We start from the raw sequence: 144,179 nt of genomic DNA on the forward strand, positions 1-144,179 counted from the left end.
ACAGTAGCTTTTAGTTCATACATCTTCCTTCCTGTGAAAGGTAATCAGTGTAGAAGCAAATTGTTTAAAGTTCTCCAGTGTCGAAGAGCCTTCTACACCACACTCACGCTCAACTGATGACTGTATCACCAATGTTGATTTGAAGCAATACACTGCCATTTAAAGTGAAGCTTAATGTCAATTAGTTTGGATCTCTGTGAAACATTTTTCTAATTGTATGGATCACAAGGACAAACTGAGATTGAAATGAAATACCACGCGTCTGTGTTAGTGATGCCTCATACCACAGAAGGATGTCTAACACTGAAGTGCCATCAGTTCCAAATCATGTTTGCATATAGTTATAAAGTACAACACAACACATATGTGTCCCTGCTGAATTTTCGTCTGTAACAGAATGTATTTAGCGTGGCATTTGCCAGGCTTTACATTTAAACACAAGGCTTTAGTGTTACGTTAGCTCCTCTTTTTTCTTTCATTTTTATTGGCCATTAATAATGTCTTCATGTCCAGTTTGTACAATACAAAGCTGGGCTACAGCCTACTAAAGTCACCAATCTGTACTTATACTCCTTGGTATTTTCTTTCTTTTACAGTTACTAAATAAGTATTAACATAGTTATGTTTGGATGAATTTAAAATGCTGTTCACTTAACAAACAAGCGTTCTTATACAGATTTTTACATCAGTTTTCATGTAAGTAAAAGTATTAAAAGTTGTTGCTATTGTGTGTGAATCCATCTGGCTGTCTTATTATCTAGAAAGCTTCACAAAAACCGAGTATGTTTTTCATTATAGTAGCAGTAAGGCTCGAATGGTGTCATCTTCATTCATCTGTGTTTCTCCAATTTGACCCCCCTTTTCTGGGCCCTGCGAGAAAAAAAAAACAGAAACTCATGACTGATGGACCTGCTGGCTATTTGGACATCTGTCTTCTCCTTCATAGCACTGGCAGGGAGAGGTCTGGGTACAGTGTGACAGGCTTCCGCAACAGCGTGTACTAACACCAGGGTAGAAACATTTCTGTGGCCTAAGCCATAGAGATCAGCCATTAGTAAGTTGTCAATCTAGCATGCAGTAATAGTCTTCTGGGCAGCTAGGAGGAAGATTCAACCCATGGCTTCCAACAAGGAGGTAGATGTGAAATCATTACAGTCCTGATAAATTTAGCACCTGTAAGGGTTTTGTGCCTGGGTTGCTGTTGAATATGGCCCAATTACTGTAGTTATGTGGCTAATGGAGTCAAATCTGCAAAGTATATTTTTAACTGACAGTGATATCCTTCACACCCATAATGCTGCATTGTACAAACTTTGGTAAACTTCGACAATGAGGAACTCATGCTGACAAATAATTGAATCCTGAGTAATGGTGCAAGGAAGCATGTTGCTTTTAAGGATATTATTAAGAGAGATTAAACGTGTATAGCCAAGAAAGTTTTTGCAAAGGAGTGATTCCAAATTAAATCCTATTTGGTTTTTTTATTCTAGACAGTAGTTTGTTTATTTGTTTTTTTGCAGTAGAATTAGTAGTTTAGGATGCAGGACACGTTGTGTAGAGATTGGAAGGTTGGTGGTGCGGCTCCTCCGGTGCACATGTCTAGGTGTCTTTGGGCAAAATGCTGAACCCTATATTGCTTCTGATGCATCCACTGAAGCATTAGTGTGTGGCTGATAGACAGATGCAAAAAGCACTGTATTGTGGGAATGTGTCTTGTAGTTAAAAGCACTTAAAGTGTTTATTTAGACTGGAAAGGTGCTATAGAGGTACCAATCCATTTCCCAATTAGTTAACATCAGGGCAGGACTGGTAATCTGGCATACCCGGTACGCACTTTTGGGCTGATGGATTGACAGCGGATTGCCCAATCAAATCTCTTAACACGACCGGCCCCTACCCTACCTTCGCGCCTTGTAAAAAAAGTTTAGTATGGAAGAATTGGTGAGAATCTGGAGCTGAAAAGCTGAGAGAAAACAATGAAAAGAAACTAAAAATAGATGCAGCAGAATGTGTCAAATTAACCAGCATGTTAGTTGTTGGGGCTGCTGCACCAGTAACACCAGCAACAACCAGTAACCAGGCCTCACAGTCAAGAGAGGCTTCTGCTGCTACCACCAGCTGTGGAGAAGGTGAAATTAACGTGGTAAGAAAATATTGAGGGAGATAATTAGGAAGGGAGAGATTCAAGGACTCAGGTAGAATGAATGGCTCCTTTGACCATGAGCTGCTGCTAATAGCCAAAGCGTAGCTTTTAATTGTCACATGCTGCAGTGCCACTAAGAACTGTGCCGACCTGATTAAAACCTGTTTCAATATCAATAATCAAACAGCCCAATCAAACAGGTGAACATTACACATTAATAGTATCATGTACAAGTGCTGATGATGTACTTCATCAATTTCAAAATGTTTGAGAGGTCATCAGGTTTTGTTGAATTGAGCACACTTGCCTTTTCTAAAGTATTATAATAACACTTAATCTTAATGATAACTGATAACATTATTATTACTTGTAAAAACGTGTCCTATGGGCATTTTCTGCCAGGCCTATTGTGCTTGTTGGCTTCCCTCATGTATTAAAAGATCGATATCTATGTTAGTTTACCATGTTATTCTTTTTTATCTTCATTCTTACTGTATTTAGTCAGATGACAAAAATAACTGTTCACAAACACCAAACAAAAGAATAATAAATAAGTATATGTCTCCTTATTTGTAAGCTAAATATTGGTTGTATAAGACAAAGTAATCAATTACAGGGACTATTAGCATCACTGTTTGACTAACACTTATATTTAGAGATATGCATTAAAACACATTCCAGTTACCCCGAAGTGCCACTGGAGTCAAAATTTTTCTAGCAAAATGTATTTACAAACAGCAACAACACACAGGTTACATGGATGTAATTTCAGCGCCTACATGTGCTGTCACAGTTTATTTCTAGATCAGTTACTGCACTTGATATACAGAAATTGAAAGGATTTGAATATCATAAACATAATTTCCAAAAGCTATATAGATGGTTATAATGCTGGTATTATAGGCAGTTTAAATGAGTAAGTTTCATCCAGACAGACTAACGTGCCTAGGAGGATTTAGGGAAGAGATATACATACGTTAAGATCATTATAGTAATATTTCTATAATTTTATGCAACTCTGCATGTACAATGCTCAGTACCGTAAAGAATTAGGAATACTGTGATCAGAAAATAATTAAAGAAGACTGAGGCACCGCAGGTTGTACTGCAGATGTGAAAGACTTTTTTTAAATGACATCTGAAGTACATCACAGTTCTGTCTGCAATGTAAATCTGTTAAACGATATTCTATTTCCATTATAACTGGATAGCTTATCAGGATTTATTTATACTTCAAGTGTTGCTGGAGATTCGACCTTTCCATTTGAAAAGCCACCATTCAAAGAAATCTTCAGGAAGGTGCCTACAACTGTTGCATTCCCAATTGTTGCATTTCCAAGATCAGCTGTCTCCTGGGACTGAGACAATATCAGAAGTGTCTTACCTGGGATAAGAAAATTGTAGTTGTTGCTCTGTGATTCAAAGCCTGTTTCAGATGAAAGAAAACTTTGCATTTACTTTGGAAATCAAGCTTCTGCAGTCTGTACAGGCACTCAATGCAAGGTGTTTGAAGTCCAGCGTGAAGTTTTTGCAGTCTGCAAGGAATTGGAGTGCCACGTCATCTGCTGAGGTTGGTGGTGGTCAGTCCACTGTGTTTTGTCAAATCCAAAGTCAATACAGTCGTCTACAAGAAGATTCAGAGCACTTTATGCTTCCATCTGCTGTAATGCTTTATGGAGATGCCAATTTCGTTTTCCAGCAGGACTTAGCACTTGCCCACAGTGCCAAAAGTACGACCAAATGGTTTGCTGACCACGTTATTGCTGTGCTTGACTGGCCAGCCAACTCATCTGATGTGAGCCTCAGAGAGTCTGTAGGGTATTCGCCAGGAAAAAGGTGAGAAAGACTTGACCCCAAATTCCAGACGAGCTGAAGTCCATTATCGAAGCAACCTGGGTCTCAGTAACACCTCTGTAGTGCCACAAGCTGATCATTTCCATGCCAGGCTGCACTGATGCAGTAATTTGCTGTAATGTAGCCCCGGCCAAGTAATGAGTGTATAAATAAACATCCTTCTCATGAGGTGGACATATCCCTATTATACATGATTTTGATTGATCTTAGGAAATATTGTAATAGAGAAACAGTTTTTTTATGAGTTTAATGAGGTAAAGTGAAATGAAAGTTTACCTTTTTTTAATTAACTCCAGAAAATAAATGTATTTTTTTTCCACATTATTCAAATTTTTTGAGATTTACTTGTATAATAAATGATAAATATATCAAATATATTAACAATATTATATATTTTTCCATTCTTTTGAAAACTATCTTTCTAATGTTGTGGAGAAAAATGGGAGAAGTGAAACCAATGAAGCCAATAGTTAGAAACGATAGAGGGGCTGTTTTTCTTCTAAAAACTAATTACTTAAACAAACTTTAAAGACATTGGCACAATCCCCATACCTAAATAATGAAACTTAAACGTGAGTCAAAGTCAAAGGTGTAATTACAACATCTTTTAAAGCCTGAAGTAAATTTTCTTTTTTTTCACCATTCTTTATTGAAGAATGTGTCAGTGATTCCATAACTTGCATAATTACAGACTGTTAAAGCAGACTGAGTTGAAGGAATTGAATGGTGAGTGATATCCTTTTATGAACTGCACTTGGCAATAACTTAAGTTTAGTTTCTGCCAACAATCTTATCAAAAAGCTTAACTGGGTAGCTGCTTTTTCTCCAAAAACAAAACTGATCACAATACACCAAGAAAAGGGGACTTTTCTCTCTGAGTTTCCATGTTTTTGATTTTCTGTGACCCAATAATTATATTAGTATGTTGTGTTTTTCTTCAAAGTCTGATTATATTTATTCTTGTGGGATTTATATATTCTGAGAGCAAAAGGGCCTGGATTTATCGAATATGCTTAAATTGCATGTAATTTGCTCAGAAAATCTGAAGTGAACAAATAAAATGAAACAAGAAAGCAGATGGAAAAATGCTGCACAGTCTAATTTTGTTTGGATTTCATATTAATTTGAGTCTTCAATCAAACTACTTTTGACATAAAGTCTGTTAAGAAGCATTTGGATTCCAAGATATTGTGTTACTGTGCTGGACACAATTTTCCTCTGACCACAGATTTCGAATAAAAGATTGATTTTCTTTCATTCAATTTGTCCCCCTTTCTTTACAGTAGGCCAACAGCTCTGCTAGCATTGACCCTATGGACATAGGGAAACTCAAGATATGCATCTATCCAACACTCTTGCCATGACCCAGTCACACAAACACTCTAGAGTAGTACATATTTCATCATAGGTAAACCCAAAGCAACAGTGGTACTTTTTTTTGTGTGGTATTCATGACCAGCATTCACAAAACAGCTTTTGTCTGCAGTATTTCTGCACCACTTGCAGCAACACATGGAATAACGTATACCTACAAATCCACATCAAGCACTTTGCTTGCTTTCTTGTGTTTGATGAAGCTTTGACAGCAATACAGTATGCAACTACACACTTTCAGAAAGTGCCACTGAAAATCAGGTGGCTTATGTATCCCAGACCGGCTGATATTTACTTTGTTGGAACGTAATCACTGACAAAAGGTGTGAGTTGTTCAGTTATTGTTTGATATTATGGTGTTACTCCACCGCAGACAGCAGGAATCCAGATTTTCAAAACAAAATGAGAATAATTAAATGTAAGAGCCGTCTTGAACATGTCAGTAATTTCCCTCGGTGACAGTAAATCTTGGCCAGAAAGGGGGGGAAATTTCAAATTAAAAGCTATTACCAATTGAATCGTGAAATGTAACATCAATGATCCCTGGAGCATTTTATGACTGCAACTGCAAAAGAAACTTGTCACGTGTCACCACCACTTCCAGGCTAATGACTTTGTAATGGCACCATTTATCCATTTAGCCTCATTGAGTTCCATGCAATGTTGGACCCGCCAGGTTCTTTAGCCGATGGTGGATGCTTCAAGTACTTCACTGCAAGTGGACCATTGGAGAGCTAGTGAGTTGCAAAACTCTCTGTGACAGCAGTGGATATAGTGATGTCAAAATCAGTTCAAAAGTTATCCATTTGACATGCTTCAGCTTTGAGCTACGATAAAGACTGTGACCTTCCAAAATCCACCCCTCCCCCAAAAAAGAAAGACAACCAAAAACAAAAACAACATCTAATAACCTGTGGTCAGATATACTTTTAAAGTATCCGTTTTGGATTATTAAATAGAATATTAGCTCCCATGATACACTGTAGAATGCCAAGCAGTTAATGTCTACTATCCATTTCTTCTTTTGTGTGGGTGTGTGTGTGTGTTTGCTTGTGCTTTGCATTTCTGAAAACTATTACATTGATTGGGAGAGGAAGAGTAAACTTAACTAATAAGTACACTTGTGGGTTCAACCGAATAAATCAGGCATAATCCATCCGTTGTTTTTTGGGTTATATCTATTCACACCTATATATATTTCCACTAAATCAGGATGATACTGCCAAACTAATGGAACCTTTAACATTCAAAAGAAAAAAAAATGCCCACAAGGTACCTTAAATATTAAGTAACCTTAGCTGACCTGACCAAAGATGGTTTGAGGCAAAATTTTAGCAGCTATCTTACCAGCTTAAATGCACAGTTCATGTTTATATTTATTGAATCTCAGCAGTAAAAATGTATGGGAAGGAGACAGAAAGACAGAGCAAGCTGTGCTAAGATGAATGCTGATGTTGAAGAATACATAATGACCTGAGGAGGATTTGTTGCATTTTTATGTTAAGAATTGTAGATGGCTTATAAAACCTCTCAAAAGTCTTTGTTTTGAAATTGGACTGCAGATTCTACCTATTACTCTGCACTACATTTTGCAGTGCTGGAGATATCCTCATGAAGTGAGGTACAAGCTGATATAATTTTGATGTAATGTCTAACACAGTGGAACGCTTTTGGCTAAGCCTTTGGTCTAAGGAAATATGATCTTATGTCATGCGTATGCTGACCATATGCTGTCAGAATACACCACTCACCAGCACCATAGCAAGGATTTTAGAATGATCTCAGAGGTTCCCTAGTTTAACACCAACATGCCTATACAAATTTGATGTAGCCCCCACAGTGTTATTATAGAATATAAGCCCTAACTGTCTGTTAAAGCCACTACATTGAGCAGCCGTGACCTTATCAGTCATTAATGAAGTGAATTTATACGTTTAATACAGTGTTTGCATTAATGAATTCAGCAGCCATGACACCTGCCACTTTGGGTTAACATTGTTACCTGACACACATCACCACAGATCTACTGAGCAGGTTTCGCAGCTGGACAGAACAACAGAATCTCCCCTGCTGCTTTTCAGAACCATGGACAGTAACCAGAACTTCACTTCAGTTGTGTTTCAGCACCTGGGACAGCAGAGCAATTTTTGCTCCACAAAAATGTGTGCATTAATTGCCAAGGTTTCGCTTCCAATGCAACGTGAAACGGGGTCCACAGAGCTATGCTGAATTATTATGAAGATGAGTTTCTCAGCAAGTCATCACAAGTTCACATTAACACAGACATACAGTCACGTTGTTTTTTTATGTAAAGAACAGCCTACACGTGGTATTGTGTGACACCTTCTGCGCAACTCAACGCCTTCTCACTTTGTTGCGCTTTCAGTTGTTCTCAAAAAAAACAAAACAAAAAAAACCCAACAAAAAACCTTGCATGCTTAATAAGCCTGTGTCCTTCTGAGCCCACACGGTACCCAAATGTTGACACCTTAATGAGCAATGACCAGGCTATTTATGGTGCTCATCCTGTAGCCTCGGTGTAAAGAATTAGCATACCTATCAGCTGAAAAAAGTCACGACGCGGCTTCTTATTCTCATCCACCCTCAGTTACCTCGCCTTCCGCCTCATACAGTCCAGACCCACCCCTCACTGCCTGCCATGACCGTCCTCTACAATACGAGACTGTATTCTTTGTACCTCCCCTTTCTCGTCCTCCGTCTGTGGATCCCAGCCTCCCTTCCTAGATATCCATCCACACCTCTCTACCCGCAAACGGCTCCTAGTGTGACAAAAAAAGAGAGCAGAACTGTTTCAAACACGTCGACATAAATCTCACTTCTACAGCTCCCTTTTCTCCTTTCCCTCCTGACGGACTTCATTACTTTATTCATCTGCGCGCCAATGCCCGAGACCACGCAGAAACGGAGGATTTTTTTCCCTTGAGCATGAAAAGGATTGCCAAATCATCCGCAATCCAACATCACCGACTGAGCCACCAGCATGAGCACTGGATACATATGCTCCAGCAGAAGTTGTTGGCGAGAGAACTAAGAAATCTTGGACCACAAATACAGCTAAGAGGGGAGAGTCAGTTTTAGGTAAGTACGGTATATGCTGGCTTAGACCTCTAACAGAATGTGAAGGTATCTTATGTATATTTTTTTTCTGTCTATCACTAACCACGAGGAAGTAGTCTGGTAGGCAGGGCTATATTGTGGCACAATTATGGCGATGTTGCGTGGTCAGCATGTAACTAGGGTGGCCGGTGGTGTCCTTTTCAGGATGGAGGTAATTTTCCCCCTTTTCTTTCTCACGGCGAAGCTACCTTTCAAGCTCCGCCCGGACTATATGTCGACGTAGCCCTTCCGAGGGTATTAAAATTGGTACAGTTTGCCGTACAAAGCCTTCATTTTAGACCACCAGGCAAATGACTTATTTTCACAAATTGCATGCGTTCGCCTGCGCTCTCGCTGCACGTTGTGAGGCAGCATCTTCCCCAGGTGATGCTGCAGAAGTGCGGATGTAAAAGGAGCACGAAACACTGAGGGAATCAATGATCTCAGTATTCGGGGTTGGCACATTACGCAGACCTGTTTCAGTGAGTGGCAGTCCGGGGGGCAACATTCAGAGTAGAGGTGTAAATCAGGCCTGCAGATCACTGTAGTCAGCATCAACATTTGTATTCAAGCTTATTTTTTCTCTCTCTCTCTTTGGAGTCCAGATCTAGCGATGATTAGTTCACTCTGAAAGCTGCATTTGCTCTTAACTTTAAATGAGAGTCACCCCGGATTAATAATAATAATGATAATAATAAAGAGTAAATCAATGGCGCCCATTCTTTCTGTTATTACTAGTGTTTTTATTTGCATGTTATTAATAATTATTATGAATATTTTCCCATTGTTTCGTCTCACTGCCTGATATGAGACGGATCAGTGTTTGTGCGCGCCTGCTGGCCCGTCCTGTACGTAGCTTTGGACGCATGAGGGTGCGCGTACATGAGAGCAAGCACGTACGTGTTTGTTTTGTTGTAAGTGTGCGCGCGCGTGTGTCACCAGTGAGGCAAAGTTGCCGCTCCGTGTTCCCTCAAGTTGCTTTGATTGCTGTTCCACCGGCTAACTGCGAGGGGAGCTCATGCTCTTTTACACTATAGGTGTCATTGTGTGGCTAAAGGCAAGATAACTGTGTGTGATACTGATACCAAGTCTATGAAATTAGAGGAGCAGCTTCTGTTTGAAATTAGTCCGGAAACATTTATCTGCAATTCCACGGCTGCCACTGCAAATTTTGCTTTGTTTGTCAATGTTTCTTTTTGAAATGCTAGCCAAAGTAGCTTTAAGGAGCTTGATCAAATGTACCTAGAAAAAAAAAGTAAACAGAAAAAAACGCAGTTGCAGTTATAATTACCAGGCTGAGAGTGCAATGCATTAGTTTCATAATACTGAAGTTACACATATGAGTAATGACCAATGCAGGATCTCAGTCTATACTGCATAATCAAGCCTTTGATGAGCATGCTAGAAAAGGGTCTGTGTGGCACCCCACTGTAACTAACCCTGCATACTGAATTTGAAATGTAAGTTAAGCTTTTTTTTTTTTTTTTATCCTAAATGAGTATTACGCTAAAAGCAAGTGCTTTAACTCTGTGATATTGTTCTGGCTTCTCCTCTGCATGTACAGTAGAGAAAATTGCACTGGCAGCGGAAATTGCAGAAGAAAAGCTCCCTCATTCCGAATGCTTCATTCAATCTGGTGGCCTTTTCAATGGCAAAATGCTGGCAACATGTAATCATATTCAGAGGGAAAGCATTCTAAATCACGCTGCCAAAATGAAAATGCCAGCAGTGGCTTAAAGCTATATTTGTGTCGTGGCTTTAGATGACCCAATGTTGATAATGCTTTCAAGGACTGAAAAGAGAACATTCAGCAGCAGAGGTCCTTTTACAGACCTTGGCAGTGCAACTTACTGATAAATTGTCTGCAAATCATGTGACTGTGATTCTAAAAGACAAGGAAATAAACACCCATGAACATAATTAGGAGGAAATGATGACAGACTTAATACATTCACCATATGTGCACAGCGTTTCTTTATCACTCTGTGTAAAGATAAGGATATTACTTTTCCAACTGTCTGTGTGCTGGATAGAGAACAGTACCAGTCTTGTACTGGCACCAGCTCTCTCCTGCTCTTCCTCTCTCTGTATCTCTCTCTTTGTATTCTTGTACTGGCACAGCATTGTTTTTATGTGGGTGCTGGCTGCAGCTGTAGTGACCAGAAGGCTGCCTCCTAAGAGGTTTGGAGAAAAAAAAAATCTGTTTTTATCAGAAACAAACAACAGGGTCACACAATGACATGTGACAAACTCTACCAGAAATCCTGGCACGCTTACAGTATTTTGGAAACGCAGCTGATCTCCACTGAGGGTTTTCTGACCTGTGTGCTGGTGCTATCAGTCCCAAAAGTACATGAGTCTAAGCATGTTTTTCTTATAATGCAGTGTTCAAAAAGCCATTCACAGCCACAGGCTCATAATTAAAGATGATTACTAGTGCTTATTCTTGCACGTCATGAAATATTAATGCTTAGGAGGATTTCACAGTTTCAGAAGGAGTTTTTACTTTACTTACTGGATGGCCATTAAAGACAACGTTTATCTCAACGTTTGCGTGGAGTGACACAAACCTGCAAAGAAGGTCTCCATAGTTTTGTGAAGAAAAATATGGGTGTTGTGCAAAGCCTCAGGGGAGCCGAAAAAGACTCAGAAATCAGCATAACAGTGACAGTTTTATTTTTATAAACTATTTAGGCATTCAGTACACGTAATTCTTCAACTAAGTAAAGTGGCCTGTCTCTGGTTTCTCTCTATCTCCTTCTTGCTTTATTCACAGCAGGGGCCCAGAGTCTGAATAGTTGGGACTGAACACAAATACCATTTTATGTTGCATTCAAGAATTAAATAATACATCAAAACCTCAAAAGCAAACAGAAAACATTATTTATAAAATTAATGTCTAATGTCTAATGTGGCTTGCTTTCTGACTACTGATGAATCTGGAGGTAATTTGATATATATATATATATATATATAATTTATTTATTTATTTTTGCCCTGTACTGAACCAAAGAGTATCTTGATTGCATAAAATTTTGAAAGAAAAGAAATTGGGTAATGAGGAAAAAAAAATCAGGGCATCATCCCTTGATTTAATTCACTAGTTAATGTGTACTGATTGTGCTCTTTTAAAACTTTTAGAAATTAGTCTTGGCAGCATATAAAATCATTTAACCTATTTTTTTATACTAAAATGAACAACAGACCTGAAGCAAACTACCTGCTTTTATTCATATAAATTCTGAAAAGATACCCCAAATCAACTGCTGTGCACAAGCACCATTGAAGAGTAATGCTAATTAACTCATTCACCAAGCAAGGAATTTGACAAATCCAATGTGATACAATTTTTATGCACTGAGGGAAGAGGAGGCTTCACATCGACTTTGGTCTGGGTGTAGCTGCTGCTACTGGTTGTTGCTGGAGCGGGTGAAGCTGCCTTATAAAACATTTATTAGACCAATCATATTGACATATGCTAATTCTGAAACATTCACACTCAAAGCCCCAAGTACCAAAAACTAAAGTTGCCATTATCCTAATGTAAACAAGTCAGCCTACCATTTTAAGATGATATTGCATGTGGATAGTTGAAGCGTCTTCTTTTAACACTGGTGTCATTTAGTTTAGAGCCAAGTCTGAATAAACATTTAGGAAACACTAATAAAGTTGGGGTTATCTGGCTATATTTCATTGGGTAAAGTTGCAGAATAAAGGATTCACTCTAAAGGCTGCTAATGAAGCATTTGTTTCCCAGCCACTTATTATTTAGTAGATGATAGTATAGCCAATCGACCAGCTGAGCAGCTCCAACAATCATTACAGATCACTTCTATTTGCACAAGCTGCTTTCACAAAAAAAGATGTCTCACTATCTGCAGATCACCTGTGGAATGCTAGCATGGATGGCATAAAAATCACTATAACAGTTTTTCTCATATACTTGCTCCCAATGCTTTTGCCTTCAAAAGTGCAAAAGTGGCCTTTTCATATTGGGTTAACACACTCTCACTCCTCTGCACACCATGCATCTTGACCTAGCACTTGGTGTTTGCCAAGTAGGAGACACTGGATAGAAAAGTGATGCTAAATTGAGCCTCCGCAACCCTGACCCATGTGTCATTAAACACTGCCAGGAAGCTTAGTTATTACTCCCTAAAATATGATAACTCGGACAACACAGTAATAACTACAGTAATTTATTTTGCCTGACATTGCCTTGGTCTTTGCTGGCTTGGTGACAGCAGTGTTGTACATCTACTTGATTTTTTTGTGGAGAAGGAGAAAGATGTTTTGATTTGCAGAGGTCTGCACTGGTCGACGATTATACGTAGAGCCTTTAACTTAATTTGCTTCACTCCAGCCTCCCATGTTACCACTGCTATATAATTTGATCTGCTCTTGTCTAGAAGATGTGTCTGAGGTATTTTACAAAATGCAAACCTCCCAGTATAGCTTCTGGGTCTGGTTTGTATGGCAATAATGTGCAGCTCTGGCCAGTAATTGGCAGTTTTGTTTTGTTGCTGAGATTTTCCTCCTCACTTGCAACTCCTTGGTAAATTTGTGGGCAGCAACATAACTGTGCAGCCATTTGCTGTTAAGTGTGTTCCATAATTGAGTTTGGTGCGGCATATGTTCTCTATCGGTATGTTGACGCGTCATATGTGTTTACGTACGTGCTTACCTACAAAAATGATTGTTTTTCAGCTCTAAGGTGTACACTAGCCACATCTGATAACTAAATAATGATAGACTATTAAAGCTGCATTAATAAATACTTTTAATATCAAGAATGGATTGAGTTACCTGTACTTCATAACACAAAACCATTAGGCATAGAGAATTACTGTCCATCTCTGTTCTCCTCAGCCTAATAAGGTTCACTGTTTTGCTTTAATAGCTTGCAGCTTTGTAACATTTTTTCCTATTAAGCAGCCTACTTTTTGATTTAAAAAAAGCGCTGTAAATACTTGCATTGAAAGGTACCTGAAGTATAGGTTTTGGTGAAATCTCCATATCCCCCTGATAGCTTGTCACTACCTGGGTTAAAACCTAATTTTCACATATTGGGAATACCAAAACAAATTAATGACTAAAAGATGGGAGTCTCTTTATACCATGGGAAGGGTACAGAAGCAACTACTTAAACTATTAAATATAAATTATACTTGGATGTTCCATCAGGTATCCACATTACTTGTTTGGATGATGTGCGTCATTGCATGCATGTAAATATAACTGTGTCACACCTTTAGCAAAACAGTGCTGATATTTTAACTACAAATCAAATGTACTGTGATTTTGTCTTTCACAATTGATTCAGGGAAAGCCTATAATGGGGATTTCAACATCTTGAGAAAATTGAACCCATGTTGAAAAAGCAATCAGTGTGACCTTTGTGTGACTCATTTATAACTGTCACTGTAACTTTTAAAGGACTGAGCGGGTCAGATTTGATTGACCATAAATTTACAAAAAAATTCTTAGTCATTTTGAAGTGTGTCACAGCCGCTTGCCTGACCGCTTGTATTTTCGCCCATGAAAAATTATCACAAAAGGTTAAAGTCACCCAAAGAACCTTCAGTTTTCCTGCCATAAATAACAAATTCACATTCTAGTTCACATTCACATGAATAAACAAACATACAATTTCAATTGTTCCACTGAATTGCCTATCAACGTAAAAGTCATAATTTAAATGTGAACAATCACGAGAAGATAATCTTTCTGAAAAAAAAAATGTTAATTGGATCTCACACAGAGAAGGTTTTAATCTTTTTCATCCTTCCTTGTGCTGACTAACAAGTGTAAAGTACTCCCTACTGGAGCACTTTAGGTACCCCCTAATTATTTCTTAAGAAGATAAAAAATATTTCAAACAAGCATTTCAAATTCTCTGGCATTTCATCACATGAAGCTTGAATTTAGATTAGAAGCTGCCATTCTCAGTAGATATACCATGGCCCAATTTTGAAAAATTAAACAGCGGGGGGCTTTTTTGGAGAGAGAGTGGAGTCATGGACTGACCCATGACCTTTGTGATGCTGGTGAGTCAATGTGCTGTTGGCTCATGCCAGAAGATCGCAGCATCACTGACCTATATTGCAGCCCTGGGCAGTGGCAACCTACACACCAGCAGATCGCTGATCAGAGGAGAATATTGAAAATGAGGTGCAAAAAGATTTTTTATATTCTTTTCTAGCCTTTCCTACATAAATCTACTGGTTCAGCATTTGTTATTGTTTTCATACTCAAACAATGAATCAAGAATTTTGAGCAACGGAAATATAAAATCAAAGGTCTATTTATTCATTAAGGAAAATATGCTTGGTGTAAACTCAATGTTTACTATTTAATTAAATTTCATATGACTGCTTGTTACGACCAAGATGTGCAGATGAGCATCTCTGAACGCACAAGACCTCAGCTACAGCAGTGGAGCACTACACCAGGTGCCTCTCTTGTCAGCTAAGAACAGGAAACTGAGGCTACAGTTTGCACAGGCTCACCAAAATTGAACAATTGAAGTCTGGAAAAACATTGCCTGGTCTGATGAACTTTGATTGCTACTGCAACATTCGGATGATAGGGCTAGAATTTGGCATGAACAGCATGAAAGCATGGATCCATCTTGCCTTGTATCAACAGTTCAGGGTGCTGCTGGTGATGTGATGATGTGTGTGTGGGGGGGGGGGGATATTGTCTCAGCACACTTTGGACCCCTTAGTACAAAATGACCATTTAAATGCCACAACCCTCCTGCGTGTTGTTGCTGATCATGTCCATCCCTTTACGACCATAGTGCACCAGTCAGATCATCCCAAACATTTTTTTTAACATCACAGTGAGCTCAGCTTAATCAAATAGCCTCCACAGTTACCAGGTCTCAATCTAATGGAGCGCTTATAGGAAGTGGCTTAATGGGAGATTCATATATGGATGTGTAGCTAACAAGTCTATAGCAAATGTGTGATGCTGTTGGACCAAAATCTCAGAGAAATGTTTTCAGGACTTTGTTGAATCTATGGCAGACGAATTCAGGCAGTTCTGAATGCACAGGGACTCCAGTCCAGTACTAGTAAGGTGTATCTAATGATGTGGCCGGTAAGTGCAATAACAGCATTAGTGTGTTTTTCCTTAAATGTAAGTCATTGAACAACATGAGCATATTTAGTTGGATATCACAGCTTTAATTTTCCTTAACAACTCTGAGCTGTAAAAGGCATTGGGCTACTCCAGAAGTAGCACATGAAATGACCTGACACAGCATTTTCAAAAAAGTACCGACCTATAGATTTTTTTTATATAGCTGCCCTTGCCTGTGACAGAATTGGTGTGTGTGTGTTTGTCTCTTGCACATTAAGCATCTTTTTGAATTCCTGAGGCCCAAAATCAGGTATAACAGCAGACATGTATATTAATTAGAATTCTAAACATAGAAGCTCTGTGTACACTAATGTCAATCTTACATGTCCCAATGCATACATTTGCATTCCTGGCATGAGAGCTTGACTGCCTAAGCACCACTTCCTGTCACATTTAGCTTGGAAAACATTGATTGACTACAGACTTATGCATATTTGTTATCATTTGACATTGCCTTTAGGGCATTTTCTCTGTTAGCTCTTGCAGCCTCGTATCTTTAACTGGCATTCTTACATTTGGTCGGCCTTATTTTACCTTTATCATTCATGGAATTCTTATATTTAATTTACTCGATGCATTCATTTAAAATAAATAAATATCTGATTCCTATAATGACCTGTCTTTTCAGATGACTACTTATGTTTTAGAGGCAAATTCGCACCTGAAGGCTACAATATTGTTGCGGATTATTAAATATGAACCAGTTTTGCCCCAAGATGGAGAATATGATTAAAAGCTAGTAAATAAAATATGCCATTTTCAAGGCCTCTATATGTTGGTGGTATTGCTTAGCCAGAAGGCTTTCCAGCTTGGATCGAATCCAGGTGGTTATTTGATGCCTGTATATAAATGAATGGGAAACAAAAAGTTATAACTTTAATATCAGTGGTCACTGGGACTTACTAAAATCCAGTAAGGTTGAGGTGTAAAATTTTTCAACACAGCTTTTAAAACCTGTGAGACTACACTGACTACCAGCTGATGTAGTACCCGCCACATCAGATTTTCAATTTTAACGGTTGATTAGGTCTTTGAGGGCAGTGGTAGTACAACAATCATCTTGATTTCCCCGACATATTTCAGATTTGTGCCCACGTGGCCTCCTAATATATTATGTCTCTACTTGGCCTCTAAATGCTGTCTGTGTTTTGGTAAATACTATATATTTTATTTATAATTTGACTTAAAAAAAAAGGTTACTGTGTCCATCTAAACATGCCATGTAACATGGCATTGAATAGCATACATTTACTGACAGCAAGTGAAACCTGCTAAATTGAATGCATGTTCTGGAATTTATAAATTGGGGACTAGCTGCAGGGCATCATTCTGTTAAACAGGTAGTGTGTGCCTAGATGCTCTTAAGGCTGCTTGATACAGTTCAGTTAACAAGCTAACAAATAACTGTGAAGATGGCCTGAGATGCAAATAGTTGTAACAGTACCATTGGTTGGTTATGTCATACCTCCCTCCATACATCCCACCTTTGCTCTTTTTACCCCTCCTTCAAGCTACGCAGTGTTGCTACTGATCATGCACAGGAATTACGTAGTGAGTCAGTTTCCAAAATTAAAGACCTTGTGCAAATTAAACGCTCTGCTTTTGAAATGCTTCTAGTGACATTTAAAAGTTGTAGAAGGGACGGAATAAAAATGGACAAGAAATGCACCGGGATTATAAGGCAAAAAGCTGTACCTTTTTTCTTTTTTCAAAAAAATGCTTAGCTTTTTAATGACATTTTACATTTGAAATCAAATGAACTGGGATTAAACATCTTATAAAAGCAAGTTCTAAAAATGATCCCTACCGAATCCCAAATGCAGTGCCTGCTGAAGAAGAAGCAAAGAGGCAGATGCTGAGACAGAGAAAGTATCTTAAACCAACACAGTTTCTCAAGAAAAAGTCTTCCACTCAAAAACGACCTTTTGATTTGGCCGTATTTGTAAAATGCATAAATCTAACAACTTAATTTCATTCCCTAATAAAAAGTCACTGTTAATTTTGAGACACGGTGGAGTGCCTCTTTCTTCAACAATTTTTGAAAAAGTATTATTTTCCAGCTCGACTTGCTCTCAACTGGTCAGATACTACCACTTGATCAGGAGCCATTGGTGTCACATTTAAGCTTAATGTGCGCCCTCTTAGAATAATTTTTTAATCTGCTTTGCTGTTATCATCGGTGCTCCGAGAGTCACCATAGAAACAAGGACAACAGTTGAGAAGCTTGTTACACTTGGGAAAAGTGTTAATGTTAAGAAAAAAAGCTGTATTTCAGTCTAAACCATGATGTTTTCCAAATCCCAGCTAAGTAAACTTGTTTCTTATTCCTAACCAAAAAGACTCTAGAAAGGTAGCCAGTGGATTTAAATGATGATGAGGTTTCCTGACCATAAATCCTTATGTGACAAGTTTCAATCAGACATACAACCAGCTGTGTTATTAATGCTTTTTTTTGTGTGTGTTATTTTTTTTTGTTTTCTTTCTAATCCCTCAATCCAAAGCTTAATCTATAAAAGCACTAACATTTTGCAGGAAAAACAGTTAGGTCAATTGTCAGCATGGTTTCTGGAAAGGAGGATGAAGCATCTGGGTATCTAAATGTAGAAAGGGAAGTGTCGCCAGAGAACTAGCGATAATAAACAGATGTTGAATATAATTAACTGCAAACTTTGTAGGATACGTTTATGGGACACACTGGGGAGATGTTGAGATGTATTCTTTTATGTTTTAAGCTCTATGCTTAGTAATTTTGGTATTTCCTTCTGACCATGAAAGTCCTTAGCGCTGAGGTCAAAGGTTTATGCTCTGCGGCAGCAACTGCTCTTTTCACTGTCACATATTCCCCAGATCCATTGCACAGTTTTTCACATGGCATAAAATCGATAGCAATGAAGAGGGTCAGTGCAAGAGAAAGGGAGGCATCCTTTAAAATGCCAGAGTACTTACAGTTCACACTTTACTCTCTTTTGATGCATGTAAATAAAAGTAAATCACATCATTTATCATTAACATCATTATGCTGCCAAACAATTCAGGGTTGGTCAGCCGTATTGTTTCCTAACGTACAAGTTACCAGTCAAATCTGGGGCACTTGGAAGTTCAAATGCCTGGTTCCATATCGCTAATTAACCTCCCACATCTAATTATCTTATTCAGCGATTCATGTAGGTCTTGATCACTCCTCCCTGTCCTAAGCATAAAGTGGCACAGATGAACATCAAATTAAGCTGTATATCACAGTGAAATGAGGTGGCCCTTCAGACTGACGATCAGTCTAATAAAGCTCATATACCTATTAAGTGAGCCTGATTTTGCCTAACTAAGCTATTCAGGATAAAGCTTTGTGGCACATATATTTCATCACTATAGGAAAAATGTGATGTTTAATCTCCAGAGCCTCATTACCACATGGTTCCTTGCTTGCTAAAATAAATATTCAAATTATTATACAATACTACTAGAAAGCAAAACACTGTCACTGCAGAAAAGGCTTTGCTTTCCACCAATTCTATTAGGATTGCTAATAAACAATGGCAAAGGGTTGCAACTGGGGAATCCATCACAACTGCCTGGTGGTGGGGTGAGACCCAACCATCTGGCCTTTTCTTGATTCTTTTACCACTGATTCCAGCGACTGTCACTTACAATGCACATGTGTGGGGTTTAGTAAAGGGGAGTGCTTGGTCTGTGGTGCATTCATCATTCTCTGTAGGTTATAACCCTGTCAGAGATTAAAGGAAAATGTGCTGTATGGCACCTTACCTGTGTTTGGTCGAGAGTGTAGTGTGGTATATTCTCCCAGGCTGTGGACTGGTGGCATTGTATTTTGGCTGCAGCTGTTTTAGTCCAGCACTGTGTGTCCCACTTCAAAGAAGCGATGATTGGAGGGTGAATAAAAGCTCCAAGTCAGTCAATTGGCTCTGAATTGCCTGAACTTAACTGCAATATCAGCAGTGCAAAAAAAGTGGCTGGCGTGGTCAAGTTTTTCTCGGTTTAACTTGCTCAGCCCCTCACATTGACATCAGGGCCAGGTGGATAGGGAGGAAGTGGAAGGAGAGGAGGCTGTGTGCTCGATTTATCAGTAATTATGGAGTGCTATTTTCTCTGTCTCCCATCTATGTCTGCCCTGGGAAGCAGTAGCCATTCTTTAATCTTGACACCCAGTGATCATGTAACACAAGGAAGTGCCTATTAGAGGTGGAGAGAAATTGAAGGGGACCTCTCACCTGATTTTAGGGGTGTTTGGGGTGACAGAAAAGGTGAGTATAGGGATACATGAGTAAGAGGAAGGGAGAGAGGCTCTGAGATGAGATGGAGGCTGAAGTAGTGTCGACAATATACAGAACTGGCTTTTAAAACTTCAGGGGATTTGTGCAGAAGTGAAGCTAAGAGAACAATACAGAATAATAGAAAACAGCTTTATTATATATATGTACATATATATATATATATATATATTTGTGTGCGTGTGTGTTTGTAAGAGAGAGGTTGGCAAAGGATGTGAAAAATGTGAACTATAGTAGTTAAGTAGAGCAGGGCTTTGTGCTGTTACCTCTGGGCTTGCTTTACACTGAGTCAAACACAGTCTAGACAATGTTGGAAGTAATTATACTTTGCTTTGGGATGATTGTGTATCAGATAACATAATCAGGTGATGGCGATCCAGACAAGACTAAACGCTGTATTTTAATACCTCTTTTGATCTGAGTTCAAGTCTACACCTGGTAGCAAAAACAGACTGAACACTTCAGTAAAACAAACACCATTTTCACATTCAGACCCAAGAAGCCAGACTGTACAGCTCATTTTTAAAAAAATGTTCCAGGATAATTGCTCTGGTATGTCGATCCATATGCAGGAAACAATACATCAAACCATACCCAATTTGATTATTTCTGAAACACTTCAGAGGGTGATACACTTACTGCCTTCTAGAAAAAAAATCAGAGACATTGGAAATACACATTGATTGAGTCTCTTACTATGAATAATTTGTCTCCTCAATTGAGTGCAGTGCTGCCGGTGCTGTGCCAATCTGGCACCTCACTCCATTAACACTCCTCTCCTAATTGTGGAGTAACATGAAATTATCAATGCCAGGATTTTTTTGGGTCAGTATTAACATTTTCTTTAGACAGAGAAGACAGATATATAATAGTAAGTGTTTAAAATACGAAAAAAAAAATCACAAATCCCAGATTACCACACTGTGGGCCTATTTATTATACTGAAATGCAATTTTAGCACAAAACAACGACAAAGTCCGACAAGCATGCCTGAGCCAGACAGGGGGAGTTTGTGTGTGTGTGTGTGTGTGTGTGTGTGTGTGTTTATATTAAACAGTATCCTGACAGAGAGATGGTGCGTGATGTGCATTATAAATACTGAAGTACCTCATATGCTTTCATTAGCCTCTTTAAATATGAACATATTTTAATATAAATTCCCATCAAATCAGTGATGTATGTAATGCTACACTCATTATTTGTTAATTTACTTTCACAATTAGGCACTATTCGTTCTTCACAAAGCCCCAGAACCTAAATTAACCTCAGAAACTATGTGGCTGTAGTTTTAGAGGTGATTTCGATAATTACAATAATTTTTCCTGAAGTGATCAAAGACAGAAGAATTACTATTAAAAGGGGTACTTCAAATTTATGTTACTTCGTCATGCATCAGATGATCCATGTAGGTGTGTTTCACTGATCCCGTTTTTATTTTGTATCACTGCTCACTCAACCACAAAATTACTATACACTCTGTACAGTGTGTGTGCCACGGAAAAAAGGTTGAGTCTTAGGGGGCAAAAAAGCACCTTTTTGTACCTACTTATGATCAAAAAGCAGAAAAATGCATACCATCCCCAAACAGCTCAGTGGTGTGTTGCTGATGGAGCTGATGTAGTTAATTTTAATGATGGAGAGGCCAGTCCAGGTGAAGCTTGCCTGTGCAGTATCCTCTCTGGTGCTTTTTGTGCTCTCAGCACACCAACAAGACAACAATGTAGGGCATGGAAGAGGCAACGTGGCACATTCAAGTCACACTTGCGAGCAATAAAAGTGCAATCGTAGTAGTTTTGCCTGGACTGGAATCTGACTACACTAATTTGAATGTAACTCTTGAAAACAAATCACATTTTAAAGAAAAATGGATTGTGACCTGTCAATGTATAATTGGGATTAGGTGAGATTTCACAAAATGTGCTTTTACTTTGATGCCCCCCCCCCCCGTTCTTTGGTTCAGATGGTTCACCAGGGAAGTCTTTCATCACTGTAATTGAGCTTAGCAAAAGTTTAATAAAGGAGACTACTTCATTTTTAATTCTTTCACCTCTAGGCTACTCTTTCATTCATTAGTACTACTTCTAAGCCACACCTCTCAGCTGACATCCGTTCTTTTCCACCTCCCTCCATTATCCTATCAGTTTAAAATTCAAGAGGCAAACTCCTCTTAGTTCATCATCCAATCAAGCAAGCCTAAAATTCACTCCTTCTCTCTTACCCACATGGGAGCTAATCACTAATCAGTGTTCTCTTGATTAACACGTTTAACTGTGAGGTCATTCCTTCTGAGTGACTACCATGTCCTCTTTTCCACTTTACCAAAACAATCTTGCTTCTGCATTCATAAGTTATACCAGACCCTTCACACACACACACACACACACACACACACACACGCACACACACCTACACACACACACACCCTGCAAAAACCAAAAACCAAACACAAAAAGCTCTCAATTGAAAAAGAGGATTGCAAGAAAAAGAAGCTTTTTTTAATTGCAGACCATTTTTCTGCTACTGTGGAGTTCACTTAGGCATGTTTTTAAAAAAGAAAAGCAATTTTCAATAAAGCAAAATGTTTTCTCTTTAGTTGACGTCATAGATGTAGAAACATATGCAGTTAAACATTTCTGTTTAACTGTAAAAATAAATGACTGGGTATCTGGTCTTTAAGTGATGAATGACGAATCCTGCTTCCGGGCCTAAAGTAGTCTGCGTTTAATATGGCTTTTGTGTTGTTAACGTATTTAATGTTTTGTATTTTCTTCTATTTAATCTCAAAAAGCTCCTAAAAACAGTCGGTGATCACTGTTGACCTCCCTCGGCTTTTATTACCGCTAATCATTTATTTAAGCTCAGTTTTTAAAACCTTACGATGTAACTACAGCCCAGCCCATGCAGCAGCATATGAATGACTAACCTCGTATTATGAATGGATTATCTCAGTTGTTCTCCTGGCTGAAGTTTGGTCCGTTTACAGCATCCTGCCATGCGATTACATTTGTTCCTGACCACCAAGAATCCTCACGTTAACTTTTAACGAGTGGAAAAAAAGTTAGCTTGTTTATATTATGGTAACATAGCTGTGTCGCTAGCGGTCACGTAGCACATCATTATATACCAGCTAGCCAAACTTCAGTAACCCTACAAACGTCACTGCTGTTTAGTTTTCTGTCTTCATTTATGTTGGAAGTGATAGCAGAGCTGTACGTTTGAATTTGTTTCCAAAATCCCTCAGTCAGGACATGCTATATTGTATTTAGATGGAAGCTAGCGAGCTAACTTCCTGCTAATTTCTAACTCTGTTAAATGTCATAAATTCCGTTTTCACGGATACCTGGATGTTAAACTCAATTGTTATACCTGGTAGAGCAGAACGCTGATCATTTTATTACAGATGAAAGGCTTTAGACAGTTTTTCAACTCTCAGTGATGCCACAGTGATCGTTTGATTTATGGACCTGCAGCGGAGTTTGAGCCCAGACACGGCTAGTGACGTCAGACTTAAAGACCGGATAGGGCTGGGCCATATCATACCGTTCACGGTAATACCGGTATAGTGTTAGGCAATGATAAGAAAATGAAATATCGCGAAAGAATATGGGTAAAACGTGCATGCGCAGGGCCTTTATTTTCATACGCACATGGCAGAAAAAGCATGGCGGCGACGGAGAATGAGAAGGGCGAAAGCGGATCGTTGAATGAAACAGATGAACCAGAACTGGTTTGTAAAAATGGTGCAACTTCAGTGGTGTGGAACTGGTTTGGCTTTCGTCCATCGGATACACATCAAAGCACATTTTTTGGTAGAGCATGCAAGCGGGCCGTCGTTATTACCGTTATTACCGAACCGACTTTATGTGGTACACGGCGCTCAAAAATCTGTCAAAAAATGTTTTAGTACGACTTTGCTAAGCTACAAAGCTGCACCACTTGATGGATTGTCGGAGCATTATGGCTACCGTAGTCAGGAGCCTTGCGGAGTGATACGTACTGTGCTTCAACATAATATTACCGTATTGTGTGTGTATAACCTCTTTTTAAGTTTTGTGGATATTATACATGGTTATGCTCAGGATATGTCGGCCAATTTCCACTGGAAATGCCTTTTGGTTAAACTCTCAGCAAGGAATTTGCATTTGCACTGTTAAATTTTTATATAGCTTTAATGCACATAAAAAACAGCTGCTTGTTTAAGTGAAAATACAGTGATGGGGTTTTTTTGCACTAATAAAGTTGTGGAGTTGTAAAGTATTTTGTCTCTTGTCAATTATAGCATCGGTTATAACTTTATCGCAAATTTTCAAATATATTGTGATGAATATATATAAAATATATATAAGATTGTCAGCAGATAACATCATTGACATTCCAACTAGCCAATTTTATGGTGTTATTGGAATGTTTATACTATATGAATTTAAAACCTACTTATCTGTGGAAAAGGTAGTGCACATTTTATAATTTTATTACTTGAATGAGAGCATCATCTACATTTACCAGTGCCTCGTTTGTGTCAGCTGAACTTCCTTCTCCTTTCTTCTATACATGCAAATATATTTGTATGTGTCAATCTGTCTATTGTTAGATTTTGATCTCTATTAAAAAATTTTTTTGGTGCATTTATATAAAAACCTGTAATTTCAACCATCGCTAAAGAGAGGGCTGACTTTTCAATTTCTGTAGCCTTGATTTAATTATTATTAGCACGGTTAAGTCCTTTATACCCTGTAGGGAAAGGATTACCTATATCTAAACCAACTCATTAAAAATTAAATCGTGAAGAAGCACTTCCTGTCTTTTCTTAATGTAAACATTTGAAAAAGACCTCAGGAAATCACTCCTGTTCTTCTGAGGCTCATACCGCAATTTTGGCAAAAGAGGCCTGTTAATTATTCAGCAGCAAAAGGAAATGCTGTTATTGGCAATCATGCATTGAGGTGCACATAACAACAGCTGACTTGAATAGGTGTATAAAGCCATGCATTTTACAAGGCTTGTGACAAAGTTTGCTTCTGTCTCGGAAAGGAAGGAGGCCAAAGAAGCAAAGGAGGATGGGAAAAATAAAACGCTAACCTTGTAGCGAAAGCCTCTGAGCTACGGCATAAAAAGAGGACAGCTTACGAGCGGAATATAGTGACAGTGGAAGAATTTCAAAGGCAAGAGGTCAAGAGCACTCTATTTTCAAACTTAACATGGGGAATAGGTACATGTTGGCTGCACTAACCCATATCAAGGGCACATTTTTGCAAACGATAACCTCCCAAGAAGAGCAGACGAAGTACGGTGCGGAAAGAAAATTGCTTTTCTCAGCAAAATTCCACTATCCTTTTAGTCATATCAGTCCTGAAAATGTCTGCTCAGGATGCCTTTGTGCATGGGGATCTGCTGTATACACTGCATGACTGAGTGTGTGTATGTGATAGAGCATTTCCCAAAGCACTCCTTTCTTTCTTTCCATTTTGTAACCCCCCGCAAATTCCCCAAACACATCATGTGACAACAAGTATCAGCACAGGTTGAAGCGGAGCAAAACTGAAACGTTATAAATACAGAAGCTGTATATCCTTTTAACCCCATTCGTAGCTGTGGTGTTCCCTTTCTGTTTATTGCTTCATGATATTCACATCTGCAAATGGAAATGTTCTGCAGTTATATCAAATATTTCAAGTCAGTTTCTTCACTTAAGCACCTCTACTTCAGGACAGTGACTATAAATACTCCCTGGGTCAAATGGTAAATCCGTCCAGTTCATCTGGAGGCTAGAATCCAACAAAAGCCATATATTATGTATGTTGATAGATTAATACAGTTCACTCAGCAGTGGGCAGGCTCGTTCTAACTGTGTGGGAGAACGAGCTTGGCACCGAGCAAAAATATCTTTAGAATTTTGATAATAACGCACAGTACTGACCCAAGCCATGCATAATATGGAACAGTTTAGCTTTGGAGTGCTTAATCTGCAATGAATTGAGATGGGATAACTTTTTTTTTTAGAAATTTTCACCATCTGCTCTGCGTCTCTGCAGATTTTGCTGATTTATGGAACACAGTCTGTGCTTCCTCCTCCTTTTTTCCCCTTCCCTGACACAAATATATGGATTTGAATTAGAAACAATAGGACCGGTGACCGTCGCCTAAATGTCCCATTCCTTCTGCTGCTGAAGAGCAAGGCTGCCGGTCAGAGAGGGAACTCTTGCCAAAGTCTCGTGAGTTACAATTCGTCAAAGGCTGAATTAGGAAGTCGACATCAAAATGGAAAGAAAATGAGGTCAGTAAATTCAGAGATGGCATTGCATCAGAGTGCAGGGAGCAAATGGGGATTGCAAGAGCAAACAAAAATAACCCACTGCAGCTGGAGTAAACCTCTCTCCACATAATGCCAGTGGTCCATTCTCTTGAGAGGACAGCAGCTGTTATGTATTTCTCTCAGAAGAAGCTCCCCATAAAAAAAAGCATAAAAGGGGAATGTTGTTGAGAAAAGGTGAAACAGCATTAACTCTTAGAACTATGCTGGCAAAACATTTTCTTCTATCTTTCTTTTTTTTGTTGCAAACTTGATATATGGACATCTGTAAGTAGAAAAAGACAGTTTTAGGAGGTTAAGGTGGGGTGGTGGGACTAAGAGTGAAACACATCATTCTGTCTGAGCTTAATCTTTTGCTAGAGCTGATAAGGACCACAATGATAAAGTATATAGAAAACATTACTTTTCCTGCCAGAGTCCTGTAGCACACATATTGAAATGGGATGAGGAAATCATGCTCTCACCTTGATAAGATGATACTTCCTCACATATGTCTTTCTAAAATAAAATGCAGTTCTGCGATCCAATTGCAGTCTCACAGTTGCCTCGCAACAACACTTCTTCGCACCCTACCCTCATAGTGTGATTTGGGAAAAAAAAATGTTACAGTCACTGGCAATTATGACAAATCAGTCACAGGATGGAGAAACAACGAAGGAGGATCAGCTGTTTAATTCGGTGAGACTTTACGGTTATTTTCTTCAAATAAATGCATAAATTAAATTGTTTCAGATTTTTGAGTAAAACAAATGTGTGCACATGTGAAAAAAACAGTTAAGCACGATAGCAGGTTAGGTAGATTTACATCACTCTTATCTTACAGCAGCTTATATGAGCTGATCTCAGATAAACAGCCTTCTAAGAGATTTTTTTTCCTCCCTGCTCATTCATTGCTTTGGTCTAGACCTTTTCGGGCTAGTCAGTGGAAACCATACAGTGGATAACATCACTTGACATTTACATGCATGAGCACGGAAGGTCTGCAATGCGAACAGTGTCATTTACATCCTCCCAGCAACTCCTGTTCAGGCTCTGATTCATGTCAGGGGCTCCTCTGGGTGCATTTTGAGTATGACCAGCTCGGGGACTGAAATTAATTCTGGCATTTTTGCCTTCATTCTCATATTCCTTCAGTCGAACTTTTGAACAAGAAGTAGCATACAAATTCTGTTACACTTGGAGGATCGCGCCCTTTTTTATTTTCCCCTTTAAAGGCTTATTGGAAGGTGAGAGACGACATATTCAAAACAACGACTGTGCCCAGCGAGGTAAATCGAAGGAAAGCAGTTAGTGGTTTCTCATCAATAAAACCACAGAGTAATTAGAGAAAGCACTTGAAAGCCAATTTGCAAGTTGACAAATGATCAATCTTCATCTGTAATGCAGCCACAGTAGCCAGCAACATCAGTGGTGGATGTGGTGACAAATGGCTCGCCTGTTGTACCATCTAATTTTCTTTGGTGAACGACTGTGATTCTGGCTAAAGAGGTAGAATCGTGCTGCTTTTCCTATCAGCTTAAAACACCTTTTCCTGGAATGAGATGAACATGGAAGTAAATCAGTAATGCTATGCTCCTTTTTGCCTAAAAATGCTATTTAAGAGACATACTCTGTTGATAATCATGTTAGCACTCCCATTCGCAATGTTAATAGAAAGGTAAGGTCTGTGTATTAATATGAGCGAAGGAAAAAAAAAACCCAGAGCGAAAAAAAATAATTCAACTGTCACAATATTTTTATTTCCATTGCTCAGAAATCCCCCAGGATGTAAATGAATTCCATTTTTATTTCATGCTAAATTTCTATGCCCTGTGGTTTGCCAGCTTGCTTAATTTATTTGACACCCCAATCACACACCCCAGTGTCTAAGACCATCCGTGGTCTTCGCGCTCACACTTAAACTGAAACCTTATTAATTAGCTTGCTTTATGACAGAGACATTCCCTGTTTAGAAACATCTCATAAACTACCCCCGCATAGCTTCTGTTCAGCTGGGCAGTCATCAAATCCACCTCGGTGCACACTCCGTGCACTACATCACATGACGGATGCTCTCCTCTGCTACTCCTCTCCCCTGTTTGCATTGATCCTTCCCCTCCCAGAATAGATGTGGACACAATAATTCAGCAGCCAGGTAAATTGGAATAACTCTGACCATTAGTGAATTAGTTTGCTCTTTAAAATCAGCCATTGATCCCCGAGCTGAGCTGATTGGTTGCTGACCAACCAGAGAATTTAATTATCAAACAGAGTGTTGCTTGCTCAGCCATGTTTTCTGAAGGTCAGGGTGCCACTGCAGTCCTTTTTAAAGAAATGGAAGGACCAAGGCGAGAGATTGGGTGGGGGGAAGAATCCAGTACAAATGAAGTTAGCCACGGCTGCTCCTCCCATTCCTCTGTTGCTTCCCAGCAATTGCAAGTGGCAGACCATTACCACGCCTTTCCAGACATGACTGTGAGCTCTGCAATAATAATTCTCCAAATTCAGACGACAGTGGTTTGGCATATAGATGCAACTCTGCTCTCTCACTCCTCATTCTGTCATTCCCCAGCATGAATCCTGCATACCCTTTGGTCCCATTGAGGTCATATTAATATGAACTATGGTAAAATAACCCAGAGGAGTATAAAAATTCATAGGCTGCCAGCCATCCATAACCTCGCGTCAAAGGTTTTGCTTCACTACGCGCATTATACCTGTATCACTGGGAATAAATTCACTCTGAGGCAGCTGTGCTGATAAGAGTTCAGAGAGAATCCCATCTGCTAATATCCATACAATTCCTCTGACTGAACATGTAGAAAATAAATATTACATACTGGTGACAAGATGTCACATATGAACAATGGACAGTGTAAAAATACAGAATACACTATCTGTTCTAATTCCAGTGAGTCTACCTGTCTCCCTGCAATAGGCTTCTTTCTATCCTGATCTCTTGCCTCCCTGGGATTTAGAATACAAATAAGCAGAACAAGCCTCCCCATTCTTATGAACTTTATAGAATAAAGAGAGACACTTAGGGCCCCACACTAGGGAGAGAGGAATTGATTGGCAAAGCTAGTGACGGGACCAGAATGGGGATTGAATCCCCTTGAAAGAAGCAGAATGGAGGAGGAGTTGCAGTATGAATAAGGCTGTTTAAAAAGAGGATGGAGAAAACAAGCCTCCCTTGTCCTGTCTTGTGATTTCCTGAAGCAGACATCCTCCCCTTTTTACCCTGCTATTCAAGGGTAAACGTGATCCACTCGCTGTCTCTTCCCCTCTCAGTTCTGTTAATCCACCCCAAAAATAAATACCTCAAATGATCTATATGCGCATATATATATATATATATATATATATATAACAGAAAGTGAAAACAAACCCTACATATATTTGCGCAGATGACCAAGCAAATGTGAGTATGATTTTAGATTGCCATTTGTTTTGATCTCATGCTCTACCTTTGCATAAATGCATTATCAAGGATATTGTGTTGTTGTGCATTGCTGGTACACACATCTTTTCATCAGTTACAACCACTCTTGACATGAGAACAAATGTAATTTGCTCCCATTCATGGATTAAAATTGATTGACTTGGCCAGCCCTGCAAATTGTGACCCTTGGTACAGGAATAGAGTTGCATGTGTATTGAGCATGTAAGGCTCAGATTCTTAACAAAGAAATATATACATATATAATCAAAGTGACATGGGACATTTGGGGTGACCTCTGCCATTCATATGACTTTCTCTTTGTGAGTATGAGCAGCAGCAATGCAATCTGGACTGAATCAGTGAGCTGAGTCTGTTTTACAAGAGCACAGGACCCTGAGCTGGGTCTTCCCATGCAGTACTGCGGGAAGACCCAGCTCAGGGTTCTGTATTAACACCTCCTCAGGCACGCGGCTACAGGCCCTTATTCTATCAGTCCCAGTGTCCTAAACTTCTGTGCTGCATAGATATCTGGTATCCTGCATCAAGTTGCCCTAAAGTCAAATGTAATTTAAGTATCAAAGAGACTAAAATTGTCCTACCTTGGACCACATGCTAAAGACCCTCTCCGGTTTGCCTGTCACTTGCAGCAACATGGTGACTCTAACATCAGTGATAACGATGGCACCGTTTATTTTCTTTCAGTGCCTTTATTTCCACTGAGTCAGAGGTTACGCAAGATAGGCGTCAGTGAATCTACTATCTTGTAGATTGCTGACTGTCTGTTGGACAGGTCTCAGATTGTGTGGCAGGGGAAGTGCCTGCTTGACGTGGTGGTTAGTAACACAGGAGTGCCACTGGGACTGCTCAGTCCTCGGTTCTACTTCTTTGTACATCTCAGATTTCTACTATAACTCCCCAATCTGCTGAAGTTCTTTAACAGTCAAGTGCTGAGTCAGAGATTATGATCGTCTGCTCCTAAATATAACAAGAAAGAGGAAATGATGGCTGATTTTAGGGGGAAAAGAATTGTGACCAAGCCCATGAAAAGCACAGGTGAGGAGGCTGGAATAATTCAGAACTACTAGTGGTTGGGATTCGATTTGAACAATCAACAGGATTGAAGGAGCAACACCATAGTTGTGCAGATGCATACTCTGTATTCATGAGGATGCTGGAAATCTACTAACAGTCTGTAGTTCCAAGTTCTATCTGCATTGTTTCTGCAAGTGTCCCAAACTGGTAAAGTTTCCTGGCTGCCTTTCCTCATAACAGCCATGTCTGCTATGGTACTAGTTGTAGAGATACCAGCATGATCAATAAACTAATACAGAAAGCTGGAACTAGCATTGGTCAAAACCTGGTCACATGAGTATGTAAGAACTGAATAAACTTTATAAAAAGATCCTATCTATCTATCTATCTATCTATCTATCTATCTATCTATCTATCTATCTATCTATCTATCATCTGTCTGTCTATCTGTCTGTCTGTCTGTCTGTCTGTCTGTCTAGATCAAAACGTGGAGAATCGTTATTAGATGTTTGAAAAAATCATCAGTAAGGGCAGGATGTTTTATTTTCTCTTGTGGGTAATGTTTAAATACAGTCTAACATAATCCTAAAAGTAAGTTATTAGAGCTAGACCTCTGTGATGTATGACAACGTGCCATTTGTATTTTCTTGCCTTAAGGCTATCTCTGATATTTGTTCTCACAATCCTCATATTCCCTCACAGAATTTAGTGCATGCAAATGCATCCAGTATCTCTCTGTCGATGAGGGACTGGATGGTTGACACCCCATCCAGTTGTTAAACCCTCCCTGTGGTTCTCTTCCAAATTATTTGGCTCTCCTTGTGATGACATTCATCGGTTTCCTACACTGAACAGTTCTCTTAGGACCTGGGTAATAGTGATTAACCAAGTATGTTATCTCCTCCCAAGCTAATTTAACATCACCGTCCTTAGTGGCTTATTTACTTTGATTTGCTCCTTGTGAATCAGCATTTCATGCATGCGAGCATAAGCGTGTTCATGGGAGAAATGTTTGTGTGGCAAATGCTCTCCATAGCTTTCATATATAAACTGAATGACTTTTAAACCTTCAAATAAGAGTGTATCTGATTCCTAATCCCATCACATTTCCAGCTGTGCAGCTGGTTCACTGCACCACATGGCTCAGCCCCTGAAATACCACAAGTCCATCACCTTGCCCCATGTGGACATTGCTTTTCACCAATGAGCACTGATTCATGAAGGTGGGGCCCTCACATTTTAAAGGCTTCACACAGTCAATGCGTAAACTATTATTTTAACACACTACTAATAATAAAAAGCATCGTAAGAAATTAAATATAAATTGACCGACTACACATAGTTACTCAGCATTTAGTATAACCACTTACTCGTGCTCGGTCGAGACTCAGTTTTATCAGGTAATACATTTTGGTACAGAGTGTGAAAATGTTCAGACGGGAAACTCACAAAGCCAGCAGGAAAGAAATCTGGTGTGAGATAATTTTTTTGGCAGTACAAGAGAGACAGCTATCTACGTATGAATAAACCTGACTGAGGATTTACTCTGTCAGGTGGCCATATGAATGTAAATGCGCTCACTAAGAGGTTTCAGACTAATGCTCCAGGTGGTGGAAATGACAGAGTACTGGGTCAGCTGTAGACATGGTTTTTATGGTAGTGCAACTGCTAAGAGCACAAAGTAACTAAATCAAGTGTTGCAGTAAGTCAGTATGTAATAGTGAGAAAGACCACCAGTTAGTCATTAATATAATAAATAGGCACATAAGGACGTCTAAGGTGAATTCTGTACATGAAGAAGGTGTATATTTTTACTGTATAGTGATCCTGTGATTCTTCTTTAATCCCCAACTTGCCAAATTATGCTTGCTGTGTTTGGTGTATGTAACATATACATACACATGTATGAAATGTTATATGTATATACAGTATACAGAAAATACACATGCTATACAGTATAGAGTATTCCTATTAACTGCATAATAGTAATATTACTTTCTACTAATTTTTAATTTAGTCGCATTTTGATTCATTCATGACCAGAATATATAATTAATTCTAATTAATTAATTAGTAATACATTAAAACTTTAAAACGTCCATGAGCTTTATACACAGAGTCGTCACAGCAGGTCAGCCTTTATCTAAAAACCACTGTACTAGCTACTTTATAGAAAAATATCCACTGATTTTACGTATATGAATAACTCATAAGCAAACACATTTGTGAAGGAAGCAATGCGCTCTCCAACCATAGTAATATACACAAAGAGCTACGCACAAACTTTCATGAAAATGCATCATGCAAATAGCATTTGTCTTTACATTAGTTGTGCAATTAAAAATGGAGAAACTTTGATTAGTCATTTCCATTATTTATTGGCCTGTCGTGCTGGATGTGCATGTAGGTCTCAGATAACAATATGACTCATTAAAGAATTGTTATTAATTATAAAGTAGACTGCTGTATGCAGACAGCACTCACTCATATAAACCATTTTAAAAATTTAATTTATATATGAAATTGAAAATTCTCACATTTTCTTTTGACATGGCATTACAAAAATGCTCACTGCCCATTTCAGCACAATCACAAAAGTATTAATTCCTGGTCAGTATTTCCCCTCTCTGTCTCATTATATTGTTTCATTCTGACAGCCAAGCTCAAATTAGTCTAACGTAATTAGCATAAAACATGACTGCTATTAAAGCGGGAATAAAGTGTTATTGGAGGAAAGTTGAAATTTCATTACAATCAGCTTATACTTCAAATATGGCAGTGTGATTATTGCTAGTTATGTAAGTTGATATTCAAATGATCTCTGATTCTTCCTAGTATTTTTGCAAGGAGATGAAACAGTGTTTAAATAATAAAAAATATAGAATTAATTTAACTGACATGCTAATTTGAGCTATGACGTGACAGAAGAAAAAGAAATATAATAATAATAATTTTTTTAAAAAGCCCTCCCCATCCATATACTATGATTAGTTTAACTTTGGCAATCAAGCAGTTCATCATGTATTTAACTGGAAAAGATTAGGCCCATTAAATTTTCCCTGCTCTTTTATGATGTGTTATTGTGTAATAAACCATGAAGGGAGGGGAAATTTTTGCATAGAGTAGCACTTAATAGCACACTGTTGCTCCACGGCCAGGGGCCAGAGTTCTTAAATGCAATTACTGATGAAAATCTTTTTTTTTCTTATCGGAAACCGCAAGGCATAATTTCAGTGTCAAATAGATATTTTCATTCAAAAGCACAAGGAGTACAAGGAGAAAATGAATAATTTTTAATGTCCAAAAATTTTTTTTTCCACTTTTAATTTAGCAGTATTTAAGTATTAAACTGCGTTAGTTATGCTATAGCATGCATGTGTTATGTATATTCTTCCCAATGAGAGGCAGGTTTCTGGCTGGTGCTTTTAGATGAACTTTTCCTATTGATTCTTTTGCTTTTATTATGTATTGTTTGTGACATATTTGCAGAACAACATTATAATTTGTGTAATGACAAAAGCAGTGGTCTGCACTTCATAGCTAATTGAAAGTTTGTTCTAGTAGTAGCTGCCACCATTGGTCAAAGGGAGATGCTGATCTTGCACGTTAGTGGATGAGTGTCATAACATGTCATAAAGTTGCCTCTAACACTGTCAAAAATTATAATGACAGCTATTACATAACTGGAGAAAGTGTTAATAAAAAACAAAAACAAAAAACAGTCTATGTATGAAGAGGCAGAATGTGCATGTTTTCCTAAAAGCAAAGAAAAAAAAAATCCAGACATGAAGGGGGCGCAAAGCTAAGAAAGAGCGGAAAATAAATATACACCATGTCACAGTGAAGTGACAATGACAAGGGCACTGTCTTATTTGTTCCGTACAAGACAATTAACCTAACTCTATGACATCTTCTTGTACCGCTAAAATAGACTTTGTCATGTAACAACTCTCTTTCTCTGCATCTCCTTCCCCCCCCTTCCCTCTTCTCTTCTCTCCCATCAGGTCTCCACATAATGGAGCGAGAATGAACAGAGAGCGGCTTAAAAAAAAGCATGAACTGGAGGTTTATTGAGGTCATCTGCTTCCTGTTTATATGGGACCATATAACAGTTCAGTCTTCCCGCCAGGATCCGTTGGCCACTGAACAACATGTCACCAAGCAATATGACTGGCTCATCTCTGACCGCGGACCTTTCCACCACTCTCGGAGTTATCTGTCCTTTGTGGAAAGATTCCGCCAAGGATTTACGACTAGATATAAAATTTATAGGTGAGTTCACTTTCAGCCTGTGTACTGATGCCACTCATGCTTTTTAGGGGAATGTCTTTTTTATGGCTTTGCTATTTTCAGATTTTGAGATTTTAGTTGCAAAAAGCTGAACTCTGTACATCTTTAACCCATTAAGTGTACTATTTTATATTTAGATGCAGTCAGTCTCACCCCCGCAAAATTGTTTTATTATATTAATGAAGTGCGGATAAGACTCCTTGCTTTAGCTTGCTGCTGTAGACCAATATGCTGTAGACAACAGAGTAGGTTTTTAATGTTGAAGCAGTATTCTTCATCACAATGTTTTATAAAAATGGTACAGTACACTTGAACCGAGTGTGTCTTTCTTTGGTAAATTAATTTAGCCAGTTTAGAAAAATTACATGTCCATGGGAATGCACATCTCGGAAGAAATTCTCAAAATCTACAGAGTAGAATCAGAAGTTTTGTTCCAAATATCTTCATCTTTGAATTCAGGTGTTTTTAGACCTACTGGTGTATAAATTCAAGCACCTAGCCAGTCAGTCTGAATGCCATGTCATGCATACCACAGCGTCTGCCTTTACAAACATTTGTGAAAGAATGGGTCATTCTAAATGACTCACTGATTTAAGTATTGTACTGTAAATAGGATGCAACCAAGTCATCATAGATATTCCATAAGTCTCAATATTACCTGTCAGTAGTATTGTTGCAAAGTGGCAGATCACATAAAATTACAGAGCAGGGTTAGCAAGTGCTGAGGTGCATGGTGTGTAAAAGAGTTACAAACCCTCCTCTGGCATTAATATCAGCACAAAAGCTGTGTGCCAGAAGCTGCGTGGCATTGGTTTCCGTTCACAAGCAACTCCTCTGGGTGTAATATGTAGGTGGCACAGTCATTCTGTCCATATAGTCTATAACCTGATTTTTTGTGTTATTTGCTATCGAAGGATATGATGCAATAAAAACGCATTTTTAATTAGAACTCCTGTCCTACATACATCACCACTAAAAGCAGAAATTTAGGGATACACAATGTTTAATTTCTTAAGGCAGAATAATCATTTAAAGGAGTTTATAATATCATCTTGTCAATATCACATATGTAAAAGAAGATATTAAATTGCATTTGCATATTCAGATCCCACTTTGTATGCTTACCCTACACAAACTATATTAAGGTGATTAGTATATTTGTGCTTTAGTTACACTGGGATAAACAGTGGAGACTGTGGCACGAACAGAGGTATTGAATACATGTGCAACTCACAGTCAACTGCCATCTTTAAAATGACTTTAGTGCTAAGACACCAAAAAAGGCAAGAGAATGGAGTCAGTCAGCTATCAGTTTCTGGTGAAATTTTATTTTAATTTTCAATGTCATTTATTTAAATTTTATTTACATACCACTGAATCACAGCAACAGTTGTCTCAAGGAGCTTTATATTGTAAAGCAAAACCCTACAATAACATAGGCAAAACTTGGCATTTACATCCAGTCTATTTGTCCTGTCATCCTCCTTTCACTGCAAACCGAATGCAGTATATGATTGGCCGTCCCTGAGCAAGATCCTAGCAGAAGCTTCTTCTTGTTAAAAGGGAGTTTTTCCTTCCCATCATTACCAATTTTTTGATGACAGGTTGTCGTCTGAATGTTGGGGTTTCTTTCTATAATATATTTAGGTCTTTGCGTTACGAAACAAAGGGTCATGAGGTTACTGTTGAATTGAATTGAATTGAATATAATCACATGGTGATTAATTGTGATAAATCATTAGAAATTGTAAATTTGTTGTCATCTACATATATAGGAATACCAACTGGGTTGGAATTAGTATTTTTAAATTAGTCCATCAACATACTGCACAACTTTTCCTAAAATTAGTTTATTTATCATTAAGTCAATTTTTGGGTCTTTGGGATAAAAAGAAAAAATGCAGCCACATATAGCTAGAACCTTCAAGGACGTTATTTTAACCCCACAGAAATTAATTTTAAACAGCAATTGTGGCATGCCAGGCTGCTTAGCAACATATATTGCTTACTCTTACACTTACAAGACCGTGTGAAGTGTATATCTAGAGAAAAGAAGAATAATTACTGCAGGGCAAAACAGGTCACCGATGGGATGTTGAGCCGGGTCAGAGTGGGGGAGTGCGTGACGGTACACATGGAGAACCGGGCAAGTTACCGGCTGTGCAGAGCAGCAGGGGAACTGTAGCTGAACTGAGCAGAGAGTCCAGAGTGTGGAGTACTAATCCGAGGAAATAAAGAGTGAAATCCAGAGCAGAGCAGCCGAATCGGATGGGTTTCAGCCTGATGAGCCTGGCTGAGTAGGGGTGTGGATTGAGCAGTGTGGACAGTGGATGACAGACATGCAGGTCAGGTAAAGTGGAGGCAGATGTGAATGGTGTGATAAACTTTGACTGCTGTACTTTTACAGTAACTGTGTGATTATTTTTTAAATGTAGCCAATGGCTGGTTCAGTCTGTTTCACAGTGAGCACCTTTTTTGTATTTTAACATAACTAATACCACCCGTTTTACAAAAATAATCTTTTAGGTTGTCCATACTGTTCTTCTGCAATAGTGAAATTATTGCGTGATGTTGCAAGCCATTTTTTATTAGTAAATTTACTTAAATTAAGTATTTCATCCCCTTCAAACCAGACAGAATTCTGGCTCCAACGGATTGGCTGTGTGCCCGTGTGATACACAGATCACAAAGAATCAGTCAATTACAGATACTCATCATCTTGATTCATAACTCATTATGTCCATAAAAGAAAACCTGTCAACACATTCAGTTTCTTATATTCCAACCTCTCCACCACCATGGGAAAGACCAAAGAGCAGTCAAAGGATGTCAGAGACAAGACTGTAGACCTGCACATGGCTGTAATGCGCTAAAAGACAGCAAAACGCTTGTTGAGAATGAGAAATAAAATGACCGTCAATCACCTTCATTCTGGAGCTCCATTCAGGATCCTGCTTCATGGGGTGAGGATAATCATGAGAATGTGAGAAAGGTGTTGGATTATCCCAGAACTACATAACACATAACACCATAATTAGTTGAAATCTTGCAAAGTCCCCAAGGTCCCTTTGCTCAAGAAGGCACATGTACAGGCCTGTCTTATGCTTATCAGTGAACATCTAAATGATTCAGAAAAGGGCTGGGATAAAATGGTGCAGTCACATGGCTTCAACTTCAACCGCCATGTTGGGAGGAAGAGAAATGCTGACTTTGACCCAAAGAATACTATCCTTCACAGTCAAGCACAAATGTGGAAACCTTGTGCTGTTTTTCTAAGGGTATAGGACTTTATTGCATTGAGAGGCCAATGGATGGGGCCATCTACCATAAAATCCTGGATGACAAACCTACTTCTCTCAGCCAGAACAGAAAAGGAGGGTGTGAAAGCTAGAAGTTGACAAGGGGCAGCCAAAAAGCTAAAGGCAGAGTTTTGAGAGTATCAAAAAGAGGAATGGGCCAAAATCCCTCCTGAGATATGTGCAAACCTGGTGGCAAACTATAAGAAATGGCTTACTGCTTTGCTTGCCAACAAGGGTTTCTCCAAAAAGCACTAAACTATGTTTTGCATAAAGACCAAATACTTATTTCACTAAATAACGTGCAAATCAATTTATAATTTTTATGTAATGTGTTTTTTCTGGATTTGTGGTTGATATTTTGCCTTTCACTAGTAAAGTGAAACTGCCATAAAAATTGGAGACTGTTCATGTCTTTGTAAGTGAGCAAACTAACAAATTCAGTGGGGGAATAACAAATTATTTTCCCCATTATATTTAGTCAAATCTTATTCATAATTAGCGAAATACCAGCTCAGTTTCTTCAACTTCTTGTTTAACTGCAAAAATATTTCACTGCAAAAGGACATGGGTGCTTGGCAAGCTTGCTTTAAATAGGAATATAACCAGTATACAACTAGTTGGCAGCCAGTTTAGTCGAGTCCCCTATTGCTGTGACTTATGTCACAGACGAGCTCGACTCATCGATTGTCTGCCTGAGTTTATAAATTAGATGGTGATTATTTGCTGCATTTACCCTGAGTTAGACCGCAGCCGTTTGGAGACAAGATGCCTCCGACAAAGGTGACTCGGGCAATCACCTTGCGATCAAAAGCAATCACCCAGAAATTAAGGGTGTTGCATACTTAACCTCATGGCGAGGGTACAGCGTAGACTAGCCAATCTGTCCCAGGACCTCAGCAATTCCAGCAATTCTGTGAACAACCACTAATTGTTCAAAATCTCACGAATGTTAATATCCTATTTTTATTCTAGTTTGACTGAGCAATTAGGCCCACAAAAATGTATTATTCACTCGATTAAATTAAACTCGTTGCACTGCAGTTCACTTTGATTCAGCCCAGTTCAAATCAGTTCAGTTCAATTAAATATTAATTGTGCACCACTTACTTATTTATGCCCAAATCATAGAGTTTGACATTCATTAGTTGCAACATAATCCATAACATGCAACATACATTCTGTTGCTTTACATCACCAGCCTCCTCAGTGCTCACATGAAGAAGCAAAAGTACAAAAATTGGTTGGCTTAAATCTATCTTTCTCAGAATGATGTGCTTTGATTTCCTATCATCCCCCTACAGTCTGCTAAGTCGGAATTATAGAAAGACTGCAAACAGAGTAAGAGAATCATTTGCCTCATTCTTTGGCAGTTCTTTCACAGACCTACTTGTCTCGCTTTCCTTCGTCTCACTTGGTAACTTGCCACAGCCCTTGGTCCCCACTGACTTTCACTCCTTGATATTGTCACATGAACGGTAAACAATGCATTTGCATAATGTGTAACTTGACAGAGCAGGATGTTGCACAGAGACATGAATCTCAGAGGCAAAACTTCAGAAGCTGCTTTCCGCAGACACTGTACAGCCGTCGAGTCCTGTCTGTGATGCTGCAGTGATTTATTAAAACAGAGTGTGTGTATGTATGTCAGGTGCTTCTGGGACTATTGGTGGGCCCAGGTGGTTCCTGTTGTTTTTCACACTTAACATACCATTAGTGGCATCAAATTCAGCCATGAGTTCTAGATATCCCCTTCATCATGACAAGTCAATTAAACCTAAAGTATGAAAAAATGATGTGTTTCTCATCAAAACAATCAACTATCCATACCTATACGAGGCATCTGTAAACAATTCGAACTTTGATAGATCCTTTTTATTTCCATCTGACATTTAAATGATCTTGTGCTGTCTATTAGTGTACAAAAATGAGAAATACTTCTAGGCACAGGATATACATTTTGCAAAAAAAATATGGTATTTAAGGGGAATGCATGAAATTGTCGCCAAAGGTCAAGGGCTTTTAATCATTCCAACCTCGACCTCCAGATAATTTCAGTGATTAGCGCATCTTCAACCACGAAGGTGGAGTGACATCGACTGGTGTAGTGTTTGTTTGGAATGAAATCATACATAGCCCTGGTCCTGCTTGGCACATGATTGCCCAGGCGTGCTCTGCTCTAACAACCAATGAGGACTGAATCGCTTTGTAAATTTCCCCGGGGACTTTCTCTGCCTCAACAATTTAGTGGTGGAAAGTGGTTGAATCAGATTTGCAGAGAGACAAAGCATCCATTCCTTTCGGGTTCACTTATCAAGAGAGATTACCCCGGAGGCACGCGGTGTGGACAATGCCAACCTGATCAGCAACAAACAAATCTCCCCCATCTTTAATAACATGGGCAGTGTGCCTAATTTGAAGGATAAACACGGAATTAGAAGGTTCCAGCCCTGCGTCTAGTGCTCTGAAAAGGTCATTGCCGCTTCAAGGGGAGAGACACACCGGAAGGCACCAATTATCCGCTCCCTCTAGACTTATGTGTCTTAAAGAAATTATTGGAGTGTTCTTTGTATAAGTAATTGTCGCCACTTTCTCTCTGCTGATTGCAGTCTTTAAACAGAATCTTACTCTTTGTCATATATATTTCCTTTATTGTATTTTGGTCAAAAAAGCCACTTTAACTGCTGGCTGCATACAGCTTTTTATATCAGAGCTCAGCTGAATAAGGTGTTAGTGGTGAAATTCGATGGCCTGTTTTGCTCACACGAGCATCGCTCGTGCTCCTGCTTGTACTCTATTATAGGGTCGAATGTGTTTCAGATGATGCGTGTTCTCTGTCTGGTCTTTGTTCGCAGAGCTCAATCTCAGGTTCTTGTGTGTTTGGGAAAAAAAATCCAATATAAATGCAAATCTGGTAGCCATTAATGCATTTTAAAGGCCTCAAATCAGCATTGCACTGTAATCAAAGAACCAGGATGAGGGTTGTTATTTAGAATAAAAAATATTTATTAAAATGCATGGCTCTCATAGATTGTACTCTGAAAAGCTGAGCAGGATGAATAGAGAGGTCTGATACAGCTTCTCTTGTCACTAAGTCAGAGCTCAGTAACCCTCAAAATGTATCCAAGGATCCGATCAAAATCCTGCAATGACCTGTGAAAATATTATGCTAAATTAAATTAAAATCTCATAATAAAGGAAGTTCAATTTTTGGACTTTGATTCAAAAATGTTGAACACAAGTATTATAACTTATTTCACAAAGGAAATTTAGATTTTCTTTGTTGCACTCCTCTGTTGTACTCTGTCTCTATACTGACTTAGTAAAACCTTTTGAAAAAACACTATAAAACCCACTTTCACTGTACTTTCGCCCCTTCCAGCCCTACATCTGTCTCATCATCATCATCGGTCAAAGCTCTATTTAAGAAATGTCCTGCTCAGTCAGATTGAATCTTAATCAAAGTTGCTTTCAGCTGCCTACAAGGTCTGCGCAATATCCTATTGAGTCAGTGTCTAAAGAATTTACAGCTTGTTGGTGGGCACCTAAACCAGTAGTGAGAATGCCTCTGAAGCACATTATCTCCTGTTGTGAGCTACATGTGAAAAGGGCAACTTCAAACAGTGTCCTGACCTGCTTCTTTTGACATTGTCCAAAGTTGTGTGCTTAGGTTCATGTGAAAACATGTGAAAGTATTTGCTTCTTATTGCAAGTGTTTTTCCTTTGTTCCTTAATTCATGAGATTCTTGACTGTTAAGATTATCCAGCAGTAAAAGCTGCTTGTAAATCTGGACATCCTGACAAACCATCAGCATCTGGTAGACGTAGCAATTCTTCTCTTTTCCTTACCTGTGGCAGCAGGAGCTCAATGGGAGATCCTCATGCTGTCCAAGTTGGAAATTTGGTTTGGAGAACTACCTGCGCCAAAGTGTCATAGCTACATGTGTGATTTCCTCACCGAGTCTCATTTCCCTTTTGGCGACTCGTTACACATATTTTGACTGTTCCGAGACAATATTACGTGCTGTGCACTCCAAATGGCATTGTTATTTTCCATGCTTTGTTTTTGTTACGCAGCTGCAGCACTCTCATGTTACTGTGGCAATTAGACAAACACACATCTCCACAGTGAGTCTGCGACAACACTTTGACTACAAGGTCGTACAGAAATATGACAAAATTTTCCACTAAAGCGGTTGTCCATCATACTGTATGAAACCTTTTCTACAAAAGCAGAAACATTTTCAGATAAATAGTTTGAGGAATCTCAGAGAGCTGAGTGCTGAGAGAAAAAAAAAGTTATTGAATTATACGAGGTCTAATGTCAGGTCACTAATGGTTTACTAATCCTAGCTAATAACAGAAGGATACACATTTAATGACATGAATAGCTTGGAGCTCAACTGTGTTATCATTAAATATTATGTATTTCACCATACCAAACACAACAACTAACATAAATTTGCACTGAACTATGATCACCATCATAGCTTGTTTTTGTTTGGCTTTTTTCTTCTTTTTTTCAAGTTTATGTTCCCCAGTTTGGCTAGTTTGATGTAGGGTTTACAACCACGATAGGCTTTTATATAATTAAATTCACCAGGAATACTTCTCAAAGGAAATTTCCTTCATGGTGTTAATTATTCCTAAATGTAATCAGTTCTTAGACGACCACTTGATCAGCACTAAAATGAATAATCTGCCATTCTAATTTGCATGTGCAAACTCATTTTCCTCAGTTTCTAAAATTAAACAGTTCATCAAACAGAAAGCTCTGAATCTCGGACCACACTCCCACCCCTATGGGTTTTTTTTCAATTGCAATATCTTAACATCTGTACATTTTAAAAGAAAAACTTAACTCATACATATCAAGAGTGAATATTTAAATGTGCTGATATGTACCTCATTTGTTTTTTAAAAAGATATAAAGGTGTAACATTTGTCCGACTCAGGTTTCGAATTAGTTTGGATGAGCCATCTGTAATTGGATAGAGTGAGCAAAGGAGGATTTGATGTAGTCGGCAGATTTGCTGAGAGAGGCTGCAGAAATGTTTAATTCAGCACGCTGTAGCCAAAGGAAGTGATGGAGGGAGGCAGACGGGAAGTCAGGAAGGATGAAACAGACTGAAGAAAGAGGACAGAGACATTGAGGGGTCTGGAATGCCATTAGGCAGGGAGACAGGAAGGTGCTAAAAGTGTGTGATAAAGAAAATGTATATAAGTGTTGGAGACATTGAAGGGGATCCGCTGAGTTCAGTATCAAAACAAGGAAGAGGGGAGCAGACAGGTAAACTGGCAGTGAGGTCATAGTCAAGGTGAGGATGAACACAGACGCACTGGAGTGGTTCAGATGACTCACAAATACCATGAAGCCAAGTGCAGCACTCAAAAAAACAAAAACAAAAAAACCCAACATCAACCAAAGCCTGCATTATTAACACATTCTCTGCATCTAATCATGGTTCTACTTAGAAAACGATGGGTTTTTCATCAGTCAAATTTTTTTCACTTACATTCACTTAGACACGGATTCTGTGCACCAGGAGAAAATTGCGTAGTGTTTCGGCTATCTCTATTCTTCCATGCACTTCTCTACCAATACACGTACACGTTTTTCATGTAACTGCTACTCATTTATTTTTTTTAGCTGTGAGACAGTGACAGAGACGGTCTAATAATGACAGACTGTGTGCGCAGTCAAAATGAATGTAATGAGAAAACATAATAAGATAAATAACAATGCCACCTGCAATATGAAGCGAAAAGAGAGCTTAGTGCTATTTTTTTTCTGTTAATCAACAATTGAACAGCACTATATTGCACCTTTGCAGTATTATTGTGTACAGTCTGAAGCCATATGTCACCTGTTCTATTGTATTGTCATTGAGCAGAACACAATAAAAGTGCATCCAGGTGGCCTCAAGGTTTAAGATGCTGACCATGTAATTGCAATGTCCCCAAGTCCAGCCATGGATTCCACTTGCAAGTCATCTCTCATTTTTTGACAGCTCCCCACAGTTGGCTGCCTACATAAAAAAAAAAAAAAAAAAAAATCATAGATAAATGCTGTAATGTATATATAAATATTTCACATTTCCTAGTGATGCTTTAGTGATTGAGCAAATTAGATGACTCACAAACATGTTGTCACCAAAAGGATTTTGGCTGCCTTCTCGTGCTTTGGCAGCATACACGAATTCCCATTTGCTGACTGAAGCAGTAACGACTTCCAGCACTTGGATTTCAAGCACTCGTCTCAGCCAATCAGGCAAGCTGAAAATCCAGCACTGCTAAAATCTCTCGAGTTGCCATTATCACTGTTGTGCATCGAATGAGCAATTATTTTCTTTTTAAAACTTCTTTTGAAAAACTTTTACGTGACAGACACACTGGAAGCGTTGTTTACTGTGGGGCACAGAAAATATCAGTTTAACTTTAATCTGTCTTTATTCCCTCTACTCTAATCTGTTTCTTGTATACACACTTGGAAGACACAAACACATACACACACAACACAAAGTCATCTTGGGGCTATTGCAATTACAATCACTGGAGTACTGCAGAAACGGTGTTGATCTGCATTTTTCAGCTTTCTATAAAAGTTTGGGAAAATCAACAGGAGCTGATCTGGGGAGGGACTTTATGCCACTTTCCTTCTCCAACCTAGTGGTAAAAAGCCCCCGCTGTGGGATGACTTAATTACTGGCAAGGAAGGGATGGTAATTAGAGGAGAAACAGGAGGCTAGAAGAAACTGTCAGGGTTAAGTACTGACTAATTCACTGTGTGGGACGCCTGTGCCCCTCTCCCTTGAGACTGGCAAATAACATCAACAAGCAGCAACACTGAAGACAAGATAACAGCGCAACCATGCATCGAATGAATATTTTTCTGATATAGTGATCCACGCTGCCTAGTCACACTAGATGCTCAACCAAAGAAAGCTGTTCACTTTGGTTAATACAAGTTCCAGGACACAAACTCTGGGGAGTGGATTTCATTTTAAAGCACAAGGCCCACTATTGCTGACTGTAAGATTCATACATGTAAGAGCCTTCAACATACAGAGAAAAGCTCTAAAGCTCTAATCAAGCAAACTAACAGAAAACATTTGTGTGTACAGAGACAGTAGTTTATTTCTACAGTAGTTTGTTTCTATTGAGTGAACCAGAAATTGATGCAGTTAAATAATATTTTGGTATCGTCATTGTATCTTTGCATTTTTCAAAAGCTAGAATGAATTCAAGATTATTTGCCATTTATCTTGCAAATAATAGTTCTAATTAACAATAATCGCAGGCAAAATTACTCACTTAACAAACAAGAGATAAATACTGTACGATAAAGTCTGAATATCTGAAATACACAACCTCAGAATATGTTCCAGTGCAGAGCATCGCCTCTCTAAAACACCTCATCAGAGGTGTCTTTCCTCTGCTACCCCTCTGTCCTGCAGTCAGCACACGGCTTTGGTGGTTTTTTTCCTTCTTTTTTCTGTGACCTACACAAACACAAAAAAATGTTTATTCTCAGCCTCCTGCAGAACATCTGAGTCAGTTCACTTGCAGCAAAACACTGAATCTGTTGGGCTTGTTATCTGGGCTGTCTTAGAAATGTAGCATCACAGGTTTTTCTTATAATGTGTGTTACATGTCTAAAATTATTTTCAAGTGGGCTTTTATTTGCTACCTACCTCAATATTGTGTCAGTTTGCATGGTGATCCAGGGGATACACCACCGGTGGACGTATGTACTGGATTTATTTTTAAAGTAGCCTTTTTGCCAATTAGATTCATGATTATTCAAAGACTGGATATACTGCTGGCAAATGAAACTGTCTGTTTAGATATTGTCAGTACTTAGTCTTTATATTATTTCTTATATTAAAGTACTCCTAATGTTGTAATATTCAGCCTATTTTTTTATAATCAGTAGAAAAAAAACGTCAGATTTTCTCTGTCGTTTGTAGATAAAACCGTACACGCTGTTTGTCGTTAGAGAATCTAAAGATTAAGCTGACCTAAGGGAAATCAGTTAATTTCATGCATTTATTGGGGTGCTGAAGCATCTGTGCGCAGGGAAAGCATGTTGTTGTACATATTCTTCACAAATAAAAATCAAAGCCAATTTGCTTTAAAGAATAGTTCTTTCACTAAAATGGGTGTAAAAGGGAAGTTTTAGAAGGAGGACACCGAGTTAGCTAACCTGACAACCTCTGGAAGGTTGTTTTCATCTCTTGGGGCTCACATAGCAAAGGCCTGATAAGTGGGTTTAACAAGTAATGACATGTTTCTCATTTTCAGACTTGAAGCAGTGAAGCAGCAATGATATTAAAGACTACTGACAAGTGCATGCTTGTGACATGATATCTAGCTGAAGTATGATTTCAAAGCACATGAGAAAAGTACTTTTAACTGGAGGTCAAGTGTCTAAAAAAGGACACAGAGATGACACAGAAGGTTTTATTCCTGCATGTTGTTATGTCGCTATAAAACCAGTGATCTATTTTGTTTATCTGTTTCCCCCCTTGGTCACAGAATGTTGTTTGTCAACCTACGTGATATTAAATGCTTTGCAGTTTATTTCTGAACATGGAAAAGGAAACTGGCAAAACAGCACATAGATCTGCATCTTTCCTCTTTATTAAAATTGATGTCTTTTCTTGAGAAGCTCTTTTAATCTCAGCAGTGCAAAACATGACACATAATTCCACACAGGGCCTTCTGTGTGCATTCAGTAAAGATTGAAGAGATACATTCATATTTATTTTATTTCATTGTATTTTCAGGACCTACTTGCAATGAAAGTTCTCCTGAATAAACATCTGCTGTCTTTCTTAAATGAAATCTTTAATTTAAAGTTATTTTATTTTTAGAGCTGTAATAGTGGTCAAAGTGCTAAAAAATATCCTGAAACATCTTATTTGCCTCAAAATTCATCACAGTTTTTGTTGCAGTTCTCATAAAGGTGACAGTTTATCACTTACATCACTGCAAGACAAAATCTAAACCGTATTCAAATTGGTCTCAAATTTTTCATTCACACGGCAATTTTGATGGATTAAGGAAGGTAAATTGCAATATTTTTTTCCCAGCAGGTAAAAAGATCATTGGGATTACAGAAACGAATTAGCTTAGTAATTTTATCCATTACACTCTTAACAAATGCAGTCCACAAAAACCATCAACATAATGCTTTTATTTTTTAATTCGAGCTGTGACTGACAGTTAATATGGGGTCAGCTGAGTTCAGCAGTAAATGGATATGATACAGTAAGCGGCATCCAACAATACCAGCTGATTCTTTTTACTGCATGAATGTTTTGACCTTTAAAGGTTTTCATTACGTGTAGAGTGGGGGAGCATTGTTTGTCACTGTTTACAGGATAGAGCAGATGATGAAGTGTTTTATTATCTGCATACAAAGGGACTTTAGATGTCAGGTGGATACATACGCAAACAAAGGATAGCAATCTAGAAAATGTGTTTGTAAGACTGAAGATATTTAGAGATTCTATATGGCTTTCATTTGTGTGCAATCGCTCTCTCTCATCCCGTTGTATGCTGCGTGAGCTAGTAATAATTTCCATTTCTTCCCTGCCCACACATTGAGACTAGTTCATCAGCAGTACTTCTCACATTACACAGTTAATTAGATTCAAACACATGCTCATGTCACTCACCCATGCATTCGCTTCTGGCACAATGTCCCATCAAATTCTTGAGATTAAAGCGAATTAAGAGATTGTTTTTGATTAGATCAATTTTCATTTCATTGCCTCATCACAATTACAAAGTGTACTAACAAAGCTATTATACCAGCAATCATATTCCATTTAGACAATCATGTTCCATTTGCTGATATGCTCTAATTAATAGTTATTAACAGAGAAGCTTACATGTGAATATGGAGATGGAATTTAGGTATCATGGCATAGCCCTCGAAAGCTTTTATTTATTTAGTTTTTTTGTCTTTCAGTAAATAAGGAGTATGATTTCATAGCGTTGATACTTATTTCTATGAAAAAGCAACTCTAAAAATAACTTTTGTATACATTCTTACTATGCTGCCACTGAGCAGACTTCATTGCATCAACTGTTATTGTGGTCACAAGTTAATTCAATTTATAGTTTTTATTTTCCCCTTACTTTGACCCAAACTATTGAGATTTTTTTCTAGGGTCAGCCCATTATTCTGCAGACGCCGAAGTGAATAAAATCATGACCCAGTCAAATGATTTTCTGAGAGGCTTTATTCCAACAGCCGCACATTCACTGGAAAGAATGGATGAAAAATCATTCACACAATCATGTAAGAATGATTGAGAAAAACACATGTATTTCATTATCCTCCCTTTCTCTGACTTTTCTGTGCAGATTACTGCTGATTTTGCTTTAGAAAAAAGAAAAAAAATAACAGTGAAACTGAATTATGTTAGCTCGAGAAAAATCTACCAGAAGAAATCAAAAATCTGATACTGCATTTCAGTTGCAGGATGTTGCTCTTGCACATCACAGCTGATATAATTTTCCTGATTATGTATTTTTTCATCTCACTGTCATCATTGCCAGTCTAATGCAAACATTTTACACAGATGACTTCTACAGGAATATGCATGATGTTGCATCTTGAAGCATTCCTCTTTTGGAGACTGAGAATTTTTGGTTTTATTTTACCAAAACATATTCAACCTGCAGTACAATAATTATGGACCGAATGCAGTAAGCTGACTGGACATCGACTCATAGCATAGGAGGGAAATGAGCCAAAGCGTTCTTCAAAAGCAATTCAAAACTTTGGAAGGTCACTAAGTGGCCTATTCCACAGGAGTTAAGTACTTGAAGTATTTAATTTAACACGGCTGAGCATGCAATCAACATGCATTTGACTTACAGGACTGAAAACTGCAGAAAAACCTGAAAGCTGACAGCAAATGCATTGTGGGTATCTCCACTGGTTCTAGAGTTCAGGCAGGTTTTACCTGCAAAGGATGCTTGACAAAGTATTAAAAACTGAGAACTGTATTTACTCTTATGTTAATTTTTTCCAATTGTATTTGAATTGGAAATAAGGGACCGTGCATAAAAAAGGACTTTAATTCCCCTATAATTAATGCAATATTCAAATTAATGCTGAGAGTCTGCTGTACTACTCCTAACTGTAACTAAGATATGTAATAACAGAAATTGTGACTAAAATGTCTAAAGAATCTAAAGTAATATGTGGACCTAGCTGTATGCATATACTACTGTGGCTTTTTGGCCTAAAACAAAATGACTGTTATTCAGTTAGGATAGCAACAAATTACAACTACTTTAATACTTTAAAAAAAAATAATACTCTTTGTATTCAAAACCATAATTACACTACAGCAATAATGTTTTAGAGCTGTACTACAGTACATCACAGCCAGTGAGAGAGCATATACATTTATAGAATATTACATAAGTAAACTTGGATTATCAGGCATTGTAACTATCCTAAGAGAAGGTAGAAGACTGACAGTTAATTTTAATTGGTTCACTTTTAACACCTAATTGTATCTAAATCTATCTGCAAGGAAAAGTCTCTTGGGTTTTTTATATGGACTCTCTGATGGTATACCACTGTTTCAGTATAACACCTCCAATTTCCCCACACTATTTACTCTATTAAAAAAAGAAGGGAAAAATCCAGCCTATGCCTGTACTGAAGAGTAAATAAATAAATCAAGAACAAGCAAACAGCTCTGCATAGTCCTTCACTGTGCACTGGAGCATAGGATTAAGATTTTGTCTATTCTGAATAATTCTCAGTGGTTGAAATTCATGCAGGACTTCAATTGTATCTCTGTCTATTTGATTTATTGCCAAGCTTTGCCTCTTTATTATCGGTAATATCTCCCTACCCCTTCCTCTGCCTCCTTTTTCCCGTATATTCTGTCAAAATGCTACATAATACTTTGGCATCATTGCCCATCAGGGAGCGGAAACATGGAAATCTGAGTTAATGCACTGCTGATGATTAGTGTATTTTGTACACTAGTTTAGCTGGATCATATAGATAAAACCTATTAGGCACTTCATCTGTCAGAACATTAAACTGTTAAGACATGATTTTGCTTGTCCATCAGTTATCCCACAATTTAAAAACATAGGTTCAGAATGGTAACAGTGTCATACTTTATGGCCGATCTGTTCGGCAGTTCATGTAGGTCTGACCCTGGCTCTGCTGGCACAAGTGGCCAATGAGAGCATTGTAAGCACAAAGATTTAGTGAAGTACAGTAAAGAGGCTAGCTTAATGGAGTTAGCCTCTTAGCAAATTCATAACAGAGAAATGGACACAGACAGCTTTGGGTGATAACAACCCTGGTGTCCAACTTTTTAGAGGTCAGACTCCAACAATATCAACTCTAAAGTGTGGATCACTGGTTAATCACATGAACTAGACAAATTAAATAAGCCGCAAGCTGTAACTCATGAAAGCCTCTTGTTCATAGCTTCGACAAGTGTTCTTCAAAGAAGACAGTCTCTGAAATATGGACATTCATAAAGCCTGCTGGGCCACATATTGGTCTAGATGTAATAACATTTATCCTATATCACTGAAAAGATATCATATCTGAGTGGATGTGATCATGCAGCACTGTTACTGTGTGAGAACACCACGTACAGAATAAAAGAGAATAAGTCAATACTGTGTGGGAAGACAGAATCGCTTCACAAAGTCATTCATGGGGGAATTTCCATTATTGGATCAAAGTCTCCCCCCGTCCTAGCACTTTGCCAGCATTTTCTGTTGAGCCCTCATGGTGCACCACTATCACTCAGCTGAGCATGGCTCTGTAAAGACAGTGTGGCAAAGATTCAATCAACAATGTCTCAGGAATGTTTAATGGGCGTAAAAAAACAGAGTAGGATGCTATAAAACAAAGTCCCAGTGTGTAGGACAATTTACTCATTAATTTTAATAAGCATTATTCCACTCTCAGTCATTTGGCTCATACTACCAAAACCCCATCATTTAAAAAAAAAAAAGCTACATCAATCATAATGGGTTTCCTTTCTGTTCAGAGTAAGTGTAGACTGAACAGGTAAATACATTGCAAGACCTGATAAGATTTCTCACCTCTGTCTCATCACTCTTAATTATACAAAATTCAAAGTGGCCCGCCTATGTCAGGGCCTCCTTTTACTCAGAGCACAGATCACTGCTATTTCTGTTGGTGTTCTGTTTTTCATTTAATGGTTGTTTTGATAGCTCATTATCAGAGCAGGAGCTCATTTGCATAAACACTGTATTTTTAAAAGTAGTTGTTAAATTCTCATGTAAAACAGTAAGTATGCATGTCTCCCAGTCCTCAGGGAGCATCTCTTTTTAACATGCAAAAGTATCTTGATATAACTCATGGGCTCGACTTGAGTTAGACTTTAAGGTCAGTGATTTGATAGACAGCAGTTAATACCTTTGCTTTGATTGGCTGTTAGAAATGGACTGTTACCCCTTGGAGTCATTTGTTTTTATAGCAGTGAATTAGACTTAAGTAGGTAATTCAAAATAACGTATCATTTTCAACTGCAAATATCAAGTCATGCCTGACAAACAAAGTAGTGGAACAAACGGTTAAAATTGAAAGGTTCACCCTTTATCAAAGCTTGAAAGCAGTCTGTTCCTTCTCACATCAGAAGGAGCAAGCACTTGTACAAAACTGCATCAGCAGCCCCAAAATCACACACCTCATTCACGTTGTGTGCGACAGGTACAAAGAAAACAAGTGAATTCTTAAAGGGAGAAAGCACTCTTCAGTTACGTGTTAAAATAAGGTTTTTCTGATGTCTGCTGATTCTGCTGATCGTTGCATTCATCAGTAACTTCTGACATCAGTGACCTTTTCCAGTGCCTATTGCATTACTTCCATGTTCGCATCTGAACACTGGATGACAATTATTCATCGTGCAAACACATTTGAATTTCTTTTTTTTTTGTAACCATTCCAGCATGTATCACAAGGCTATAGATAACAATAGCAAAGCAACTGACTCACCAGATATGAAACAAAGCAGCGTGTTAAAGGTGATGTGAGAAACTAGAAACAAGTCCAGAATAAATGTGAGAGGAGGAAATTGCTGGCTGTGGTCAGCTTGATGGCTGTGGAGGCTTTCAGTAGATATTACAGCAGAGGCAAAGGAGCAAAAGGATTTACAAAATCATGTAAATCTGTATATATGCAGTCACCAGCCACTTTGCTAGGTATACTTGTTCAATCCAAGTATCTAATTAGCCAATAACCATTTAGACACGTAGACATGGTTGATATGCCCTGCTGAAAAAATACTCATCTGATAGGATTTTCTTGCACAAACAAATCTACAATGGTCAGAAAAAGAGAAAATACCCAGTGAGCTGCAGTTCTCTGGGCAGTAATGTCTGTTGATGCTATAGGTCAATGTAGAATGAGTAGATTGCTTCTAGCTGATAGGAAGGCAAAAGTAATTCAAATAACTATTTGTTACAGGCAGGGTATGCAGAAGAGCATCTCTGAATACACAACAAATCAAACCTGGAAGGAAATGAGCTACAGCCACACTGCGCATCACTCCTGTCTGTTTAGGAACATGAAAATGAGGCTACAATTCATTCGTACTTATCAAAATTAGACAATGGAAGGTTGCAAATCTTTTGCCTGGTCTGATGTGTCTTGATTTGTGCTGCAACATTTAGACGGCAGGGTCAACATGAAAACATGGACCGCATCAATTGGTCCTATCTCGTCACAGTAATTCAGGATGCTGGTGGTGGTACATGCTGCTCGGGATATTTTCCTCCCCATTTTGTGCTCTTTAATACTGAGCATTGTTTAAACACCATAGTATTGTTATTGACCATGGCCATCCTTTTATGACCACAGCATAACCATGTCATTTCGTGAGATTAACACAGCATATTACAAAGGTCGAATAATCTCTACCTGGTTTCTGGAACATGACAGTGAATTTACAGTATTCATATGGCCTCTGTAAGCACAAAAACTCAATCTAATAGAGCATATTTGTGTTGTGGTAGAAGATTTGCATTATGAATCTGCAGCAACCGTGTGATACTTTCCAGCACCGAGGAGATCCAACCTGGTATTAGCAAAGTGTACCTATAAAGTGGCTGCTGAGTGTCATTTAACAACATTTAGAATATTTTTGTAAAATAATGATTTTTTTTGTAGACATGTTTGACTGATTTATAAATATATAACTCAACAGAATATTTGGTCTGTTATTGAGCATATTTGTATAATTACTAAAGATGATTTCAAATGTCTAATTATTCAAACAAATGCTGAAATCTGTCATCTACATTGTACCCTTTAAAAATATCAGGGGACAGATTCAGATTGAAGTACCTTTCATGCAGTGATTATTGCTGTTTAATTGCAGCATCAAAGCACTCTAAATATTACATTTTCAAAACAAAATAGACGTGTACTAAATGACACGTGTCTTTGATAGAAAGACTTACTACAAATAGAGCTACTGCTAATTTATGATGTAATTCAGTACAATAACCTCAAAAAGCAGCTACAGAAATTACAGCAGGGTTGAATCATCACCTCTCTGACATACTCTGTTGAAAAATCACCATTATAAGCTTCACAACTGTAAATGCTGTATAGATGTACAGGACACTGATTCTCCTTGCTCTCTCATCTGTGTCATATTTGAGGGATTATCACAGCAATGTATTCTTCTGAAAGTACTGATCAAAGACGTTCGAGGTATTCCCAAACCTGTACTTTGAGATTCAATTCAATTTCAGTTTTTTCTGTCTTTTACAAGGTTTGAAATAAAGCCTTAGTTCAGTGGCTGTAAGTATCTAACAAATGCAATAAAGTAAAATCTGTTAACACATTTTTAAGTAAAAAAAAAAGTTACCTCATATTTCAAGCAACAATATACATCAAACACAACCAAACACATTAACAGTGCTATTAAATATATTTTACTGTAAAATTGTAGTTTTTTTTTAACATCCTAAACACTAATTTAATTACAATTTTCTGATCTGGTACTAACCGGTGCGAGTTAGTGCCCTAAAAATGTCCTTATTAAACAGGTTGCTGATGTTATAAAGCTGCTATTTCTTACAGCCCAGAGAACAGAAAGTATCAAAAAGAAAAGAAAAAAACAAAAAGAAAAACAGCCATGCTGTCTCTTGTTTGGTCGTAATTTCTGGTTTAAAGTTAAAAATAAAAGTGATATTAGGCTTAAGAGCTTCACTGTTGAAAAGGAGAGGAGAAAAGAGTGGGAAAGTGCTTGTAGACAAAGACAACTTCCAAAGGACCTGCAGTTATGTTCTCGACACTTCTCTCCTAAAACATCTGATGCATTTAGTCCATTAAAAGAGCTCAAACGCTGCTCACGACAGGCAGCAACTAAACCAACACTGTGCCTAAAATTGTCTACAAAAACTCTAAACACTCTTGGGGGGAGTAATTGAAAATCACTCTGAGAAACATGAAAGACAGAAAATATTAGTTGATGTTCTGCAGACAGTAGACTGCCAGTTGGTGTCTGTGAAAGTGAACCAACGATCACGATAACATGAGGAACCTGACAATCTGCCAGTTTAGTCAGCTCAGCGATACGTATGTAAATGTACTCTAAGCACGACAGCTAGACAGAGATGACTACAGACATGTCAGATGCCATACAATTGCCAGGTGATTTGTATGATGTGGTAATTATGGACCATGGTTATACATGTGAACATGAAACTGAGTTGGATAAAACAGTAGAGCAGGACTTCCAATCCTAGGATATGTTCTTCTTAGATGATGAAAAACACCACAGTGCAAGTTCAACAAAACAAACTTCAGCAGACAGTTTTTAACAAAAAGTTGAAGCAATTGCTAGAATATTATTTAACGATTATCATTAAAGAAACTGTATGAAGCAGCAGCAAAATAAAGGATTACAGAGCTTTTGTGTGCAAATGGTGTTCTCACTCTATTCTGAGTAGGACCACAGCAGAGTGAAACTGGCTTTTGGCAGTTTTCTTCAGCAATATCCATCCATTTCTGTTGTAACATAAATCTCTAAACAATAGTGTTTTTATTTGTGTTGTTGTAGGCCTGTATTCTTCCAATCATGAAGGCTGATGAGATCAACCCATAAAACATCACAATTGTGGCAAATCTGCCTAAAAATCCTTGTTTATCATAATGCAAAAGACATCTATAAACACAAAACAAAAGCTGTGGCATGTTTCTCTTGCATTTAATTTTTTTTTTTTTTTTTTGTATTCTATAAAGTAGCCTGATGTAATGGTGGCAGAAGCTAACGTCTGGAATTCCTCATTAGTGGAATACATAAAATAATCCATGTGGTGCCACAAACAACTTCTTCCATCAAAAACCAAACAAAGTCCCTTTCTGAAACACAGAGGAGCAGTTTCCAAACAGACTTCTAAGATTTTGCCCTGTTGTTGCTTACTTGCATTAGTGATCATCTTCATTTTTTTCATTGTTCATTGTGTTATGATCTGGTTTAAATTGAAACAGAATACATATTTATCTAACCATAGGGTCAAGAAATTGGGGGCATTGCAACCATTTGACATACCCAGCAACGTAAACAGCCACAGCTGCCTATGAATTATTTATATTTTATTTTAATTGATGACATTAGTCTGAATATAATAAGGTTTGCATGTCTACGTGGGCAGGGTTCTTTTTAAACACCACACTACTCTCATTTGCAACTGTTAAACATCTATAGCCAGTCAAAAATAATATTCTGGCCTCTTTTTATTGTTGCAGTTTAAATCATGTTTGTCAAATGCTGCGGGCCATAGTGCTACCCTTTCTGACAGCATCATATCTATTCCAAATAAAGTTGTTGATAACACTTTTACAGTTGGTGCCGGATTTTATGTTGTTTCATGATCAGTCAGTATTGTTTGCTTTAATTGAAGATAAAATGACACAGACTTTGTTTTAGATAGCAGAACAGATGTAAATGTGATTTATACCTCACACTGACATAGGTCAAGATGTAAATATAGATGAATGTGTTTGCCATTTGACTGTAAAGGCTTTGATCTATAGTATTAGAGGAGGGCAAAGGGAAAGAGGAAGCTAGACATGACAAGCTGTGTTTCACTGACAGTCCTACTTTTTGTTGTTTTTTTTACATGTCATTTATGAGGCACCCAAGAACATTTTGTGTATGGGCCTTGCCAGTTTCCCACTCAATTAGTTAGATATTTTCAACAAAGATGTGTCTCTCTTTATTCTTTGCTTCCCCACTTCTACTTTGAATGTCTGTCATGCTCTCTCAAGGTTTTTTAATCTGGGCTACAGCATCAAAATCAGCTAAGTGCCTGTGGTGACACACTGTATGATGGTCTTTTCCTGCCCGTGCGAGAGCTTTAGGGAATATTCAGTGGATGTCAATACAGCCCCCAACTCTAATTGAAGCAGACGACATGCTGCCTGGAACTTGTTATGACATGCCATATTCTCACTTTCCACCACTATGTTTTCAGGGTGCATCATAATAGTCATACCACTTATTGAGTCATTCAAAACATATAAATACTATGTTAACAATTACAGTAAGCACTGCAAATGAATCTTACATATAAAGGCGTTGTTGTGAAGCACAACAGGCATTGATTTGTAACAATTTAGCCAGCTTTATTATGTTGAAGCACCAGGTTGAAACAAAAATAGGTCTGGCGTACAAATTTTTGTTAATTTTGTTTGTGAGTTATGGTAGCGACCTGACCTCTTTTTTTCTAAAACAACAACACAGGCTGATAAAGGAAGAAAACAAACAAACAAAACAAAACAAAAAAACTAAAGACACATCTTCATGAAACAACATAAGTCCCATAAGGCTAAAAAGTATGCAATAACCCCAAATATTTCTGCATTTCATTGGTAAAGCTGATAGTCATCTGACAAATAAAAGGATCAGTTCTCCTTCCCCTTTTAGATCAATTATATTTGTTCCTACATTTCCCAACAGTTGTCTATGTATAGGATAGTTTTGTTGAATTTTGTGGTGTCATTCCATTTTGTAGAGACTTTATTCCTGGCATGTTGTATTGAATTAACAGAGATCAAATGTTAAATGTACTACCTGATGAATTAAACAATATTTAAATATCTACTGGAAACTGCAAGTTGGGCAAAAACAGGACACAGAAATGCAGCTGCAACATTGTTCTTACCAATCTCTCTCTCCATATGGACAAAACCATTTTTAAAAAAAATTTCTGTAAACAAATTTTTAACAAATAAAAATACAATACACTTTCCGTTTACTGTTTCACAATAAAATCAACTGTTTTCCTGTTAAACACCTTGATTGGATTAACTTGCCTCTGTAGGTGAGAGCTAGAAAAGTCAACTTTTCAGAAAAATGGCAGTGAAATAGCACCGATTTTACAGGGAAAAAGCCATCAGTTATAAAGTTTAATCAGTTGCTTGACTGGTTTGAATTTGTTACCATTAGTTTATGTGAACATATTTCAGGTTGAACATAGACCAAACGTATGAGAAATCAGTCTCCTTTATTTTCTTTAGCAAACGGATACAATTGAACTGACAGAAATTATGACTGTTGCTGGACGAAATGTATTCATTCATTCATTCTGTTAAATTTTTACTCTAATTCTGTGTAAATCTGGTGCACATTGTATTTCCCATCCAGTTGATCACTAAATGATGGTTTTCATGTCTATGTGCAATCTCTATACCTTGGCTCTAGCAAGGACAGACTATATTACAGACAGAACATACTGGTCATATCAATATTTCAGGCAAGAAACCCAAACAAATCAATGCTACTTGTGCAACCTTTGGGTTTCCTTTCCTTGCCTCAATGTATGCTTTTTTTACTAAGATAATATATATATAAATATATAGGGAGTTGACTGTTTGACTACAAAGACTGTAGTTAAAAATATTCTTGTAGGATCAAGTAAACTCTTCTCAGAATCGTTCTTTGTGTGTGATGAAAATGTTTACCAAAAATACTGGACTTTTAGTTTCATTAAATCTAAGTGTTATTACATAGATTAAGTATTTATTTGTGGATGTGCATATTATCCCTTATCTTTTATCCTGTATTTCATGCAGCCAGACATAATGTACCCAACCTCCCAAATGAGTTACTTAAACACCATAAAGCAATAATCACATTTATCCCTGTCTTCCTTCCATGCAGCTACGATACCATTTATCTCCTCTTAACTTTCTTTGATAGGTCATTAAACCCGGTCTTGGAGCTGTGAAACAAAGCACTGAATCATGTTATACTGTTGGTTCCATCTTCTGGCATGTCTTATCTGGGGCAGAAAGGCCGAAGCACATATGGCTGCCTTATATAGTTTTATATAAAAATGGATAGTGACCGAACTATGAGAGACATTCTGTGACAATCAACCGACATCTATGACAGAGAGAAAGAAACAAATAAAAGACACAGTGAGCGAGCCTGGCAGGTGGTGTTGAGAGATCAAATTTGGTACCACAGTTGCAAATAAAATCTTGCAGTTATTTCAGCTTAAAAGTTTGCTCTAGATTTGAGGTACAACAGCAACGTGTACCCCTTAAAGAGCTAAGTCATGGAACAAGAGTGGAAGCTGAATCAGCATGTACTAGCTTGAGTGGTGTGTCCTGTCCTGCCAGATGAGCACTTGTGTCTTTGCTGCGTAGAGGAATTGCAAAGTTCATAAGAAAGACTTCTGCAAATCAGCAGCAACGACCTCTATTTATTTAATTTCTGGCTTTAAGACAATGCATAAACATATATGGTTAGCAATCCTTTTCGATTTCTTTGAAGCGTTCAAAATGTATTAAAAAATGTTCCTTGTGAGGACATTGTCGAGATATTACCTGTGAAATGTCTGATACATTATGAATTACATAACAGTCCACTGGCGGAAAAGAAATTGAACTTTAAATGCTAATAAGTGCTGAACAGAGTAGTAAAAATTGCTTCCATCAAGCCAGACACATTGCTGACTACATGTCAGAAAAATCAAACTAAGTGACCGATCAATTGGAGTGGGCCCACGTATTCAGGAGGAAAGCTTGTGATTAGGCTATTATAAAGTGTTCTGGTGTAATTTTTATTCATAGCACTTACTTTTTAACTGAACATTCAACAATGCATTTTTCAAATGTGATAACAAAAGCTGTATACTATCGTATTCAATCTAAAAAAAACCCAAAAATAAAAAGGCAACATTATTTTACACACACCTGCCATATCTGCATGTTTCAAAAACCTGGATTACTTGGATCAAGCTTCTACTACTTTACTTTATAAGAACAGTTTCTGCCATTTATATTTAAAAATCTCATTTAGGAAATGTTGGAGCCAAGAGTCTAAGGAGCTTGGAATGAAAAGCGTCTGGACATCTTTAATTTTCTTGAAGATGTTTCACCTGTCATCCGAGAACGTTCTTCAGTTCTAAGAACAAATGGTGGAGATTTTTAAGCCCTATGGGAGTGTCCCCAAGGGGGTCATGGATCCCCTATTGATCCTCTACCAAATCACACGAGGTGTGAAAACGGGTGTGGGTCACAATCAGGAAGGTTTCGGGTGAACCCATTATGAAACCTAGCTAGGGATGGGTATTGATAAGATTTTCACGATTCCGATTCCATTTTCGATTCTGTTTAACGATTCGATTCTTTATCGATTCTCTTTTCGATTCTTATTTTTTTTAAAAGAGAACACTAAAGTCGATTAGCTTAGAACTTTGTTTTATATCTTCTCTTTGAACAAGATAGAAATTTAGGAGTAACATGGCCTTACAAACCCAACAGTGAGATCTTAAGAGATCCACAGCCTACGGCTCTTCAATGGGGTGTCACAGGGTCCCCAGGAAAAAAAATTGTAAATGTAAAATAATAAAATAAATATTCTTCTGTAGCAATAACAAAGTATAACATAAATTATTCTGTGGCAATTACACAAGAATATCCAGTAATGTCCCTGCCTACAATTAAACACATTCACTTACCGAAAATCGGGGCAAATGGGTGCAAGCCTTTTACCACAAACTTAGTCACTGCTCGGAGACATTCATCTATCCTGGCCTGAAAGGAGAAGCTACCGGTAGACTGCAGCGAGAACTGCCAGCCAGACTCTGTCTGTCTCATCATGGTCACCTAAATGCACAGTAATGGCAGGTTTTGTAATAAGGCAGATCGCGCTAACATAATATGCACTGTTAGTTGATCATTTACCTGCCGCATTAACGGGAGAGGACGTGCAAACGTTACCGCTGCTGCTGGGTTGAGATTCACGAGTCCGGAGCGGAATTAAAAACACGACATTCATTTAAGGTTATTGCGTGCACTGTTCCAAAAAATAGTAATGTCAAAGTATATTACTGTAATTTTTTACAGTTTTGTACTGTCTTCCTAGGATATCATTCTATTTACATAAGCAGACTGTGATCTTACATGTCAAAGGTAAAACAACATAACATCACTGTAAATATAGTAAAACACAATTTACTTGTTTCTTAAATATATTTTTTCGTACATATGCATATTTAGATCGTAAAAATACATCCAGAAACAGCTAGTTCTCTCCCATCATGCCTTGGGACGTGTGCTGCTGTTTAGATGTTCTTGTTTTATTGTTTATGGTTAGTTACTTTTAACTGTTATCTTGAATGTTGTGTTTGCGCTGTGGTGCAGAGTCACTGACAGTTGTTGTTTTGTAGCGGGATGTCACTCATGTACCATGAGTGACTTCTGTTCTGCTGTTGTTGAACCTTGAGGCACATGTAAGCACCGGAAAGTGTTTAAATAAAGAGCTCCCCCTAACAGCTTGGGGTTGAATAATAAGCTCAATCTCTCTCTTTGAGCTTCTTAGTTAAGATTCCTTTGCATGCTACAATGTAAATCAGTTCACGGCCACGCTGTGCAAATTATATTTAAAAAAAAAATAAATGTAGAAGTAGGAATTGCTATTAATATAACTCTCAAAGTATTCACAACATTCCTGAACAGAAATAGGCCTCTGCACCTGGGGTGAGGGTGTGGCCATGAAAACAATGTGATATGCCATTGGATGTTGGGACACATAATAACATGACGCTAAGCATCGGCCAATGAATGTGAACTAACAACAACAAGGTCGCGGGTATGGCTGCGACCGTAGGAAAGAATCGTGCATTTTACAGTTTTGTTCTGTTCTTCTAGAATATCATTAAAGTTACGTAAATAGACTTTGACTTCACATTTCAAATGTAAATTAACGTCAAATCACTGTAATGTAATGAAACATAATTGTCATGATTATTAAATGTATCTGTCTGTACATATGCATATTTAGATTGTTAAAATACATTCACAAATGTATCATGATTCCACAAATATCTGTCCGCTATTTGAAAGATTGAACTGTTGAATTCAAATGTAATGCTATGGTAAAGTATATAACATGATCCCTATAAGCTTGTGTTACATCACATAAGTATTATTATCATTGCTAGTTAGGGCGATCGTGGCTCAAGAGTTGGCCGTTCGCCTTGTGATCAGAAGGTTGCCGGCTCGAACACTCTCGGTCGTTGTGTCCGTGGTCAAGACACTTCACCTACCGCCTACTGGCGATGGCCAGAGGGGCCGATGGTGCGATACGGCAGCCTCACCTCTGTCAGTCTGTCCCAGAGCATGCAATCCATTATTAGTTAAACCAACTGTTAACTGTATATTTCTGGACATTTACGTATTATGATTCATATTGCCACATTCATTGACCTTGTTTATCGGTAATTTCATTGTTTGATCACGTTACAATGTTCCTAATTTGATGTCTAAAAGCACTTGGAAAAGGCAGAATCCCATGTAACATTACCGCAACAAACTCTATTTTCACTACTGAAAATGACCGTATTTTTATGGGACAGTTATTTTCTGTTATTTTACGGTCGTATTTTGGCGCCCCAGCTGCCGGAATATTACTGTTTTTTGGGGATGTTTTCTTTTTCTATTTACAGATGATTTCACTGTTTAATGACATTAACTTGTTCCTAATTTAATGTTTAGCGGCACTTGAAAAAGGCGAGATCCCATGTCAAATTAGCGCAACTACTTGTATTTTCATTACTGGAAATAACCGTATTTTTATGCGGGAGTTATTTTCTGTAATTATACGGTCGTATTTTGGCGCCCCAGCTGCCGGAATATCACCGTTTTTTCAAGACGCTTTTTCTAACAGTGTGCTTTGTGAGCAAATGCTTTTGCATATTCGTAGTGTTTCCTCCCTTAAATGAAATATCTACTTTGCAAGTATTGCAAGTTGCCCTGTTGTCATCCGTTCTCGTAAAGTATAACCAAACTTTTGAGCGTTTGAGCCGCCTAGGCGCCCTGCCAGGTAAATGACGCTCCGCAACGTGGTGACGTCTTTCGGGGCGACTGGAATCGATAAGGGAATCGTTTGCAAAAATGGCAAACAATTCCAAGGAATTGAAACAGTGGGAACCGGTTCTCAACAAGAACCGGTTTTCGAAACTCATCCCTAAACCTGGCCCCACCCTATCATGTAATTTCCTGAGGTCAAATGGCCCAGGATGTGAGTGGGCGTTAAGGCGTCTGGGAAGGGATCTCAAAATCTCTTTCTAAGCTCCTTAGACTACGATCACCTGGATGACTGAGAACCTTCACAGACATGTTAGAGCCAAGAGTTTTGTTTTTTTGTTTTTTTTTTTAACCCTTAGTCATTAGGATCTCATGATATTTGGTAATGACCAAATGAGGTGACATTAGTTTTCCCTGCAGGGACTTTCTCTGCAAGAGCCAGTGAGAAAGCTGGAAATCCTCATGGGTTTAGGAACAGGTGGAGGCACTGGGGCCAAACGTGAACTCATTAGAAGTATATTATCCACCACCAGAGAGAGATGCTGGATGTCAGACCAATCAGGAAAATCATCACATGGTTTTTAAATAATCTAAGATGAATTATATGACGAACAAAATCGGCGGCAGAGTTGCTGCTTCTCAGAAATGCACTGAACAGAAAATAAGGTCATAACTATGTAATGATGTAATCTGTCAAAGCCATATGGAAATTTGCAGCATTTGACGATTAGAACACACTGCAGTAATCAAAAAAGTGTTTTTCCTAAATTCTAAATAAACCTCTAGATACACATTCACATAAAATAAATGTATGCAATAAAAGGATGAAATGATTTTGTATTTACAGAAAGAATGGAAGATAATAATGGCAGTTTCTGATTAAAATAGCAATAAACAATCAATTATAGTTAAAAATACAACAGGAATTCTGCAATATAAATATTTGTAATGTTTCCTGTGAAATGTTTTTCTTGATGTGGGTCTCGATGGATACAGAAACGAGCTTCATAAGCATTCACGCTTATTCTCCATGATCTTTTACACTGTAAAAACACAAAAACATCAAGGGCAGAATGAGTTGTAGTTAAGTCAGTGTTGCTTTTTTTGATAGTGCACTGTGTATTTTTATATTTTCTTTCTTGAGATTTAAGTCAGAGCATGAGGAAGAGGAAATGACCTTGAGCAGTTTTCAGAAAAACATACTGCATTACAGAGGAACATCGCAGGAAGCTGGTCAGATTACAAACTAAGCAACAGTGATTATGCATGGTTGTATGACTCAATAAACACAAGAGAATACGGTGCATCTTCATTATTGGCCTCTGTTTTTTAATTTTTTTTATGTTTTATTCTCTCATACAGTTGTATTCACATGAAAGACCCCAGTGTGCACTGGCTTTTCAGTTTCTATAAGTAATGTAGCTGCAATATTAGTAGTGTAATATAAAGTATGTTGTTGAGAGCATTTTTTTTCCTGTTGTTTTGCAGGGAATTTGCACGTTGGAAGGTGAGGAACACTGCAATTGAAAGGAGGGATCTTATTCGGAACCCTGTGCCACTCATGCCTGAGTTCCAGCGCAGTGTACGCCTGCTGGGACGCAGGCCCACTACTCAGCAGTTCATTGACACTATCATTAAGAAATATGGAACTCACATTCTCATCTCAGCCACCCTGGGAGGTAAGAGAGGTTCACATGTTTCATTTGCTCACTTCCATGCTTGATTAACAATATTACTTGTTTTTCCACACTGGCTGAAAAAGCTTATTACACATGGCTTGCTTAAATGGTTCATGTCAATGAATGAATTTATATGTAAGAGAGGATTTCTTTCAAGAAAAGTCTGTTAGATCTGTTAGGTGTTTTGGACATGCATATGTAATGTATTTAAAAAAATCTGATGATACACAGTATAACAAAAAAAATCAAGCATTTGGTAAGTTTTATTCATTTTTGTAAGTAAATATTACAATCAAATGCCCCTGCATGATTCCTCTACAAAAATTCAACATAATATTGTCCAGGATCATTTATTTACCAGCTTGCAACAATGTCACATCAACTCAGTGAGGCAGCTTGAGGCCAACTCTTTCTTCAGGGTTTTGAAAAACTCAGCTGCAGCTACATCACAAAAGAGCAGAAGAAAGCGGACGTGAAAATGTTCTCCAACCAAATCAAAAAAGCTGAGATTTTCAAGTGACTATTGAACAATCGATAGACTTATTCATTGATACGATGTGTGTGTGTGTTTGTATGTGGGGGGGATGCTGAATTCATTCAAACAAACAAGAACATAAGCATCTCCATTAAAGTGTAGCTGTTTCATTACAGAGAAAATGTAACCTTTACTCTTTCTCCCATGAACATGACATTTGACGACCTCCCCTGTGCCCTTTATGATGAGCGTTGACACCTCAGTATGTGTCATTAAAGACGTGGTTTGATGAGCACTAGAGCAGGTTTTTCCAAGGGTAGCCCTATTAAGCTATATAGGCAGAAATCACTGTCACTAACTTTTGATGTGCACCCAGTCATTTTGTTCTGGAAGCAGGTCTAAAATATGACAGCAACCGCTCAGTTCAGAAAACAGAAACAAGGGTTACTCTAGTAGGCATCCAGGGGGGAAAGAGTTAAGAGTATATATATAAACAGTATATGAGTATATGAAAGACAAAACATTAATGAGAAAATTACAGGAAATTGCCAGGTGTCTTGATTTGTCAGCTGTCCATGGTTAGTAACTTGTACAGAATTGCAGGCAATCAACCAAATGGAAACGGCACGCTGTCTGCTAGATTTTTCATCTGGAAACAATTTCAGAAACATGTATTAAGTGGAGAGACAAAGACACAAGAACTTCATAAAAATAATTAGATTCCTTACATGGGGCAAAATGTTGAAAACAAGCTCTACGTATCCTGTTTCTATTTTCAGTTCATGATAATTGATCATTTCAATGAACAATTTTCTCAGAAAACAGATTATCAGTCTGTATGAAAACCAATAAATGTGATTATGATGATGCTTTACATGGGCACTTAAAATGAGTTAGTAAAGGAATCCCGAAGAAGTTAAGTAGTGAAGGTAAGCTGCTGTTGCACCAAAAAATACATAAATAAACATAGCAAGAGCTGAGGTGTAGAAGGTGTAGCTGAATCAGAAACCTGTGCAAAAAGTGGTGAGAAAATTATAATTCAACTTACATATGATCTTCAAACTTACCTTTACTTTAAGGGACAAAGTGTGCACTTCTGTGATTAATCTATAAGCATGACAGATCATCAAATAGGACTTTTCAGTGTAGATTGCATATATTATAGAAGCATTATTCTATAGCTACTGTTAGTTACTATGAATTATAGCAACACTGTTCTACATTTCTAGAATTAATCAATTCAATTAATTTACAGTGAAAAAGAAAAGAAAAAAAAGCATCAAAAGTATATTGAATGTACTTCACCCTAAAAAAAAAGGTAAGCACCTGTGCTCTCCTAGCCTAACAATAAATGCTTCCTCCTCGCTATCTCTTATCTTATCACAAGCTCTGAGGGATGCATGAAGGCAGCTAACTGTGATTACGTTCCCAACTGCATTTTAAAGATATAATTAGTAAGATAATCTGCTCTGTTATTCAAACCTTGAATTATATAATTGCATGCATGAAACATTGCCAAGTAGTCGCTTCACTTGTGTAGATTGCCGTTTGTAATGTAGCTTCGTAATCTCATGATCGAATGCCTCTGAAAAATATTCTTTATACTTTTGTCACTATTATGATGCTGTTCAACAGGCTTGGGTCATGTTGCTCCAGACTTGCCAAAGCTTGGGAAATGTGCATTTATGTACCCCGGTATCAATTATTCAGAGAGAACTGGTGTCTTTTAATTTAATTTTTAATTATGAAACCTCAAACTATATTTGTATGTCAGAAGTGATATCTTCAAGTGGAACTGATTCTTAAGCATTAAGGGGGAAAAATGAAAATCTGGTAGCAGATTTCTTTACTTTCAAATATAAAGTCGGCTTAGGCTTTAATTATTTAGTTACACTGTGCAGATGAATATTAGATGTGAAGAGTTAGAACTGGGATATTGTATAACCCACCCTGTAAGGTGATTCATCCTGCAACACCTTTTTTTTTGGAAATTGGAAATACAATATTGAGCGGAAACATCATATGGGGGTGAAATAAAATTAGGCAGAATCCTAATACACCAGGTACATCAGATGGCTAAAACAGTTGAAAATAACCACAGTATCATTTTCACCCACAGCATCCTCCTTAAGGTTATTGAATTGCATCACCTTATGTGGTTCCTCTATATTTTTACAGATATCCCCTAGCTCATCTACTTTGCCCCCTAAGTTATCATCACCATGTTTTCTTTAACCTTCAGGCCTTTTTTTCAAGTTGTGGGTCGGCACACTCTTATGTCAATCTTGGAATTGCCCATTAAAGAACACAGTTATATGAACCAAGAAATGTGCATTCAATACTAGAGATGAAGTAAGAAGAGGAGGCTAATTCTCTCTTTAGCCACCTACACTTTGTGGTCTCATGAGTCATTATACACTTGAGAGGAAAGAAATGAATTCTCCTTCTCCCAGGCAACTTAAAGTTGAGTGTTCAAGTGTGAAGAGCGCCATTAGAGCCCCTCCGCCCCAACTGAAAGAAAATGTTACAATGAATTACCATTGTTATGTCACCTAGCATGAGTCGTTACTTCTTTCTTTCTTTCTTTTTCTTTGAGCTCACAAGAACTAATAAAAAAGAGAATATAGTTACAGCCTCTTCTCGATATCTTTTGTTTTTACTTTTTTTAATTAAAGGCAAAATGAATTCAGTTGGGTAGTTTGTCATTTATATTTGTTGTTGTTAAAGAGTTTCATGTAATAAAAGAGGTAGGATCAATGCTATGCTAATGAATGCTAATGAACTAGCTTTCTGTGTTACTAATTGCCTGCAAATATGGTGCTGTGGTAATGACAGGGTTAACTGTATTCTAAGAAGCAGAAGACAGAAAGTCTGATATTCTTATCTGAGCACTGACTGACAGCGTCAAGGGAAAACGTTTGCTGTCTGAACATTTTGACTGTTTTAATTAGATCTGAGTTTGTGGCACATGTTTTTATTTTGTTCGTTTGTTTGGCTTTTTTTAAGGAGTGTGAAGTGATGTGTATTTTGAAGTGTAGCATATGATCTGAGTTTAGCCTGGGTACTCACTGCAGTTAAAAGACTTGAAGTTGTTAAAATGAAAATATACCCAAGTTTATGTTTTAACTGAATTTAAAGATGAAATAAATAAATAAATAAGTAAATAATACGTACTTAAAACAGTTGGCGCAAATATTTAACACCTCAGGCTTTTTGCCTGAGAACAATAGTGTAAGTGAAGCACATTTGCTGACGGGAAAATTCAACCTTTCGGTGTGTCAGTAGTGAAGACGTCTGCAAAAGTAAGGCTGTATATAAATGCTAGAGGAAGGTATTGCTTTTAGGGAATGTGAAGGACAGATTTGCATTTTGCTAAAGCTGTAAGGAATATATTTTAGCACATCTGTCATTTTCTATCCTTCACATGCTTGAAATCATTTTTCCACTTTAAGTGAGAGAACTGCTGTTTCGCTGTGACTTCCATGGGTGTGTGTACAGCCAACTATAGAGCATCTGAGTTGAGTCAGGGAATAGAGAAAAAAGCTTAAAAGGAGACACATCCAATTAAATTCAGCAGACAACTATAGCTACTTTGGAGAGTTCATTGTCCTACATACATTCTGCTCAAACATTTTGCAAAACAGCAAACACTGTCGCTTTAATTGACGACATTCATTTCTGCCTAGCTTTTGCCACCATAATCTACATTAACAACAACGACCACAGTGCATTTTCTAAAAATCTATTTGTAGTTAACTGAGAAAGAGCGCATTTTACTTTACGCTCTGTTAGAGCTGTTGCACTAATAACTGCATGTTAGCTGAGGAGACTCCTTTGCCCAGCAAAACACTCTATTGTGAATACACAGACTGACTGAATGAGACTTATTCAGTGTCTCATATCTTCTGCTATGAAAAAGAAGAAATAGTTTATTGAAATGACTTGTGGTTGCCCTAGGCTAAAGTTCATATGCAGAACTATGGCTGTGCCTCTGGTTGTAGAGTAAAACTGCCCAGTGAAACTTGTCAACGCTTCTGTCAACAACAATATCTTTTACTCCATTATACCAGAATACATCTTGCATAAACCAGGAGCAAATGTGTAACTGGCAATAGCGTTATGCCGCTGAAGAGAAGGGGAGAAAATTGGTTGTGAGTGTTACATGTACATTTTATTACAAGCGTCCTGTTAACCTATTTTAATGACGAGATTATTCAAGTAAGATATTTACAATAGAGCTCAGTAGTTGTTGGGTTGTGAAATAGATTTCATCAAATGTTGGTTTATTATTTACACAATCTTTGTCATCAAACATATGTGTATATAGTTAAGTAAAAAAATAGATGTAATTTTTCTGTAACTGAAGAAGATTAACTGAGCAACTAAAGTAACTGAAGACAGCAGCGCCAAACAGCTAATGCAGGTTATGTTTGTGTGTATGTGTGTGTCCTGTGATTCTGTGACTGGGTTATGAAGTCACTTGAAAAGGTTTCCCACACATGTACCACTGGCATAAAATGGGACTCTCCCTACCATTCCATTACACTTGGCAGTCTCATGTCCTCCACGACCTCTACATTCATATACACACAAGGAAAGTGAAAAAAAAGAAAAAGATATTCAGAAAACATGCTTGTACACATGTACGGAAACACTGATTTGAGATGAAACAGTTTAAAATACCTCTCAGCTGTAAACACATAAACCCTACACGAGCTGATTATTTCTGGCAATGTGCCAGCGAGGTGCCCCGCAATAATCTAACACAATGTATTACTTATAGAAAGGTGCACACAAATGACTTTTTAAAGCCAGAGAGGTAATGATTTTTCCTGGCCAGCTAGCAATAACCACAAAATATTTATGTATAGAAGACCTTTATGCCACACTAAGTTGAAATAGTGATAAAAAATGGCAGATCAAGGGCTTAATGTGGGACTATTATTCTTGTGCAGTGGTGTAAGTCGAGTGTGTGTAAGTAACTTTGCTAACCCCTGAGGGAGAGAGAGCATTGCAGCATCAGAGAATCGGCCCTCGTCCCCTCAGTGTTTGTACTCTAACCAGGCATGAGACATTGGCCCTGACTGCTACCCACCCCTAGTCACGGTCACCACAAGTTAAATGACCAATTCCAATGCATCGCTTGGGGCCAAATAACCATTCACAGCACTGTAAACCTGAACATATGTGACACGCTCTTGAAATAGTTCCAAGCATATGGTTTGCCATTCGAACAGTAATCTTTGAAGGATAGATTGTGTGAGCTTGCAGAAGTGAACTGATATTTGCTTGTTTGCTTTTTATGAATCTGTTTCTCCTTGTGGGAATGAAAGACTGAGAAATATGATGTGTACTGATTGAGCAGCTCAGCTCTTTTTAGTGAGTCAACAAACAAGCACAAGACATGCAAACTGAAATGGTTGTCTGGCGCTCTGTAAATATTTAGGCCCTTTGCTGATCTAGACTTTCATATTCTTGACCTTACAGACACTTTCTGCAAGATCAGGTTGAATTCAGTGAGTTGACAGACCTACTTCTCTTTTTCAAGTGTTTTCTGATGTGTGAAGACTGACTTACTTTGTCATCTTTGATAATAAAAGCATTTAAATTATAAAGTATGTAACCAGCATAGTATCAGTAATGTGATTTACCTGAACACAGCATTTTTCTAAAAATATATAACTGGGAGGACTGGGATTTGTGCAGTCTTCTTGAGGTAGCTAAACTGGTTCCACTACTTACTTTTAACCTTTTCGTATTTTTCTTTTAAAATATTTGCATTCTTTAATGCTGATAATCAATTATTTGTGTGTTTGCATCATGCCTATCCTTTTCCCTTTCTGGGTTCTTTTCCAAGAAAAATTCGAATGTGATATATTTACCACAACACCACAGGATGAAATTCCTGTGGTGTTGTGGTAAAAATTCTATATCACTACACCTCTTGTGGAAATAATGCCATCCCAATAGGGGTAAATCTAAGGGCATTTTCCGGGGATGGTGCCAGCTGGGGATGAAGCAGCAAATATGTGACTGTTCTGGGAAACCTAAGGCATCTGGTTTCTCAAGCTAAAGCTCCTAGCATTGGTATTCATCTCTGACTTCTCTGTTATATCAAGAGTTCCACCGGCAAGGAAGATAAGACTGAATATGACAACTTTCACATTCAATATATCTGCAGCTCTTGCTATGCTTTTGTAGTAGACTGAATTAAAAAATAATGTCTTCATTGCCTTAAAAAGTCCTTAAAAAACATGCTTATATAATTCCATTTCTTTTTGCCACTTGCAGGGGAGGAGGCACTGACAATGTACCTGGCCAAAAACAAGCTGGACAGAAAGCTTGCCAACGCTACTCAGAATGTGGAAGCCCTCCATCAGTTGGCTTCGTCTTACTTCATTGACCGTGACGGTACAATGAGGAAGCTGCACGAGATCCAGATTTCCACCAATGCCATCAAGGTTAGCGGATTTTAAACATGCACATTCACATACAAATATTTTTGGTTCCTGATTTGTTGTGCATGAATTTATGCTTTTTCATAATACAAGTATAGATGTTTTGTGATATTCAGTGCAAAGGCAGTAAATGGCACATGCGCGAAGTTGACAAGTGAATCTCATAGGGAATAAATAACCCGTGTGCTCGCTTAGACAGTCAGAGAAACACTTACTTTCTCTTCCTCTAGAGAGACATATGTTGCATAATACAAATAAATTAAAGTGAAAAGACAAAAACACAAACACAGTGCATTTCATGAATATACATTAGCCATTGTAAGGATGGTGGAAATAATCTGAATGTAATACAGGGTGTCTTAATTAGCATATTTCGCCAAAGTATAGAGGAGTAAGCATGATGAAAGATAACCAGTGTTAATGATGGCACCACAGGCTGAAGACTGAAAGTAGCTATACTATACACATACAGTATTAAACACTTTAATTTACCACCACCACCACCACCAACCCCCCAGTAGGTACAGGAGATTAGATGATAATGAAAGTTAGTGCACAGGAATGATTTTTTTTACTGCTAAAGACAATATATTTGTTTTCATCAGTCTTCAACGAATAACTGAAACAAGAGCAACAAGAGAAAAACAAACACACAACAACTGTATTTGTAGTGTGAGCCTGCTGCATGCAACTGCTTGCTCACTGTTTATTCAGACTGATTCACCCTTTCAGCGAGGAGAGGGGGCTAGGAGCAGCAGTTGTAAAAACATGTAGATGTGCCCTGAAATGACAGCTGTACAAATATGTATGTTTATTTAACAGAAATTGTAGATTAGGAAGGACCATATAAAATCATACCAATCTGAGAAAGAACTGAGGAAAGTTGTGTTTGTTTGGAAATAGAGTAGGAAGCTAACAAGCCCTGAGGTAAAACTGTGTCTGCTGCAGTCAAATATTAACTACTCCGAGTGAGTTAGCTGGTGTTAATTTCAAGCCCTGCTGATCATAATTATTTAGACTTCTCTAGTTTTCCAGGCATTTGCAATCACACAATTCTTTGTAAAAAAAAAAGCTTGCAGATGTGAAATTAGGCAGCGAATGCTACCTAAACTTGAGTAAAATAGGCTGTTGTCTTGTAAATGTCATCAAAGATATAACTATACAAGGTCAGCTCGACAAATTTTGCATTTTCATTTGTGAAGGCAAAATATGTACCCTAACTATGCTGAGTCACAATGACATGTACACTCATTGGACACTTTATTAAGTAATATCTAATTAGCCAATCACATGGCAGCAACTCCGTGCATTTAGGCATGTAGACGTGGTCAAAACAAGCCACCAGCGACCCATTCTGATGATGGACAACCAGCTGACCATCAAAATGGGGAAGAAAGAGGATATAAGTGGCTTAGAACTTTGCATATACATACATACATACATATATATATATATATATGTATGTGTATGGCAACAGATAGATAGATAGATAGATAGATAGATAGATAGATAGATAGATAGATAGATAGATAGATATTTTTCTTTTTTTTACTTTGACAAATTTCCTGTCTTATTCTGGGTAATGGCTAGAAATAGTGTTGAAATCCCCATAACTCTAAAATTCCCACAGCAGTTGCGATGCACCTGTGCTTGCACACCTGCACTAAAATTTGCAGGATAACTCTCTTATACACCCACCAATGCTCCACCTCCCTATCTTCATTCAAGGAGCAGATCCCGAGCTTTTTGTTGTTGTGAGTGACAAGTGGATTAAGGGGGTTTGGCAGATGAGAGTCCAGGTAGCAGGAAGTCAAGCATGACAAAATTAAGCAGACCTGACAGTGGCTGCTGAGTCAGTTTCTCAGGAAAGGAAGGCAGGGCGTGTGGAGAAGAGAGACCATCTATATAGCACACATACACACAGACACACACACACACGCGCACGCACAAACACACACATCGAAAGCTGAGAGGGCTACATGTCTTCAGATCCAAACTGATGGACCAATAGCGTATTTCAAGAGGAGAGGGGTTTTTTTTAACTTGGGAAAGGGGTGGGAATGGATTGGTGATGGGTAAGTTAAGGAGCTAATGCCATGCAAGAAGGGTTTCTTGTGCTTATCACGTACTGCATGAGGGTTAGTAATGAGTTGTCTTAGATACAAAATTGATGTCTTTTGCTTTTTAACAGGATAAAATAGCCACCTAATAGGTCTGTTCTATCAAGTGAAACAAACATGGCTGTGCACAGTCAGAATGGCAGTGAACTTGTAGCGTGGGTGGTGCAATCCAGCAGTTACATAAAAGAATGGAACACAAATTCATGCTTTTATTGCTTAAAATGTTCATACCTATTAGTATTTTTGAACATACATTGCTTTCTTTGTACTGTTAAATATATTCAACCTTTATCATCAAGTAGAACAACAGCTCAGCTCAGATGTTCGTAAGTTTTGTCAATTTGTGTATAAAACCTAAAAAGAACAAAAAATATGCATAGATTCAATGCAGTCATTCTCAGTTGTCACTTATAACCCAATAGAAATATGTGGCGACTAGATTAGAGTCCTTGCCCTCTGCACATAGTTTCCTATTTTATTATTATATTGATTTATTGGAACATTTTGGGCATCAGCCTTTGTGCAGTGGGTGGTTACACCCAGCAAGTAAGAGCACTCAGGATGTGAGGGGGAGACTTTTTAAGAATATCAGCTTCTTTCTTTTTTACTCCACTGACTAGGAAGTGGGTATAATTTGTACTTTTGTTTAGGAATATTATAACCGGACAGTGTCAGGATAGCTTGTCTTAATGTTACATGATACTAGTATCATGTTTGAGAAGTAGCAGACTGTTTTCTGATGGACCCATGTAAAATCAAGAGCACTTTCTCTCACATGAAAGCTGTTTACTATATTCTATTGTATGCTATTATTTGCTTTTTAATGCACACACATTTGCATATCTTTTAAGAGTAAAGAGGTTCATACTTAATTGTAACATTTTTAGGGAAATCTGTGTTAAAAGCACCTAAAACAGCGGCTGAGCATGTGCTAAATGTTTGGTCGAAATATGAAAAAATGTAAAAATACATTCAGCATTATATTTATTTTTAGTGATACTAATAACATTTGGTAATATATGTTAACCTTGTCTGATATTCAAAATGCAAAACAAATTCAAAACAAAATGCACTTGGGACGAATCTGTATTTTCCTTTTGCTTGACTATAAATAAAGGCAGCCTAAATTGCAGTTCTCCAGTCACGTCGGCTGCAGACAGACAGTGATCAAAATGTGCAGTGGAAGCAAAGTCCATCAGAAGGCACGGATCTATAAACACAGAGAACAAGGGCTTTGCTCCTCCAATATTGATTTAGTATGGCTGTAAGTCCTGCTTTGGAGTGCAAACTTACAATCAGGATAAAAAACATGCATCAATACAGCAGAAATGTTTTCCACATTTCCCATCTGCAGGTAAGCAGGTTGAAAGTCAGTTCCGTTGAAATATTTTGTGAAAACTTCAAACTTTGACCTCTGTGGGATTCAGTATTTAAAACATTTATTCACTATTAGTTTATTCAGCATCTGTCTAACACTCTTATTACCCAGAGTATTTATAGTAGCTTGAACACACACAGTCTCATGAAAACGTATTTTTTATTCTTACCTGGGTTATCTTTCTGTACTAGTAGAATTTGTTTGATCACACAAATTCAACCAAATATTAGAATTTGTTTAATGAATATGAAAAATATCTAATCTAAGGACGCAAATATGTTTTCAAAGCACTGTATATACTAAAAACATGTTTAAATGTATCAATTATTTTGAACTATCAATTCATGGATTTAAAATTATACTTAAATTTCTAATGTGAAGGGCAAAATAAAGACGTAGCTTTGTATTGTATTTGTATTATGTGACATATTTCCACAGTGTATAAGTTTGGAACGATAGATGGCAAAACAACTGTATCCTTAAGACACAATTGAAAGGATTCTGATAACTATAGACAACTAATGTGTCTCTAATGAAAGAAGTGTCCTCCACATTGGAGAATGAAGAATTTTCTTAAAACGAAAACCATGTTTCTGTCAATTGTCTGCCTAATCGAATAGCCAATTTAGCAAAGAGGATGAGACAGACCCTCAGCCAGCAGTAGAACAGCTCCATCAACAGTGTTTATATGGATATTCATTGTGACGGGCATTCATGAGAAAGATGCTGGTGCCCTGACTGCCCTGCTCAGAGAATCACCAGAGAAGTGCGACAGCTTCTAAAGTCTTGTATATGTTTCTTACCATGATATATTATTATATGAGTCGAATATAAATTTCCCTATGAGGACAGCAAATGACCTTGAACATGTATCTATTTTGTATATTTTAATTTAGTTTGCTCAAGACGATAAATGTAAAAAGTTGTTTTTCTTCTTCCCTACTTTTTCATTGCTGTTGTTTCTTTGTTTTTGTTTCACTCTCACTCACATTGTCTTTGATAGGATTCACAGGAAAGGTAACAAAAGTATTCTAGAAAATGTAATTGCTTGCAAAAATCAGAATTACTACGAGAAATAAGAAGCAAACATTTTTAAAACACCGTACACTTATACACTCTGAATACACTCTCTATTAAGTTATACAGGTATATACATTATACAGATATAGAATCCTACCAGATACACTGATTCCATACCTAAATCCTTATATGATTTTAAGTAAGAAAGAAAAAGAAAATCAATGATCTGCAGGACCCCAAATCAGAATTTCTGCTGTGTATGACTTTGGCAAGCAATACTTGATTAACTGTGTCATTATCAGACTACTAATGAGGCGGCAGAACAGCACGTGAACATCAGGACAGCCAGCAGGGTATATCACAATCAATCTTTGATGACATCAGACATCTGTGCAGGCACTAATGCAAAGCTTCCTCATTATAAACGTAGTTGCTTTTTTTTCATCAATGAGAAATACAAACAGTTGTTTGATTGTTATTGGACTCCTACAGGTTGCACATGCTGTGCAAGCTACAATGGTTGGAATACTAAAAACACATAGAACACTATTAATCCTGAATAAGAAATTTTCCCTAGGACCACTGATTGTATTGCTAAGTAAAATTTAGTAATCAAAATCAGTGATGGAAAAATGGTTAAATTTGTCTAAATTAGACATGGTCCAATGGTGAAATTTATCATAGAAAAAAAACAACAACAACAGCATGGCACTGATTCTATATGTCTCTAAAACTCTACTGAATGGACTGAGCATGTTTCCATGAAGTATTTACTCATTTGGTCTTTTGGCTGGGTTTGGCTGAGGTTACCACTGTTACATACATGTCAGCTCAAAATCTGTTCAATTAATTTGAGATCTAGTGACTGCAAATGTTTAGAAGATATAGTAGGACAACTTGTTTGCCAGCCTAGCTGTAAAGGGGGATGGTTGGCGGCTTAGCTAAGTGCTGTCTTGCCAATTTATTTTGGCAGTTAGCCTGTTACTTGTGTCAGTTGTGTCAGAGGTTTTGTATACATCCAGTCTTAGAGGAACATAGGCACTGAATTCTTACGGATGCCCTCTCCACAATTGTGACATAGTGCAGTGAGTATGACATTTTAGAGCCTCTGCCACAAACCGGTCCTTTGAGTCCAATGCAGCTATTATGAGTTGGAGATGGATTATACTCCCTGAAGTGAAGATGTAGGAAAATATGTTGACTTGGATAGATGATTAAAGGGGACAAACCCTACCACAGACTACAAGCTATAACATAGATAGCAAAGTGGCAACGAAACTTGTGAATGAAATGGTTATCGTGAGGGTGGGGAAATGCTCAACAAGATCAATTATTTTGTGCAAATACAGAGAAACACGCTCAAGAAGCAATGGAAATGGTATAAGATTGCTACTAAAAAGACTGCAGGGTGGTAGACATGATTGACCCCCCCAACCCCACCCCTTCAGTGTGTACCCTAATGATTCGTAAGATTTTTTCGTCAAAACTTTCTGGATCATTGCATGAACTTAAGGCACCTCGCAAGACAGCAGAAGACTACATAGGTAAAGGCGAACAACTGCTCCTGGCACTGTGGTTAGCACCACCAGACCACACACTACTGGTTGTGTGTTCACTGTAATACATGCATGGGAAACCCCTTTGAGGTGCTCCACAATGTAAATCTCTTTACTGCCAAGACACTGAAAGGACTGCAAGGCACATGCAAAAACTGAGTTGTGTTTTAGTGTTCCTTCACCTATAACCACCAAATCCCAAATGAGCTGCTATTGCCAGGCCCATCCCTCTCCTGGGGATGTATCAAAGAAGTATTTCATCAGGTGAGATTGCTGCCTGAAGATCGGCCTATATAGGGATTTCTTGGGTGTGAGAGACTCTCCTACCTAGAGTGTATGAGTTGATCCTCCTGTTTGGGAATATGTGTTCACCAGGTGGTGCCCTATATATACTCCATAGCTAATGGCCATGCATTATCACAACCATCAGGGAAATGATGACTGTTCTATCAAGCACTTCAAAGTAAACAACTAGCTTCTGTTTGCCAGAAAGGCCAAAGATGTCATCAACAAACCGAGGGGCTTATTAATGACTTGTTAGCTTTGACAGTGGACAAACTGTTAGCTATGTCATTAGCCGTTTACCCAAGAAGATCATCAGCTAAACATACAGACATGTACCCCATACACCTGCCCTGGGACTGTGCTGGTCATCCCACATCCCACAGATACGCTGTGCTATAAACTAAATTGCTTTCCTCCCTTTGCCCCCATTTCTCACAGGATTTACTATGAGGGTCAAAGTTCTTTTTCACCAAATCTTGGACAAAAAGCAGTAGTGGGATGACCTGTTAGACAGTGACATGCTTACAGCAATGGAAACTTGCTAAGATGACCCGCAACACTTGGATGACAAAAGACTGTCTTGCTGCTATGTGAGTGCAGCTCTTGACCGTGCAGCCAGTAAGTGGGAGATTTACATCTCCTGAAATGTATCCTGGCATACAAGCGGTTGCATGGGATACCTGCACACAGACAGGAAATAGGATACAGGTGATACCACAGAAAAACTTCCTATTAATTTGTAATAACCATTTCCTCTAAAGGGATAGCGAATCCAATTCATGCCAGCAAAACCCCCAATGCATAAGTTGTGCACTACTAACATTTCCCTCTATGTAAGTGTCGACTCTGTTCTTCCTGGCAGTCATCTGATCATGTCCTGCACAGAGTCCATTCAGTTGTTCTTTTTCACACAAGCATCATCTCCAACATCCAGCCCTTGAAGCAATTCCCATAGATCTATTTGCAGATTTAATTTAGCCGCTTTTCAAGTTGAAACTCTAGCCAGTCCAGCTGTGTTTGTGATTGAAACTCATGCCATCTGTGCCCCAACAATAAACCCTCTTTCAAAGTCTTTCGCTCTTTGCATCTTGAGACAAGATCAGAATCCCTTTGGGCAGCTAAGCATTTCATCCATGACACAGAGTTTATCCAAATGTTAACTGTTTAACTGTATCATACATTGAGCATGTATGGTTATTTAGGTTTATCGTTTAGTTTGTGATCCATTGGGATGTTTCAGTGCAGAGAGATGTCTTTATAAAAAAATGTCATGGCTATACTGAACATTTAAGCTCATTCTTTAGATATTATATGGCATCTAAAATACTTTATAAAGTTCTGTAATTGTTATAATTGTAATTACAGTTTAATGTAATTGTAATGTTCTGTGATCATTAATGAGACTCTATGATGAATGTAAGTTGGCAACATAGTTTGAAAGAAAAGTCTGAGTCTAATGAATTACTCGAGAAATGCTATTATATAAACATTTGTAGGCACTATGTAAGGGTTATTAGCAATTCTATGATAAATATAATTGCTACATATGTAGAATAATGCTACCTAAAAGCAGTGCAATGCTAAACTTATACATGTGTTATTTCAACCAGTTACACTACTAAAACTTTGCTAAAAGCTGCCATTAATGAATATAAACATTTTTAATCATATATTAATGCATTATTATCATTATTTTTAAGGTACTTATATATATTTATATGACCTTCATACAAACCGTTAGTGAGGTTTTTTCCCCACTGTGCATAAAATCATACCTTGCTGATAGAAAAAAGATGACATATGGTTGTTTGTCTTTGTGTGGCTGAACTTCATTGCTGCAAGCTAGGACTCCAGTGGGGAGGGAGGGTCATTTAGGAATGAAAATAAGATACCCAATGGAGTGTTTTAATAGAAAGAAAATGTCAATTTTACGAGTGAGTGTGTTCCAGTGGAAATGTGTGATTATGCAGCAAGAAGTATGATGAGGAATTGGCTGTGTGAATGTGTGCTTGCATGCTATCTTGACTGTATGTGAGTCTGCATGTGACTGAGCGGCTGACTGTGTCGCGTACTCTATAGTCATCCATGCATGAAGTGTGCAAGTGTGCATTCCTACAGGGTGTGCTTACTGCATCCCTCACAAGGTCACCTATCCATACAGTTACTCTGGGCAGATTTACACCAGCAATCAATATGCATATTTCCTGATGATGCTGCAGTGCTGTGGGTGGTGGTAGTGTACCAGCAAGAGTCATACGATCCTTTTTCTCATCTCTCAGTCTAGTCTTGTGAGCCTTGTGTAAGGTAAGAGAAATTTAACATGTATACAATATGACCCAGATTTCTGTCGTCTGCAGAAGCCAAGTTGGAGCAGTTTACATCTAATTTGCATTTGCCACAAGCAAGCATGACAGATTTTATATTCAGTGTTGCTTGAGTTACAACACTCGAGGGTGCCAAGTTTATAATTAGAAATGCCCTAAAGTTGATCTTTTTTTTCAGTATCACTTAAAACTAAAGAGTTACATTAACAATGTCTTTTACACTTGACACATTTAGATATTTAAATATTCATACAGAGAATGTTATAAATGTTCAAGGGAAATGTGCTACTACAGAAAAAAAACAATGTGGTTGCTCCGTGCCTCCAGTGTGACTTAGAGGAACACTCCAGCCACACGAAAAATGATATGAAGAAGGCAGAAAAGTGTCCTGAGAGAGTTTTCACTACCAGGGTGAAGAATTACAGAGGAGCACGTCTCTTCTTTTCTATGTAGCCATAAATAGCAAGTCATTAAGAAAATGGCATGTGATGGGCAGATTAGGATGGTGCAGCAGAAGAGACGTGTAATGAAGACAGTTGAACCTTACAGTAATCTTCCCTGTCCCACTCACCCATCTTATTGCCTCATACATTGTTTTCCTTATCTCACATAGCTTCAAACCACCTTTTATTTCTCCTTGTTCTTTCTTACAACAGAGACTAGAATAATGTGTGGTTTGGTTTCAGAGAAACATCCTTTTCAGTATAGCAGTAGAAGTAAGATCATACTACTCCCATGACAACTTCAAGGAATTGTAGAAATAATGAGAGCTTCATATGCTGTGTGATTTTAATGAACCTGACAAAAAGTGGTTTTATTGCACGCTGAAGCAGTCGATACACACTGAATCATATGTAGAGATAGGGAGATGTTTTAGGTGACAAATGACAAAGTTATCTAATACAAGGCATAAGGGGACTGTATTATGATACATCTGGAGAGATGTATTAATAAAAAGATAGGTATACACTGGCCTAAACTCATGGATGCATTTACCTTTTGATACATGTGTGCACAAACTATGAGCAAAGCTCACATAATAGATAGCAGTTTTACAGCTAACTTTTCCGAGTTTTATCCCTAATAATTCACAGTGCTTTAGAGTCTATTTTGTATAATTATTTTATATGAGATTCTTTTTTTCCATTGCACAGTTTTCACAAAATGACCTTTACCTATGATGTTAACTGTCAAATGTTCCTCTTTGTATTAAAGAAATTCCAATTGGCGCTTAATGAAAGGCAGGTGCATTAGAAAGGTCAGCTATAGATGTGAAGTGAATGGGCCTGTGTGCTGGAAAGGCAGATACCCAATTAAAGCAAGTTAACTAGGCCAATTCAAATCAAATAAAGTGAGAAAGATGATGGACTATAAATACATAGCTTGAGATGTAAACATGTAAATCAAAATTTGCAGATTTGCTTGAGGTCAAAATGTTTCATGGAGTAGCTACTTAGCCACTGATCATTATATATGCAACTGGTTCCCAAGAAACAAGCAACATGATTGAGTCTGAATGCACAGACACTGTATGCAAACGTTACCCACAAGTACCCACACATACTCCTACATGCACCTGATGTACTGCAGCTGCCTGGTATGTATGTCATGAAGCTATATTTTGCATTTTGAAAAACAGAGAACTTTGCACAGGAAAAACTTAGTTTTTTTTGATATATGGGGCTCGGGGAGTAATATATGTGCATTTAGTCACCAACAGAACCTGCACCTTTAGATCTCCTGTGCATCATCTCTTATTTACTTGGTTAGATGATTTTCGTGGTGACAGATGACAATTAGATGGTTGTTCCAGAACCATGGTTTCTGTCTGTGGACTGTTATACAGTCTGGGCCCAGTGGGATTCCACTGTTGTGTTCTGCTTAATAATCCAAATCCTCTAAGTCCCCCTTGGCCCACTTCAGTCCTTTGATTGCTCCTTGTATTTTTATTACGTTACACTCCATTTTCATAATCTGGTGCATAGCATTCTTATGGTGTGTGGTGGAGAAAATGAAAAGACAGAGCCTAACAAGTAATGCACTACGCTCTCCTAAGGTCATCCAGATTACAAGGGTCAGTCTCTAATCCTTAAAGCCGGGTGTGCTCTTAATTTGGAACCATAATTCTTGGAGCAAATAACTCCATAGAAAACTGGCTGTGAAGAAAAATGGCAAGAAGCAAGTGTTCATATATATGCACATAATTTGTGTGAAAGTACAGATCTAAATATCCCTTAGCTTGCCCATGAAATCACCTATTTTGTCACATGGGAGATGTCCCGAAGCGACAGATATCCACCTTTGTTCAGTCACCCTGGGTCATGCAATACAACCTTTTGAAGGAGGTCTTTCATTTCACAATAAGAACAACAAAAAAGGGAGGAAAAGAGCTGGGTCAGCAAAAATATGAATGGCAAAGTGTGACTGCGTCGTTCTGTTATCAGTGCAGATGTACACATTCAAGTGCACCTCAGCACCTCAAAACCTCAAAACCTTTGCCATTCGGTTCTTTATTTCTTTTAACCAAACTAATGAATTGTGGCTAAAAACTGCAAGGAGGTGATCATTATTACCTCATTAATAGTTTTTAAAAGTCATGCATGCTAGCCTTTGTTGAAAGGAAATTTCTTTGAATGTGATTAAAATTAAACTGGTATAAGCCCTTATATTATGAAGGCAGTAAAATGTGAATTTCTAAGCTGCAAATCAGGAGTTCAGTTACTTACAGTGCCGTAAACAACAGGTACTGTATGAGTTTTAATTTAAAATAGTAATGCTTCAGTGGATCAACCACTTTTTCCCATTTGTATCTTAAAGGAAAAGACCAGTAAAACATTTGTTTGGTGGAAAATACCACAATGCTAGCGTGACATTTGTAAATAGTATTTCCAATCTCTGTATGTTTCTTTCACACTCCATTCATTTAATTTCAGTCATTAAAATTTTGTGTTTTATTATTTTAACAAATAATATGCAACAGTGGCATACCGTGATCTACAGATACCGAATGTCAGTGTTATCGTCAAATATGAAGAACAAACAAAACAAAAACAAAAAGCTATTGCATCTCTAGCGTGTGCCCTAATATAGCAAGATTTATTCAAGAGCATATTGATTGAATATGAAGATTATATAGTTCTCCTCCAGTCTGTCCCTGTCTGTCTTCTGATTTTGCCGCCTGATGCCAGGGGTAGATTTACATCTGTCTAATTTCGTGCTTGTCAGCCCACCATCTGGTATAGTATCAAAATTAAAGACAGGAAAAAATGATATCACACTGTCAATCATACACACACACACAAATGTGGAATATAAGTTACTGAAGCTGTCTGTGGTGAAAATCCATCTCACAACAGATATGAATGTCACGGTTCTGGGTCTTGACCCAGTGTTTTGAATCTTGTTTAATCATTATTGTGTGAGTGTCTTATGTTTCCTCGTTTAGTTTTCATGCGCTAATGAGTTTTCTGATTATTGTGTTTATCTCTCTGGTTTTGGTTTAGTTCCCTTTAGTGTTTCCCTTTCCCTGTGTTTTGTCCTCAGTGTCTCCTGTGGATGTCAGTCTTGTTGTCATGTCCCATCAATCGCAGCCTTTGTCTCTGTGTTCTGTCTTTAACGTTCCCTCAGTCTCCCCAGCCCTTCTAAAGCCCTCTGTGGATACAAAAGCTCACCTTGTTTTTCATACATTTTAATGAGTTCAATTTTAAATCATTTTTGTTTGCAATATATAATCTTGTAAGGGCACAAAACTATAATTACCAATCCTATGTGTTTTAAATTGGCATAATCTCAAACCAAATTTAAAAATTAAGCATTGATACAATATGTAAAATATTCTAAAAAGTTGTATTTCAATCCAAACTGTGATATATTCTCAATCCAAATATTTTTCACTGTTCAAAGGCAGGTTAGTCTGCGCCTCCTCTACCCCACATACCTCCTAACAAATATCATTGCACTATTTACAACTGAAAACAGTCTTTTATGTCAGGAATTTCAGGGATCTTTTTGCTTAAATGGGTAGTTTCAGAAGCACTTCAATCATTTCAGATGTTAGAATGTAGAAAAATGACTAATTTGAGGACTTGTGCAGCAGACAGATTCAATTAAATCTGGTGAACAAACATGTGGATCATTGTTTGCAAATTTTGTTGTTTTGTTTTAATTTCTTTATATGTATTGATTTATTTGTTATGCCTCTGAGATAAAAAGATTCTTTCAAAATCCTTGACACAGGTTTGACTACAACAAATAACTGAGCCTGGACAGATTTCTGATTTCAATACTTTCTGTTATGCTCACATTGTTTTATTTTTGTTGCATTTTCTTTTTTTTGTCATAGATAAAGATTTTTATTGTTTTATAGTTTGGAACAGAACAATCCCATAGTTCAAAAATGTTACTCCTGCAAAACAGCTTGGAAAAATCCCCCAAAATAATTCACATTCTTCTGGCAAGATGAACATCAGCTTTGTGGAAAATAACTGAGTCAGTTAGTTCTCAATACATTATTTGCCTGGTGGTGTAATAACAATAGTGTGAATGCTGTACAGTCTGTACGTATGAGACTCCAAGGCTACGTTCACACTGCAGGTCTTAATGCTCAATTCCGATTTTTTTATCAAATCCGATTTTTTTGTCTGCTTGTTCACACTACAAATAAAATGCGACAGCAAACGTGCTCTAGTGTGAACGCTCAAAGCGGCCCGCATGCGCAAAAGAAGACGTCACACACAACGCGCTCTGTTTAGACCCAGACCAAACAATAGTGTTTGACTGATGGCCCTTAATATAAAGACTTCGGACTTTACGTTTCCCAATTTTTGCTTTAAATTATTCTGTTATTTACATAATAATGTAAATAACCTAATAATTATCCTTATTGCTGTTTTAGAGGAGCGGTGCTTCAAAGGATAGCTGCAGATTTCTGTCAGAATCTGCAGATTATACAGTACAAATAAAATGTTCACGTTGTCTTCCCAACAGTTTCACTGACATCTACACTGGATGGCCAGGAAGCGTTCGCGATGTCCTCTCGGGCGCTTCTCCGGCGCTGATAATTGGCGTCTGTCTTGTGTCAGTGACGTAAAAGACGGATTTAATGCGACATGACCGTTCAAACAGCAGTCGCTTTCTAAAACATCGGATATGTATCGGATTCAGTACCACATACGAAAGTGACCCAGATCGGATTTGAAAATATCGGATTTGTGCCGTTCATGATCGGATATGGGTCGCATAGGGTCAAAAAAATCGGATTTGATGCGCTTTCGCCTGCAGTGTGAACGTAGCCTAAGTAGCTCAAACAGGGAAAGTGTCTAATACACTTAAACATTGTTAAAGGGTGGTTTGTTGTGTGATGGCTGCTTTTAAATGAGAAATACTACATCGAGCAGACTACAGAGGAAGCCCAATAGATGAAACACAGATATGTAGTCGTGAAATAGTGTAGTAATACTTGAACACACCGGGCACGCAGACGTTTGCATGCCCGCATGCACACAAGTACACAAAGTGAATCTGAAATGTGGCTTTCATTTGAGTCCTAATTCTCTTGCAGGTGACAGAGACACGGACGGGCCCGCTGGGATGCAGTAGCTATGACAATCTGGACTCGGTTAGCTCAATCCTTCTGCAGAGCCCTGAGAGCAAGCTTCATCTACAAGGTAAACACTGCCCACATTCATCCCCAGAATGCTGGCTGTCACAAAGAAGGAGGGTCAAACTTTCGCTTGACCTCTAAAATGAAATGACATCTATACACTTAGATGAAATAGTCTGAGGTGGACTAAAGAAATGGCTTGTGGTTTCTGAAGAATTGAAAGTCAATGCATTTTTTAATTGGCACTGGGATGGGGATAGAATTGCTCCCCATTCCCATCTGGGGATTTCAGCACAGTGTTCTGGTTATAGACGTGCGCTTGTGTTCTAATGTGATTGTGTCTTAAGTCTTTCTAAGCTTTGATCAAAGACAGGTCTCCAAAACAGTTGTTTGAACAGTGCAAACTAATCAGTCGTGAGAGTACAAAGTAGCACTTTCTGTGTAGCTGCAATGTGTAATAAGACAAATGAAACAAGGTGTTTAGACAGTGTTTTTTTGACAGTGCTGGAGCCATATTATGGTTTATAGGAACAAGCTCGCTATTTATACAGGAGTTTCTTTCATTAGGAATTATCAGTATTCGAAAATGAATCTACTTTGCTCATGGATCATACCTTGGTCAGTGCACATAGCAAATGTACCCATGAATGGTGATGTTCTTTTAAATTAAAATAGGTCTGTCTTTCTAAGAGAGCTAACAATTAGCTTAAGAGAGGAATTACATGCAGTGTCAGTCACCCTGGGGAAAACGAATGATGAAAGACTCTGTAACTGTGGTCAAGTGTTTGAGAAGTGTGATTGCTTCTTTGATTTATTTCAGTTTATGCAGGTTATTAGAACTAGTTTGAAAATCACATAGGCCTATTTTTAATCCACACATCTCCATCTCCCTCTCAGAAGGGATCATTATTCCTTCTCCAAAGTCAGAAAACTAAGTGGTTTGTCAAAGAAACACTTTTAAGTCCTTGGCTGCCACTTACTCAAAGCACTCTATAGGTTTTGGGAAAAGCTTTATTGTCATGCACCAAATGTATTAGCCTTGTGCTTTGAAGAGTGCTTTGTCACGGAATTGATAGATGACAGGCCCGGAAAAGATTCTTTCTTTTGGTTTGATAATAACTCCACTAGAAAGCGAATGCTTTTATGATTGGTTACAGGCTTAGCAATTTTTATTAAACCAAATTATATTGGGGTGTGTGTGTGTGTATACTGTGTATGCTTATGTGTACCAGAGAGCGGTGGTGGTGGCGGGGGTGTTAAGAGTTTGTCTGAAAATGTGTTCTTTGGAGAGCAATCATTGTTTCTGCTTTTAATTAGAGGACAGCTGATGGTGTAACTTCTTCAATAACTGTGGTGCTCTTCAAAGTGATGGCACTTCACTCAGCCCATGAAGAGGGATGTAGTCAGTAGAGAGCTTTTAAGGTCTATGCTGATCAAATATGTTAATAATGAGACCCAACCATTTAATACAACTTATAGTTGTCAAGAAAATGGTTCAGTTTAGATGAGTTTATTTTTTCAGTTTAGTTGTAGTTTATTTTTTTTTATCTCCTATTAAACAATATACTTTTCTCAGATCAGAGTAGCCATCTGTTTTTGTAAAGAACATTTGTTTGCAGTTTAAAAGTCGTTATAGCTTTACTTTACATGCCGTTTTACCTCAGTTACAACATAAACACAAACATCTAGGTAGTCTTTACCTTGATCTGTGAGGCACTGCTGCAAAAAAGTTGAACTCTTTGCCATCCCAATTCAGAAAAAGTTTGGACTCGGAGGAAAATACAAATAAAAACAGAATGCAATGATCTGCATTTAAAAATTGTGGAACAATTTCAGAATAATGTTCCTCGGTGTAAAATTGCAAAGACTTTCATCATCTATAGTCCATAATATAAAAAGATACTGAGAATATGTAGAAATGTCTGCCTTTCTGAGAGATGAAGTGGAAAATTAGTGTTGGGTGCCTGTGGTCTTCAGGCTCTCAGGCGGCATGGCATTTAATACATGTATGATTCTGTCATGGAAATCACTGCATGGGCTCAGAAAACACTATCAGGAATCACTCTCTGTGAGCAGAGTTCGCTGTGCCATCCATAAATACAGGTTAAAGCTCTATCATGCAAAGAAGATGCCGTATGTAAAGATGATCCAGTAACACCATTGTCTTCTACCATACATGTTAAATGTAAAAGTCTTTTTGGAAAACATGGATGCCTTGTACTCCAGATTATCAGCACTCACTTCATAAGCCTGCATCTCTGATGGTACGGAGGTGTGTGAGTGCTTATGGTACTGTTGCGTTGCACATCTGGAAAGGCAACATCAGTGCTGAAAGGTGTATGCAGGTTTTAAAGTAGCACGTCCTTCCATCCAGACAATGTCTTATAGAGGGAAGGTCTTGCATAGTTCAGCAAGACAATGCTAAATGCATGGTGCAGCTGTTACACCGCTGTGGCTTTGTCCAGGTGCTGAACTGGTCTGCCCGCAGTCCAGAACTTTTATCAACTCAAAACATTCAATGCATCATAACATAAATAAAAAAAATATGACAAAGAAGACTCGGGACTATAGCGCCTCTAGAATTATCAAACAGTGGCCATTGCTTGATGTATCCACAGTGACTGTATGTTTAAACTTGTTGTACAATCCTTAGGGATAGCACAGTTATAGTGGGCACAATTATGGATTTATAAAGTAATTTTACAGTGGAAATAAAGTGTAGGGATTAAAACAATCAATCCATAATATGGATTGTAATACAATTAATGTATGAAATAAAAATAATATTATTTTTTTCAATTATAAAAGAAGTCCATAAGCAAAAACTGTATAGCTAGAAACAGACAATACCAGGAGTGTTGCTCTGTAGCTGATTAATAGTTGAGCAAATGAATGGCTGAACATTTTTTGTGACTAATATATGGTGCTAGGGTATACTACTTATTGTTCGGCTAGTTAGGTTATTTCACATTGCTGCTAGTGCGAGGATCGTATTATGTCATTTAAATGTTTGTCACATGATGGTCAGATTAAAAACAAAACAAAAACAAAAACCATGCCAGTGTGTTGTTTTAAAACTCAAACAGTTTAGGTTATATTAATATAAAGGGAAGTCTTTATGGACAACTCTCAGTGGTGGAGGGCTCATTAAAAAAAAGAAGAAAGGTCTTGGTGTAAATTACCAAAATCATTATCATGACCAAAAGAGTATTTGTGAAGGAGAGTAGGCACATAGAACTAGCTTTGGTCTCGACTGCAGGTGGGAAGTGATGAATTATAACTAGTTGCAAGTACCACACAGTGGGGAGAACACTGCTTTTCAAGAGATGAGCTGAGTGAGTAGCCATGATTTAGCCTGTCTCGGACCAACTCTTAATAAATGAAGGGGTAATGAATGTGTAAATGATCCTGGATTCTCCTAATGCCACCACCTACATCAAGCAAACAACATATTCAGCAGAAAAAAAGCTACAATGCATATAAAATCCAGGAGCCCCATGGGTTCAGTCGGATAATTGCTTTCATTGTTCTGCTGTTCCTTCAGCTAAACCGATACCGATGACATTTAGATAAGTGGAAGTGACATACATAATCAGAACACACGAAATATAAATTGTCATCTCAGCAGCATGTTTTTCTTGTTTCTCCACTGTAAGGGAGGACTGTAAGTGTCATGGTGGCTCCAAAAGCATTTTTTTCCTCTTTAGACAAACACAGTTCAATTCTCTGCAAGATTTACTGTGTCCCTAGACTGGCCTTTGCATTGAGTGGCCCAAAAAATAACAGCTTTGACAGCATTGTCCTCTTTTTACAATACACCATAAATGAACTTCTCAGACTGTCCCTTGAGGAGGATGACATTGGCTGGGCCCAGTGCTACTCTAATAAGCACTAGCAGCTCTCAGCACATCTAATGAACGCCCACCATGTGTCTCATTTACAAATGCCTATTGACCTTTTACCAGACAATTAGCTAAAATGCTAACTTTTGGCATTTAAACTGTGGGGAGGAGTCACAACTGGCCAATGTGGAAGATCGCAGATCACTGCCTGCTATCTAATATGAAAATACACATCACCATGCAACATTTAGTTTGAAATTATCTTATTTCTAAAGTTATTACTAAAATTATTTTCAACAAGTAATATTAACAGTGTAGTTTTTTTAATTTAATGCATGCATGCCTATACCTACATGCCTGATGTGACAATGGTTGAAGGTCAAACAAACTACCTCATTTCTGCATATAGAAATTCTTTGATGTGTTCAAGGACTACATATATATACACACACACACACACACACACACACACACACACACACACACATACATACATACATACATACATACATACATACATACATACATACACATATATATATATATGTATATATATATTTATGAAAACCCAATTTCTCCAACATTGTCTACTGTTAAAATTGTATTTGTTATTGTACATTTCTTGCAAAATATTAATTTGTACAATTTAAAATAAGAATATCACAGTAATATGTGAACATGCATACAGTCATTAAAAAAAGTCTTCACAGGACACGGGACACAAACTAAGTATACCAATATTGCTTCTAGAGGAAGAGGAAGTAGCAAACAGGTGCTCTTAATCAAACGTACTTGATTCATTTATCAGGGGGAAGTGTGAGCACCTCTATAAAAGCAGACATTTTGACAGTTTGCTGGCCTGAACCATTCAGGTGTGTGTTAACACAATATTCATCCCAGGAGTAAACATCCCACCAAATTCGCCCCAAGGTCAGACCCTGCAATCCTCAGAGAAATGGCAAAAAACCTAAGAGCTGCTTCTCAGACTCTACAGGCCTCAGTTAGCATGTTAAATGTAAAAGTTCATGACAGTACAGTTAGAAAAAGACTGAACAAGCATAGTTGTTAGTTTGAGACACCAGGAGAAAATCTCTTCTCTCTAAAAATAAAAAAAAGAGCCTGACTCAGCCTGAATCTTTTTGCATCCTGATGAAGTCTGGATGGTAAGAAGGATAACATACGCAAAGTGGTTCATTTCCATTATTCAAGTTTTTATGATTTTTCCATGTAGCTTCTCCTGTTTACATATATTTTCTCTACTGTCAGCACTAGAAGTGCATGGGGAAAGTGCTTTTGAAGGAGGTGGCTACAGAAAGCAATTCTGAATGACACTTTTAGATGGTACACCTGCAGAATTCCTGTTTGCGGTCTATTTAATATGTAAGTGATGAAACTGTAGTCATTTGTGATGATCCAAAATGAGACTTTTCAAGTACATTTTATTCTCAGTTTTGTGTTTTTTTTTTTGTGATTATATTTGTGTTCATTTGTCTTACCTCACCTTTTTCGCAGGTTCTCCACTCTGTGTTTTTTACCATTGTTTTTCATGCTATTTTTTAATTTAACTGGACTCTTCAGCAATCCAAATCATCTTCCATATTGTGTACAATGGGCATTTATGTGTGATGCTTATGCCACGTCTTCTTCATTTTATGTGAATGAATAGACGGAAATGAAAAACAGTATAATCTAGACTAGCCATTTTAATTGCTTATGAATTAAATAAAGGGATCATATTAATATGCAGGGTCACGTGAGTTACAACACAGATGCATTAATAGAAAACCCACTCTATTTCATTCTTCTAATTAAACTTTTAATCATGACTTTTTTTCTGGTTTTATTATTTTTATTATTTTTTTTTAAATCCAGACCTCTGTACTTTATCAGGTTACAAGCATACGAATACAAATGTACAAATAACCAATTACAAACCTGTGATTATTTTTTTTCAGTTTTTTAGTAATTTGCTTCGGTAGGATTAGGTTTAAATTGGTCCAGGACCACACTCTGACTTGGGAAAAAAAGGAAAAAAGAAAAAAAAGGCAAGTAATATACAAGCTAGTGAATGTAGTTGTGGTCAGAATTTCTCCTAAAGACACCTAGACTGTCTTTCCGAAATAAAAGAATTTTCAAAGGGGAATGTTTTTCCCCTCCTTCCCACCCCTGTGGTCTGCTCTTTGTAAGCTGTGGGGCTGTGAGCCAAAGATAACACATTGCGGATATGACACTCCCTGGATATTCCCTTTGCTTTAACTTAAATTTAGATTAGAATGTTGTAGTGTAATCTCACATCAAGGGAGCTACCTATCAAAGCCTAAACTCAGTTTTCTCCCACAGTTTTGCTTTGTACAATATTTTTCAAATAACCCTTGTACTCGCTCTCCTTATTTTCTCACTTTCCTTTTCAGCAATCACCAGAATTAAAATTCATGCATGACTTAGCAAAGCTTTTATCTGTTAAATATGTACCCTCCCATTGCTTAAACGTAATATCACTGTGAAGGTTTCAGTATTACATTTTGCCTGGTTTGGCATCTGAGTGCATGCTATGTGGAGTATTTTATTGGCAGTCCTTGGAAGATGAGTTATAAAAAAGTGTTTTTTTCTAGACACCCGTGATGAAATCATAGATTCAACATAAATTATGGTATTAAGTTGCAGACAGTGATAATATTTGGCATGATACAGTTGCATTTTTTGTCACAAACTAATTAATTATAATTAACAATAATAATAATAATGATATAACATAAAACCTACAAAGGCTTTTACCTTTAATGAATTTTTTGAATGATTGGAATGTAGACTTTTTAGGAATTGGCTTGTTTTTTATTTTTATTTTAGATCTGACTGAAAGATGCACACTATTCAGTTTTACTACAGCTGGGAGTTAAATGTACTTTTATTCTCCCTCATCAATTTGTTTTTTATTTGTTCGTCCTCTCTCTAGGCTAATGTTTAAAAACCTGATGATATTGGTTTTGGCTGGATTCTCACTTTCAGCCTCCTCTGGGACCTAGAAGTAAAAATAGCTTACTGAGGAATGAGAATTAAATGAAAGAGGGGATTAACACATGGTAGGTAAATAGTCTAGATTTTAATGGTTTTCTTAAACTCTTGCAGAGTGTGTTTCAGGTAGCGAGACAGGAATAACAAATCTATTCCCCGCCATCTGATAGTATTTATAGTTTATTAATTTAGAAAATGTATTTTTAAGTGGCAAACCAGTAGGAGCTTTAAATGCATTAGGGCAAAGTCATAGAATATTGTTTGTGTAATGTGATATCCTACACAGAGGGACAAAACGTGTACTGGGGCTGAAAATTGCAAATTGGTAACGTATATTAACTGCATCAACGAACGATAAAAGGCCCAGCAACCTCCACAACCCATTACCCTGCAAGGATCCAATCACCTCCAGTATGGCTGTCATAAATTAGCACCAAAACAAAAGCAAACTAATTTGCTTCTTTCAGTCCCCACTGCATGCTTTTCTCTTTCTCCAGTTTCCTCAAGAGCCTATATTGGAAGAGCCATGAGCCTATCTTGGAAGATTTATGAATATGTTAGAATAGCCTGAGCCAACAGTTTTCAAAGTGGTGAAGTGAAAATAAATTAAACTGGCCCTGTAGGCAAGTCGTGCGCAGAGTGATGAATTAGATACTCATTGCTCTGTCGCTCGATGCCTGTCCCTCTTTTCAAGTGAAAATGCTGCAAACGGGGAAAGACAAACAAGCATACAAATCAATTAAGTTTCTTTGATGATGGACTTGTTGAGAAATTGATTTGGGGACTATAAGTATATTAGTAAACACATTGTTCTGGTTACCAGTGAATAATTTACTAAAGAAAAATATCTGATGTAAATCATAAAGAGAGAGGAGCACAACAATAAATCTACAGAGGCGTTTTCATCATCTCCCCCCCCCCCAACTCAGTCAGCCTCTCTCTCTTTGCTCTGCTTCTTTTTCTGTACGCACAGAGAAAGCAGTCCTGCTACATTCATCTGTTTCTCGCTGGGTCCTGCAAAACTAAAATTATTTGGCGACGTTTAGAAATTACAGGGTAACTTTGGCTATACCCCATGGTTTGTCACAAATGTCTGTTGAATTGCCTCTCAGAAGGATCCATGCATTTGTCTGAGGCAACTCTCCCCTTTGTCGAAACACGCATCCTTCTTGGCAAGACAAGCTATAACATAGGATCATTTTAAAGGTGGATGGCTGCGAACAAGTTTTTCACTTCCTCTAACATGCTAAAACCCCAAACCTGATGAAATCTCTCCATGTTGACCTGGAGGTCAGCTTTCAATTGGAAGTGGCCATTCAGGGGAAAGTTTCGATTTGGGCCAGCATGATCATAAATCTCTTTTTCTTTTTTGCTTAGTCTTGTTAGCTGCCGCTTTTGAAAATGCTGTGGTTTTCCACACAGTCTTTTTTTTTTTAGAATTTTTCTCATCAGTTCAGTTAGAAATTTATTCATTTATTTATTTGTTATTGCATTTGAAAAGACCCATGCGGCACAGGAAGTGTTTTTGCAAACAGTTTTTGTATTTGCTCAAATCGAAAGAAAAGTTGATGTGCATTTAAAGAAAAGTAGTTATTTTATAATAACGAGGAACACTTTAAATGATTTCCTATGAAGTCAGAAACTGCAATGACCATTTGTATTAATGCTGTTAGACTATTAGGAGTACATATAACTGTAATTTATGTATTTTGCTGATATTATCTCGGCTGTCTTGAAAGCTGTCTTGAAGTAATTAAAATACAGGCCTGAAAACACATGGCTCATTTAAGTTATTGTACAGTAGATTGTCTAGAATTCAGCAGGTTATTTATTATAAGAAGAGTGTAAAGCAAAAAGGCATTTCTCAATACAAATAGATGAACAATATGTCTGCGTTTAGGGACGTTTGATGCAAAATTTGGGCTTTTGATCTGATGTGTGTACACAGCCCATCGTGACACTTTGAGGGCAGTTGTATCTTTTATAACTGAAATGGGAATGTCAGGGCTTGTCATATGTCTGCCCCCCTCCTCTCTGGGGTTCTTGTAAAACATGCGATTTCTGCAAGAGACTGCAAAGGGTGTGCACGTGCGCATGTACATGGGCGTATGCGTTTCTCTGTGTGTGTGCATGCGCACGATTGTGTGACTAATACAATATCTCACCAGCCGAAGCCTACTACTACAACTGCTGTGCAGGGATACAAGGCAGCACATGACAGAACAGCTTGAACAGCGTAGCTGAAGTGCACATGCAGCCAACAGCAACCACCTATCTAATTACTTGCTGAAGCCGATTTTGTATTAGGACTAAAAATCATTTCTAAATTCTACTTAAATGGATGAACACTGTTAAAGTGTTAAAGTGAAAAAAAAAAGAAACACTACAAGTTTGCATTGGTGTCCTGTTATGATGGTCTACAAAGTCAAAGGTGGGCAAAGAAAAGTAATCACCAAATGACTTTTTACTCTGACCCAACATGTATTTCTGTGTTCTGTGTGCAGCACAACTGACAATAATTCAGCATCATGTCGAGCTCATCCACCTCTCTGGACCGCCTGCCCTGCTCAATTCAGCAACTGCTTCAGCATGCAATTTCAGCAATTCCTCTTTTTTCAGATAGCAGGGACAGCGAGCTCTGAAGGCCAAGACCATTTTTATAAGTAATTTATGCTTTTACAATGATTGCTGCACCTGCGTCCTTGCCTGCTTTTTGTGTTCAAATTAAATAGGTGGCTTTTCATCAAAGCTAAACCTATATAGAGATATTATGTGGGACATATGTTTGGTCTTTTCACAGACACATCATGGATTTGCAGGCTCTTGTATCTCAGTACATCATAAGATATGTTGTTATATCATAAAATATCACTTTCCTTTTTTTGCTATTTCAAATACACACATTTTATTGTATATTTATGTACCACAAAAACCATAGGAAAGGGAGGAAAAAAACATTTTAAATGTGTAAATATTAATTAAACTGTCACAAAGAATTATTCTCCACAACATTTTTTTAAAACTTACTGCAATGCTAAATTTTGACATCTCAAGCTGCTTCCTTCTAAAGTGCTTAGAACACTTACGATAATCTGCGATAATCTACTCACCAAAGATACACCAACACATTATCCATTTGAATGCTAAGTACACCTCATTCAGAACTTTAAAAAATGCTAACATATTCTGAGAGCTTAGAATAGCTCCAGTGGAACATGTTATCCTCTGTCAGGCCCAACACACACATACACCTACACACACAGAGGCAGAGACCTAAAGCGCTTTATGCAAAGAAATGAAAAGTGGATAAATAGCTACTTCAGCTGCACCTTTACCTCATAGCTTGCTAAGAAATAGGCAAACGCAGCAAATCTCATATGGTGTATTAAGTATATAGGATCAGCAAGAATGGCTGGGTAGGCCTAGACTGAGGAGAAACAGACTCTCATCCAGTTCAGAGGTCTTTGGTTTTGTATCATGGCTGTACCGATAACCTCCAATGGTAATTTAATGCCTCCATTGAAGTAATGCACTTTATTGCACCAGTGGATTAAGTAATGATTATTTTGTGAAATTGTGGCCACACAATGGTCAATTAATCTTTAATGAAACTGTAACTTATGAGGCGGAGCGTGGCTTTCCAATAAGCAGGCAACTGCTTGCCAAAGCAGTTACAAGCCTCAGTTGCGGCCTACACACCCTATCTATCACCATGTAAAAATAGAGCACTCTCGAAAAAGACACAATGAAAAGGCGAAGTCACAGTTGCCGAGTCTCAGATTTTAGCATTCACGGAATGGTAGCGGGCCTATATCTTCCAAACTACGTGAAGAAAATATATCAGCCTCGGATGTATGCAATGAGATTAACTGCCATTTTGAGGTGCTATTTATTTATTTAGAGCAAGCCAGGCACAGGGGTTGCAGGGAATTATTTGCACTGACAGAGCATGAAGTTGGGGGTTATCAAAGAGCTGCACAGGAATTCCAATACAGTACAGTTTCATTTCAGCATCTCCTCCTTAATCATGGTAAGTGTAGCGCCAGTATGTAGTGTTTTCCTTGACATGCACCTGCCTCAGAGCCACATAGAGAGAAGGTTTAAACCTCATTCATTTTGAGTGTATTCACGTGTTGTTGCACTAACGCAGCAAAGCCGAGTAAGTCACAAAGATAAATGTTTTTACTCTGATTAGTTTCTCATTTCATTTTTGGCCTGCAGGTTTTAATTCTCTCTCTCATTCTGCAATGCACTAACAAACGCTGATGGATTTACTTTCTGTGCATGACATCATTCTGCACACGAGTAGAAGGACAAGACACCGCATTTCCAATTCTTGAGTGTCTGCTCAGTGCGAGAATGTAGAGGAGAGCAGACGAGGTGAAGAAACGGGAATGAGGAGAGTGATTGATGGAGTGAATGCGAGCCAAAGGATGATGGAGAAGAGTCAAAGGGTATGTGCATGTGTGTGGCCAGTAGGAGTGAGTGTAATGAAGTAAGACAGTAGAGATCTGTGGGAGGCAGAGAGAACGGGACATAAACAGTGAAAGAAGAGACTGGAAAACAAGAAACTGTAAGACACATAGTGCTGAGCATCCCAAATCGTTCCTGCTGCAATTGTCCTGTTGCAAGAGTGATATCGGAAAAAGAAAATATGTACATGTTGATGCAGAGATTGAGGTATGAGGTATGGTTAGACAGACGAGGGAAGGGGGGAGGGCTGAGGCACTTGGTGTTATTGTGCACCCGGCCGCTGGCACCAGCACTGTCAGTGAGCAGCGTTGATCCGTGAACTTGCCATCTGGATTTTCCCACAAATCACATTAAAGTTTCAAGCCCAGGAATACATCAAGCTAAATGAATATTGGATCCAGACAGGCCTGATGGAGAAAAAGCCCTGTGCAACCCAGCTCTTTTGTGGTCAGACATGATCTATTCATCCCCTTTACTCCCACCATCCCTTCTTCCTTCTGTTCTCCTCTTCCCTGATAGGCAGTGGTTCTGATGAGCTGTGCAGGAGAAAGGCACTTATTATTAAATAGGTACATATTACAAGCACAGACTCTAGTACAAAGAATATGCGAGTAATTAAATTGTTGCAAAAGGTAAAACTACTTGCAGAAGCCTGAAATTTGATCTAAAGTAACATAATCTTATTTAACTGCATTCGCATCATGTTTCTAAACAAAAATATCCCTGAATATCAACCTTTATACGAATTATAAAACACTGCAGATTGAAATAACCAAACACAGCGTGCATTAGTTTTAATTCTTTCACCTGAAATCAGCTTATGTTTTAGATCCCACTTATTAAGGCCTTAATCTGTTTCTCAATTGCACACAGTTATATGTTTATTGTAGAGTATGTTGCAGGTAAAAATAAGGAGCATTAATTGCTGCATGTGCATACATAATAAGGGACACTATTTGACTCCCTGACAACACATTGAAAATGATTCATGAGCACAGTATGAAATTATATGCTTACTTTCCCTTTCATTTTAGCAACATTATGTTGACTTTGCATAAATGGATTTCTGTTTTCACCGAAAGGTGAAAATAATATGTGTGTGGCAAAAATAATGCAATCATTCATCATTCAATAACATGTTTTGTTCTGGTTCCTGGTTGCATATTTTCTGCTGAAGCGCTGTTTGTGCTCAAGTAAAAGCCATTAAGAAAATATGGCCTCACCAAGATGCTGTTTCATACAAGAAGGAAAAAATCTATTTAGTTCTTTTCCAATCCAGTGGCTTGTAGAGCTAGGGATTTGTTTTCCCCAGGCTTGGACTGAAGAGAAAGCCTGTACTGTTAGCTGTCCAAGCTTCAGTTGTGTGAGATCCCCAGGGTGAGATATGGATTGGCTTGGAGTCTAGAAATTATAAATACCTTGTCAGTGATAGTGAAGGCTGAAGAGGTTCAGCTTCAGCTCTAAATTGGGCTGAAGAACACGCATTCGGCTATTGTGATTTCTCTATAATTAGCAGAATGCTGCATAGTTTGGGTATGCAAACCACAAGCAAGTATGAATGGTAAGACACAGTAAAGTACATGCATGCATGCATGCTAGAAAACGAATGCCGCAGGAGATAAATTCACTGCTATATGCGAACCAATATGACACACAAGAGCAGGCATAAATCATGGATTTATACATTGTCATCATGAGTGACCCACCATAGAACAAGCAGTTCTAGCTGAACAGAGAAGATTGCTGGAGCACATCCTTTAGAAAAATAAATGAGTACTTATGACACAAAGCAATCTTAGTAGAGCAGTCAGTCATTTCATTGCTTTTTCCCTCTTTTCTGGTAACTTGGTCTGTGAAGAGATGCCGTATACATCTCAAGATACAGCAGCATGACAGACAACATTTACCTCATATTTTTCAGCATATTTTTAGATATTGTTTTTTTCTTATATTCTATTTTCTTCTGTATTTTATTTATTATCCCATTATGGTTTTTTTAAAACAACTGTTTCGCATTTATCTGTGTTTCAGGCCTGCAGGTTATTTTCCCAGAATACCTGCAAGAGAAATTTGTCCAGTCAGCTCTGAGCTACATTATGTGCAATGGAGAGGGGGAATATGTGTGCCATAACAACCAATGCATCTGTCAGTGTGCCGAGGAGTATCCCCAATGCAACTGTCCTATAACCGACATCCAGATCATGGAGAACACCCTGCTGGGGATGTATGAGTCATGGGCAGCCTCCTACAAAGACTTTGAAAACTCTGGTAAGCTTGAATATCCTTCTAAATATGATAAGAATAATCAGATCTCATGTCCATGCATTTAAAAATTAAGATTTTTAAAATTTCTTCTTTTTTGTTTTGTTCTGTTTTACAATTTTCTATGAGAGACAAACTCTCATACATTTAGCCCTTTTAATTCTGAAGCGCTTATCAATATTTGAGCTGAGGCAGCTCCGTGTTTTTTCCGAAAACAGAACCCATATTAATGAAAAATAATGAGCACCTTTAAAACGAGCATACATTTTTATAATGCCGCTGCAAAGGGTCAGTAGCTTTGGCAATCTTGGTGATCAGTCTTCATCCTCAACTAAATCGATACATTTAGGAAGAGATCAGAAAAACACTCACATGGGACTGCTGTTTTTTTAATGACAGTAAATAGCAAAATTATCAGGTAACCAGATACTAATTACACAATGTAAAAGTGTCTGTAAAAGTGAGTGCAAAGGCAGGCACAAAGGCAACACTAGAATTTTGGACACAGCAGAGAAAAAACACATATTGTGCCTTATTGTTTTATGGCAAGGCACCATGTATATCTATTATTAATACGAAATAAAAGTGTCTCGATACAACCTGCCAGCAACAGATAAATATATTTATGCACCATAGGGGTAAGTTAATGTTAGTCATGAAGGTCACTGAGTGCAGTACATCTTCAAAGAAGTACTTGAAAAGAAAGAACACTGGAAGAAGCCAAATAAAGGAACATAACTTCTTTTCAGACCAAAGCACAAAGAGTTGGGCGGCCTCTGTTAAACATTTGAAAAATAAATGCTTGAGAACAGGTTCAAAAACCTCAAAGCATCAGATTATATAGACAATCTGTATAATTCAGCATGTGTAAACGTAATGACAGGGCACATTCAGTGCCTGCTAATATTTGCAGCACTGGAGTATTCTGCTGCTTAAACTAAATGGTACACCAACATTGGTTGGTCGAAATGTTCTGTAGGTACTATAGAAAAGAGAGCTGATGTGACACTACATGATTCATTTATTGCTTAGCATTCCTTTCAAAAGACAGAGCTGTGGCAGTATAACATTACTGGCTGTGAGAAAAGGTGCAGCTGCTCTGCTTATGCTCATTGAAGCTGTGACTGTTGCTTTGTTGATATTGCTCAGACTCAGCTGCATTTGTAGTCAAATGTATTCAGTGAATTTCTCTCATTAAACTTAGTCAAGAAAAACATAATTATGCAATACATGCTTGGATTTTACAATAGTTTTTTTCAGATATAAAAACAACAGTCAGGCTATCAAACAATGCCTGTATGTGGTTAGCATGTAGTTAGTTTATCTAGCTATATACTGCCTCAGCACTGAGTCAGAGCACTGAACAAACAGGTTTATCTACTTATCTAGCTAGCTACAGTGATTCCTGAAGTTACACCTGTTCCTTATGAAACATAGGGTATGCAGACATTATTGTGGCTGAAGACAAAACCTAGGCAATGAGCCAATACGCAAGTTATTGCAAAGTGCAATTTTAGTGTGAAGTAAACTTTGTCCTATTGGATCCAAAACAAATGTTAAAATACACAAAGATAACCCAAGTAAATACAAAACGAATTTTTGCAAAATTGAGAACGTTTTTCCGAAAAGCCTTGGGAATCCTAAAGATGAGTTTTTGGCAAATGTGAAATGAGCCTTTGTGTTCTGGTTTTCACCTTGGAATTCACCCATGGATGCCATTTTCCCCCAGTCTCTTTTTTTTTATCTTTCTTGTTGAATCATGAACACTGACCTTAACTGAGGCAAGAGAGCCCTGCAGTTCTTTAGTTGTTGTTTTGGCTTCTTTAAAGACCTCCTGGATGAGTTGTTGATGTAGTCTTGGACTATTTTCAGTAGGCCAGCCGCTCTTCGGAAGCTTCACCACTGTTTTGTTCATTTGTGGATAATGGCTGTCATCATGGTTTGCTTGAGTCCAAAAACCTTAGAAATGACTTGTAGCCCTTTTCAAATTGATAGATGTCAATGACTTTGTTTCTCAGCTGTTTCTTTAAATTGTGGCATGATGTGTTGCTTCTTGAGACATTTAAATCTACTTCACTTTGTCCGACAGGTTATATTTGACTCTTTGATTCACCGTGCTGGCAGTAAATAGGTCTGGATCTGGCTAGAAAAGGGGACATTTGTTTTTTTGTTTTTTTTGATGTAGGGCCTGTTAGGTTTGGATATCTCTTTTTCCTCCCTTTGATAAATGGAATCATGAATTAAAAACTTTTTTTTATTTAGTCGGGTTATCTGTGTAAAATAATGAAACTTTCCCAGTGACCTGAAACAGTTAAGTGTGAAAAAATACATTAAAACTATAAAATCAACAAGAGGGGAAATACTTTTTTACAGTACCGTAAAGTGCTACATCTGACTATAATTTAAGGTCATTTTTTAAAATCTACAAGGTGCTGCTACATAGTTTAGTTTATCTAATACCACTTCAATTGATTTTCTTTGATTGTCTCGGTTTTTTATTTGTATTTTTATTTCTGCAGATATCCGTAAAATGTGGTGAAAAATACATGTGATACAAAACAACAAAGTGAAATGTAATGGCACAATGGGTGAAGTGTGGTTACATTGTGAGAGCTTTAATCTCTAGATAAGGTGTGCTGGATGGCTTAAGATAAGGACTATGTGGAAGCACTTTCAAGGAAGGAGTCCTTGACGGCTTTGAAGCCTGTATAAAAGGACTTGGCAACTATTAAACTGGCATTGGGAGTGACTCAATAAAAGCGATGTTTTTTGGTGGGAGAATCAGATATATCTGAATACTGAGTGCTGGAGACACCCGGCTTTTCTAGGAAAAGGGAGGTACCTGACATCTCTGAAAGCTGGGTGGAGGGATATGGCAAGTTCAAAACAGGGGAGGAGAAGAAATCTGGCTTCTTTGAAGAAGAAGGGGAAGGGAGCTCTGATATGCCTGTGCGGAGGGTGGAGGAAATTCTGACATTTCACGGCAATGGTTGAAACGGGGTTCTCAACTGTGGTTAATTCTGTTAAACTGTCTTGAGGAGGACTGCAGGAGGGTTCAGCTGTACAACTGCATCTCTTGAATATGGGATTTGTTCTTCTCAAACAGCGTGGAGCAAAGTTTTAAACTGTGTCCAACAATATTTATGTCATAGTTTTCATGGTAGACTATTGCATCAAGTTTATAGCTTTAACAAACTTTTTGCATTTATAACAAACACTATAAATGCAAAAGTATTGCTCTTGTTGTTTGTCTACTTTTGAACTGTATTCAGTTTAAACTGTAGGAATTAAAATGTTTAATTAATGAGCTTAGTATTAAGGATGGACTTGAACAATGAGTTAATCTGAATTAACTGACTCAGTTGATTAGCACGCCAAATAAAAGCCTTTTTGTCCGTGTGTATTTTTGTATTTTTCAAACATCTTCGTGCTCATTGTTGCCAAAAATTGAAGCTAGTGTTGAAAACAGCAGTTGTCTATTGAAGAGACAAACAAGAATTATCAGAGGCAGAAAGAGGGACACAAGGACAATCATCACCACTGGTTGGAACAAATTTGTTGAGGCAGCAATCTTGAAAAGGTGTCGGGGAGCACAGAGTGAGAGGGTGTTTACTGCGCTGAGAGTCTCATTTCTCTTCAGATACTCACAGCAGTCGAAGTACAAAAAGCAAAGTACAGACATGAAAAAAAAAAACATATCAAAACTCACGTTTGAAGATATAAACTTGTAAACTATAACTTATAAAATTTACTTTGTTGCAAATATTACAATAACAGATATCTCCAGCTGATTTTTTGGGGGGTTTTTTAACGGTTCCCTCTCTGTCACCTAGATGAGTTCAAGTCATTTCTGAAGAGGCTGCCCTCCACTCATTTCCTGCCCATCAGCAGTGTGCATCTTCTCTGGGGCAGCGACTGGGATTTGCAGGCCCGCTACAGGCTTCTTCAGAGTTCCCTGGAGGTGCAGCGACTGAAGATCCAGCGCACCGCCCGCAAGCTCTTCAGCCTCAGCATCCGCTGTCACCACAATCCCAACCACCAGATGCCTAGGGAGAGGTGGGTAAAAAGAAAAAACTTAATTCAATGTTCTGTTCAAAATTAGCTATGAATTTACTTGGACAAGCCTAAGGTGCCTTTTCTGGCCTTGATATTTTTGGATATCTGCTTTTTTAAAAGTAAAAGAAGATATTAAAATGTATCTTACAGAGGAGTGACATCTTTCAGGGAAATTTCCCTTTTGGATTGATGTATGTGTTCTCTTTTATTTGGTGCTCCTTGAAGCGTGCACAGTGAGGATGACATCCATTATACATTTTAACTTATGGTTCTGTTGTTTCTGTCCATCAAGTCAACTTAGTGCTGAGGCTTGCACATGCCGAAAACACTCTACCTCACTCTTGTATTTCACTTTGCAATCTAAAAGGGGGAAAAAAAATAGCTGTGGGAGTTTTCTTGATAGGTCATTGCACACATCTGTCACCACCTACTGCAGTTGCAGCTTAAGAGCCTTGCTGCGGATGTGCCATTGTGTCAGCGCTGCATGAAATGCCAGGAATTTTCAACCATCCACTCTAGCAAATATCAGAAAACACTATGCAAAATATGCAAAGTTCCTGGCTTCCACATGAAACACCCCCAAAACTGTTATGTGTAGGGGATGTCACCACATAAATAGAAACAGAATCTGTAAAATATTCATTTAAGTGGTCTGAAAATGAGCCGCTGTCAACTGTCACTGACAGAAAAAGAGCACACCCACATTTGTGCGTGAGAGTTGGCAAAGGTTTGTTCTGAAGTGTTATCAAAGAGCTGCAGTATGCGCTTCCCTGTCCATGGAGTATGCATCAAGAGTGCCTGATGGCACTGGAAATAAGAGCTGCATGTTTATTTGCTTGCTTGTGTAAGACAACTTTGCATCAGATGGAGGAATTATTTGGTTTTATTATAACCGTGTGCATTTGCACTACATATATATAACAAGATTAAGATTTTCCTTTACGTTAAGATATTACCAACAAGGACTCCAGTCCTTCCATTTTTCCCCATCAAACTATAACAGATAATAAGTCAATGAAGGGACTGAGGCAAAGTTGAAGGCTTGTGTGTTTAAGATGTGTTCCAACGCATCTTCATGTCAGTGAGGCTGTGAGTTAATGAAGATGTGGGAAAAAAACTATATTGCTTGGTCCCAGAGATGAAAAACTGGTGCATCAGGATTCGAAATGACAGCAACACACATCCCTTGTGAGAGATCATTTGGCCCTTCTCTGGTTCATACTGTATATCAGACCCCCAGTGGGAAGGATCCACTCGCTACTTTGCATTATTCTACTTTGAGAATAGTGTTCCTCAACTCCTCTGATATTTTACTGAAGAAGGAATTGTATTTGAACAAGCTTGCTTTTAACCCAGAATGTTTTTAACCTTACCAAACTATGATTCAGTGTAACAAAGGTAACACTTGATAGTACCCATCATCAATATGTAACTGATATATTAAGGTTTACAGTTAATATTTATTTAGTGTCAACAAACAAACTGATAGTTCATTACTAATTTGTAAAATGAGAACCATCTCACTGATTATTGTATTGCTAAAAGTGAAAGGTTAACAAATCCTATAAACATTATTTCAGCTGCTATTAAGTTAAAGTTTACAATTGTTTAAAAGCATATGAGCAGGTGGCTGGAAGGAGAGAAATCACAAGACTGTGAGCTTTTTCCACTAACTTCTATTGTATTTCTTTTTTATATACATCTATTCATGGTTCACTTTTGCTTTTCTGTAGTTTAGTTGGTTGGTTAGGTTAAGGAAAAGATCATGGTAAATGGTTTTTAACCCTGCATGGCTTAAGATTATCTAGTGCATTCAGGCTTCACTTTTGTTCTTTATCATGGCATATAAATCTTCATTATGAAGCCTTAATAACAGTGAAGTGCATAAAATTGACAAAAAATATACTTCAGTTGTTACTGTCACTGTCAGGATTATGAAGCAATCCCTAATACATTATAACTGATAATATATAATTAATAATTAAAATTTGTAGCACACAAATTAACAAGTAAGCATAAATTCGAACCTCATAAATGACTATACATTCATTCTGATTTTATAGTCTGTTAACAATTAAAACAAATGGCACACTGCTGACAAAAGTTTCATAAACTACTTTTTAATATTGAGCATTATGAGGTGCTACCTGTTGTTGGGAAGGAGAAATACGGCAATGTGACAGCAGAGTTAATGCTATTAAATTACAAGTGTCTCAGTGAAAGAAAGATTAGAAAGGGAGAAGGGAAATCATTCTATTAGATTTGTTAACGCTAATGAGATAAATCTAATATCAGTATCTTAGCTGCAAATACCAATATGTAATACAAAGATGATATTAGATCGTGAATTTCTGAGAGGGCTGTGGCTGTGTGCTTTTTGCAATATGGTGGAGTGAGAGAAAGGGAGATTAGAAGTGAAAAGGTGAAGTAAAATCTGTAATCTAACTTGGGATCATGCAAACATTCATAGTGCAGAAATAAATGCAAACATAACACATTCAAATATAAGTTAAAGGAGAGGGGAATATTTATCTATAGCTGGTGATAATCAGTCTGAAAGGATGAAGGTATACTTATTTCTGAGTCCAGTTAATTATAATGAAAACTTGTTAAGATTAACTTACCAAAAAATATAATACATTTTGATCTGTGTTGTCCCTTTACTAGTACTTACTAAATAAACCCAAAGAATAAACACATTTATACATACAAAGACAGGAAAATGAATACATCTGTTTTGTTAGTAACATATACTGAATATCTGATAGGAATTTTATTTGATATGACGGACGAGTTTATATACAATACTGTGCAAAAGTCTTGACCCAATGCTCATTTGTTTATTTGGTTGGAAAACAAGAAACACCTGGAGCAATTTATTGAAACATGTAAACATGAAAATACCGTAAACAAGGCAAAATAGAGTTTGTATTGTTGTAGAGTTTTTAACACAACCTCAACCAGGCAAGTTTTCTAATGTTTAAGCAGTTTTCAAAAATAGTCCTCCAGGCTTCCTGAAGGAAATTCCAAGGCTCTTCTTCGAATGTCAGCTACCTTTTGTTCCATTTTCTGTCAAGCTGTTCCCACACTGCTAATTTTGAGGTCCAGGCTCTGGAGAGGCCAATCCTTGACTGTTCTGTTGTGTGTTGATCTATCCAGGTATGCTTTTACTGCATTAGCAGTGTATTTGGGATCAATGTCACGCTGAAAAATGAAGCTGTTGCCAGTCAGATGTTTTCAGATGGTATTAAATGGTGAATTAAAATCTGATGGTGCTTTTTTGTGTTCTGTGGTGTTGCCAAGATTCCCAACACCACTGACTGAAATGCAGCCCCAAGCCATTCAGTTTGATTTAATTCATCTGAGTTTGATTCAATTCAATTTTATTTATATAGCGCCAAATCAGAACAACAGCTGCCTGGAGATGCAAACCATGACATAGCCTCCACTGTGTTTTACATATGGCTGTAGACACCCACTATTCTACATCTTTCCTCCCTGAATCAAAAATTTTACATTTGGATTCATTACTCCATCAGACCTGTTGCCACTGATCTTGTGTAATTTGGCATGCCTCAGCCTTTTCTCCCTGTTTCCCTCCTGAAGAATGGCTTCTTGACAGCCACCCTTCCACTGAGGCCATTTCTGATGAGGCTTCAGCGACCAGTAGCTGGATCAGCTGAAGGGCCAGATGCATCTCTCAGGTCCTGTGTCTTTGCTGGATTTTTTTCCTATTTCTTAGGGACATGGCTTATAGCTGCTGTTCATCTCCTGTAGACAGTTATAAAGTGAAATATTTCTCCGAAATTGATACATAAAATAAAGGTCCAAGTACTAAATTGATCGGAAAAGTAGGCAATGTCCACAGATACACTTTGAAAGACCTTCAGGAAGCCTGAAGAACTGTTGCTCAAGACCAGTTTCTTGAAGGCAAAATGTGAAGAAATGAAGAGTTGCTAAGGACTTTTTCCAATATACAAATTTAGAGTTTATACAGATTTTTGACACAGGTATAGTATTTTAGGAAAATAAAGGCATTCTTATCAAAATAACACAGACTCAAAGATCCTGGGTGTTCCACCTGCATGGTCTTTGTTGGGTTTGTTTTCTGACTCTAGTCAGAAGTATTCTTTATTATATCTGGTATTCTTTATTTTACTCTGCCGTTTTGACCGGATATTGTTGTTCCTTTTCGTCTTTGTCTAACTCATTCACCAACTTCTGTGTTCAGGCCTCTACAGTGTCCTTCAGGAAAGAAATGCTATGTATCATTGTATGTTGATGAGGGATATCTATCTATCTATCTATCTATCTATCTATCTATCTATCTATCTATCTATCTATCTATCTATCTATAGCTCAGTTTGGAGCTCATTATAGAGAAATCAAAGTATGTGCTTCCATTGTTCTCTTTGGTTGATCTTTTCTTGTTATGGTATCACTTGTGGCAATGTCATATATCATTGTCAGTACTTAAAATCATTTACTTGTCAAACTAACCTTGACCAGCAATACTTTCTGAAATCAAAATTCAGATTTCATCTTCTACAGTCAGAAAAGAAGTTCCAGTACTGTCAGGATGACAAGGAAGGATGTCTGAGGGGGGGCAAAGACAAGACAGGAATATCAAGCAATTCTTTCCACCAAAGGGAAATAACCGGCCCTGTCTACTAAAAATTATGTCCCTATCCAACCCGAAGGCACTGTAAATTATGCTGCAAAGCAAACACATTTTCTAGTCTTATATCAGATCAATTGGAATTAATATTATGAATGTGTCTGTTTTAACTCTTGCAATGATCTTTTCCACAACCCAAAAAAGTACATTTAGTTAATCAAAAACAGCAAGTGAAAATGCAATGTAGAAGTCAAACAGTAATACAAAATTACGTGAAAATAGTAATAGTCCAAGTTACCAGGGTGAAATTATACCTCACACATGCCTCATTCACTCCATCAAATCCTCAGGGTTCTCTTTAATATGGTGGCCTTTTGTTGGAGAGAAAATATACTTTTTTTTCCTGATGAGAATTTAACATGTATACATTTTAACTTTAAGAGCATTTACTGGTGTGTGTTCTTTTCGCTGTTCTTGTCACACTAGATTGAGATTAAAATTTCCTGATCACTGCTAATGCTCTTATGCCTTGTTTCTGTCTTTTGCCTCTTTAGATCTGTGATGCAGTGGCTCAACAGGGTTCAGTCTTTCCTGTACTGCAATGAGAATGGGTTTTGGGGGACCTTCCTGGAGAGCCAAAGGACGTGTGTGTGCCACACAGGTGTCACACTGTGCCAGCGACCCATACCGTGTGTCATAGGTGGAAACAACAGCTGTGCCATGTGCAGCCTGGCAAACATCTCACAATGTGGCTCATGCAACAAGGGCTACAAGTTGTATCGTGGTCGCTGTGAACCTCAGAATGTGGACTCAGAACGCAGCGAGCAGTTCATCAGCTTTGAAACTGATCTGGACTTTCAGGACTTGGAACTCAAATACCTGTTACAGAAAATGGATTCACGTTTGTACATTCATACTACTTTCATTAGTAATGAGATCCGACTAGAGACATTCTTTGACCCACGCTGGCGTAAGCGCATGTCCCTGACTCTCAAAAGTAACAAAAACAGGATGGACTACCTCCACATGATAATTGGTTTATCAATGAAGATCTGCCAGATGCGAAACAGCAGCATTGACCCCATGTTCTTTGTTTATGTCAACCCATTTAGTGGTAGCCACTCTGAAGGCTGGAGCATGCCCTTTGGTGAACATGGTTACCCACGCTGGGAAAAGGTACGGCTGCAGAACTCCCAGTGCTTCAACTGGACTCTTGTACTGGGTAACCGGTGGAAGACCTTCTTTGAGACGGTGCACATTTATTTGCGTAGTCGTGCCAAGGTCCCATCTGGCCTCCGCAATGATACAGGACAGGGCCCGGTGGACCTTGCAGACCCTAACAAGCGCCAAATCTACATAAAAATCTCTGATATCCAAGTTTTTGGTTACAGCCTGCGCTTTAATGCAGACTTGCTTCGTAGTGCTGTGCAGCAGGTTAACCAGTCATACACGCAAGGTACACAGTTTTACTCCTCCTCATCTGTTATGCTCCTCTTATTGGACATTAGGGATCGGATAAACCGTCTAGCGCCTCCCTCTGCACCTGGCAAACCCCAGTTGGACCTCTTCTCTTGTATGCTAAAGCATAGGCTCAAGCTCAACAACAGCGAGATGATTCGAGTGAATCATGCATTGGACATGTACAGCACAGAGATATTAAAACAGTCTGATCACCTGACTGCTAAACTCTGTTGAACATTCACATAAGGACAGCAAATTTAACAGAAACACCCGACAAATGAACTATGGGGGTATATTACTCTTACTATTTTTTTTCTCTTTTTCATTTTTTGACCTTTTCTGCCTTTTGATGTAATATTAACTTTGTAAGCATAATTCTTAAAGAGAAAAAGGAAAAGGCAGTGATGAAAAGCTTTTCTGGCATATAAAGAAGACTACTGAAACAACTATAAGGACTGTATCATATTTGTCCCAGCATGTCTGTAAATCCCTAAAAGAACTTAAAATGAGAAAGAGACAGAAAAAAACAACAAAACAAAACAAAAAACATGAAATTTATGTACTGGTAAAAAAGAGGCCTTGATTTTACTCTGAGGGATCAAAGGTTATATCTGAAACTGCCATTCTTTATTGAAAAAAAAGGAAAAAAAACATTTTTAAAAGAAATAATGATAACACAAGGGCAGACCAGATATCACTTCATTCTAGCTAATGAGCTAAACGACAGTTTAATATTCAAAATGTTTATACATCGTAAGGATTAAGTATCCCTAGTGAGTAAGTAGTCAACACATTACTGATAGACTTTATTACATTTCAGACCCACGGTGAATCTGCATTGCTCTTTGTGAGTTATGAGGCACTCTGTCATTGTTCTGACACATAAGGCACACAGCAGGGCAGTAATGGATAGTCATGTCAAAACAAAAGCCAGCTGTTTATATATACATATGTGGTTGAATGTGTGTGTATGTGAGAGTGTGCGCTTGTGTATATCCTTTTTATTATTATTATTATTATTATTATTTGGCTTGATGCTTATTGCTGTTTGTTAATTGAATGTGTCATTTGAGATTGACTCCAGTGTTTGCTGATTCTTGCATTTGGAGCGCTTCTTCCCGTGTTTGAAATTCAAGCTGTGTTTTCCACAAGGCAGTACCTCCTGGTGCGTGAGTGCAATATTGTGGTCTGAAGATTTAACAATCAATGCTATTTTGTACAGCTTTGCAAAATGTACATGTTGTGACTGCTGATTTGTGGAGCTTTTCAGCACCAAGAGCAAAATGTAAGCATTCATCATTCAGTCACGTTTGCAAGACAATTTAAAGCCATACACTTCCCTGAGGTAGACATAAAGTAAAGTAAGTTCATAACCTTTATTCACTTCATAACACACGGAAAAAATGTTCAAGTTATATGTTTTTGTTTTAGTCCCTCAGCTGATTTCAGATAAGAGCACAGCAAAAGGGAAGTTGACAGAGGAGAGTGTATATTATATTGAATAGGAATGTCTTGTAAAGCCATTGATTTTTCATGTTGTTACACAGGGGGAAAAAAAAAAAAGAAAAATATGAAGAAATGGTTGAATACTAAAGTATAAAATACCCTTTTGGCAGTGTTTAATCTGTACGCTTTTGATGGCCACGTGTATAAATGTCTGTTTTCCTTTTGCAATATGAAATCAATAACATTTTTTGCATGTTGCTGGAAGCATCAACAACTCTCATCATCCAAATGAAATATAAAACACTACCTATGTATTAATGGTCAAACTTTATTTGGGTAATCCAATGCTGAAATATTTCTACTACTGTTAACTTTTTGTAGGTCTAGTCCTTTGCTTGGATGTTTGTTAACGAAGATGTTGTACAACCAAGTTGGTCTGGCCATTTTCGGGAGTTCAAACTTTAAAAAAAAAAAAAACGGGGGACATTGAGTAGTTGCTGTCATCTAAGCCAAACTCTGTAAAACAAAACAAAAACAACAAAAACATTCCTCCCGGTGTAAAAGCTGTCAAAAATCCATATTTTTCCAAGTGTTCCGCCAACGTTAATATTATTTTTTTTATGTGCTAGTCTCTTGATGTAGATAGTTTAGCAGTATTAGTACTTTAGTTCAATTATATGTTATTTTGACCTAACTTGGTTCTTACATTGTAATGACACTAGTCTATGGGGTCAGTTGTAAGTGTAGACAGTGGTAATGAGTAATGATTTTCATCTGGGTGACAACGACAATGAAGGTGTAATTCCTAAACCAAGCCCTGGACTAACGTGTCATTACACTTACTCAGCTTCAGATTTCACTGCTTTCAGAATTCCAACTTGAATAGTATCAGTATCCCATCTAACTTTGTTTTACAAAGATTACTCATATGTTTTATTATTATGTTGCCAGTCTTGTGAAGCATGTTTATTGCCTGGGAGGTGCTTTTTTTTTTTTTTTTAAATCACAACTTACTATAAAGCATTATTACAAACTAAAATTACATTCAGGAGATATGATTGTTAATAGCAGAATAGGCTGATTTGTATAAGTTTGGATAACAACAGCTCAGCTTGTCAGCCTTTGCTCTATTTTGGTGAATTAATCGAGGCTGTGTCAGAAAAACAAGTTGCATGTTGTAGTACTAGGTCAGTTAGTTCATGTTCACATGGTAATGGTGTGTTCAGAGCAAACTCAAGTAGAATCACATATGTTCAGAATTTACCAGAATCTCATAATTCAGTCGACTGTTCTCCAAGATTTATCTAACTTTTTCAGTTTCTGTATAAAAGAAGTTAAATCATATAACTCCAGATGCCCATACATAGCAACAATGGACTAGGCATCCATTTGTGATCGTCAGTGATGTCAGGAGAATATCATTATTGACATATTTTCATGCACGTGGAAAACTTTAGGCAAATATCAAACAGAGCTGAGGCTGACAAGATGATGCCCTAAAATGGCCCTATATATACACATTTCTTGATTGTTTAGCATCATTATTGGACTATCCAAATGAATTGTCTCCATTTCATTATTATTATTATTATTATTATTATTATTAAGTGCCTGTTATTGATCCCTTTAACATGTTTAGACCTGGAGTAAAACTTTGAGATATTAAACAGAAGAATGACACTGAATTACTTTCAGAATTTAAGACCATAAATGTTGAAATATACTCTTTTAATGTCCTCCTGGCAGCTACGCCGTCAGGTGTGCGCATGTGGGGGAGCTGACCACCAGACAGAGACAACAGATGACTCAAAGTAATGGTGGATATTTATTGTCTCCTGCTGTACAATATATCTGTAAATATGAACACTGTTACAGTAACAATGCTCTGCTACAGTAACAATATTATAAAATATAACAGTATTGAAAGGGAATACAAAGACTACTTCAAAAAGGCCCTCCATTTGAGTACATTAGCACAAAGTACAGGGCACTCATGTCTTATGTATCTAATTAGAATCATGATCATTTATGACTGTTTTTATATTGTCAAAGTGTATATTAAAATTTAGTTTTGATCCACTTGCAAGATCCATAAAACAAGCACATTTTCTTGTATGGCATTATGCTACCACAGTGTTGCTTATTGTATATGTATCCATGGATATGTCTGATAATGATTTTTACACCTAATACCTTGCCTATGTACTTATTTTGCTATTCTTTTGGGATCATTATCAGCTTATTTTAAATGAATGTTTCATATAATAATCTATTTCTCATTAAAATGCTATATTTAATAAGAAGAGCAATGCTTGTTTGTACAAATTTCCTATATGAAGTATTTCGCACATCTTTAAAGTAACTTAGTTTTGCCATAGTTGCAATGGTAAATGAACGGCTGGCCAATAAGTTATTTGTTTGGCTACATTTTTATTTTTTTGTTTGCTTGTTGGTTGACCTCAGTATTTTTTTCTCTTATCATACAAATCAACCTGGTGTGTTCATCTGCTGAACCACTTAATAACTGTATGTTTTTGTAAAAGCATTCCTGTGGCTAAAAGTGGTGCTAACACAAAGTTGATAGAAAATGTTTTGGGTTTTATTTGTTAAAGGCCTCTGTGAGACCACACAAAAGCACAGAAGATGCAGTCTCACTTTTTATTTCAAAACAAAGAAAACTTTTAAGGGTATAATATTGTGTTTTGTATATATTTATTTAGTTTTCTTTGGTCTTTTAAAAGTACTTTAAGAATTTTGTAGTACAATAAAAATTCTGTGATAATCTTGAAAGAAAGGCAGATGTGAAATGTAAAAGCGAAATCAGAGATCAAATGCAACATGATATTTGAATGCAGCCTTTTGTGATATTTAAAACTCCTCTATAGCTATATCATTTCCTAAAGGATGCTAATACAAATAAAGACAATAGTGCTTCAGGCATAGTTTTAAGGATACAGAGATTTTATGAAAGTCGAACTTTATTTGACCTTTAAGAAAAAGTTCAAAGTAATATGATATTTAGAATCCTTATACATCCCTTACACATGCTTATATGTTTTCACTGCAAACAATGGTAGTAAGAAACATAGCATTATTACCTCTTTGACCATCAGATCTATTGACCTTAAAGGCGAGATCAGAGGTCAAAGGTGACATGATATGACACGGGGTAAAAATGCATTACAAATACATGTATTTACAAAATTCTAAACATAGAACTAATTAGTGATAGGCTCCAAGTCCTTGCATTTAGTGGTTCACTTTAATATAAAAAGGAGTAATAATAATGGTCTTTAAAGAGCCAATAGTTTGCTTTGGGACACTTTACATTTAGTTTATTGTGTTTTCTGCATGCTAGAGGTCTTCAAAGTTGCCAAGCCTAAATTCAACACAAAGTTGTCTTTTCCTACACAAACAAAAGGAAAAGAAATAGAAAGGAAAACTGCCTAAAATGCCTTATTTGCTTTCCAGCTTTGTAATCTCTGTCTTATCTACACCACCAACAGCTAGTTTTGCACACTCTCAGACAATGAATGAGTAGCTGCCTCAAAGTTGGACATTTTTAATTACCCACCTAGTCACTTATCTTACTCTGGAATGGAAGACCCAATGGAATAAAATTATTTTGATGGACAGAGTTACAGTCAGGAAAAACTTTCCTGCTGAGAGTTAGAAATTCTGCAAAGATAAAAACTGATTTGAAATCACAAAAAAAATGTGTGAATGTGGGTTGCTAGCCGGGTTTTTTTTCCCTATAGCTATTATCATTATCTTAAAATTAATTAACATAACCACTCTAAACAGTTGCTATCCACATAATCTTTTTTTTATTTCTGTGTTGCAAGATTTCAGTAGGTATGGAAGGACGACATGTTTTTAAACAAAAAGATATATTATTTGTTTAATTCACCACAGGTTGTTCCTTTATAGAAATTGTTCTGCCATCTCAGTCTGTGATTTGAACTAAAAGGATAGGTTTTACAAAATGAAACTGAAGGAAAGCTTTTAAGATAATTTGATTCAAATGCAATGTAAGTGAAGCAGCTGTTCTAACAGTTACAGGACACACTCCAAAGAGCTTTGCACTCAAGCCATGCAGAAATGAAAATTCCAGGCTACTTTATTAAAAATACATAAATAAATAAATAAGTCAACATAAAAAAAAACATATCCAGGTCATTTTGGTTAAGTCACTTTCCTCCTGTCTCTCTAGGTTATACCTAATTGAACAAGGAATCTACAAGTTCTAAGAAAGCAGTCTAAGTAAGTCACAAAAGACTACACTGTGATTCTAAATGTAATATTTGAATACTGTCGAGAGGCTGCCTTAATGTTATGGATGTAGTTACTGAAGTTATTTTGGTTGCTTAATTTTCCAACTACAGGTTGCACATAATTTTCATTGAATGTGCTTGTATTTGTATGTGGGACCAAGAAAAATAATGGGTCTGATATGTGCCTGATGTCTTATCTATACGATGCGGGGTTGTTGGAGCTCAGCAGGGTGTATGACCTTTATGTCATTGTTGGTGAGATCCCACACTGAGTGTCATATTGACGCTGCTGAGGAATTGGGCCACCTCAGACAGCTGATGCTTTCTGCCAAATTATTAAAAGGTCACAGACCCTTAATTGATTGGAGTCAGTAATTATTGTCCTTTCTCCAGGGAGCCCTTGTATCTTATTTAAGCCGCACTCACTCCTTAGAAGTGTTGGGTTTACTACCACAGACATCTCTTTGGGATCCTATATTTCAGAAAAAGTAAAAGAGGAAACTCTCTTTCTTGAGATGCTTGGCAAGGCTTTTCTAAGAAGAAAATTAAAGACAACTGCAGAGATGGCACCATATGCCAAGCACACTAGCTCCTGTTGCCTAAGAGAAAAGGATTCAGGAGAAGGGTGCTGGTCCCCCATCTCCTCAACACCCACAATGGCCAACTCCAGTACCTGAATGTTTCTTTTGATGAGTATTTCTGTTCTGCCTTCTTCTGCTCAGTCTTATTTTCCTAAAACAGGGTTAATGGCAGTCAAAACGGTAAACTCCAGTTTTTAAACTTTTCTCTTGAATATTGGTATTTGCATGCACCTAAGATTGCCATGTACCATTTGAGAATAATTCCAAAACTGACAACAATATTAACTGAAGGAATGCATTACATGTAAATGGAGTTGTGATGTGCTTCAGTAATAACTAATCAAATCACCCACTTCAAAAGTGACACAGAAATGCAGGTTGTATTTCCCATATCACATATTGATGTACAGATTTAATGTATAATAATGTAAAAGTATCTTGTGTCTACTCAGACCAATCATTCACACCCCTTTTTGTCTACACGAGAAGTGCTACCCAGTACTGGTAATAATTCAGTGCTTCCAAAAGAAAGGCCAAATAAAATGTAGTTTTTAACAAGTGATCATCCCTAGCCACTGGAAATGGACCATGATGCACTGATGCCCCTCATTCTCTCAGAGGATCTGGCTGCCTCTAGGGCCCCTACAGAAAATGTTTATATATGTATCTGTGCAGGCCAGGATATCACCTCAATAGGTAGTTTTGCTATTTGGTGTGAAGTAAACATTTGGCCTCTCTACCCACCATCACTACACCTGGAGCACTTCCTCACTGGCACCTCCTTTGCATCAGTATTCCTTGCGAATGCAGACCAGAGGGAAGTGTGGGCAAAAAACAAAAAAAACAAAAAACATGCAGTGAAGACACCCGTTAGTTTGGTTTGAAACCTGAAATAGCCATTGGGGAGACTGCAACCAGTGTTTTAGCAACATTTTATTTGGGTCCCTTAATCATGCCACATGTGGGCAGTCATGTCATGCTACTGGGCCGCTGTCCAATTAATTCTACTTACCTTTCATTGTTTTGAAGTTTGAAATAAAATAGTTTTTAAACTAGTACTAAAACTAACATTTAAGTTAGTTAGCTTTTAAACACACTCTCTTTGTTAGTGGTTAACCACTGTGTGGTTCTATTTCTGGTTGCTGACTACTCTGTAAACAAAGAGAGATTTTGCTTCATAGGCCATGCAGAGTCTGCTGGTACCAATGCTCACCTCTCCTCCTGGCTGTTCTGGATGCCTTTGTTTGACTGAGAAAACCATTGGATCTCCATCCTCTGCCAAATCCTAGAGGATGAACTATTGCTGACTCTTTCTTTGCTGTAGAGGCATTTTACAATCCATCACCACACATCCATGGACTGGTCCTTCACTAAACACATAATCCGAGTCATTGATGGTCACATCAATCCATGAGGAAGACCGTGGTCCAATTTTGCAGGCTCCTAATCCTAATGCCTAGAACCGTTTCACACCTAGTGCTTCAGAACCATGGACATCATCCAGACAGGAGACGGAATGAGTAAAAAAAAAAAATATTCCACCACTGCGATCTGTCTCATTGGTTAAAAGGGTCGAGGTGCTAAGCAGGATTAAAATGTCCATTTGACCCAGTGGTAACGCCTGCCAATGATCAACCCTGAAGTTAACTGTCTCTGGGGTTGGCCCTAGTCCTGGGAGTGAATTCCTCACAAAGCTGACCAGGTCCAAGTTCATTAAACAATGCTTACCTCATGCTACAACTCTCATCATTGGTCACTTGAGCATTAGAAATATCTTTGTTACTTTGCTCAATCATGGCATAGACATGTATGGTTAGTTTATCTAGTTATTCTCCATTATACCACTATATAAACTCACAAAGTGAAAAATATTGCTGCTAGGCACCTTACAACAGAATGATATATACATGTAATAATGATATGTTTACATGGAATGAAAATAAAAGTGAAAATGGAAGTGGAATGATTACATGGAAATGTAAGACTCAGGTTTTAATACACATTCTACCCTGCTGGATTCACATCTTGTCTGTCGATCTAAATTTACCTGCAGGCTGATCATTTACCTGCAGGCTGATCATTTAACCTCAAGCTGCTGCCTTCATAGTAATTAATTTTCATTTGAAACACAGACAGCTGGGAGATCGTTATTAACACATTATATAAAAGTTATAAATTATTTTGCATGTCAGTGAGTGAAATAAATATTCCATCCCCAAGTAAAACATGGCTTAATACTTGATGGACAAACTCTTGTTGACAAGCACAACAGTAAGACATTTCTTATAGTTGGCCACCAGGTATCAAATTATTATTTCCTCCACTGAATATCTATTATGTATATTATAATAATGATTAGCATCCACAAAATATTTCAAATAAAAATACAATTTGACACAAAATTTAGCAGTGCAGTTCTGTCGCAGACACACATTTTGGTAACCATTAAGTACAGACAGTATATCTTGAATGTAACACATGAAAGAAATGCAAGCAGAGACCCTCACATTTACAGTGGGATGGTTAAAATAACCTAATGAATTAGATCTGAAAATCAAAAGAATAACAGTTAAAACAAATCTTTTTTTTAAACTATAGATTTTAAGAATTGCTGTATGTGTTATGATGTTTGTGCAAAGGTTTGTTCAGATTGACCCATCTGTTTAGGAGGAGATAGGGGTAGATACAGACGTACATACACAAGCTATAATCACGATAGCAAGATATTATAGGCATTTACCTTTATGACAAGCATCAGCTACATTTAACCCCATGAACTCTTTTTGCATTGTGAATGCTAAGAGGTTCATATGTGCCTCTATTTAGCCATCCAGTCCTTCATATTGTGCTGCCTATCCTTGCTCCTGGTCTTGTCTCTATAATCCCAGTTTGCAATAACTGAGCATACTATTCCAGACCTCCTAAGGGAGCAAATATTTTTAAATTAAGTCACATCAGTTGTTGTTGCACTCCTACTCTGGTTGCTCTGAATTCCACACAAAAAAGAATTGCCCTTCTAAGTTCAAGATCTAGCTGCTTTCTCTGCACAATTTATTAATCTCCATCTTTCTCAAGCCTGCTGAAGGTGGGGAGTTAGCATTTTTTCTTAATAAGGAATGGTTTAAGTGTCCTTTTGTTTCCTTAGGTATTTTTACTGCACTTAAAATTCTTAACATTGTGATTATTGGTACTGTTCCTTTCGTCTTGATGCATGCTCAATCATCCAGGTAAGTAAATCCCCAAAAGTTGATTCTATTCATCTGGACGTAGCGTTTTCAGTGGGAGAAACGTTTCGTCACTCATCCAAGTGACTTCTTCAGTCTCAGCTGACTGCAGGTTTCCCCAACCTTATAAATAGAACATTTGCATAATGACTAAAACTAGCACCAATGAAGGAACAATGGGCTGGCAGGTCGGGTATTGCTCGTTTGTTTTGTATTTTTGTTTATAGACCCCCCAAAATGCAGCAATTCTTATTCTTATTCTTAAGTCAGAGTTCTTATTCTTGGTGATTTATTCCCTTTTGCCACCCTACACACCCTATGTCAGGTGATTTTTTGAGCTTACTGATTTATTTAACCTCCCACTTCCAATGTACAGTTATATCAAGGGTAATAGACACCAATAATTTGAATTTAAGCTTATTAAATAATAAAGAATAGGTTTATCACAAAACAAAGAAAAATATTTTATATGTGACAAGTCACAAATTTATATGTGACTTATTTCTAACTGATTCTTTTCCTCAAACTGCACAACTAAAACCGTGGGTTCCCCTACCTGCCAAATTCCATTTTTTCATATTTGCCCACAAGTAGTTGTTAGTGCACCTTATCCACTGTTTGTTTTAAAAACTTTATTACTCCTCTGTTGAAAAATCAGAAAAATCAGAGACTCTCAAACTCCTTTAATTATCCAAAAGTATTTTACTATTTGTCACTTTTTTTTGTTATTTATGGATAGAAATATGTTCAAAGTCTGACTGCTTACCACTCCAGGTTTGGGTTTACCATCAAAAGTTGTAAAGCATACTACTTTTTGCCTCTTTACATACACATTGATCAAGTAATGTTGATGTTTTTATTTACTTTTTTCCATCCAGTTAGCAGATAGTTAAAGAACATGCAACTTAATCAACAACATTGGTGCCTATAATGTGATTACTGAGTTTAGAGATGTGTTTCATTTAATTTTATGTTATAGAAAGTTTGTAATTGCATTAACACATGCTATACTCGATACTGAAAAAATCTGATGTAACAATTTTGCCTATTGCATGAATCCAAACTGACAGAAGTCTTTGCACTTTTTCCTAAAACTGAAATTACCAGGGATGCAATGCAGTCAAAGTCAGTAATGATTATTATATTGTTCTTTTTCATAAACTGTAATATGCATTATATGATTAATTTTACAGGGATAGCACTATGACATATCCCAAGCCTTCAGTTTGAACCCCCGCCCCCCACAAAAAACAGAGAGAGAAACTCGTAGTGAAACATCTCAGATGTCTACAATTTACACTTCTGTGTCTTTATTTACTCTACATTAAATTAGTGTGTTGTATACTCATTGTTGTGGAGCAGTGTCTGAAGTCTTCTACTTAACACCTGGCAGAGAGCAACACAGGAGCAGAATGCCTAGAGGAGACAGATGCCTTCCATCAAACATAGCAAACATTGCATCCAGTAGGAGTTTGGCTCAGGATCAATGCTCCGTGACTCATTTAATTAGAACAAGGTGACAACAGTGTGTGTCACAAGGTTTGAAATATGAAAAATCAAAAACATAATGCAGCTGGAATTTATGGGGGAAGTGCAAAATCTGATTTTGATTCCCACTTTTCCACGCCTTGGTTCACATTGGTTCACAGTTTATGTTTTGAAGTATTATCTTTTGAAGCACCCAAAAGACAAAAAGGAACATATTTCACTAGTTCACTAAACCAAAACCCTCCAGTCAATAGCAAAGCAACCTAGAATCATAAAAAGTGGGGCAATGACACATGCACCTTATATAATGAATAAATGGGGAAAACTATTCAGCCTACTTTAAGTAAATGTCAAAAAAATAAAGGTTATTAACAAGAAACAGGTGAACCTAAGTTTGTGCTTTCCTTTGGGTGGAAAAACAGCTGACAGGAGTAAACACACTTGTTAGTGTACACTCTCGCCTTGCAAGGAATTAGACACAAGCTGGCAGGTAGCTCTCCTGATAATTGAAGACACTGCACCGTAAACACCTCAAGGCTGTTGTTATTCTAGAATCTTGTTAACAGCTGTGGTTGACAGAAATGTGTGAGTGCTGATGTTAAGGGCATTCTACATACTGAATTTTGTGACAAGCTGCACAAATATAATGGCATAAAGTATTTTAGTTCCAAAATGCTGTCATATGGTTTGCAGCTACAAGAAAATGACTTAAAACACCTTAATGCAATTTTCTGCATATTGAAAACCAGCTTAAGTTCATAATATGAGGGTCAGGAGCAAGAGCAGAAAAACAAGACAAGGAATAGATGAAATAATAATTAGCCCTGTGACAAGTGACCTGTCCAGTGTGTAGCTTGCCTGTCAACCTATGACAGCTAGAATACATTTGAAACCCCACAAAGCTGGACAGGTGGTTAAAGAAATTGATGTCTGAATCAAAGCAACATTTCAAAACAGAAAGTAGAACAAAGACATAAGTCTACAAACTAAGACTGTGGCTTTAAAAATAACACAAAGACTCAACTTTCAACTAAAACCAATTTTCTGAGACGTAATTTGTAATTTTGCTTCTGCCTTCAGTTTTTCTTTTTCTGCAGAGCTTCTGTTTTGATCCGCAAGTACACCTATTAGAAAACAAGGGTTTGAGAAAAGGACTTTTTATAAAGCAAAAAAAAGAAGGTATAATTGTGTATAGCACTTTGCCGTTCTTCTTCTTTTCTTTCATTTGGGTTAAACAAGAAACACTCAACTCACAAGCATGACAGAATCACTTTCAATAAACCTGAATTATCACCAACCAGCTGATAATGAGTGCTATATATAAAGTCCCACGTTCTGCATAAATGAAACAATTAATGTTGTTGATTGTAAAGGTGTTGATGTAACTGTAGAGATCATTGCTTAGAGACGTGATAATTGGATACCACTTTGTTGTGATAGACTGTATGTAGGCAGAAGTTTTCTTTCCTTTCTGCCTGCAAGTTCAATCTGAATTCATTTTTTTCAGACTTGCTTTTAGTGACTCATAAAATTAATCCACTTAATCTTTTTTTTGGCAAAAATATGTTATTTCTTTTAATTTTCCAGGTATTCTTGGCCCCACTGCACCGTGAAAAGGTTTCTGCATTCAGAGTATTAAAGTTATTGGATCCCAGTTTTCATTAATTTTGTATATTGAACGGAATATAATTTAAAATACAGCTCCTAAAGTCATAAAAACTAGAACAAAATTGTCCAATCAGATTTTTAGCCTGACAGAGTAAAAACAATTTTGAGGTCTTTCTAATCAAATGGAATCATATTATATTGTGAAATATTCACGCTACCATGACATGTCATACTTAATCTCACCATACTACGTAAAACCTACAGCCCATTCACAAATAGTCCAAGTCAATCGAACTGGTGTGTTGTGTCACATTCTTATAAGTGGAATCAGGCAAGAAATCCATTCAGAGTAACTCACCAAAAAACACAAAAACTCTACTTCAACATTCAGGTTTCAGTGTCACTGTGTCAGCAGTAAATATCATCTATGTTTTTTGGTTTTGCATGATTTTATTCAGGGTTAGATAATAATATCTATCTGTCATTTATTGACAGAGCCTGCTAATGGACCCATGGCACTGATTTTATTTTTGGGTCACTGATTTGGATGGTGCACAAGTTTTCAAGGTTTGCCTTGTGCTACAGTCACATTAGGGAAAACAGTGGTTGCAGAGCTTGGCACAACCAAAATTATTTTGACCATGTCACTTTGAAGACAGGGACAAGATCTGTGACTACTTGCAGTAAGTTGCCATTTTCCAAATAATTTTAGTGTATCAAAATAAAACAGCAACGAGATGTCTTGTAGAAGGCACTTCTATCAGTCTGCTACCAGTCAGCAAGTGAATAACATCAAATGGGAATTACATGCAATCCATTTGTGATAAGACATTAATTAACTCTGATAAATTGTTGACAATCCCAAATCTTTTGCCATGTGTTGCATATCTGTTGCTATATGCATACACAGGAATTCACATTAACTACTTATATTTAAATTACACTCAGAACCTCATGGAACCACAAAATCCTCCACAAATGGTGATATAGCTACTGCAGAATGTCGATTTAACAACAAAATGACATAGGTTCTTACACAACTTGCTTTTATACAGTAATAAAACCAAAATGCATGGCATGGCCTTTTTTCTTTATTTGTCTGCAAATTATGACTAATTGTTTCTCAGTCTGAATGTTTTTTAAGCTGCATAATGTAAAAGCAGCAAAACACAGGGCATTCCTTAGAACTGTTTTCATCCCTGTTATTTTAAGTGAATGTCAGCGCTAAGCAAGTCTATGGCTTTTATTATGACTGATCTTTTTTTTAGTATTTTTTTTTTCATGTAAAGTGACATGATCTTAAAATGGAGTAAAAAATATGAAAAATTGAATTTCTTTAACATGTTGTTTCTCTCCAGTGCACATGTGCCAGAAAATAGTCTTAAAATGCTGTTCATTACTTAGGATCACCAGTTTTACTGTCCCAGTTTCACTCTCTGATTGACAGAATGGGGCAATTTATTTACATACTAATGACCGACAGCTTCACCTTTACTACTTAGTTCTTCACATGAAGAACTTCACATGCTGCTAGCGGTTGTTTTGTCTCTGAGGTCTCAGAGTGGTATAGCATAACACACTCTTTGTGAACACTAACAAACTAGCTCTCCAGCCTGCTTGATCTAGACAGGCACTGCTGAGATTGATGGCTGTGACTTGAAAGTTGCATTTCAGAAACTGCCTGCTCTCCCCTGACAATATTCTATAAACTGCTTCCTCTGGTAAATCTGGTTGCTCTCACTCCATCTGTCTCTGTCATGAGGGAGACACACACATGCACCATGATCACAGTTTCAAAACACAAGCGAGGAGCACCTTTCTAGCCTTCCTTTCTTAGTACTTTCTAGGGATTATAGTAGGATGTAGTAAGATTACGAGAACAGATTAATATGCATTAATCAGTATTAGGATGGTTGAGGTCAAAGAGATGAAACCACATGTTGTCTACAGAAAGGGTCACTGTGCTACTTTTATTAGGGACCTGCTTCTGTTTTAGGGACAAGTTTCTCCTGGGTGTTGAGGGGAGCTCTGAGAGCTAAATGCCCAATTAACCTTGCCTGGCCCAGGCACATTTTTACAAATTTAAATGGTTCCCAAATGACAAAAGGTAATTAATTAATTTAATGGGATGGCATGCTCACCTCATTGTAGAAAGGTGCTGAGTTCACATGGCATTAATCAATGGGATTACCTTTGGCCTTATTTAGCATGCCATTGAGAGGAATCTTAGGCAAAACAAATTATGGTTTGTAGGACGAGTAATTAGTCTAAGCTGATACCACTCTAGTCAGCTATCACAAGACAATAGAAAATGTATCAATTTGACAAACTGAATTGGCTGCTAAATGATATATTTAAAGAATATAAACAGGCATGCAAATGTTTATTTGTAATTACCAAAGACTTCTTCGTTAGTTAGTATTAATCTCTGGCTCAGTAGTATGTCTTTTGTCCCGCCTGCTTTTCCTCACACCCCTCACAGTAGATGGCTGCTCCTCACTGAACCAAGTTCTGCCAGAGGTTTCTTCCTGATAAAAGGACGTTTTTTCTTCCCACTGTCACCAAGTGCTTGCTCACAGAGTGGCTCATCTGACTCTTGGGGTTTTCTCTGCAATTGTAGGCTATTTATCCTGTACTAAAAAGCAACTCATGATAAGGCACTATATAAATAATACAGAACTGAATTAAATTCTTGGCTTCTTTTAGATTAACCCTTTAAATTCCTTTTATTTGTACAGGCTTGGTTGACATTAACCCTGAACAAATCACGAAATAAATTAGCAAGAGAATTTGACTTCTCTGCAGTATAGCAGCTCACCTAAGAAAAACATCCCTGGTTTTCCCCTTGGTCGATGCATCAGGACGAGTATCTGGTGTTTAAATCTGCTGAATCAAACACACAGAGCTATTTGATTCAGCAAATAGCTGAATCATGAAGCAGCCAAATGTAGCTTTACAATTACTCAGGTACTTTATGTTTTAGAACAAAAGTAAAAAAAAAGCACTTTACAGTACTTTGTATTCCTGTCATTACATACAGTCCTGTTATGCTAAGTAATTCCCACTGTCTAAACTGTTACACATAGTCTGATTCCAAAAGATAATCCTTGTGCTATGATTCTTTTTTTAAAAAGAAAAAATATGGAGCCATACAGACATGATACAGACATGAAGACAGCCTATAGGTCAAAAACCGAGAGAGTTGTGGTATTCCTGTCTAACAATAACCTTTAGGGCAATTAAAATCGAGAGATCCTTTCAGTTTTGTGTCACTAACCAAAGTTTTTCTAACCTTTGACGATTGATGGCAGGCGTGTACATTTTCTGCCCTACACTGGGACCTCAAACTAGAAACTGGAAACCCAACAAGCTATTGGAACAAGGGAGCTGCACATAGATACTCAATGCATTGGGCGATTTAGATAAACCAATGACGATAGCCTCACTCACAGCTAAATTTATCACAAACCAGTGTGATAAATTTTGCTAAATTAAAAGCGAAACACAACCCGGTGTGCTAAATCGTGTGCTAGGCTAAAATTAATGAGCTTAACATACAGATGTTAGAAAACAAAGATTGATGAGTATGGCTCAGACTCCCAGAGTTGGAACAATATCCTGGTAAGATTCAAACAAAAGAAAAACCAGAGAATAGTTTCACTAGCTGTGGTCCAAAACATATGTAAGAAATATGTACACAATGGTAAAAAAGATAAAAAGCCTGGGGCACAGTTAAACACGAGATTAGGCAGATTTCAAACTTGATGAAGGCTGACTGAATTAAGGGTTATCTGGCCATTGTGTAACTATCTATAGAATAAGTATATTAGTAGCAGAAAGGAGAAAAAGAGGATAACGTGTGTTTTGAAATGCCCAGTTACCTCAGACCACCACTGAAATGATAATGAACCAATGCACTTTTTAGGGAATAATTGTCAAATATTCATCCTTGTCATTGTGCAAATGTCATAAGCAGCTATCAAGGAAATATCTGATGGAGGTCTTTCGAAATGAAAACTCTCAGTTGGCCACTGAACCAACTCAGTTAGTTCAGTGAAAATATAAAAAACAGAAATGCATATTTTTTCGTGTGATGGTGTTTGTCCATAAATCATCTCATATTGAACTGTATTTTATGAGAAGTCAAAATAGAAATCTGGACTGAGTATAAATGATCATTTGCTACCTGATGACTGAACAATCAATTAATATCACTTTATTTAGCTCTATTGACCATACACAAGTATAAAAGAAAATACGCCACCAAAGTCTGAACATTGTTTCATTGATGTTTCAAAATCATCTGCATCATGGAAATACGCTTTGAGAGAAGTATATTACTTGTGAAATGTTTCTTCAAAAGGTCAGACTTAAGTTTTATGTTCAAATCAAAATATCATCAACAGAAGGCGCGCTATTTGTGACTTAAGCATTTCTAAATTTCCTTTGGGATCAAAGTTATCTGTCAGCATCCTCACAGATTACGTTTTGGAAGCTAACAACACTTAATTTCAGATAAGAGTAGCTATGCTATGCTAAGCTATGCTTGTAGCTAATTGTGGGGAAAAATAAAAGTAAGAATGTCAAAGAAAATTATTGCATGTCAAAGAGCAGTTGCCAACAACAAAACTTATACTTAGTTTATGTTGTCAGTGTGTATTTTTTGAGTAACAGGAAGTACATTTACAGAGTGAGCAACAAAGGCCAGCTAATGGCTAATTGTTATCAAACAAATAAGGAAAAGCTTCTTAATACTACACATTTTAAAATGTATACTGAATCCAAGAAATACTTGGGTATCTTCATTTACAGGGATTTAAAGGATATGACAGCAAGCCATTTGGATTCGCCCATTTTAGGCAATACACAATAACAGAGACTGGTGAAGCGCATGCAAGACTGTCAGGACTGATGAGCTAAGTAGGGCAGGGATTCATCTAGACTTACATCAGATTTTTAACTATGCAAAGATGAGCGTGACTGATTCACTGTTCAAATTGATGAGGTGATTGCACAGCCCATCGTGCCCACATCAGGACAGAAAGGCCATTAAATACAGTGACCTTTTGTCTTTCACTGTCACCACAATAAACTGTTGAGTAGAGCTGAACATTTCAACAATTTCCTGTCACCCTCTTTAAGTCACCCTCTGTTTGGCCCGTGCTCGATCTCTTACTTTTTACACAGTATTGTTGCTATCCTTCCATCTATCTCCCATTTTTAATCCCTTGTTCTACTCTCCCTCTCTGTGCATTCAACCCCCTCTCAATCTGTTTTGATCCAATTCCTAACAGCCGTGTGCGCTTCTGTAAGTAAGAGTGAATCACCCAGGGGGCTCTCATCAAAGGGCTGCCAGGAAGACAAAGAGGCTGGGCAGCTCTGTGCTAACTGCCAATGTCCTTAAAGGGGACTTGCTGGCAATGCCACCTTTGATCAGTCCACCATGACTGTATTTCCCACAGCACTGGAGCTGTTTGACAACTTTCTGTGTATAACTACAGAATTCAAACACTGTAGCCTATTACCAAAACACCTTGTGTCAAGCGCATCAAAAAATAAATTAAAAAAAATCCTGCTGAAGATGCTCTTACTTCTTAGATGAGATTTTTTTTAAGTTGAACTGTGAAAATCATCAACATAAAATAATGCTTGCCGTCTATTATCTTTTATTTATTTATTTATTTATTTATGTATTAGTCCAGAGGGAGAGAAAAGATATTTAAAAGTGGTAATGAACCATACTGCTGTCAACGTCTCAGTAGGGGATGGTCAGAAACTATAGAGGGGTTAGATTGAGGGTCCTCCTACCTCATGCAGAGAAATAGGACAAGGTTTTTGATATGGCAAGGTCAGGCCAGAGTTTAGGCCACCTGCTGTAAAAGCACAAGGACAAGGGCAGCCTTGCAGAGCTGAGCCAGTGCTGTGTCAGTCAAGCTATGCACCAACATAACTACTGGCCTTTCCTTTTCTTTACTGCCACCGCTTCCTTCTAGATGCCAATCTAGAAAGGACGAGCAGAGGGTGGGAATGGTGCTGTGTCCCTCCCCTCCATCTGGTGCCGCATGCCTCTGTCAGGATGTCAGCCTGCACATAGTAATGAAGGGTGTCATCAAGGTTACTGCAGGCTGGAGTGTTGCCGACTCCTCTTCTCTCCCTCTGTATCCCTCATCCTTGTCTCTTGTAGCACATATTCTCTATGTAAGATGCAAGTCACTGGTAATCAGCATATATTTTCTTCATTAAATTATCTTTACTTAGTAATTTAGACATCTTATTGATCCACTTACTTGCAAGGGACCACTGAAGACTACTTAAACAAATTAAAAAAACAATAAAAAATGCATTTTTTTGATACACAATTTAAAGTATTAATTTTAACATGTCTATTAATTTTAGATTAGAAGTAAGGTGACGGTAAAAATGGCAACTGTTCAGTAAGACTACAATATTTTATCTTATCTGGTGCATAGGCATTTGACAGGTAAATGAGTAGCAAGTAAGTAAGTAGATAATGTTTATCTATAAGTTTATACATTACCTTTGGTTTGTCACAAAGTATTGTACACAAAGTATAGTAAAATATACAAGAAAATGAAATGCCCTAAAAATCATACAAAACAAGTTAATCTGGATAAACAAAATTGTTTTAACTAGTTTTTTAAAGAATCCACAGAGACACCTAAATATAATTGCAGTGGGAAACTGTTCCAAGGTCCCATAATCTTCAGTCTTCTACACTCGTAGCAGATTCTAGGTAAAATTAATTATTGGCTGTAGTGCAAAGTGAGGTATATACCAAACAATGGCTTTACAAGTTTGAAAATGTAATGACCTCTTTTTTGATGAATATTATTGTAGACACAGCCACATAAATAGAAATTTATGATAATAAGTCATACTAAAGATACTATCATTATGCTATAACTAACATAATATAAACAGACTCTCACCAATGTGCAACAATGGACAGTGTGCATACTGTTTACCAGAACACTAACCTAAGTAGTTACATTTACACGGTAACTGGTGCATTAAACCTTTCATCTGTCATCCATTATGTGAGGCAAACTGGAAAAAGCTGACTCGTGACCGCAAGGAACTTTTGGATTCAGTTAAATTCTGGGATTGCAGTGATCATTAATAAAACATTAGCTTTTAATTGCTTCACTATGTTTGTTACCCTTCAATTATCATGATGAATTGTTTCTTCCTAAACCTGATCTACAATGTGTTATTAATGGTACTATGATTAAAATAAGGGGGTTCTGAGAATTGTCAAAAGTATTACTTTTGTTGTTCCAATTCAATACAGAATATTCTTCGTATTGCGAAACCATTCTCAGTATATCATCACCATTACTATTTAATTTCACTTCTTTGCAGTGATTATTTTTTAATGCTGCAAAGATCCAAAAGCTTTTGTAGTGACAATGAAAATATCTGTGATGTAGAACAATGTGGAAAACATTTTTTATTCAGTGTCAAAGCATATTAATGAGACATTTATCATCATGTTGGATTGGTGACAAACAAAGGAAGCTTTATATTTACTTCCCTTTAATATTTGCGGTAAGACATCGTACTTTTTTGAGGGTGAATTTAGCTGATCTCCCTAGTGTGTCTGGTCACTGAACAAGTGGCATGGCTAAGCTCTGGATCTCAGTGACATTAATTTTCCAGTGTCACTGCTGATATATGAGGGTACTGGATGAACATGGTAGGGAGGGCATGCTAACCTTGTGGGAAACTGTTAGGGGTCAATCCTTACCCATCTCAGAGTCTGTCCTGAGGAAGGGATGCACAGTGCATAGTTTGGTAGATTAGCAGAGGGGAAGCACTGCAATTTTAATGCTATTTATTTTACTGGAGATTGCGTGCTTTTTTGATAGCAAACAGGTTTTCAAACACAAGTCTGATTTCTCGTGCGAGTTAAAAAAAATGAAGAAAAATATACAAACCTTTATTTTACACTTTTCAAGCATATTCCACTTAACTAAAGTTTTAATTTCATCTTTATATGGAAATTGAATTATACACAGTAAATGATTTAAAACAAATATTCGTAAATCATTTTGATATAAACCTTTTGGCTCCTTGGAGAGTGAGGTAATAGGACTGAATTAATTTCCCATTGTCAAACCTGGTGGTAGATACATTTTTTTGTGTCACCTCTTTATGGCATCTGCCTCATCCATCTCTGCCCTGGGAATTGGGACACAGTGGGGAAATAGAGAAGAAAAGATGCACATTCTCAATCGCTCACTACAGACCTTTGAATTAAGAGCATGACATGAAGCGTTTTGAGCAGCATAATGTCTCTGTGAATCAAGAAACACTCTATATCAGCACACCTAAAATAGCACTCTTGAAAGAGAGAAGGCCAGTGAGAGACAAGATGGGTCCTGACCACTGTTACTCAACTTTGTCAGGGAGCAAAGGGAACACATCTCTCCTATGCTTTTAAAGGACTATTAGTGTCATAGGGTCTGACACAAGGTATGAGAAGACTACAGAGGAAACAACTTGATAACCGTGGCTTTACAGAACATGTGAAAGACATATGCTCTAAAAGTGCTTGAAAATACTGAATGCTGTACCAGTAATCCAAGTCTATCTGTGTGTGTGTGTGTGTGTGTGTGTTTGTGTGCATTGTGTATGATGTTGAAAAGTTATCTTATATAACTTTTGACACTCAAGGCCTACTCCACAACCAGCTGGCAACCAACTATTGGTAAGGAAAAATGGACATTCTCCAACTTGTTCGCAAAATCTAGCTGTAATTTCTATTGTTGCTACCATATTGCTGCAGTTGTGGTTTGAATAGAAGTGAAACCTGGAAAAACTGTTGGAACCAGGGAAGGTTTGCATTAAAAGTAAAAGTTGTGTCTTTTAATACATGTTGGCAGTAGTACTTAGCTAATTGCTGGGGTCTGCTCTGAAGTCTACCAGACACTTGGCATTGGTATTGTGTGTTGTTCTAGTATTGATGAGTCTCAGCTCTGGGTCTTTCTTTTTGCTATTGTTCTCTTGCAGCTGAGATCCTGGATGGGCATTGGATAACAGACCATCTATTGTCTTGGCTTCTGCCATTCTGTTCTATCTTTCCAGCCAGAGCTGTAATTCTTTGTTTGGCAGTTTCTAGAGCCTAAGTTACTGACATTTTATTTTACTTCTTATCCACCCAGGATCTGCCCTCATCATCATGATCAGTGCGGCTGCTCTACCAGGTGAAACAATAAAATTTAACATCCAGGCATCCACCAAAACAGAATTTATTAAGTTTAATGGTGTTTGAAGTTAACAGGGAGTTAGCTCGCTAGTTTTCATCTAAAGATGATATACCATGTTCTGACTGAGGGATTTCGGAAAAATTAAAATGTACAGCTCTGCTATCACTTTCGACATAAATGAAGACAAATCTAAACAGTAGTGATGTTTTTAGGGTTACTGAAGTTGGGCTAGCTGGTTTAAAATGATGTGCTACGTGGTGGCTAGCTACAGAGCTATGGTTAGCATAGTATAAAAACATTAGCACAGTGAAGCTGGAGGATGAACACTAACTTTTTTCCACTCGATAAAAGTTAACGGGAGGGTTCCTGATGGTTAGGGACAAATGTAATTGCATGGCAAATGAACGGACCAAACTTCAGTCAGGAAAACAACTGAGATAATCGACCCACAATACGAGGTTAGGCATTAATATACTGCTGCATGGGCCGGGCTGTAGTTACATCATAAGGTTTTAAAAACTGAGCTTTAAAACGTGCTGCTGATGAACAGTGGTAATAAAAACCGAGAGAGGCCGACAGTGATCACTGACTTTTTTTAGGGGCTTGTTCAGGTTAAATAGAACAAGATACAAAGCATTGTGTTAAAAAAAATGTTAAAAACACAACAGCCTTAATAGATGCAAAGTAGTTTGGACCCGGGCGCAGGGTTCATACACCATCACTTAAAAACTTTCCCTGTGTTAGATAACAGGCTTCCCTGATTTTGTCTTCAACACTCCTTCTCCAGTGGGGGCTTTCTCTAAATGCATTTTTGATCTTATACACAAGAGTTTCTAGGATGACTGTGGCTGTGCCATATGTGAGCTCACTTGCTTCTGTGATACTGGTGATGATTAAGAGCTGTGTTAACAGCTGGATGAATGGTGGTCTTGGTTGTGTGGTGTTACATCTGGCCACAGTCTTCATCCTCAGCTCAATATGCAAATATCAGAGGAGGTGACCATGAGAAACTCACAGAAGTAATGTAAACTTTAACGACCCACTAAGAATTCTAAACCACAAAACTAAAAAACTATAACCAATAGTAATCATAAATTCAAAGTTTAAAAAAAAATTATCCAAAATCCAGGATCATGACAGGAAATGTAAACTGAAATATATATCTATAGAACTAATCTCAAATGAAAGAAAGAAAGAAAAGAAAGCAAAAAGATTGCCATGGGTCAGAGAGAAATATTAATGGTGCTGGAAGAGCTCTGTGGCTTTTAAATCTCTGGCCTAATGGACTGTATTGACCACATTAATAAAACAAGATATGTGTTTCTAATGTCCTCTCTGTGGTGCATTAGGCTTTGCTTGGACTATGGTTCCATTTGTTTGTCCGGATGCCAGCTGGGAGCAAGCAAAAATATGAATCTAAAACTCATTTGATCTTTAGCATAATCCAGCCAGGAAATCTCAAAATCTCCCCTTCAATCTAATGAATGTTATGAAAACAGGAAGTTCGAAAGATAATGGTGTGCACAACACTGAACAACAACAACAAGAATAATAATAATAATAATAATAATAATAATAATAATAATAATAATAATAATTTCAAGATTCAAGATTTCAAGAACCCATGTAAGGATATATAGATAAATAGGACCTACTTGAAATATGAAATGAGATTAAAAAAAAACAGAACAAAAAAAACATAAATAATCCACCAGTAGAACTTATAAGTAGTGAGTAGATTTATATAATGTTTAGAGTTTTTCTCATTTTTAGTTCAGTTGGAAATAAAATTGTTCATAAAGTTTATTTGAGTGGTTTTACACAACTGGTCTGGCTTTTCCAAGAACAGCCTCATTCATAGGCAGTGTTACGATTGCTCTGTCAGTGATCAGAACCGAAAATGATCATATCCCAGATAACTACAGAAAGCTTTGCCTTGTAGTTTTGTAAAGACATGTCTGGTCACAAGATATTTGTGGTTTCTTGCTCACTTTTGTAATCCCCTGACTTTTCATGTAGTGCCACGAAAAGACTGTTTCACTTGTTCTGTGAAAAATGGTTTGACACAAAATTTGACACATACATCCGCGGTTCCCATGGCCTATTAAATGTGTTCACTCTCTGATTCTGCTGCAGTGACAATGACAGTTTTGGGTTTTAGCAAAATGTCAGCAACTTTTAGATGTTTTGAAATTAACTTATTTATTAATGCTGCCCTCAGATTCAATAATAAGAACTTTGATGATCCTCCATTTTTCCATTTAGTGTTACCATCTGGCCATTAATTTGTCAAACACTGAAGTACGAAAGCACAAAAAGAAAATAAATATATATGAATATAGTACTATGCACAAGTTTGAATTGCCATAATTTCTCATGATCAGCTTCCAAGGCAAAAGACTTTATTGCATTATTTTAATGTGGTTTTGAGCAATACTTTCTGATGGTCTTTCTCTTTGAACATTTTCCACAAATTTTCATTCCAATACTCATGTGTGACCTTTTATGAATGTTTTTAAGCAGCTTAACACTGACCTACCAATTCATCCATCCATCCACTTTCAATTCAATTAAATGTTTATATATATATATATATATATATATATATGTATAGTGCCAAATCACAACAGCAGTTCCCTCAAGGCACTTTATATTGTACGGTAAAGACCCTACAATAATACATAGAAAACAGAGACAATCAGATTACCTCCTTTGAGCAAGCACTTTGGTGAAAGTGGGAAGGAAAATCTCGCTTGTAACAGGAAGAAACTTTCAGGAGAACCAGGCTTCGGGAGGGGTGGTCATCCGCCTCAAGTGGTTGGGGGTGAGGGGAGGACGACAGGACAAAGACACTGTGGAAGAGAGCCACAGATTACTACTAACAATGATGAAATGCAGAGTAATGAGCACATAGTTATTGAAAAAAAGATGAGTATAAACAAACACTCATCACGGGAAGCCCCCAGCAGCTGAGGCCTATTTCGTTGAACCAATATAGTGCTTACACATAACAGATAAAAATTTGGTATATGTTGGCACTGTGTGTAGAGTGTCTATAAAAAATTAAAAGGTGAATCTTTAAAAGATTTCAGGAAAGCAGACAAGTGAAGGGCAAAAAATAAGTGGGAGGACTAAAAAAAAAAATACTATCTACAGCAGACAAACAATATCTGAGACAATATTGGGGTAGCTGTAGCTCAGGAGGTATAGCAGGAAGGTTAGTTGTTCAATCCCTGGCTCCTCCAGTCTGCATGTCTCCTTGGGCAAGATACTAACCCCAAGTTGTTCTCCGATGCATCCATCGGAGTATAAATGTGTATGAATGCAGTTAGGAAGCACTCAGTTTAGAGAAAGTGCTTGTGTGAATGGGTGTGATTGGGTGAATGTGGCATGTTGCATAGAGCGCATGTTGCATAGAGTACTCCGGGAGAGTAGAAAAGCGCTATATAAGAATCAGTCCATTTACCAAACATTATCTTAGATTCCTTAAAACAGGAAAAAAAAAATCCAACAAAGACCTGACACAGGACCTAAGAGATGCATCTGGCCCTTCGGTTCTGATACATCTACTGTTTGCCAAAGCCTCATCAAAACTGGTCTCCTTTGAAGCCTGGTTGTCATGAAGCCATTTTTAAGGAAGTGTAACATTAAGAGAAAAAGCTGAGGTATGCCAAATTACACAAGCACTGGATTGAAAATCAGCTGCAAAAAGTCTTATGAATCCAATTTTTTTTTAGTTCAAAGTGTCATCTTGTACATCTATGATGGAGGACAGGAAATAGGTACAAGAGGGAGTGCCTACAACCATCTATAAATGCCTGTGTTGGTTTGGAGTTGCATTTCAGCCAGTGGTTTTGTCAAAACTGATGGAATTATGAATGTACAAAGGTACCATCAGAATTTGATCCACCATGCAATACCATCTGGGAAGCATCTGATTGGCAAGGGCTTCATTTTTCAGCATGACAGTGATCCCAAACACACTGTGAAGGATCATCCTGACAGAAAACGTTTGCACAAAACCATATATATGTGTGTTTGTATTTGCATTTGATCAATGCATCACATCATGCATTATCATCAACAATACTGCCATGTTTGTGCATATTTGGCAGCAAATATGTCTCAATTCCTTCTCCAGTCTGACTGTACAGCACACATGGCAGTTAAATAAAGTACACACGTTCCTGTGACTTGGTAAATATTCCCATTCCTCTCAAAAAATGCTCTTTAATTTTTTAAGCCAGTCGACCACAACCTCAGTGTTGTGTTCAGTACTTTTTCACCCTTGAGCAAGCATTGTAGAGTAGAGATTCATGGCTTTGCTAATTATATTTTTGCAAACCTGCTGGAGCCCCTGGTAGCCATTACCTGCCAACAGGATTTTGATTAACTGGACATGAATCCACTATTATCTAGAGTTACCGTTTGGCGCTTCTAAACATCAGTCCCCTAATTAAAAAGAATAATGCTGCACATATCATGTTCAAAGCAATCTGCATCTTACTGAGCTGTTAAGTGAGGAAAGCCAAACACCTCTTAAGGTTATGCTTAAAATATAATAAAAATGAAACACTTCAAGTTTTGCTGTATTTTACGATTCAAATACACACTCAAATTATACACCCTCCTTTTTGTGTTCAACAGCACAAGGAGATAAAAAAATAAGGGCTCTTTTTTAAGCACACTGTACATAGCACATTCTGTGCAATCCGTTTGTTGTTATATGTACAGCCTACTCACTCCAATATTAAACTGATAAACAACAATCATGTTAACAACCAAGATTTCATAACTATTAAATGTGTCAAAGCTGACAAAGATTTTGTACTAGCACAGAGACAGTAAGGCTGGTGAAATAAATAGATCAATGAAAAAGTGAAAAATTTAAATGAAAGCCTGGTCAACAATGGTTGGTGCCAGATTCACTGTTCTTATATCCATGTGAAAAATCTTGGTGATACCAAACATAATCCCTATTATCAGATTCCTTTGGTACAAGAACACCTGCACTAACACATCAGAAGTCCATTGTGTTATTATGTTTTACATTTTCTTTTCCTTCTTCACAGGCTTCATTGCACATTTCTGGCAACTATAAAACCACTGATTAATGTCACGTGACATGGGATGCAGTGGGCTACTTCTATAGGTTGTTAATACTGGAACAGCAAAGGTTTGCAGTCTCTCCTCCCCAGACACAACTGAACCTTTTGGTCAGATGTGATAACTGAAACCACTGGGAAGTTACTGGTAAAAAATGTAAACATCTTGAAAGCATCAGACGATTCAAAAAGTCAGAGACAGCACGAGAATGCCATCTGTATTTTAAATTACAGCCAGTTTAGATGAACTGATTTGTCAGTTTATTTAGTATCTTAAATATTATTTATCCAGGTACTACAACTACAACTACGGTAGTGTATATATTATGTATATTATTACATTTTGGGTAAGAGCAAAACATCCATTTAGTGCAGATTTTAAAGATCCCTAGACGCAAAAAAAGTATATACCCAGAGAATCACTGAAATAGGCTTTTGCAATCTCTAGCTGATCTGAAACCAGATAAAACAACCTTGCAAATGGTCTTTATCAGTCCTACTTTGAAGAAGATGGGCAATTACTTCTAAGTATCACCCTCTGAAGGTTGCCCTTTAAGGACATCTTTCACTTTGACATCAGTTTTAGGAATCAGTGTGGACATTGATGTTAATGCAGATGACTGCTGATATCAGCCAAACTGCTTCAAAGAAAGATTCATATATTTAATACTATATGTGAATGGACAGATAAAACTTTGATTGTAATAAAGCCTTACTAAGATACAATGCTATAACTAATATTTACCACTTTGTGCTTTTCTGAGAAAATACCATGGCTGACTTGTTTCAGAAGATTTTTTTTTTTTTTTTTTTATTTAAACCCACCAGCAGAGTTCAATTTTGTTGTGGCCTGCCACGGGCCACATCATAATATGACATAGTGTAACTGAGCCTTACCTCTCCCTGAGTCTGAGGATATTGTGACCTTTCATTATGAAACTCCTATGAATTCAGTTTGTTGCCATAGCTTAGGGATTAGGAAGGGGATGGAGTGGATTGGGTTAAGAGAAGACTAGAGGAAGCACTCTTCTTAATGCTGGCACTGGAGAGATGTTTGAAAGTACTCCAGGGCTCTTAAGCAAAGACCCTTTACCTCAATTAGATTGATTCAGAAGCCAGTGGCTTTAACCTCTGCTGGGACACAATTTGTGTCATTTTGCTCTGATTTTAGAATGTCTGAAGCAATTTCCCAAGTGCCTACAGATTTCTCAGCGTGTGTGTGTTGTCTTGCATATTGCTTTTACATTTATCCACCTTGAATGAGTATATTTAATGATTTTACTGTTTATTGAAAGTGAGATGTTTGACAATATATATTCACAACGGAGTTAACAGGAAATGAAGTGTCTGATTCAGTCATCGTGTCCAATACTGAGTATGACTTATCCCATTTACATCTGTAGCTTTCTATATATAAAAAGGTTTCCATCTGAAAGTGGCAACAAATATCCTAGAAATGTAATAACCTAAACAAATAAACAAATAACCCGAAATGTGTAAAAAATACAATGGCTTGTTATGGAGTAAGGGGTCCTATAGGGGTTCTACATTTCATGATAATAGTATTAAAGAAAATATTTTTGTATTACTAATAACCAAATCACGTAAAACAAAACAAAACAACGAAACAAACAAACAAGCTGCCATGCACACCAGTATAGTGTATGAAAACACGGCAACCTTTATGCTATGTTTTTATGTCCATTTTTTATGTCCTTTATCCTTTCAGATAAATATCAAAAGATAAGGTGAAGAGCAGCACTCGATCTTCCCATACTGCCACTGCTGAAGTACTCTTGCTCAAAGCCTCCAACACTCAGCTCTGGTGAAGCTGCTCTTTGGCTACCAGACTCTGTGGCTACTGTAATTTTGTTAGGCAGTTTGTAGGTGTTTGAAAATTGCATGAATGAACAAGGTGTTGCTGACAAAAGAGAGCACTGGCCTCCTGGAAACTCCCTAGATAAACCAACTGAAAAAAAAAACTATTGTTTTTAAAATATTGGGATATGCATGATACTGAAAGTGCACTGTTAAAAAAAAGAAGTCTTACAAGATCTTTATATATCTTTATATTTCTATGGAGCTCTGGCAAAGGCTTTTCTGCAGTCTCATAGCAAGTGTTTAGTGACACAGAAAATAAGAATACAATTTTAGAGTATTCAGGTATCTTGGTTGCTTTAAAATGTATCCATGATTACTCAATCTAAACACTGCAAACCAAGGTCAGTAAGTAATTAAATGGCCAAACCTAAACTATTGATCAGGTAAGGCTACTTATAAATATCATTTAAAGGTACAATGGGTAATTTTTAAGAGTATTAAATAGAAAAAGGGATGCTGTACTCATAAATATATATAGAAAAATGGGTAATTAATCTTCCAACAAAATGATACAGTCTCATAAGCTTAAAATGAATGTATTAAAAATATATAAGAGCAGGTTTGAGATTTGTGGAAGCAGCCAGGTTCTCCCATCATATTTGAATAAAGTAGCCGGGAAGGACATTTCTCTACCCTTTATGCCTGCACCTTCAGACCAGTGACATTCAGTCAGGGCAAGCAAGGCAAGCCCTGCTTGCCCGTCAAATCTAAAAATAGACATAAATTAAAATGTACCAAAGTAAAGCGAGTTTTCTTCTTTAATCTCAAACAGTACGGTCATAAATCTGTTCGCCAGTCATCTGGACTTTACATTACTGCCATCTTGTGGCCACAGTCAGCTATTGTCAATGCGCTTATTTGATTCTGATTGGAGACTCAGTCGTCTCTGTCTCGGAGGGCGTGTCTGTCTCCCAAGGCCAGCCGCTTGTTTCTGCGCTTTATATGGAAACACAACTAGCATTACACAGCAATCAAGGTTTGTTGCTTTATCATCGTTTAAAAAACTTGCTAACCCCCTTGGCCAAGATGTGTGATGTAGAGAAGATAGAATTTGAAAAAAATAATAATAAGTCATTAAATACATTATCAAGGAAGTGTGTCAATCATGGAAAGGGGGTGAACTCTGCCCATATACAGTTTAATAAAACAGGCAAGCTGAGTAGATGGAGGCTCAGGAGCACTTTTAGATGTTCAAATGTTTTGTCAACATCATTTTTTATTCATATTTCTAATCCCACTGTAAATATTGACTTTCAATTCAGGTGATGTTTTTGTTATTAATATTTTGATATACCTTTTGAAAAATCAAGATGTAGGCATGTGTTTCTGAGCTCACGAGCAATCTCGGCTTGCCTTTCTGTATACGTAGTCACACATCACTGTGTGGGGTCTCCATCACCAAAGAAGTTTAAAAGTAAAAAAAAGAGACAGCAATACTGGCATTTGGATAAAATACCATCTTCTTCCTCTTCACGTCAAGCCTCATTTCCTGAACACTGGACTGACAGTCTTCCAGAGGTAAGAAAAGCTCTGGGCTGGATCCACACCTGGTCCTCATGGTAGTAGATATGTCGGTCAGTAAGCCAAAACACGTTTGAGCCAACTATAACATCTCTGCCCTATAGCAGTCACCATAGCTATGATTATGCACAATAAAGCTAACATAAAATGTAAAATGTGGTGAGTAAATCTTTTGCATTTTACTTACCACCACATCACCACCTTAAATATAAATTGATGTCTGTTTTCTGTGATGTAACTATAGAGCATAACTCTAAACTTTAATGCAACCAGTGTACACTGTACTAAACTGCCTTGTAGTTTCACATAGTTTTTTTAAAAAACAAAAAATTTGTATTACTTCAACTTATACTACTACAACGTTCACAAAAATATAATTCAGCAATATGTTCTGTATAGACACTGTATAAGATTAAAACAAATCAATAAGGGCACTACATGTAAGATTTAAGTTTATTAACTTGCTGATCAATCCTTAGCTTTGAGGAGAATTTTTCATGTTTCTTTACTGTTCTGTCCTTTTTCATCTCTAACACACATGTTAACATTTCTTCTCTCGCCCTGGGTGTACGTTAAGCTACACTGCACAGAAACAGATTCAACTTAAATCACTTAACTAGATGTTAAAGTACAAAGAACATAACTTTATGTCTGCACTATGGAAACACCACAGGGATGAGAAGAAAAAAAACTATTTGTTGAATGTGTTGATCAAGTATCTCAATTACATCAATTAGAAGAAATGTCAGACTGCAACACACAAGAAATTTACTTATTCATCAGTATTATGTTATACCTATTAGACTTAATATCTCATTAATTGAAAGTGCCAGAATGCCGTTCTGGAATATTTCAGCCAACTTTACTTCAGCCGTCCCTGATTGCACTATGTCTCTCTGCCTTCTCTTGTATCTTCCTGTTTTCCTTCTTAGGCCCTGTTCACACGTAGACGGATATTTTGGTAAGCATAGCCTTTACTATGTAATTTGGACTTTCTTCCACACGTAGACACCGTTTTCGATAACTAAAAATGGTGCTTTTAAAAAAAACTCCTTCAAGTGTGAATATCTAACTCAATTTCTGTGTTTACATGTGGATGAAGAAAACTGAAAACTTGTCTTGCAATGTTAAAAATGTCCATCTTTATCTCCCTTTTCAACATCAGACTGTGCACCGTGTTACTGTTTATAGGCTTCTGAATAGATTATTTTGCCACCTGTTATTCTGGCATGCTCTTGACAGCACTTGACATAGTTTCTCGCGTTTTTATGTGGACAGTGATATTTTCCAAAAGGAAAGCAGAAAAATACTAGTTTTAAAAAATATCTTTGTACATGCGGATGCAGCAGCCTTATGCGTCTGATTTCTGTAGTCATGAAGATATTTCAGTTAATAGGAGAATTTATAATTACTGGCATTATTGTGTTACCTTTCTCAAACAATATGAACAATAAAATGTTTGTGTGTGTACAGATTGAATAGGAAGCATTTTTTTCTCCAATGTGAATTGAATTTAATAATTGCTTACTTTCCCACATATAAACTTGAATATACTTTACATTATTAGCCATGAATATGAGACATTATATCAGGATCACTATATTTACCTCTTGACATGCTATGAAAACTAGCCTATAGAGTTTTGTATTTTTAATTTTATTAAACACCTTCTGTTTTATTTATATATCAGTTTATGGTACATTTTATTATGTATGGATTCTGACTTAAATGTGACCAGCTGAAATCTTTACTAAGGCTCTAACGTTGACCACACACTGTAAATGTGGTCAAAGAAAGACATAAAATGATAAAATACCAAGAGGAAGAGTGTAACCTATGCAACTGTAGCAAGGCAACTACATCTGCAGATTCAAAAATAGTAGTCCTGGGAAAATCTGTGCAGTTTTTCAGCTGCAGGACAGTTTAATCACATTTTTCATATGATAGGGTAAGTATTAGAAGGAAAGTAGAGAGAAGAAAATGTCTCAAGGACAAAAGTATGATGCATGCTTTGCAGTTTGATGACTGCAGATAGAGCCTATCTCCTGGATATCTTTTATTGCTTTTATATTTGCTCCTGTCCTTGGGTTCTTCATGAATTGGAATTTGTTTCCTTGAAGTGCATTTCTCCCTGCACATTGAAAGCACATTCAAATGAGAAGCAAGATACTTACCTCTCAAAGCTTTTCAAGTAAACCAAGGCTGCCAATGAGTTGCTATAAAACTATTTTGCTTAACAGTATTGTTAAGTAAAGTGGTAATTGTAGGTCATTTATTATTTAAGTTTGCACCTAAGGACCAAGTAGTTCCATCACATATACTAATAATAAGGTTATATAAGACATACACAATTCTTTATATTATTATTATTTATGTTTCTGGCTAATATCTGTGATCATAATGTTGCAGCTGATAAAATGGGGATGGAGTGTGATGGAGACTGGAATTTGTCACAGTTCAGCTGTGTGACAGGCAGGAGGAGGACCCAAATGCAGGACTTGGAGATGGAGTGTGACTTAAGACGGCAGATTTATTTGCTGGCAAAAAACAACTGAAAACATAATGCATGAGCTCTAGGAATAAAACAAATCTCAAACTAGGAAGAATGACCAACACTGGGAGTTCATGACATGGCATAACCTAACAAAACACGACGGGTGAGGAACACACAGCTAATGTGAAGGTACGATGAGACACCGAGCAGGGGACGACTGAGAACTAAAACACACAAGCAGGAACACGAGGGGATGGAAAACAGGTGGGAACACAGCTGGGTCTAATCAGACAAAAAGAGACGAGGGAAAGCAAAACTAAAAAAAATTATGAGGGCCAAGGACTATCAAAATAAAACAGGAAACACACAACAGGCCCAGAGGCAGGGACTTGATACAGGACAGAGGAAACACAGAACACAGGACCAGCAGTGACAAGAGACGCAAATGACTGTGGGAACAAGATAATAAACATGAAGACTCATCTAAACTTACACTAAACATGGGCAAAGGAACAAAACCTAAGAAATAAGATTCACAAAGTGAAAGAGGAACTACAGCGCTAGAAATACAAAACGGAAACCGAAACACTAGCAAACATAACCCATGATGAAACCAAAACTCAATAATAATGATACAAAAATCAAAACACTCGACCCCTGACCCAGGATCATGACAGAATTAAGCTAACATCATGGTATTTTGCTTTTTGCCAATGTTCTCAATAGGTTATTCTTCACTGAATGACGGTCAAATAGAACAGTAGTATATAATATAATTTATTTCAAAATACCTCTGCTATTCAAGGGGGGCAGCACTAATACCTACTAGAAAGAGACAAGTTTAGTGGTAGTTTTTTGTTGTTTTTGTTTGTTTGTTTGTTTTTTTAACTTTTATTTTCAGTAGTCGAAGCAGTAATGGCTTTGCAGGTGAACACTATGTGGAGAGCGTAAGGGGGAAATGCATTTGCCATAATGAAATCTTGAAACCATTAGCTAGCATCTGATGACGGCTCAGCTTTTTATTTGCTTGTTTTCAATTTATCTGTTTTTGTAAACAATGGCCAGAAACAGAACAGGTAGTCTCTGCCTGGATCTCTCCTGGTTATACTGAATGCTCAAAACATTGGTTGTTGTCAACAGAGGCTGAGTCATCAGATATTGTTTGATGGCTTACTAGATTGAATACAGATAGATAAAGGGTTAGTAGCTCTGGCCTTTTATACAACAAATACTGACTGAATTCTGACCGTCGATTTTCAGACAAAAATAGGCTGCAAAAAGGGGACAGCAGGATAGATTCTTGTGAGAATTTGTATATCTATTCCACATAATTTACTTGAAGGTAGGAAAAGGAGCGCCAGTACAACACCGGGAGCAATGGGTGAATTGAGGTAATGTTGTAGTTATAAATCCACAAAGCTTGTTTAAAAAGAAGCTCTGAGTGAACATATGAACATAAGCATTTTAATCATTAGGGTCTGATCACATATTTAGTTAAAATAGTTAGAATCACACTCATTTACATTTTCTTTAACATTTTCGTTGTGTATGCATTAAAATGGAAATGAACAGAGTTGTACTTGTTTAATTTAACTTACTAGTGAGTTTCCAGCAGTCTGTTCTATTTTATCCAAAGCAAACAACAAGTGACCTGCACTGATATTCAAAAGAGATCTGTGTTCTGACCTGTTACTTGGTGCTACTTATTATAATTGTGCCATCCGTTACACTGACTACACTCTCAGTAACACTGTTCCCACATTTAGAAAAAACAAAATGGACTGAACTTGGCGTAAATGAGTGGGTTGATAAAAACACAAAATGATATTCAAGGAATCCCAAAGTTGTCATGACTATGACTATTTCCCAGTCTTACCATAACAGAACCATAACAACAAAGGAAAAGTGTTAATTTCCCATTTAATCCTTCATAATTTGTTTTAATATATATGTTTGTGGTAACATATTTTGTATCTGTTTTACTACTTTCTGCCTGTATGGGGCAGTAATTCAGGGGTAGGAACCACTGGCAGCTTTATTCATGTTTTATGGGAGTAAACCCGTGGCAAGGAA

The 144,179-nt window shown here is 37.5% G+C and overlaps 1 protein-coding gene across 1 annotated transcript; it reads left to right on the top strand.

Moving 5' to 3' along the window:
- Positions 1-7,998: 7,998 nt before the first annotated feature.
- On the top strand, positions 7,999-113,009 carry brinp1 (bone morphogenetic protein/retinoic acid inducible neural-specific 1). Its single transcript, XM_003454968.5, has 8 exons — positions 7,999-8,470; positions 34,688-34,955; positions 64,122-64,312; positions 71,079-71,248; positions 85,489-85,594; positions 98,889-99,125; positions 102,953-103,175; positions 108,348-113,009. Exons 2-8 carry the CDS (start codon positions 34,738-34,740, stop codon positions 109,486-109,488), a joined length of 2,286 nt encoding a protein of 761 aa, XP_003455016.1. The 5' UTR covers positions 7,999-8,470; positions 34,688-34,737; the 3' UTR covers positions 109,489-113,009.
- Positions 113,010-144,179: the final 31,170 nt, after the last annotated feature.

This window comes from Oreochromis niloticus, linkage group LG7, assembly GCF_001858045.2.
Source record: "Oreochromis niloticus isolate F11D_XX linkage group LG7, O_niloticus_UMD_NMBU, whole genome shotgun sequence".
In the NCBI taxonomy this organism is placed as follows: Eukaryota; Metazoa; Chordata; class Actinopteri; order Cichliformes; family Cichlidae; genus Oreochromis; species Oreochromis niloticus.

What these genes read in the sequence shown, in the direction of transcription:
- brinp1 (XM_003454968.5), top strand. Translation starts at nt 34,738, where the DNA reads ATGAACTGGAGGTTTATTGAGGTCATCTGCTTCCTGTTTATATGGGAC. An exon ending in CAAAGACTTTGAAAACTCTG is followed by an intron (nt 99,126 to 102,952) that starts GTAAGCTTGAAT and finishes TCTGTCACCTAG; the next exon opens with ATGAGTTCAAGTCATTTCTG. An exon ending in CACCAGATGCCTAGGGAGAG is followed by an intron (nt 103,176 to 108,347) that starts GTGGGTAAAAAG and finishes TTGCCTCTTTAG; the next exon opens with ATCTGTGATGCAGTGGCTCA.